The 144,179-nt window shown below is 38.4% G+C and overlaps 1 protein-coding gene across 2 annotated transcripts; it reads left to right on the forward strand.

Annotated features, from left to right (window-relative positions):
• Positions 1-33,568: 33,568 nt before the first annotated feature.
• On the forward strand, positions 33,569-108,730 carry LOC149228271 (Ribosomal L18p/L5e family protein). 2 transcript variants are annotated; one of them, XM_089378134.1, is made up of 3 exons: positions 33,569-33,796; positions 85,562-85,741; positions 107,848-108,730. In XM_089378134.1, the coding sequence occupies exons 2-3, from the start codon at positions 85,580-85,582 to the stop codon at positions 108,244-108,246; spliced, it is 561 nt and encodes a 186-aa protein (XP_089234260.1). In that variant the 5' UTR covers positions 33,569-33,796; positions 85,562-85,579; the 3' UTR covers positions 108,247-108,730. The 2 variants fall into 2 exon arrangements, with proteins under 2 accessions (XP_089234260.1, XP_089234261.1); XM_089378135.1 differs by lacking the exon at positions 33,569-33,796 and adding an exon at positions 33,973-34,159.
• The last annotated feature ends 35,449 nt before the right edge of the window (positions 108,731-144,179 follow it).

The raw sequence follows: 144,179 nt of genomic DNA on the forward strand, positions 1-144,179 counted from the left end.
CAGAGCGACGAGCTGGAGGTTGTTTCGCATAGATGAGGTCGAACCCTCTCAACTTGGCCTGTTGGTCTTATCCCTATGAACTACCTCCTTGATATGAGGGCCTAATCCTATCTTTGTATAAGTTCTAACTCCCTTTCCCAGCCCATAAATTCATCCTCTCCCATTCCCAAATGGTTGGTCTATGTTTATTTTCACCCTTATGTTAAGCTTGTGCCTAGAGGTTATTCATTAGACTTGGAGAAGGAGTGATTGGAGAGTTCTTGGCTTGGACTTGGATTACCACTCAAGGAGAGCCTTTCAACATCAAGGCTTTGTTTGTAAGCTTCCCTTTATTTCCTAACAATATACAACTACTGGTTCATCTTCCCAAAATATATATGTTCATGTATTATTTAGCTTGACATTCCTTGATCAGTTAAGTAGGTTGTTATTGGAATTGCTATTGGTTTTGGCATGCTTTGTTGTCTCTTGATCACTCGTGTAGGTGCTTAAACACTGAGAGAAGTAGGAGCAAGTCTGTGACACAAGCGGTTCAAGGTTCTCAACAAAGCAAATCAGAATAGCATCAGAACGAGGTAGGTCATCTCCTTCGTTCTTCTTTTCAGTTATAACCTAGGAAGGTGTCTAGTTAATTGTCACTTCAGTTGCTAGACACACTCATTGGGCTAGACAGATCGTCTCCATCCACAGAGAGGATTAACCTTCTCAACAAAATGGTGACTCCACTAGGGAGCCTATGATCCTTTCCTTCAATTTCTTCACCTTGTCTTTTGACTAGTTTGACAAACCGTCGATTTTTTGGCTTGTCTGCATTAGTCTGGGTTTATACCATCACTAATTACTACCTTAGAGTGCTAAGTCTGGATTGTTTCTTGGAATCTTTTTAGTTTTTTCCCATATTCCTCACCCATCGCGGGTTTAGCCTTAACAGTTGCGATGGCATCACGGTTTTTACCTTTACAGTCATGATGAATTTTTTTTCTTCATTATTTGGTCGCGCTGAAATCATCACTACTTTTTCTATACAAAGTAGTGATGCCATCGTGGGCTTGCATATGCAAAGTACCGATAATCGCGGGTTTGGGTATATAAAGTAGTGATGATCCTTGAATGTGAGAATTTTTTAGGTTTCTTCTTAAGAATCCAGTGTGTCTTAGCCCCTAAGGTATTTTCCCATCTTGTATGCTTGGATTTGTCAATGTTTTGATTGATTGCCTTGATTAATTTGCAAAATTTGTCTCGTTGGCTTTGAAGTGAAATCTGACTGAATTCTAGGGTTTCTAGTCATTGATCATTGTTTTTTGCTTGTTGGTGTCATTGAGATGTTTGTTTTGCTAATTGATTGAGTGTTATTTTCTATAGAAATCACTGAAAACATCGTTTTGCATCTCTTTTAGCTTTGATTTTGAAATTTACTTTTCGTGAAAACGCATTAGATTAGTTGCATTGAGAAGTTATTTTTTGAGATTCATCATTGAGAATAGATCACATTTTTCGATTATTGAAAGCTAAAAATTGTATTAGGTGCATCAAATCGTTCAAAACAAAAAGAAAAGCATAATTCATATAAGTGCATCTTTGAAAGTCAAAATCATTTTGCTTTCGAAAAGTTGCATTTAGGATAGTGAAAAGTGGAAATATTTTTTTTTTACTTTTGGCATTGCATTTGGAAGACGAAAGTGAAAGTTAGTGGAAGGAATTTTGCATGATGTGTTTTCTTTGATACATTATTGATTGAAATTTCTTCCCTTGATTAGTCTACCTTTCATTGGAAAGTGAAAGCTATCCTTTTCTCATATAGTTTCATCTTAGGTGTTCAGGTGACATCGTTTTGAGCCTTAAAACCGAAACATAATTTCAAGATCAACTCTAAAATCTATCAATTAATCTAAGGAGCATTTGAAACATTAACGTTCATACTTAGTGGTCTAGGCTAGAGACATGTTCCGACGTCTATAAAACTTAGCATCTATCATTCTCTTTTGCATTAGACAGCGCTAGCATGGATTTGTGCTCCCTGTACTGTCAGGTATATAAAGGGAGACCCTCATAGGTTGCAAAAATTTATCCATAGCAAGGTGAGTCTACCACCATGTAAACGTGATACACCGAACACAGCATTCGAGGAGATTGTTTGCACGTACGTCAAGTCCTTGGTAAATTTATTTGTTGAGGTGTATATTGCAGTTCACGGTTACTTGGTACTCCTTTTGCCTAGAGTCACCTAAGTGGTCATTTCAATCTTTTTTACTCTTTAAATTTGAAAAGATCATCGAGCACTTGTCCTTTCAAGCTCGCTAAACCAACGAAAGCGACTAGAGTCACCTTTTTGTCCTTTTCTAGACTCTTAAGACATGAAAAGGAAATTTTTGTTTCAAATGCTAAAATTAATTAATCACGGAACGACATCCTTCCTATGGAAATACTCCTTAGTAGATCTTACGTTGATACCAATGGCAACATTTCCTGAGTCTACCAGTCAAGGAAACCCCTCTAATGGGTATCCTAGTCCTTTTCCTTCTTTCAGAAATACTGGTGCTCCCTATATGGCAACATTGTCCCTTCCTGGATTGACCATTGGTCTTCCAGTTTGGTTATATTTTACCTAGGTGATTCCGAGTGTCAAAACGGATTTTCAACCAACTTCTCCTCCACCTGAACAACATAAACCTCATGTTGATCCTAAAATTGACCCCTTGCCTTCTTCACCTATTTCTTCACCTCGTTCTTCCTCTTCGCCTGGTGAAAGTCTGGATTCTAGTAACCAAGAAGCTAAGAAGAAGAAGAAGAGGATAAAGAAGAAGAAGAAAAATAAGCAAGGGGGCAACCAAGCAGTCATTGCTACGGATGCAACTGATGTAGGAAAATCTTCCAACCAGCCTCAGAAAGTAAAATTCCCTTGCATGTTATGTAAGGGTGACCACCTTCTTCAGAATTGTCCTGGTATTCCCAAAGTCTTAGAAGTGTGGTCCACATGTTCACATCGACCTTTTTCATCAGCCTCTGGAGATCATGCTGGTGATAAACCTTCAACTAGTAAATCCCATGGGAAAAAGGGAAAAGTCAAATTTCCCTGTAAGTTGTGTGAAGGTAATCATCCCATTCACCTTTGTCCTCTTATGGATGAAGCTTCCAAAGAGTTGGAAAATGTTACAGCTTCTCAACCTCGTCTTCCGACTGGGTATCGAAAGCTTTCCCCTAATCCTTCACTAGTTGATCTAGTGATTGATCAAAAGTCATCTTTGGTAAACCCCACTCTCTCTGAAAGTGAGTCTCATGAGTTCGTTCTTGACCAACCATTGGTTGAGAAACTAGTAGACTTGGCTCCTCTTCATTTAATTGTACCTTTCCGGTAGAGAGTGAACCCCATACCGCTCAGATTCTTTTGGTTTCTTCAATTTCAAATGAACTGGAGGGAAATCCTCCAGTTCCTAAGGTGCATGAGAGCATTTCTCCTATTCCCATTGAGCAAGAGAGAAGCTCTCCCATTCCTACGACACCCCTTCCGAGTAGTTTAGTCACTTCTTTTTATTGGAGTCAACTGGCAGGATATTGCCTTCCATCTTATGTGCCTTTCCAGATTACCATGCAGGCTTACCATATGGTTGTACCTAGCATAGTCATAGACGAGGGCACATCTATTAGTATTTTGTCCTCAACTGCTTGGCAAGCTTTAGGTTCTCCTCAGCTTGTCCCCATCACCCAGAATTTGTTAGCTTTTAACAGAGGAACCAGTCAACCGTTAGGGATCCTTCCTAAGCTACCTATTATTTTGGGATGAAAGACTATCTATATAGACGTTATGGTTGTCCAAGGCCCTTTATATTTTAATCTTCTCCTTGGTCGTGACTATGTTTATGTCATGGGAGCTCTTGTTTCTTCCTTCTTTCGAGTGGTGTGTTTCCCGCATGAAAGAAACATTGTGATCATTGATCGGCTGACATTCATTGGTCTCGAATCAACTCCCACTCAACCATCATCCCTAAATGGTTCTTATGTGCAAGAAGTATCACCCCCGCCACAGGTTAATTACGTGGCCACCTATTCCATGCCCACATCTACTGATGATCTAGTAGGTGATGTAGTACACCATGTACTAGGGGCATTGGAACCCGATTTTTCATTTGGATCCCTAGACATGTATCCCTTCCAGAGTGTTGTTCTCCCTTCTTATGAGAATCTGTTGGAAGCCATGGCCTCCTTTGGTCTATGATCAAAGAGGTGGAGAAAGGTTTCTTGTCTTGTGTCAAGCTCCTTAAGAAAAAGAAACAAGGGCTGGAGGATAGTTATTTTACTATATCAACCTTGTTAAAAAATGAAACAGGGACCATGAGGCTATTTATTCTACTATGTCAATCTCGTTAAAAAATGAAATAGATCCCCATGACGATAGTTCTTTTACTATGTCAACCTTGTTAAAAAATTAAATGGGTGTCATGAGCATGGTTCTTTTCCTGTGTCAAGCTTGTTAAAAAATGAACCAAATCTCCTTCCAATTCGAGTCTTTGATTAGATCTCGTAAAATCCCAGTCGAGTCTTTCACTTGATCTTGTAAGTAAATCTTCATTCCATCCACTTAGGTGAATGAAATGAAGCTTGGGGGGCATGTACCTTGAATTGAGTCATTATGCTGGGGGCATGCAAACTTAAATCCAAGCTTAGTTTATCTTTATTTCAAGCTTGTGTAAAAATGAAACCAAATCCAAGTATAGTTTTTCCTCATGTTTCAAGCTTGTGAAAAATGAAACCATATTCAAGTATACTCAATAATATTTTCCGATGTTTCAAGCTTGTGTAAAAATGAAACCATCCCCGCTTTACATCTCGTGATTGCCATTTATATCTAGCATGTTTGCTAGATGAGCCTTGGTTTTGTCTCTTTGGCCAATCATTCACTTTTGCTTGGTTGTTTTACCCTTGCCTGAGGAACATCTACAATGAGTGGTCTTATTAGCCAGCCTCTTGACCATTACATCTTTTGAGCTGTTCCATCATTGCCAAAACCAATTGCTATCCTTTCATACCACTCATTCCTCTCGGTGGAGTCCTCTTTCAGCACTTTTCTGACTCTCGAAAACTAAAAATATTGTCGAGTACTTGTCGTTTTGAACTCGTTAAAGTAAATGAATCGATGTCACCTCAGTATACGTTTACCCCTTTTTCGGGCTGAGATTGACTATTTACAAAAAAGGTACACCTTGATCGACATGGTCAAGAGGTTTTCTCGAATATTATTTTTTCTACCTTTCTGGATTCGAGAGACTAATTATGAAAAGGGACATGATGGAGTTTTCTTTTTCGTCTCTTTTTCAAACTCTCTAAATATGAAAAAGATACTGAGTTATTCTTACGTTGGACTCGTTAAAATTTTACGATGAAAGACTCGTCACCATGATGAGACTGAGCTTCTCCTTCCTAGGGCTCGTAAAACTTACTAGGATGGATTCATTCAAAGAATGAACTTACATGACAAGCATATGATATCCCCTTCAAGCTTGTGATAAAAATAATTGGGGTACTCGCTAGAAATAGCGGGGAAAAATGAAGATGAAACATCCTTTGTATAGGTAGCATGTCGCTCTTGAACATGACACTCTTCTTCTTTTATGTCGGGTTTGGGATATCCTCACTCAGTCACTTGTCCCCCCAGGTTTGGGTGATCCATTTTGCCTCTCATTTGACTATTCCATATTGTCATCATGACCTTTAGTCCTATGTCGAGTCAGATTTTGCCACACTTCGGAGTCATGTTGCCAGTGTTCAAGAGAAGTCCAACATACAGTTATTTACCTATACATTGTTTGAGTCGTTGTCACAGTCTTGAAAATTATTCCACTTTATTCCTTGTTTCATGTTAATGATGGGGGATTCATCATTGCACTCCTTTGACAGGTCGCTTCTTATCGAATTCAACTCATTATCCAAGAAGATGACTTAGAAACTCCCTTTCAGTACCTTAGAGTTGGCATGCCCTAATGGTCAGTTCTTTGCATCCGACGACAGGTCTTCATCATTGGCTTTTGATCGGGTGATTCCACGAGTGTTTGACTTCAACTTCATGATCACATTCACGAATTGTACTGTTGTACCTTGAGAGCCATTCTCATTATTGGTGGTTTCTCTCGTACCCGTTAACAGTCCACATCATTGGCCGTAATCAAGTGGTTTTCTAGCATGTTCGACTTCAACACATTTATTCGCATGTTAGGATTCTTACATTGATCGGGACGGGATGGAGCGCAAGACCCTAAGTCATGTCTATTATGACTCAGGCTGCACGGAGTTATATGTCATTCATGATTGTGCACATGTTTCTACTATACAGATGGTTGTGACCATACCGTGGGACTTTATATTTATGATGATCCTTGTTATCTGGATGGTTGCGCCCATACCATGGATCTTTTCATATAGTCTTAATCATTGGATGGATGCATCCATGCCGTGGATTCATGTCTTGATCTTAGATATGTATATGTATATGCGTCCTTGATTTGCAAGTCTCCTGACAGTGCGTGTCCTCGTCCTTGCAAAAGATCATAAATCATCTCAGCCATCACTCCTTGTTCTACCTTCATGCTTTAGGGGGCATATGTTACACAGTATTTTGTCACACCTCCTGTACTTCCTTGTGATATACCCCGAAGTGTCCAAAACATGACCATTATACAATATACTCATCCATGTATACAACTCATATCCCTCCTAAGACTTTGATTTGAAAATGGCTTGAGCTTTCCCTGAGGAAATAGCTCTTAAAACCCTAAAATGAGGGTCATCGCTCTTATGAGGCTTAAAACAATGATGGTCACCTGTTGCAGTGTACTTGACTAGCGATGGCATCGCTCTGTTACCTTGAAAACCCGCGATGATCCTAAAGAGGTAATTTTCTGAAAGAGAATGAGAAGCTTCGTGATCTAGAAGCTTCCAGAGTGACGAGCTGGAGGTTGTTTCGCATAGATGAGGTCAAACACTCTCAACTTGGCCTCTTGGTCTTATCCCTATGAGCTACCTCCTTGAGATGAGGGCCTAATCCTATCTTTGGAGAAGTCCTAACTCCCTTTCCCAACCTATAAATTCATCCTCTCCCATTCCCAAATGGTTGGTCTATGTTTATTTGCACCCTTATGCTAAGCTTGTGCCTAGAGGCTATTCATTAGACTTGGAGAAGGAGTGCTTGGAGAGTTCTTGGCTTGGACTTGGATTACCACTCAAGGAGAACCTTTCAACATCAAGGCTTTGGTTGTAAGCTTCCCTTTATTTCCTAATAATATACAGTTGTTGGTTCATCTTCCCAAAATATATGTGTTCATGTATTATTTATCTTGACATTCCTTGATTAGTTAAGTAGGTTTTTATTGGAATTGTTATTGTTTTTGGCATGCTTTGTTGTCTCTTGATCACTCGTGCAAGTACATAAACACTGAGAGAAGTAGGAGAAAGTCCATGACACAAGCGGTTCAAGGTCCTCAACAAAGGAAATCATAATAGCATCAGAACGAGGTAGGCCATCTCCTTCATTCTTATTTTAAAGTATAACATAGGAAGATGTCTAATTGATTGTCACTTCAATTGCTAGACCCACTCATTGGGCTAGAGGGATCGTCTCTATCCACAGAGAGGATTAACCTTGTCAACATGACAACCATAAAGTCATTAATGAATAGTTGAAGAATGCCATTCATCACACACATAAAAGTTGTTGGGGTGTTGCAAAGCCCAAAAGGCATCACTAACCATTCAAACAAACCCTGCTTTATTTTGAAAGTGATTTTCCAAACATCACCTTCTACAATTTGAATATGATGATAACCACTTTGCAAGTCTAACTTAGTAAAGTAAACCACATCTTTTAACCGATCTAACAAATCATCAATATGAGGAAGAGGGTATCAATTCTTTATCGTGATCTTATTTAGTGCACAAAATTCGACAAACATTCTCCATGTACCATCCTTCTTTGGCACCATCACAATAGGATATCCACATTGAGAGCACTAGGCGCTATGAATCCCTTTTCAATAAATTTTAAAACTTACTTCTTGATCCTTGCATTCTCAATCACGAACATCTTATACATACTAGTATTAGGAAGAGGGGAACTTTCTTATGGTTGATTCTCCCTCTTAGAAGGTAATTCTTTAGGTTCCTGAAAAATATCATCATAGTTAGAAACGAGTTTAATTAATTCATCCTTATAAGAAGGATCGCAACCCTTAAAAGCATCATATCGTTCAACATATTTTGCTTTCATAATGAGAAGTACAAATTCTTTCTAACATTTATGAGCCTCTTTACTTGCCTTGCACTATTAAGGGATAAGTTAGTCTTCATGCTTTGTGCTCTCACAATATACTCAACCCCATATTTGGTGAGGTAATATTTGTTCTCCTTCCTGAAGAATATGTCTTTCATGTCATGCAAATAAGCACTTCCCAAAACAATTCAGCAAATATCAAGAGGAACCACATCTAATTCAACCTCATCAATTTTTTTTTAAGTGATATCAAACCTAAGTTTACACTACTTAGTTACTTGTAGCATTGCATTATCACCAACCCAACTGAGAGGATAAGGTTTCTTGTGAGGTGTTGTTTCTAATCCCAGATTCTTGACAATTGCTTCAGATATCAAATTCACTTGGGAACCAATGTCAAAAAGAGTATCAACTTTCATATGCTTAATATTCACACTTACATGAAAAAGCTCACTTCTTCTACTTTCAATACTAGGAAAAGGAATAGAATGACTAGAACTAGAATGAGAAGATGTTTTACCTTGCACTCGTACATTTGTGACCTGAGTTTCATCCCCTGAATCATATCTCAAATCTTCGCGTATTGTTGCAACCGATCTTTTGCTTTCCTTTGCCTCCAAATCTTTTAGGCTTTAATTCAAGATGTAGATTCCAATAGTGATCATCATCATGCCCTTCTTTTTTACAATGAGAGCATGTCGACTTTACCTCTTCTTTCTTCACTGTAGAAACCTTCTTGCTTTTCCCCTTTCCTTTGAATTTGTCTTTAGAGAACTTGGATGCTTTCTTCTCCATGAAATAATTTTGCACATTCTTTCCCCTGGACTTAATATGAGTAACTTGGACACAAATTTCATCTAGATTAGTGGGATTAAATAAAATAATAGCGTTGGGAAGGTAACTATGCGATGCACCAATGTTTTTTAAAAGTGTTTATGAAGAATCTAATGGAACATTTAAAGCCAATGCTTTCTTCCTAAACTCTTTAGTAAAACTTTCCACACTTTTTCCTTTTCCTTGTCTTGAATTTTGCCATTCCATGATTACTTTATGAGTATATGCTAAACGATAGAATTGTTTCTTTAATGCATTAGTGAATTTTGACCATGAAGAAAGGAGCTTACCATTCTTTTGCTACCTTCTTGAAGTTTACTTTCCCACCAAACCAGCGTTGTACCTTCAAGTCGAAGAGAGGCCAACTGAATCTTTACCTCTTCTTCAACAATCTATTGAATATGTTAATAAACTTCTATCTTTTGAATCCAATTATCTAATTTTTTTGCATTAATCTCACCAATATACAGTGGTAAGTCAAATTTGACATCCAACGTCAATAACAACTTCTTCGGAGAAATCTTTTTACTAGGAGATGGCAGTAAAGAATTGGAAGAAGAAGGAGGAGGTGAAGAATGAGGAGGAGAGGGAGGTCTTGAAGGAGGAGGAAATAAAGGAGGAAGAGGGGGTTTATCATCCTCATTCTTTACTTTACTGGTGCATTCTTCCTCTTTCTTTATAGATATCTTCCACCCTTGACTGCAACGTACTGAATGCCTCGAGAAAATCTGACTCTAAGTTGAAAGGATTCTCTCTTCTTAGTGAAGGAACCTCTCCTCTTTGAGTGAAACTCCTTGAACCAATTTTGGGATTGTAAGATGAAGTTTCATCTTCTCCCTTCTTAAGCTTAAACCTGGTAATCATCCACACTCAAAAACCAAATAAAACTAGTTCTTTAGCTCTAATACCAAATGATCAGGATCTTTTATTACAGGCATATGATTTAGCGTCTTTAAATAGAATGTGAAATACCAAAAATTAACAAAATATTTTAAAAAGGTTATGAATATAAAGACATAATTGTAAATAAACAAAAGGAACACAATGATATTGATAACGGAGTTCACTCAGTGTTGGCTATGTCTCTGAGTCTGCTTCCAATGGAGTGGCTTCTTAAATTATGATGCAAAATAACCAAAATTACACCAAATTCCTCAATCTCAATAGTTGGCTCTCAATTCTGTCGTTGTACAAAATCTCAAAGAACCCCTCACACAAATATCTCATGTCTTTGATCCCCAAAAGGGTATAAAATAAGTGTATTATCACACTAACAGTGATGAACCACACACAATAAAACTAAGGAATTGAACTTCCCTTCACAACCACACACTTGTGGCATATTGGCAAATCTTTTACATATATAAAGTGTGGGCATCTGCAACCCCCAGGTCGAGCCCGGAGAGGTTGTGGACCCATCGTTGTAAAACATATAAAAATGGCATGTTGTTATGCCCTAGAAGAACCATATTAAATATATTACAAACCAAGTTATGATGGTGCCCAAATAAATAATGACCCACGTGTTATGTTGGCAACAGAATTATATTATGTTATAATCATATTGGTTGGCATAAGTCAGATCTTACAAGAGGTTGTAGGGTCAAGCCCACGGCCTCCCCTTATATGGTACATGTTATAATGTATTGTTTCAATATAGTCTTATACATTCACATTCCAATGGCCATGGTGTGGCCTATTGCTATGAAACCAACTCACAAAAAGATATAAAAGACAGATCAACGCCTTAGAATTCAGCCTCTTCGAGGGGGCAACCTCCTTTGCATTACACAAATGAACAATTCTTGGATGATACAAATGAAAAGACCTCCTTTCTATATATATGAGTCTAAGGGGTCATAATATAATTAGAGCCGACATAACAATAATAATGTAAGGGCACAATAATAACAATAGTGGGCTTCCATGGGGCACAATAATAACAATATGGGGACTACATGGGCACAACAATATAATAATGGGGTTGTACTAATAACAATAAGGGGTTACACTAGTAGTATAGGGACCTAACATGCCCCTCTCCTTCAAAAAGTGTTGTCCTCAACGCTTGAGTAGTTCTTGATGCTTCTGTATAAATTCTTGTCCTCCCATGTGGAATCTTCAGCGGGTAAGTTCTTCCACTTGATGAGATACTCTGAAATTGATCTATTTCGTAGCTTTCGATTTCTCAGTTCTGTGACTGCTTCAGGTTCCAATATGATTTTTCCTTCCTTGTCAAGTTCTTGCAATACTGTTTGAACTAGGATCTTCTGCAACTTTTGAATGAGTTCCCACTCCTTTGGGCATATGGATATATGTAAGGCCTGATGTTTGGAGGAACACTTCGTGGAATCAAATGAATAGCATGATCATGATCATGAATAGGTTAGAGGCCTTTCCGTGGCTCAAATATCTTGGAATGATTGTCCAAAACGTTTTGGAGATCTGGAGAAATACATGATTTCGATGTCGGATCCTCTAGTGAACATAATTGTGCAATTACATCCCGTTGTTCTTTATTTAGAAGCTTTGTCATGATGTTAGAGTTGATTATCTTTCCAGGTTTTCCTTCGATACCCCTCAATTCAACTTCCTTTCCTTCCCAAAAAAAAATCAAGAAAAGTTCTTGAAAATTAAAAGCTATCGTACCCAAACATTGTAGTCATTGGACTCCTAGTAAAACATTAGCACCACCCGTTGGAATGGAAAGCATTGGACTATTCAATACATATTCTCCCATGGATAGCTTGATATTATGGAACTTTCCAGAGCAATTTATGGTTCCTCCACTTGCAACCATCACTTGACACTCCGACGTTCGATATAGGAAGCAATTCAATTCCTTGGCTATCTTACAATCAATAAAATTATGGGTACTGCCCAAATCAATCAACACTCTTACCTTTTTCTTCTTGATATGTCCTTCTATCTTGATAGTTTGAGGAGTGGTAATTTCTTCCAATGCATTACAAGATATGGTCGGATTGATTTCTTGAGACTCGATGTGATCTTTCAATTCTTGAACATTTTTCTTCTTGATATGTCCTTCTATATTGATAGTTTGAGGAGTAGTAATTCCGTCCAATGCATTACAAGATATGGTCGGATTCATTTCTTCTTTTTCGATGTGATCTTTCACTTCTTGAACCTTTTTCTTCTTGATATGTCCTTCTATCTTGAGAGTTTTAGGAGTGGTAATTCTTTCCAATGCTTTACAAGATATGGTCGGATTCATTTCTTCTTTCTCTGGGGTTGGTTCCTGGTGTATATACTCTTCTTTTGACGTTTCTTGATCCTTTTCTTCCTCCTCTCCACAATCAATGTAAAATAATTTCTTCTCAACACACTTATGACCTTTAATGTATTTGTTATCACAATTGTAACAAAGCCCTTTTTCTCTTTTTTCTTCCAATTGTTGTGGTGTAACCCTTGTAGGTTGTGGAAGGCTAGGAGAAACAACACTTCCATCTTTATAGTTGTGAGGGGTAGACTTCCTTGTTGCCATAATTTTGCTTTCCACTTTGTAACAAAGCCCTTTTTCTCTTTTTTCTTCCAATTGTTGTGGTGTTGCTCTAAAGAAGGTGTTGCTCTTTGTATCCTCATAATGTGCTATCATTTCCTCCGTGAAAATTGATCACGTAACAAGTTGTTTACGAGAACAAATCCCTTTATACCATAAACATTGATCTGGTTCTAAATATGAAGATGCAATTGTTATGAAACCAGCTCAAGAAAAGATAGAAAAGATAGATCAACGCCTTAGAATTCAGCCTCTTCGAGGGGGCAACCTCCTTTACATTACATAAATGAACAATTCTTGGATGATACAAATGAAAAGACCTCCTTTCTATATATAGGAGTCTAAGGGGTTATAACATAATCAGAGCCGACATAACAATAATAATGTAAGGGCGCAATAATAACAATAGTGGGCTTCTATGGGGCACAATAGTAACAATATGGGCACTACATGGGTACATCAATATAATAAGTGGGTTGTAATAATAACAATAAGGGGTTACACTAGTAATATAGGGGCCTAACATGCCCCTCTCCTTCAAAAAGCGTTGTCCTCAACGCTTGAGTAGTTCTTGATGCTTCTGTATAAAATTCTTGTCCTCCCATGTGGAATCTTCAGTGGGTAAGTTCTTCCACTTGATGAGATACTCTGAAATTGATTGATTTCATAGCTGTCGGGTTCTTGTTTCTGTGACTGCTCCAGGTTCCAATATGATTTTTCCTTCCTCTTCAATTTCTGGCAATATTGTTTGAATTGGGATCTTTTGCAACTTTTGAATAAGTGGCCATACTTCTTCATCCTTCTTCCATTCATCCCTTGCTTCGTTTATCCAATCTGGTTGGATAATAGAAATAGCACAAAACAATGCTTCCACATCCTCATCCTTGAAGAGTCTTCCCATTCGGTAAGGTCGCCATTTTTTAAGTGCATGTAGTATTGCCAACATTTCCTTCTCATAAATAGCTTGCTTGAGATGTAGCAATAAAAATACCCAATCACCTACATCAAAAAAAATTTCACTACGATGTTGATCTACCTGTTGTTTCGTTTGATTTTGCACTGAAGTGGCGTTATCCTTTAAAATTTGGAGAACTTGTTGTTGATGCTCGATGTGATCTTTCACTGCTTGAACCTTTTTCTTCTTGATATGTCCATCTACCTCTAGAGTTTGAGGAGTGTTAATTTCTTCCAATCCTTTACAAGATATGGTCGGATTCATTTCTTGATGCTCGATGTGATCTTTCACTTCTTGAACATTTTTCTTCTTGATATGTCCTTCTATCTTGATAGTTTGAGGAGTGGTAATTTCGACCAATGAATTACAAGATATGGTTGGATTGATTTCTTCTTTCTTGATGTGATCTTTCACTTCTTGCACCTTTTTCTTCTTGATATGTCCTTCTATCTTGAGAGTTTGAGGAGTGGTAATTCTTGCCAATGCTTTACAAGATATGGTCTGATTCATTTCTTCTTTCTCTAGGGTGGGGTCTTGGCGTATATCTTCTTCTTTTGATGTTTCTTGATTCTTTTCTTCCTCCTCTTCATATTCTATGTAAAATAATTTCTTCTCAGCACACTTATGACCTTTAGTGCATTTGCTATCACAATTGTAACAAAGCCCTTTTTCTCTTTTTTCTTCCAATTGTTGTGGTGTAACCCTTGTAGGTTGTGGAAGGCTAGGAGAAACAACACTTCCATCTGTATAGTTGTCAGGGGTATGCTTCCTAGTTTCCATAATTTTTCTTTCCACTATGTCACAAAGCCCTTTTACTCTTTCCAACTGTTGTGGTGTTGCTCTAAAGAAGGTGTTGCTCTTTGTATCCTCATAATGTGCTATCATTTCCTCTGTGAAAATTGACCACGTAACAAGTTGTTTACGAGAACAAAGCCCTTCATACCATAAAAATTGATCTGGTTCTAAATATGAAGATGCAATACATACCTTTTGTAACAATTGTACACCATGTAGATCAAAATATTTCTCCATCTGAAGTATCCAATCCAATTTACCGGATCCTTGCCATCAAACTTCCTCATCTTGCTTTTTCTTGATTTTAGGAGCTCGATCTTGAAACAACTGTAACTCTATACTTTCGGATCTTTAAGTTCTGAAATTGCGACCTGTGGTAGCCCTCTGTGTCCTCTTTCCAATGCCACTAGTTTGATCCAAATTGGATTCTCCAAGGAAGAGTTATGCACAATCTCCCAAGATGACCTGATTATAGACTAGTTCAGTAGAGCAAACTTGTACGATGTGCCACGAGTCACTGTTTCAACCTTTGGACCTGAAAAATGCATAAAAGAAACTACAGTCTGTACTCTTTCTGTACCATCTTACAAAATTTCAATCTGATCCCTATAGAGAAAGTTATGACGATTTTCCCCAGGTCACCTGTTTGGAATGTAATTCAGGAGTCTGCAAAAAGACCAACTTCCTCAGATCATATCTCCGCAAATATAGCGCGAAAAGCTCTGAAATTTGGACCCGAGGTTTAGCACGATTTCTTCTCAAATGGGTTTTTTTTGCAACTTCTGAAACGTCGCAGAAAAAAGTTATAGCGAAAATGCCACAAAGACCTGTTTGGAGTAGCGAAACCCTAGAATCCAAAGCTCTGATACCAAATGTTATGAAACCAGCTCAAGAAAAGATAGAAAAGATAGATCAACGCCTTACAATTCAGCCTCTTCGAGCGGGCAACCTCCTTTACATTACATAAATGAACAATTCTTGGATGATACAAATGAAAAGACCTCCTTTCTATATATAGGAGTCTAAGGGGTCATAACATAGTCAGAGCTGACATAACAATAATAATGTAAGGGCACAATAATAACAATAGTGGGCTTCTATGGGGCACAATAGTAACAATATGGGCACTACATGGGTACATCAATATAATAAGTGGGTTATACTAATAACAATAAGGGGTTACACTAGTAGTATAGGGGCCTAACAGCAATACATACCTTTTGTAACAGTGGTACACCATGTAGATCAAAATATTGCTCCATCTGTAGTATCCAATTTACTGGATCCTTTCTATCAAACTTCCGCATATCACCTTTTCTTGATTTCAGGAGCTCGATCTTGAAATGATTGTAACTCTGTACTTTCATATCTTTAAGTTCTGAAATTTCTTCCCGCGGTAACCCTCTGAGTAATCTTTCTAACCCCAAAATTTTGATCAAGATTGGATTCTCCAATGAAGAGTTATGTCAAATCTTCCACGATGACCTGAGTATGGACCGGTTCAGTAGAGCAAACTTGTACGACGTGCCGCGGGTCCCTGTTTCAACCTTAGGTTCTAAAAATGATACCTGAAAAACTACAGTCCATCCTCTTTCTGTAACTTCTTACGAAAATTCAATCCGATGCTCAAAGCGAAAGTTATGATGATTTTCCCATGGTCACCTATTAGGAATTTAATTCAGGGGTCTGCAAAAACCGTAACTTCCTCAGATTCTATCTCTAAAAATATACCGTGACAAGATCTAAAATTCAGAGCCAAGGTTCAGACTGATTTCTTCTCAAATGGGTGTGGTGAGTATGTCTCAAACGAGTTTAAGAACTTCTGTGCAGTGGAAGGGATTAAACGGGAGTTGACGACACCCCATAGCGCTCAGCAGAATGGGGTGGCCAAGAGTAAGAATAGAATCATAGTAGGGGAAGCAAGGGCGATGTTGCATGATCAAGGCCTACCACTACGCTTGTGGGCTAAGGCATGCAACACAACCATTTATGTTCAGAACCATAACCCACATCAGATACTTGAGATGAAGGACATGGGGCTCATGCATTACTTTCTTGGCATGAATGTATGGCAGGGAGATGGGGAGTTGTTTGTATCTCAGGGAAAGTATGCCAACTAGATACTCAGGGGATTCCACATGGAGAGTTGCAAACCCATGGAGACTCCTCTAGTAGGTAACTGGAGGAAGGAGGATGCTACTTCAGGGGAAGTAGTGGAAGCTATTGTTTACAGGCAGCTTGTGGGTTCACTCATGTACTTGGTGAACACACGACCGGATATGTGTTATGCAATTAACCAGCTTAGTCAAGCGATGGTTAGGCCTACCAAGCTATATTGGAAGGCGACAAAGCATGTGTTGAGATACCTCAGGGGCACTTCTCAGTACAGATTATGGTACATGCGGACAGGGGGAGTGAAGCTTCAAGGCTTCACTAATGCAGATTGGGCAGGGAGTCCATCCAAAGGGAAAAGCACATCAGGAGGGATCTTCACTATTGGGTCAACGACAGTTTCTTAGCACAGCAAGAAACAAAGATCGGTTGCACTCAGTTCAATAGAGGCAAAGTACATGGATGCGAGTCATACAACATGTGAAGCCATATGGATGAGAAAGATCCTAGTTGGTTTGTTTGGTCAGCAGATGGATCCAACTGTGATTTACTGTGATAATCATAGTTGTATCAAACTTTCTGAAAATCCGGTTTTTCATGATTGGTACAAGCATATTGATATCTGATATCATCATCTCATAGATTGTGTATTGAGGCGGATTATGTTGTTAGAGTACATTCCCACGAAGGAGCAAGATGTTGACATTTTGACAAAGGCATTGTCAAGATGTAAATTCGAGTTTCACAAAGACATGATCGGGGTAGCTGATAATCCCTTTCTTATTGAGAGGGAGGGTTGAGAAATGGCAACAAGAAATTCCAGTTTAATTTGTCCTTGAATTAAAATGAGAATTAAAATTGAATTCTATTCTCATAGAAACTTATAAATAGTTAATTAAGTTTAATTAACTTAATTAGCTTAGGAATTTCGAGTTGGAAGTATTTATGTATTCATATATATGTTCTCCCTAAGTTCTAGGGGTCCAGTATGAGTTTAAAATGAGTTGGAAAATTAGATCACTCAGTTTACTGAGTTAAGTTAAGTTAAATTAGTTCTAAATTGTTTTTGGAACTAATAGAGGACTAGCAGTCAGTTGGTGCACTAATGCATCCACTAGTGCTACTCCAGTTAACTGAAGGTTCCCTCATGAGAAACTCATGCATGTCAGTTTAGAGAAAGACCCAGTTGAGACTAGAGTGCATGAATAGTGTACTATCATTGGTATTATTTACTGGAGTGTAAATATCATGCATGCATCAGAGATTGATCTTATGTTTGGATTGCACAGTTTTGGAAGCATGAATTCCCTTTAAATACAAGCTATTCATCCTAGGAATTATGCAAGAGATTAGGGGCTTGGAGAGTTGCATAATTGGCTAAGTGTTGGCCAAGAGCTAGCTTGTGAGCTGAGAGAGTTGAGCATACTTGTGCATAATTGTTCTAGTGAGAACAAGCTTTATATCTTCACTCATATTTATGATATATGAAATACAGATAACAGGGTTTTGAGCAGTGGCTTTCCCCAGATACATCTTGTGTTATGTGCCATTGATTTATCTTCTTCTTGTTCATATTGTTTTCATCGATCTATTGGCTTTCGCTGGTTGAAAGTAGAAGTAGATTCTTGTCTTGTAATTTAGTACATTGCATGAGCTTGTGAATCTACCAGATTTTCTACACCCCATTGAGGACTTCTAGCATTTATTCTAAGTCAATAGAGTCATTGTACTATTAAAGAGACCCTTCTTGGGCTTTTGAATCACGTAAAAAGGTTAAGTATTGAGTCAAATATAATTTATGTATCCTCCACATCAAGTTGACCTAAGGACCCTATTCGACCTCATGTAGAGCCTATAATTATAAACACATCAAATTCATTTAGAACACACTCTCTCACAAGAAGTTCGATATCTCTTGTAGTTGGGAAAAGTGTGAATTCTATTGTCGGGAAGTCGAAGTAAGTGCGAGTTTGGGGAAGTCTAAGGAGAAAGGAAGAATCAAAATTTTGGTGCCTCTCTCTCTCTATTTCGGGTTCTGGCTTGGGAGATCGAAGTCTTCCAAGTTTCACTATTGCCGGAAGCTTCCAGTTATTAGAAGTCGTTGCCTAGTCGAAGTTGCTGGAAAGGGGTCAAAATTCTGAGAGGTTGACTTGGTGTGGAGAGAAGGTCTGGTCTTGGTCTAGGGTGAAGATTCTCAAAGAATACTATTGAAAGGAAGAATTTCTTGATGGGTTTTCCCCTCGAGGGGGTTTTTCCCTGACATAGTGCCTATATCTGGTGTCTATTATTTTATCTATTGCTGCTTTGGTAATTGCTTGATGAACCAAAAGAAAGAAGATATAAGGAATCGTAATAACAAGAAACATCACAAGTAATTATCAAGAATAAGAAAATATTTTTGCCTTTCTGATTTTCCAACAAGATTTGGCATGTACAAGTGTCTCCAAGCTCAATAAGTGGTTAACCAAGGACCCTATTATGTGGTTTCAACCTTTAAATGGGGTGACATGTCCATGGTACATCCATAAGGTGGTAGGTGGCATGTGATATAGTGATGAAACCGAGTGGGGATCAGGTGAAGGCTCCAAGCCACATGCCATGGTACAAGGGTAGCTATAAGAGGGGAAGCCCACACTTGGGTATATGAGTGTAGGATGGAGAAAATCGTGGTACATGAGTTACCCCAACCTTTGTTTTTCCACCCTTCTTCATATGCCTTTTGCCTTTGATTGATTTTTCTTCATAACTGCTCGGGGCTCCAGGGGATAAGAGAATGATGTGTAAGATATAGCAGTAGGTACCCTCTTCTAAGGTGGGTCATTTCATTGCCCACTAGGGGTTGGGACAATCATGGGTTCCCTAATGTGGATGGGGCTCATCTAGGGCCCATAGGAACCAGGGTGATGGCCATGAATAAGGGGTAGAGCTCATCATTAGGGGATTTTTGAGGTCTAAAATGGGTCTCCTAAGGAAATTATAAAATAATAGTGGAAATAATAAAATAAGATTCGATGACATCATCAAATTTTATAGGGAAAAAAAGAAAAAAACTATTTTTTCAACTTGTATTTTCAACTTATCTCCCTATGGGCTTACTCAAATTTCGAGTGGAAACACTCGTTGGATGCATAATTTGATTCCTCATCCAAGGAGTACCCATGTTGCATACTTTATATGGACCCTACTACACGAAAACTGAGAAATACATTAAAAATGTGATTGCAATCACGTTTTATCATGTATTTCTCATTTTTCGTGTTGAAGGGTCCATCGAAAGTATGCAATATGGGTACTATTTGGATGAGGAATTAAATTTTTCATCCAACAAGTACTCCCGCTCAAAATTTGAGTAAAACCTTAAGGAAATAAGTTGAAAATACGATTTGAAAAAGTAGTTTTATTATTTTTTTATTTTTTTATTTTTTCACTTTTTTACTCCAAAATTGGTGAATCATCCCCCATGGTTGACATAATCATCTTGAATCCTATTGGTTCTTATAAAGTTTATTTTGGTTGTACATTTTTCTTAGGAGGCCCATTTTAGACCTCAAAAGTCCCCTAATGGCCCACGTGATAAATTTGTATGTTCTGTCTATATTTTGCATTTTATGGTACATTTCATGTTGAAAGTGACCAAATTATGCTCTTTCTTTTCTTTTTAGCTGCATCAACCTCTGGGGCATCGTTTCAGGCCCGACCCGTGTGGACGAGGGGGAGGCTAATCCTAAGTGGACCTAGTGGACATATGTCCACCCAATGGGAAAAATGATGAATGGGACTAAAATTAGCAGAGGGGAGTGAGTTATGTATATGGTGCCAGGAAGTGAGACCACCCAACCAAAATCGAGATTTCCCATGTAGTGCCAACCCTGAAGCTAATGGCCAGTAAAGAAGATCCCACGAGACTAGGATACAAGGCTAACCATCAAATTGGGCAGAGGAGACAAGAGCACAAATCTAGCCCACTTTTTTCTACCAAATCCCCCCACCAATCCATGCCCCAAAGTGTCCATGATAAGTAAGGAAAATTACTCAATTATACCAATGAAAAGTCATACCTTCAGGGTCGGGAGGCCCACCTTCAAACATATGATCATAATAGATGGGCAAGGTACCACATGGCTGGCTCAGTTGACAGAGATAATGGCACATTGAGCTATCTAGTGGTTGTTGGTTGCTGGTTGAGGATCATCTAGGAGAAAAAAAAAAAAATCTTCTATGCATACTACCCACAGGTAGTGGGTAACAGGTCCAATCGAATTTCAATTTTCCACCTATGAAATCCACAATGACAACATGCCTTAGGAAAAAGGTTCAATTGTTTGACCTAACCCTTGATTCTCAATATAGTCATTATTACACACATGAGATTATGGTTATTGTACTTGGATGAATTTGGGTTATGTCAAAGATCTTCTCCTAATTTACACTGATCTATATGTAACTCATTGTAATAATACTTTTGGGGATTGTGCTCCATGTGCAATAATGGTGTATGTTTTTGTATTCAAGTTATCATGATTTATTATGTAATGGGTTCATAACATTCATATCAAAGTGGACAATTTTTGGCATCCCAACTTTAAGGATTAGATCCGTTAGAGCTATAATTTTCTCAAGCCTTCCAAATAAAGTGAGAGCTAGCATATATAAGAGGTTAATAGAGTAATTATTGCAAGTGTGGGCTTATGATTATTGTGCTCTAATGTAATTGGGTTCTGTGGGATATATTTTCCTAATTTACAAGGTTTATTGTGTAACTCAATTAGTAATACTTTTGGAAGTTAGCTCAATATGCATATCTAGTGTACATTTGGTGCATTCATGTTTAAGACGTTTATTATGTACTATTTTTGTAATATTGGTATACCAATGGACACTTCTCAATGGGGCAACTTCAAGGAGTACGCATAACTATTTAAACTATATCTTTCCCTAGGTGCCTCTAAATTTAGTGAGAAGTAATATATATAAGAGGTAAATAGAGTCATTATTACACACAGGTATTGTGATGAGCGTTCTTGGATGTCTTTGGGTTTTGTGGGAGATATTCTCCTAATGTATAAGGGTTATTGTGTAACTCATCATAATAATAGTTTGAAGCACCATACTCCATGTTACTATTTGGCATACATTTTGTATATTCAAGTTCATTGTCATGCTTTATCACTTATTGGGCTCATAATATTTCTACCTCATCGAAAATAATTCTCCAAGTGAATTACATTCTTTCCCATGTGGAGGCACATACGATAACACATAGAAGAGACTATAATTCATGGAAAGATTCATAATGGGGCGTGAGGATTATCCAAAGGAAAGCATGGGTGTCATTAAACAACAATTAAGGTGATGAATAAACACATCCTAAAAAATACTTAATAAAAGGACTAAAGTTAGGACATGGGGAGAATGTAAGTTGGAGAAAAGTCAGAATACTCTATAAGTGTCAAAAATCCAATAAGATTATAAGTAGGCAAGATAGGTAAAAGATAGCAGGATAATCTTCACATAACTACCTAGTTTACCAACATGGGGCACTACCAACGTAAAATTGTGGAGTTACCAAGGCAACATAATGAGCATGCTATTGGTTAAAGTATGAAAGTCTAAGCATGAGTATTCTACCCCTTATAAAGCATCTTGATAAAAGGCTTGTGATATGAAACATAATAAATAAAGCAGTGAATTGTAGGGTAAGCTAGCTCAATTGGCCTAGTGGGTTAACTCAATTGGCCTGAAATGACTAGTTTAAGGTAGAGTTCATTAAGAGGTTGGTGTAAGAACATTCTTGGGGTTTTGGCATTTTCAGACACCCAAAAATAGATTTTCAATACTTTCAGTTTCATCTCAAGTTTTTCTATATTTTATCAATGAAAAGAGTCCAATTTTATACTTAAGCACTCTCATTTCTTGGATTTACGATCCAATTTTTTGCTATATCGTAGATGACACCTTCCTCTATCTTATCACCAAATTTCATAAATTAGTATTGATTTTAAGTGCCATGCTTGAATATAGAACCAATGTAGAAAATTTTCCATATATTTATAATATTAGGGGTTTAGTGTTATGATCAACACACCTTCACTACTTGGAGTTAAGGGTTGAAAAAGTTATATGATGTAGATGAATTTACCTCTACCTTTCCTATGTAATTCATTGGAAAATATAGAGTTTAAGGAGTGCATCTAAGCCAAACATAGAGGGCAATAAAAAACTTAGAATTCTTTCATGTGTTTATTATTTCTTATTTGAATTTCACTATTCAAACCATGAAGCCTAGGTTGTATCTAGAATTTAAAGACAAAATTATTATGTCTTAATTGAATAAATGTTTCAAATACATAGAGAAATGAAAATACTTGAAAACCAAACAACCTTGGCCTTGTAACTTAAATACTTTGGAGAATGGTGTAGTAGGGGCCTTGAACTCTCCATTGTTTTGGTTTTCTATAGTTGTTGGTAGTGTTGCGTAATCCAAAGACCTATGCATAGACTTTGTGAATGTAATAATTCCTAAAATAATTGGCCATAAATCTCAATAAAAGTTTGCATAAATAGTTTATTGTAAGTTCTATTTTGTATTAAATATTCATTCCATGCTAATTGTGTATTGAATTTCATTCTCTACGTGTATGTCGATATGATTTTGATGTGTAATATTGATCTATAAGCACCTTGATAATGCATTAAGTGGCATCAAAGTAGGAATGTGTTCCTTCTAGACTATTGGTGTGCCCTTGGAGAGTATTTTCATGTGGCTTTTGTGAAGGTGAGTCTGCTAAAAGAGATTATTTGTGTGAGAGGTTTTGTAGTAGATGGAATAATAGTTTCTAATTGGTGAAATTACTAAGATTTGTTGCTATAAGGATAACATATTTCTAGAAGTAGAGATGAATGCTTGAACAATTTGGGATTGAAGAAGCCTGGAAGGAGAGAAAATTACAGAGACTACATTGACTGCAATATGGTTTCTAAGAGAATAAGCCCAAGATAAAAAAGACACAACAAGGTCAATGATAAAAAAATGAATGAGATTGGGGAAATGGGGACCATTATAAAAGTCCTGGAGAAGATTCCTTGGAAAAAAGATGTTTAGAGAAGACGAGGAATTTGAGAACTAGTTGCGTAATTTCAATGCAAGAAAGGTTGGAGTTTCTAAGAGAAACCAAACAAAATAAAAATGATGTGAATATGGCCTTTGAAATCAAGAAGAATTAGAGAGTGTGTATACAAATAAGACATTATTTTGCATTAGAAATTAGAAGGAATTGTCGAGAAGACCACGAGAGATATAAGGGTTGAGAAATCTCTAGAATAGATAGAAAGGATTGAAGAGCATGTGATTTGGGCTTTTGAAGGCCAAATATTATATAGAGTACCTCATATATTTGAGGAGATAGATCAAGAAGAATATATGGATGTTGTCGACGTGGAAGTGAATATTTTCAAGGATGAGATATATCTTCAAGTTGAAGAAGAGTCATGGAAAGGCATAGATCCTATTGAAGATAGGTTGGTGATAAAATTCTCACATAAGGAAGAATTATAGCATGAATGTGTGCAAGAAATACCAAGTGAATCAATAGAAAAAAGGGAGTTCCTTTAGGAAGCCATGATAAAATAAATGTGTTTTTTCTTGGTTTTACAGGTTTAGAAGGAATCAATGGAGAAAATGAAATTTAAAGTTAGATAACTATTTACGAGAGAGAAGTAGAATATGACAATGAAATGCTTGAAATCTTAGACTAGGTGAATGTTGTAGAATCTAGAGGGGATACTACAAAAGATAACTTTGAAGGTTATGAGAAGAATATTGATGAAAATGAATGTGTTGTTATCCAAGAATGTCCCATATTTGTAATTAATCACACATTTGATGAAGAGCTTACTAGAATTGCGAATCAAGACCATATGTAGTAGGGGAGTAATGGAGGTGTGATAGGTAAGAGTGATGTGCATAACATTAATATTGTTGAGAGAAGTTTGAAATGTGGAGTAATTGAAATGGAACCCAAAAATAAGGTAAGAAATTTCACTGAGGTTTTTTATAAGTAGGCCAAGGGAAATAAATTTGAGTTTCCGTGACAAGAAGCTGAGATCTTTTAGATTTGTTGGAAGTAAAGTAGAATGACGCATGTTTAGAAAAATACTAAGATATATAGTAGCAACAACAACAAGAAGATTGATGAAAGGTGGATGCACAATTTAGGTAATTATGAATTTCCTATAAAGGATAATACAAATTTGAAAATGATTAAAGTAGAAGGTATGGTCTAGATTTCCTAATCATATTTGATGTTAATGCACAATGGATTTAAGAAGGATGAGATTGCTATTTGTAGAAGATAATTGATGGATGAATGTGAGATAAGGACATCAATTAGAGATTTGATTTTTGCAGCATTGGATGATTTTCAATGTATGGGGGTTAAATGCAAGAGGATGAAAGAAATAAAGTACATAAGGAATGGGTTAGAAAGAGAAAGAGATTGAGAGCTATTGTGATATTTGAGCCTCTACAAATGAAGCAAGGATACAAAAGAATAACTAGTGACAAAGGAAGCATAATAGCAGATTATTCATCTCTATTAAAGAGAGGATCATTGTTGAAGGAATTTCACATAAGTTGATGTTGGATGATGGAGTGAAGCCACACATCAGTATAAGGAATGTCAACCTAATACGAAATTACATATAATGAAGAAGGCCTTTAGCAAAATAAATATTCTAGAACCATTAAATATTTTTGAGTTTTGGGTGGACACCATAAGTTGCAAGCATGGAAGATTGACCATGATAGTTGAAGGTATGCTCAACTTTGGTTGCCAGAAAGAAATGATAATGAATTTGCTGATGCAATGGAGTTAAAGATGAGTCATTATAAGATGTTGCTAATTGAGCATATTAGATTGTAAGTTTAAGTTATCCATATGAGATGGATTTCTAAAAGCATTTCAAAGAGAGAAAAAAGTGCATAAGGTAATGACTATATTAGAATTGTCCGTACCCCGATGGGGATGGATGAGTGTGGTTTTAATAGCGTGACAGGGAGGGGGTCTGAACCTCCCACATGATGATTGGATGCCACATGTGGCACACCAGGGATAGGTTTAGGTGGGATCCAAGAAGGTTCGAGATGCTCGTCGTTTGGTTTAAAAACAGGTTGGTGTGTTGGTTCTAACAGTTGGTGTTTCAGGTTATAAGTGATTGTAAAGGTGGTGAGAGCAACGTCGAGTATGCACAGGCTACCAACCAATGTATGCTATTTATTTTGGTGTTATTTTTGTCCAATTTAAGAGTCGATAGGCGAGGTCTTCATCGGGGAACCAACTCGTAGGGTGTGGAATCTTGAAGCGAGGGTTTGCTGGAATTTGGATTGTTGTTGGATAGTTTTGGACTAGGGAGGCACTTCGCTACATTGTCTCATTGCTCATTGACGAAAAGGAGATTTTGGATCTTCTAGCGCCCTTTTGGTAAGTCACCTTGCCCCGGTCCCTAGTTCATAGAGAGTTTCTCTTGTAAGAGGCTCGGGTGTGGGGTTGTTTTGTTTCAATTCTATCCTCTCTCCTTTAGAAATTATGGCAATATTAGGGGTTTCCAATTGTGAGTGGCAATTATCAAGTATCTTCGACCCTGGATCGTTTTAGGTTGGGGTGTTGGAATTTGGAGTTCTGGATCTTTCCTTCCTGTGGCAGGGGTCTCAGTCCCTTCGCCATTTTGGCAAAGTAGATAAGTGGTGGCACTAGTTTTTTAAAGGGGAGGTTTATGTGAACCTGGTGGCCAACAACATGGTGCCTGGAGGTACCCTTGTTGTTGTAATTAGAAACTAGGCTTTAATGGTGGTCTCCAGCGCATGGGTAACTCTTTGACCCAAGTCTTCATGGTCCATGGCACTTGAAACTATGATTCGACAACAAGGGCAGGCTCCATGGGGGATGAGACCTTATGGCCAGCCAACGGGCCATGGAGGCCAGGTAGGAGAAGTGGAAGGTGATGGGGGTGTGGATGCAATGTTTGAAGGTGAATTAGCTCATGATAAGGTCCCATCTCCTGTCCGAGTGGACCCCCCACCCTCTATGGACTCTTTAGACTTACAGATGCACAATGTCATTGTACTCTTGGAAGACTTGGGGCGATTGTGACACGAGGACCGTAATGAAGTGATCATGTTGTGAATGACCTAAATAACAATCAATGGGACATCCTTTACCACTTGAATTCTCTTAGAAGGAGTCAAAGGTGCAAAAACGATCAACTTGATCATGTTGAGGATCGACTTGCTCATCTGCAGTTTCACGTTCACGTGGATCCTAGACCTCTGGAAGCACTTGATGTCGGTCATGCACCAACATTCCTCATGATACGTGATGGAAGTGGGTTGTATCTTCATACTATATGTGTTCTAGGCTCTATGGTCATTTTGGTTTTGGATATTATGTAAATTTTGGCATTTTGCTCTCAGCTTTTATATTTCTCTCTTGGCCAATAAATCTGGTAGGAGTGAGGTCGAGAGAACAATGATAATCACATCTATATCATGTAATATTTTGATGAATTAATAGAAGTTGGTTGACCATCTAAAAAAAATAAATAAAATTGGAATCGTTTGTAATCAACAAAAGGTGTATCACTATCCGTTGGTACCTTAATTAAGGTATACTTGAGAATTAGGTTTAGTTTCTAAAAAAGGAATGGGAGTCACTCCATCCTAGAGAATAGCATCAAGATAGGGGGGGTGAAACATGGGAATCAAGTTTCCTTGCTCAAAAGATTAGGTGAGAGACAATAAGGGCTGTGTGTGTATTTAGAGAAGTTGTTGAGGTAACTTCACAATTTGAGAGGAAGGTACTAATGAGAACAATACCGCATAGTATACATGAAGGAAAATTTGTTTTGTCCATTACAAATAAACGAATGCAATGAGTGGATCAAGAGGTTGATAAATAATCCTTTTCAAATTACTGAGAAGACAAAGGTGAGTGGATGTGAAGAGTTGATCATGAAGAATGTACTAGTAGATAAAGAGATTGATGAAGATAGTTTCCAAGTTGAATTGGAAAAAGAGTGGACTCGTATGATGCACAAAAGAAGTCAAGCATTTGTGGATGATAAGCATGGTCAATATTATGCCAAAGAAGAAAGGTATTGAAGGTGAAATTATTATAGCATCTACAATGGAGACTAAGGATGTAGAAAAGGAAGATATGATTAAGGGGTTACTCAAACCCTATGATTTGTTGTTTGATTTTATTGTAGGTACATGGAAGAATGATGCATATTGTATGAATGTTGTAGCTCCCCTTAATACCTTGTAGATTGGTCAATATCTAATTCCCATTAAGAACATAATAATACAAAGGGAATAGGTTAGTTAGACCATGAGATGAAGAGCATTAAGACCATGAGTATTGAGGAAGGCCTTGTAATTAGATTTGGGAATATTGCTAGTTCAAAGAACAATGCAAGATTGAAGAACATGCAATAGTATGCCTAATTGTTGGGGAATTATTCTTGAAGAGAATGTTGGTAAGTAGTATTTGTTATCATGTTTTATTGTGTAGTTGAAGATCATGTAAATATTGTTTTGATGATGAGAATATTACAAGGTGGTGAAGTGTTGAGTGACCTCTCACAAAACAAAATATGTTAAGAGCAAACATGAAAGCAGAGGATCAACATTTCAAGTATGTACAATTGCAATAAAGGGGTGATGGGAAAATGTAGAGCATAAATGGTAGAGATTCTTTTAAAAAAGTAGTTGAACAAAAATGATATTTTTGTTGAATAAAATCATAGGTAGAGATGCAATGACTAGGCTGCACGAGAAAGTAGAAGAATAACTATTTTATTGCCCAAAGAAGAATAAAATGGATGTTGAATTGGTATATAGGCACGTGATCCAAAATTTTGAAGATGTACTAAATTTGAGTGAATATTATGAAAGTATTAGTGATCTAGGTAGCATTGTTACAATATAGTAAGTATGTCAAGACAAGGACACATGAAGGAACAAAGCACTCAAATTATAATGCAAACTATGAAGAGAATTCATGTTGGACTTATTTGGTGTGAAGTAGAGAAGTATGTGGCACCAATATAGTTCATCATAGTTAGTATTTTTTAGATTGAACGTTAAGAGAGAATGATGAATGGTGAATAGGTGTTTTATGAATATGAAGATCCAATGATCAATGCTACAAAATTTAAGAAAGTTGTTACACATTAAGGAGTTTGGTCATGTGGCAACAAATAATGGATGGAAGTAGAAGCTGTGAAAATGATGAACCATACCAAGTGTGGGAGAAAAGAAAGAATAAGATCATATATTCAATAGTTCTTGATTCATCAAGAACCTTGTGAGAAAGATGCTCACTTTGTTCCAATTGGGTGAGCCTGATGCAAAAGTATCCTTAGGGTTTTGGCAAGCTTGCACACCTAAAAATAAATTTTCATTTTTTGTGTGTGTTTATTTCATATTTTTCTATTTTTTTAATAATTACAAGGGTCCAATATTTTGATCAACGTGCTCTCAAATCTTGGATTCAAGGGTGAAATTTGGATATGCTGCAGAGGACATCTTCCTCTATATTCCCATCAAATTTGACATAATAATATTGAATTCAAGTACTATGGCTAAGTCGAAAACCAACATGTAGATATTTTCATATTCATACAATATCAGGGACTTTGTGTTTTGATTAGCACACCTTCAATACTTAGACTTTGGGTCTAAGTTTTTTATATGATGCAGAGGACATCTTACTCTAACTTTTTAAATATTTCATGAAAAATATTTAGTTTAAGTGTGTACCCAAAACAAACAAAAAGCATGATTGGAAACTCAAAATTCCTTCTAATTGTTTATTTTTTTATTTTGACTTTAAATCTTCAAACCACAAAGCTTGGGCTGTATCAGAAAGTTAAATGGGAAATTACTAACCATATAATAACTAATAAAATGTTTGGGATGCCTAAATAAATGAAGATACCTAGGCACTCAACAATCATGGGCTCATAGCTTAAATAGTTAGGAGATTGATACAATAAGGGCCTTTGGCTCTCCATTGTTTTAATCTTCTATAGTTGTTGGTAGAGTTGTGTGATCCAAAGACTTGTGCACATGATGTAGGAATGTAATAAGGCTTGAAGTCATTGGCCGTTGGTTTCGATAAAAGTTTACATAATTAGTCATTTTAAATTATGTTGAAAAATAAATATTTATTCTTTCTTGGTTGTGTATTGAATTTCATTCTTTGATGAGTATGTGCCATTGCGCTTTTGATGTGTGATTCTAATATGTAGTCCCTTAACTATTATGTCAAAATGGGTTCAATCCAATGGAGTCCCTCTAAGTTAGGAGTAGATGTTGTGCTTTGACATCATTTACCCTCGATGTCATTCACAAAACATGAGGAAGAGCTTGGAGGGTTTTCCTGAGGACACTTTCCATGGAAAAACATGGAACACAAAGAAGATAAAGCATATAGATTGTACCTACTCAATGTGAATTCATGAAGATATTGAAAAGTCATTTCTATGTTGTTAGTTTGATTATTGGAGATTTGTTTGCTTTATATGGCAAGCTCTACAAACCATGAGATTGATTACCTTGAGGGTGATTTAGTTCTACAACAAAGGAGTCGGGATCTTGTTTATGTAGACTCCCTGAATTTACACTATTGTGCACCATCAAACAAAAAAATAAAAGTCATCATGGTAATCATTGTCATAATGAGGTTTCATTGAAAGTGGTTTGGGTTGGCCTTTAATCTTGTCTAGGTAACTACTTTTTCCCAAAATAACATGAAATTAGGCTTATCAATAGTTCCAATCTTGAGATGCCTACATTAGCACCGTGAGAATATACAAGGTGTGAAATGGCATAACCATAATGTTATTGAGTTTCCTTCTTAAGTTTGCCATGGCAAAGACACCTCCATCTTATAAATCCCACCAAATGCCCTATAAACATGAGAGGTTGGTTACTTCAATAGTTAAGTTGACCTCAATCTATTTAAAATTGAGGATGATATAAGGCAATTTTGCAATGACATTATTAATGGTGGGAAGTTGTTCAATATTACCAACGTGAACACACAAAATGCAAGGAAAAATCTTGCTATCCTCTGCCTTTTTAACAAGACCACAAGAGCTATAATTGCGTCTCCCACAACAATGGTGTGTTGGGTATTGACTGTTATAATTAATGCATATAATAAAGTCTTGAATAATTTTGTATGATGGTGAATTGCCACATCCCAAGCTAAGGTTCTTATAATGGTTTGAAGCTTCTCTAGCATAACCCTACCACATCTAGTTAGAGTCTTTCTAACAATGCACAATTTATAATTGTTAAACATTGTATAAGCAAAACAATTTGTATACCATGATTTAGTACTGCTTCTAAATTTGATTAGTAAATAAATAGTTAAGTAATCCTTATTTCACATCCAAAATGAAATTATCCTATTACAGAAGATAGATGAGGCCAAAGAACATAAACAAAGACCTAAATTTTATGAAAATCCCATTTAAGTGGATTTTTTTTTAATATATATATATATATATGAAATGCATATTTTGGGGAAACACCTTTTCTCATTTCAAAAATGGTATTTAGGGTAATATGGAAAATATGTTGTAAGGTTATGTTATGTAAACATTTTGACTCTATCAAATTAGATAACAATAAAAATAAAGATAAAATACAATTAAAAATAAATAAATAAAATATAAAAATAAAGTTAATAATTATAATTATTAATAAAAACATTTTGAGTAGGCCGAATTACATAAAAATAAAATAAAATAAATAATTATAATTATCAATTATTAATAATTAAACCATCCTTGATCCCTCTTGGCCTTTGAAAAGAAATTTGATCCCTCTCGGGCCCTTGATAGATCCAGAGTTAAGATGAATCTAGTCTGGTCTTAAGATTATCATTAAACTCAACTAATCACCAAATTAATATATAAAACTTTTATTTGAAAAAAAACCACCTCCACATAACAATGCTAAAATCTATATAGAAAGAAAGAAAGAAAGAAAGAAATTATTTTAACGTCCACGAGGCTAAAGATGACCTATGGGACAGATTGCTACTTCATCTGCTTGATGTATTCGGCCCTTTTTATGTGAAGCTTCACAATAAATGCTCCTAGCTTCTCGACAAACCCCTCGCTAAATAGATTATCCCAAGAGCTAGCTGCTAGCATATCTGCATAAATTTCCCTGTTGTCTTTGAAGGCAACACATTCTAAAATGAAATGTTTTTCTGTTTCCACTTTTCCGGAAGAACAAAAAATGCATACCCTTTCCTCCCACACTTCCTTTGGTCTTTTCCAGTGCCTTGTTTCACAACGAAGTTGATGAGAATTAGTCCTTAACTGAGCAATAAGAATTTTGGCTCTCCAAGAGATATTGGCCTCTATGTATGCTTTTGGTTGATGATTATGAGTGGGATTAAACGCTTCAATATAATAATTTTTCTTTCTTCCTAGCTCCTTATCCCAAGTACGTTTGTGGAACTTTTCCATAACAAAAGCTTTTATCTCTTTGCTGTTTATGGGACACGCGTTCAAGCAAATACCCCATTTACTAAACCATTTGTTATTTTGTTGCATCCAAGTTTTTTTGCTCTTGCACGATCTATCATTAAAGACAACCTTAGGCCATCTACCCTCTTCCATTTGCTCAGTTTTTTTAAAACACCTTATGACTCACACCATAGCAATTGCTTCAATAGGAGTAGTCCCTGTTTCACTTAACAAGATATCATAAGGAACTGCACTTTTAATCTTAAATTTGTTTGTAATCAAACGCTTCTGAATTTTCTCAAATTTTCTCCACTGCATGCCGGAGGCATTGCTAACTCATAGTTCACAACCATAGAGAATCACCGGAATCATTAGAAGTCCAAAAAGAGTTTGAGTGGTTTCCCAGCCCCATAACTCTGCCTCTCTACACCTACTTTGAAAAGCATAAAATGCTTTCCAACCCCCCTAAGTTCTTTTCTTTCTACAACCATTCCAACTTAGATTTTTGTTGAAGTCAATTCCGAAGTATTTGTAATCCACAATTTCTTCCAGAATGTTATCTTCAAAGTAGAACTTATGCTCGTTATGTTTTCTTTTCTTAGAGAAGACCACTACTTTCGTTTATTACCAAATCTTTATTTTTCACACTACTCATGGTGGAGTGAGATGGTCAAATAAAATGAAATGAAATAATATTTTAATTCCCACGTCCACAAGACTAAAAATAATAAACTTTACTTCACATTTTGCATTTCAATCATTTTTTTATTCATTGATAATAAACTAGACCACGTTTCTAACCCTCCTCAGTTTTTTTAAAACACCTTATGACTCACACCATAGCAATTGCTTTAATAGGAGTAGTCCCTGTTTCACTTAACAAGATATCATAAGGAACTGCACTTTTAATCTTAAATTTGTTTGTAATCAAACGCTTCTGAATTTTCTCAAATTTTCTCCACTGCATGCCGGAGGCATTGCTAACTCATAGTTCACAACCATAGAGAATCACCGGAATCATTAGAAGTCCAAAAAGAGTTTGAGTGGTTTCCCAGCCCCATAACTCTGCCTCTCTACACCTACTTTGAAAAGCATAAAATGCTTTCCAACCCCCCAAAGTTCTTTTCTTTCTACAACCATTCCAACTTAGATTTTTGTTGAAGTCAATTCCGAAGTATTTGTAATCCACAATTTCTTCCAGAATGTTATCTTCAAAGTAGAACTTATGCTCGTTATGTTTTCTTTTCTTAGAGAAGACCACTACTTTCGTTTATTACCAAATCTTTATTTGTCACACTACTCATGGTGGAGTGAGATGGTCAAATAAAATGAAATGAAATAATATTTTAATTCCCACGTCCACAAGACTAAAAATAATAAACTTTACTTCACATTTTGCATTTCAATCATTTTTTTATTCATTGATAATAAACTAGACCACGTTTCTAACCCTCCTGTGACATAAAAAAATTTATTTGAAAAAATGTGATTAACTCGCGATGACATGCCAACTATGTTAATTTTCCTTTGAACCTTCTCTACGAAGTGATGAGCTTTAGTAATTGATTATTTGATGAGATTTGATAATTAAGTGTCACTCCCTGTGCAATCTTCAATCCTTGCCAAGGGATATCTCTGTTTCATTATTAATTAATATACCGATATTCTCAGTTGTGAGTTGTTGGCTGCCCCTGGGGTGTGTGTTTGTGTTCAATCGAGTGGATTTAAGCAGCATTTGCAGTCAACTCAGACCGTTCTCCGGGCGTTTGCATGGAAGGTAACGACAATATCTTGCCATTCTGCAAGTGTTTTGGGTAGAAATGAATTTACTATCGGTGCTTGGGTCAGCCCGTTTCATTGTTGATTGTTGCATGTCTGTCTGTTAAGGATTTGACTGGTTCATAATATCCATCTCCTCTATTTTTCTGTTTTACTAAGCTTGCATTTTTTTAGCATTTCATTCCACGAATGTATCTGAGGTTTTGAAGCCAGCTTTAAACCTCAGCCTCTTGTTGCCACCTCGGAGGTGGGTTTGGGCTTTGTGTATTTTCACGTTATCGATTATAATCAACAGCTGCAACTGAAGCCCTCTAACATAGCTGGAACTCACTCGCATCCATATTCTCTAGTACCAGAAAATGTAAGAATGAGCTTTCCTATTTTCTCCATGATTTCTGCATAAATATTTCTTTATACCGGTGATGTTTGCAAGAGCTCTTGATGGATTATGGAGTAAACAGGTGGGTTCTGGACGCAAATAAACACTTATCCTGATTTCTTTAATACTTCTCTGCCTGAGCTTCCAGGGAAGATTATGCCCCCACCTGTGAAATTGCAGGTTTTGTTCTCTCTGAAAATCCATGTAGCAAACTTCACACACAAATCTGTTTGTGCCATGAGAGTCTTCGGGCATGGGGCGATAAATTCAGCATCTGTGTCTGCAAAACCAGACAGACTACAGACAATTTGATATCAAAAAGCCAAAAAAAAAAACAATCTTAATCATGTATGATTAAAATCTTGGTCTGTATTCTAAGTTTTATGCAAATATCTCTATCTTCAAAATGACCTGTTCTTGGGAGTAACCTGCACACAAACAACTGACTAACCATGACAATGATAGTAATCAAGACTTTGAATTCAAGGTCCTCAGTATCAGTTCTTCTGATTCGAAATTGGGTCTCCTCAATATACCGAGGCACTAACACATGAATTGTCTTTTTCGTGTTTTCAATGTTCTGTGTTTAGTTGCTACCTGAATGATACTCTCCAAATCAATGTGTACATAATTTTTGTACTCACCCTAGTCAGTTAAATAGGTTACGCTCTGGCATCTGTATCCTCATTCCCATACTTGTATTCTCAACAGTCCAGTGAAAGAACATCTATTTCTATTGTTCAAACCTGTAGGATATTGTTTTTGACTTGATTCCTTTGAATCAACTAGAGCAAGCTTGTAGATCGAATAATGCCAACAAGTTTATTTTTTATAAAACATCAAATTTAATTCATAAATGTGTATTGTTTATGTTCGGCAAAACAGGTATACCACACAAGATGAACACCTTAAATAACTACTCACACAAATAGATCAAAGATCATAACACCAGTTTTTTTACGTGGTTAAAACTCTCTAAGAGGGAAATAGTCCACGATCCCAATCAACATGGCCATTTGAGGCATTTTATTAATGCAAAAGAAAGATTTGTACATAAGAGAGTTTCTCACAATCGATCATCAACAAATGACTCTCCATACTTTTTAAATAGAGATCATGGACCAATATAGTGTTAAGCCATGGATCAATAGCTGTTACTATTAGTGTGGCAAAAATCCTGATAAAATTTTGATATAATTAGTGACTCTCGAATTTTTCAGAGTGGCAATTTTATCGACTATTTTCTTGATTTGAAAAACTCCAGAACTTATCGTAAAAATTGCAATTTTTTCCCAAGTCGATGGAAAAAATCGCTGGTTGCTTCCGAGGTGAGCTAAATTAGCTTTTGATGTTTTTTTTGGGTCATTTGCATGCCCAATGACATGTTTTGAGTTTTGAGGAGAAACAAAGGGTTTCTAGGCATTGAGGAGGAGAAAAACGAGATTTTTCTGGTGGTGATCGATTTTTCTCCACTGTTCAACATGTTCTTTCCAACAACTGTAGAGTTGCAGGTATGGGCAGCGATTTCATCCCTTTTTTGCCTATTTTTTTGTTGAAAATGTAGCGAGCACGGTCTTTTGGCTTGTGCCTTAGCTAGTGAAGACCTCGAGTTTTCCTTAGGAGATAGACTTCAATTGTGATGAGTTAATTTCTAATTTACGGGAATAATCATCAAGTTAACATGTGTAGAGTTGAAGCTTCAGTTATATAGGAGTCTTCATTAGTTTGATTACAAGATTGGTTGGTAGATCGAGTTTAGGTAGAACAAGTTGGGTCTTTAGTCTCGATTGAAGACAGAGCGAGTTAGATCTCCAGTGTTGATTGGACAGAGCACAAGTTAACAACTCCAGTGATGATTGGAAGGAGAGGGAGTAACACTGTCAATTAACTCGCCATCAAAGCTTGAGTTCTAAATTTGAACCAACCCAATTTTACATGGATCGAATCTGTAAAAGAAGGACAAAGGCACACAGATTATTCAATTGTTTTGTGCAAAAAGGTTTGCAACAAGATAGAGCTCACACGTTAGTGTGAGAGAGCCTTGATAGTGGAGCGCGTGAATTATGTTCTAAAGAATAGAAGCACAAGTGCGCTAGGATTTAAGAGACCTGGTTGTGTCGATCTGGGGTCCTAAAAAATAGGAGCTCAAGTGCGCTAAGAAATAGGGACATACTTGCGCTAAGAAATAGGGACATAAGTGCGCTAGGAAATAGGAGATCAACACAAGGAATAAAGAGGCCAAGTGCGCAAGGAAGGAGGAGTACAATTGAAGCAAGATAGCAGGGTTTGCAAAGCACGTCAAAGAGGTAGCATAGGATCAATTGTGTGCATGAACTTGTTGACAAATGTAACTAGGTCCGGTCTTCATAAAATGTATTTGTCAAAAGAATTTTTATTATTGTTACAATGATTTATTAGAGCATGGGTTTCATGCACGGGTCATCATTTTATTAGTCAAAGCCCCCATTGTGGACTCTTAGTATTAATAAAGAGTCATTAGAGTCATTGTATATTTTATGAGACCCTTCTTGGGCTTTTGAACGATGTAAAAAGAATTATTTTTGAGTAAAAAATGAATTATGTAACCTCCACACCAAGTCGGCCTCAAGGAAGGTAAATCGACCTCATTGGAAGGCTGTAAATACAAGGCAGTTTGAATTCATTTGGAGTATCTCATCTCTCTCACACATAGTTCGATATCTGGAAGCTGGAAGCTGGGAAAAAGTGTGAAGTTGAAGGAAGAGTCTAAAAGGAGTGCGAGCTTGGTCAAGGAGGAAGGGAAGAAGAAAATTGAAGTTTTGGTGTGTGTGTGTGTGTCTCTCTCTCGCGTGTGCGCTAGTTTAGGAGATTGAAGTCTCCTTGTCAAAGTCGAAGCTGTTGCTGATGTCAAAAGCTACCAAGTCGAAGCTGCTGCTGATGCCGGAAGCTACCAAATCAAAGTTGCTAGGGTCGAAGTGTTGCTACTAGGTCGAAGGTTAGATCAAAGAAGGAGAGGTTGGGTTGGTGTGGAGGAGGTCTTTGTCTAGGTTGAAGAGTCTCAAGGAAAACTATTAAAGGAAGAGATTTTGACTGTGTTTTCCCCTAAATACGGGTTTTGCCTTGGCAGAGTGCCTACATCTTGTGTCTTGCGCTTTTGTGATCTTCATGCACACATAATTTGGTAATTACTTGATGAAAGATAATATAACAAATAAGTAAAAAAAAAACCAACATAATTCACAAGTAATTATCAAGAAAGAGAAATCTAACCCTAATCCTACTAGCATTGATTTCTCAACAGAACCGAGATCAAGTAGTGATTAAGGAGATCAAGTAGTGATTAAGGAAGGCCAAGATCAATTGTATTAGCTGAGATTTAGTGTGATAAGCCAAATGCTTTCTCAAGAGAGGCAGATTGCTTTGTAATAGATTCAATTGCTCCAAGGACAAACAATAAAATAACCACATCAAGCAAGCAGGTTTTTCATGTTGGGTTTCTTGAGAATACAAGTGTGTTGACATTTGTGTGATGTGTTTTTATCTTTGCATTTTTATTCTACTACTTATAAGTTGCTAAGAAACTCTGTATCTTGGTGAAAGTAAACTAGTTTCAGTTTTCAGTTATTCATCTTAGTAGTTGCAAAGTTTCATGGAAATTTAACATGGTATCAGAGTAGAGGTCAGTATAATGACCAACACCAAGTTGATCCGTTAGTGAAGAACGCAAATTAGTTAGGAAGGCTAGCGCTAGAGTTTGAAGAGCAGAGTAGAGCAGTTCTTTGGATAACAATATGGTGTTCCTAGGACTAAGGTCAGATCACAGGAGCGTTGAATTTCTGTGCATGGAAGGAGCAGATATATGTGGTGTTGGAAGATAATGGGGTGATAGAATTTGTGAAGAATCAAATAGTTCCACCTCAAGATCCCCAACAATTGGCCCAACATAACAAGAATGACATCAAGGCGAGGAGGATCATTCTTGAGGGGATTAGAGACCATATTATCCCTCATCTCCATGAGAAGAAGACAACATATGAGATGTTTAAAGCAATCTTAGATCTAGAAGAGCCCATCATCACATATCTTTCAAAGTTCACTCAGATTCGAGATGAGCTAGGTGGTGTGGGTGAGACAGTAGTAGAAAAAGACCTTGTGAGTCTTGTGCTTCTGGGACTCCATAAGTCTTGGTATAGTTTCTAGGATGCAGTGAGTGGCAGAGAAAATTTTCCCAGTTGGGAAAGGTTATGGAGTGACTGCATTCAAGAAGAAATTCAGAGAGGGATGAGAGATGGTAAATTAGCGAAGACAAAGAATGAGGAGAACCTTGCCCTGGTAGGCAAAGGTAGTAGAGCCAAGGGCAAGAAGGGCCAAGGAGAGGTCGAGTCCAATCAGAGGGGCGAGAAGAAGAAGAAGGATCTGAGCAAGATCAAGTGCTTCCATTGCCATGAGTTTGGGCACTATGCCACTAAGTGTCCTAATTGGAAGAAGGAGTCTAATAAGGATCATGTAGTTGCATTAGCGGAGGTAGATGTGTTTTCTGCCTAGTTCGAGAAAGATTTCTCATTGATAGCTTGCATGGCAAGCTCAACAAACAATAGTGTATGGTATATTGATTCAGGGGCATCCTTCCACATGATTGAGAACAAGAAGTATTTAAGCGACTTGAAGGAGAAGGACATGCAATTTCAGATCGAGCTAAGATATGTTGGCATGTATACAACTAGAGGAGTTGGTACTCTCAGTTTTCAGAGGGAGTGAGGTAATCCTCTCCATCTCAGAGATGTATCTATGTTCCAGGCCTGAAGTAGAATCTTGTTTCAGTAGCTACCCTTGAGGAAAAGGGTTATGATGTCATCTTCAACAGAGGTAAGGCTTACCTCCAACACTTAACTTCTGGATGTAAGAAGCAGATAGGTGTGAGGATGAAGAATCTCTACAAGTTCTAAGTAGAGACAGGCACAACCTTGAGCAGCAAGGTAGGAAGTTCTTAAAGTAGAGAAGTGATGGTTGAGGAAAGCATGGCTCTGAGAGAGTCCTTAGAGCAAGAGCAGTTTAAGAGTACCTGAGAAGAAGCTACTCAAGATGGAGCCTCAACTAGTATCTTAGTTTGAGTCTCGACTAGTTGGCAGATGGGCCGACCAACAAGATGATGAGGAGCAGAGCCTAGGGCTAGTGGTGGCAGCCACTCAATTATTGACTCCCATTATAGGGAAAGTTCGAGCCAAGTTGGCAGAAGAGTTGTTTGGGGAGAATAAGAAGAGAGTTGGATCTCCCAGTACCACCTTCAGCTAGAGTAAGCAGCGACAAAGATACATGGGGTACATGGCACTTATGACTAAGGTGATAGACTCACAGAGCATGGTTGGAAAGAACAGGTCTTTAGATCAGATTCTGCAGGAGAAAGCAGGGAAGTCTTCTAGTTCAGAGGGAGCAGCGACAGCAGCGGAGAACGTGGTAGTGTTGAAGACAAATCCAAGTGGACGAGGTTATTCTAGAAGTACCTTCCTCGCTAAGAGGGAGTGTTGAAAATGTAGCGAGCAAGGTATTCTGGCTTGTGCCTTAGCCAATGAAGATCTCGAGTTGTTCTTAGGAGATAGATTTCAGTTGTGGTGAGTTAATTTCTAGTTTATGGGAATAATCATCAAGTTAACATTCATAGAGTTGGACCTTCAATTATATAGAAGTCTTCATTAGTTTGACTATGCGATTGGTTGGAAATTTGAGTTTCGTTAGAACGAGTTGGGTCTTCAGTCTCGATTGAAGGAAGAGCGAGTTAGATCTCCAATGTTGATTGGAGAGAGCACGAGTTAAAAACTCTAGTGATGATCGAAAGGAGACAAGTAACACTCAATTAACTCGCTATCAGAGCTCGAGTTCTAAATTTGAACCGACCCAATTTAGCATGGATCAAATCTATAAAAGAAGGACGAAGGCACAAGGATTATTCAATTTTTCTGTGCACAAAGGTTTGTGACAAGACAAAGTTCACGAGTTAGTGTGGGAGAGCCTTGATTGTGGAGTGCAGGAATCATGTTCTAAAGAATAGGTGCACAAGTGCACTACAATTTAGGAGAATTGGTTGTGCACAGGTTGTGTGGAGCTGGGGTCCTAAAAAATAGGAGGTCAAGTGCGCTAAGAAATAGGGCTAGAAATGTGCTAGGAAATAGGAGATCAACGCAAGGAATAAGGAGGCCAAGTGTGTAAGGAAGGAGGAGCATAATTGAAGTAAGACAGTGGGGTTTGCAGAGCAAGTCAAGAAGGCAACGCGAGATCCATTGTGTGCAGGAACGGAGATCGAGGAAGGCTAAGATCAATTGTATGAGTTGAGATTTAGTGTGAGAAGTAGAATGCTTTCTCAAGAGCGACAAATTGCTTTGTAATAGATTCAATTGCTCCAAGGATAATCAATAAAATAGTCACATCAAGCAAGTAGGTTTTTTCGTTTGGGTTTCCTGAGAATACATGTGTGTCAATATTTGTGTGATGTGTTTTTATCTCTGTGTTTTTATTTCGCTGCTTATAAGTTGTTAAGAAACTCTATATCTTGGTGACAATAAACTAGTGTCAGTTTTCAGTTATTCATCTAAGTAGTTACAGAGTTTCATGGAAATTTAATATTTTTTTTCTAATTTCTATGGAGGTTTCAATGATCCTCTTTTTTATCATGAAATTGATAGGGAGGTAGGAGTGCTTTTTTAGCCATACACCTTTCCTTCAGTGGAGAGGGTTTCCCAACAACACCTAACTTCCTTGAGTGAAGAGGGCTTTCCTTAATTATTTTTTGGGGACTGTAGGAGATTTATAGTGAGGTAAACTACTAAATTTTAGATTTGTTTTTTTTCAAATTCTTTATATTTTGTATCTTCATTCCAATTTTTTAAAATGTTAGTTTTTTTTGTGCTCTATGTTAAAACTCCAATCATTACATTGAAGACAAAATGCCGAGGCATTTGGATCCTATGTGGGAATATGGTGAATCCGAGGGGGGTTTCAATAAACAAATTTTGAATTGCAAGTTGTGTGGGAAGCATATGTTAGGGGGCATCAACCGATTGAAATACCATATGTGGCAAATTTCGGGACAAAATATAGAACTTTGCCCAAATGCAAGTCTAGAAATCATTTGTAAGGCCATCAAATCATTGCAAGATAAAGATGAAGCCAAAGATAATAGGGTAGCTGTGAGAAGTCAAATTGCAAGGGGAGGAGTGGGGGCAAGTGAGAGTGCTTCTTCAACATCACCTTCCACATCCATAGTGCCCAACCCCTTAGTTGCCTCATCATTTTTTGTTCTTAGAACCACACCTGGTGCACAACCTTCTATCAAGTCAACACTAAAAAAAAATGAAGAAGAAGTTGACAAGCTGGTGGGTAGGTGTTTTCTATGGAGTGACTTTCATTTTATCGTTACCAAGAACAATCCATTCTACTAGCTTATGTTTGATGCCGTTGTCATTGTTGGCCCGGGGTACAAATCCCCTTCCTGTGATGAGTTGAGAGGGCCTATTTTTCAAAATGAAAAGGTTGATTGCATTGCTAGATTGAAGGAGTTTAGGGCATCATGGGAACACATTGGATGCACTTTGATGTCAGATGGTTGGAAAAACCACAAGGGTAGGACCCTTTTTAACTTGGCTAGTTGTCCCTAGGGGATAATGTTTATGAAATTTGTTGATGCATCTGCACATATTAAAAATGCACAATTATTATGTGAGTTGTTGGACATCATTTAGGAGGTAGATCCAAAGAATGGTATCCAAGTCATAACGAACATTGCTGCAAATTATGTTAGCGTTGGTAGGTTGCTTATGGAGAGGTATCCTAACTTGTTTTGGACTCCTTGTGTTGCACATTGTATTGAATTGATGTTAGAGGATATAGGGAAGATTCCTTTTGTGAGGGATATTGTTGTTGAGAGGTGTAGCTTGGGAGGTACTCCCACAACCTCCGGGGTACTGAGGTTGTGAAGAGTTGACTCACGAAAATGTGTTTTTGTGGGTTGTGTACCGAAGTGGTGCGCTTTGGACCCAAAGTTGTGGGCTAAAGACCCAATGGACAAATCATTTTTTATTCTATTGGTTGCAAGAGGGGCACCTTTGATGGGCTAAAGGGCACCTAAGGCTACAATGGAGAGCACTTATGTCAATGAAAATAAGTTTATTTCTTATGATAATTGTGTTTGAGCATGTAGGCTCAGGTCGGCTTGGGCTAAGGACTCGACCCTTGGTGGAAAATTGAACCCACTAAGAACACTATAAGAAGGAATGAAGTTGAGGTCATTTGGCATCCAATCATAGCATCACATCTCAAGAGTAATATTCCCAAGAGAGCGAGTTACCTCAGGAGAGTCGCAAACCTTAAGGAGGATTGAAGTTGGAGCATTTTATGGTCTTTTTGATGTTTGTATGAAGGCCAAGTTTGCCCAGATTGGAGGACGAGTTTTTGTCTGATTTTCGTGCCTTAAAGAAGGCTTGTTCAAGAAAATTTGAGGTCACTGTCTCTGTGATATTTTGTGCCCTAGTTAGGGGTCCTTCTAAGCATACACAACCATCCATAATTTTGTCTTGAAGTTTGATAAATTTGCTCGAATATTTTGTGCTAAAGGAGAGGGTCGAGACCCTAAGAAGGTGACAATAAGTTATGTTTTGTTTCTGTGATAGGGCCATAGAGCCTCTGTAGAATTGCGCACTGGTTCTATGGTATTGTTTGATCCAAGAGAGAGGCCGAATCTAGTCTCAGTTTGTGAACAGAGGTGTGAAGTAAGGGACAAAGAGAAGGGTTGTTACAGTGTGAAGGAAGAAGGGCAAGTGAGGGGCTGGTTCATTGAAGATTGTTGCTGAGTTATAAGGTTAAGGTATGTCCACTATGTTGTGTTTGGACAAAGGTTGGAAGAGCTTATGTATAATGAATTTGATGAAGACAAATCACTGTGAGTTGTTGGTATATTGGAGGCTGAGTTGACAGTGATTTGGTGTGCATATTCACTGTGAGAAGTGTTGTAGCAGCTACAACCACCCTCCAAAATTTTGCCTTTGCTTTGTTTTGGAGCCTCCCTCCTCAAAATCTTAGCAACATGTCTTGCATTGCTCAGGTACTTGTGTTTTTATTTGAAGTTATCTTTCACTTTGCAGCTTGTGTTCGCTAACTTGTTTCTGCTGACCAACCACAAGCTGACCCCATGACTTGGTTCACATCCGGTTCTTGTGTTGTCTTGGCAAACTGCGCAATCCTAGAGGGCAACCAACCTTGCTCTCAGGAATTGCGCAAAGCAGCCTGGCAGTCAGCCTTGCTCTCCAAAAATGCGCAGAGCAATCCGACAGACAACCTTGCTCAGAAAAATTGTGCAGAACATCCAGACACTGGGCTTCGGCTCAGGAATTGCACAAACCCAGTTGGCATCTTGTCTTCAGCTGGGAAATTGCGCAGAGCATGAGAGGCAACCAGAGCCACTTAACCCAGGAATTGCGCAGAAGCATTCCTCATGTTGTTGCCCGATGCATGTGTCGGCAAGTTGCTCAGTTCCCTCCAGAACTGCGCAATCTTCCCATGCATGCATGGCAGCCCTTTCCTGGAAAAAGCAAAAAAGGAAAAAAGCGAAAAAGCATCCCTAAAAAATAGGGATCTATTTTTAGCACTAGGAGTTACATAAGCCGATTTTAGAAACTTCTTCCCAAGTGTCACTTTTTCCTAGATTTGTGGCATGCGCGTCATAAACCCTAAATCTACCAAATCTATTTAAACGACACCCCAGAGCTCATTCTACACATTCGATCTTGGAGCTCTGGCATTCCCAAGGCATCTAGGAACCTTCGGCACAGTCGACGCAACTTTTCCAGGTAAGTTTTGCTTTTCAAGTCTTTTGCTGCTTTTTCTGTTGCTTTTATTTCCTTGGCTTGTGTGAGTGTTGTTTTACATGTTTTATTGAACGACCGCTAGCGTTTTAGTTTGTTTTAACTTTTAGAAGTGTTGTTTCAAGTTTTGCATTGTCTTTCTTAAGCGTCACATGCATAACACTGTTTTGCACTAACGGTTGCCGTTGCGGCGACCCTCTCCACCAGCTTTATTGTTCGTTCGTTTGATTGATTCCTGCATTGGTTTTGATTGCATGCATGATCATTCACTCCTGTCTGCACCATCCTTTGCTTTCACTTTCGAATCTACTCGTTTTCAAGTTGCCCTTGGGCAGATCTGGGCTGCCTTAGCTTGGATCTTTCTTTCATTGGCATGCTTTGCGCATTCTTGAACTCAAGGCTCTGCCTTCCTGCGCAGAGACTTCCTGCCACTGGCCTCTAGCTTTGCTCTGCGCAGTTCTGGGAGACAGTGCCCAGTCTTTCCCATTGGGATTGCGCAATGCGCAGTCCCAACCAACAGTCAAGTCGGACTGAACTGTGCATTGTGCAGTTCCAGTCCATAGTCAACCTAGCTGGATTGAGCTCTACGCAGTTCCAGCTAGCAGTAGGTCTCACTGGCAGCTAGGACTGCACAATGTGCAGTTCTAGCTGACAGTCTCCAGCCTTGAGAGTCACTACTGCGCAATCTTGCCCAATAAGTCACCCAATTTGTTGCATGATCGATCCTTGAAGTGCATTGTGTTTTTAAACTGACATTTGCTTGCCATGAGTGTCCGCTCTATCTCCAGGTACATCAGTTGTTGAGTAGTCTCTCAACAATACAGGCATCATGGTTTCCAAGAGAGCTGGATCAAAGGACACTGTAGAGAGAAACACTGGAGACGTGGTTGAACAAGTGCCAATAAACTTGCCCATCTATGCAGACACGCAGCTGTTCGTAGAGAAGGACATGAAGATCACATGGCAAGAAATAAAGGACATATTTGTAGGCACTTTCAAGGAAGATCGACAAGTCTATGTCAACATTCATAAGTCAAGCTTGTACAGGGTTGCATGTAGGTACCCTGCCTTCCCATGCGCGGATATCATTCACTGGGTTGTCTCACATACCAATCCTGAGATGATGACATTGAGCAGCACCAGTGGGACACAACTTTCCACCTTCAGGACGGAAAACTACCATCAGATGTATCACTTGCCACAATTGGTGAACTACATGGATGCATTGTTCTTCACTCCCAACAACAATGTGAACTCAAGAGATATCTTGAAGCGTTGGGTAAAAGAGCCATCGAAGTTTAGGACAACACCCAACCAGGTCTACAAGACGAAGTCACTCAGGAAGGCTTACCAACTCTTGGTCATCTTTGCATGTCGCTTGTATGGCCAAGAGAGCACAGAGACCTTCTCGCAGAGTTGGGTTGTTATGTTAGATCAGTTGGAAAATGAAGGAAGGCCTTTCAACTGGTCGGACATGTTGGCTCTTCAGCTGAAAGTGCATGTGTCAAATGCCCGGAATCTGCCTAAGGATGGACAAGCAAGATTCTATATGTTTGTGTACCTGCTTGATGCAATCTGTGCCCAACAACAGTTCCCTGGCATGGGTTGGACATGGACACCATTAGAGGAAGTTGTGAATGTTTATTGCAAGTTGCTCTCTAAGTGCAGCTACCGAGGAGTCATGACGAGGTTGTCTGACCACTTCATCGCCCCATTGTACAAGATGATATTTGAACAGGACCCACCTTGCATGTCCCAAGAAGCAATGCAGGCATTGCTCAACATTGCAGATTGGTATGCCTCACTCGGTGGCACCTTCATCAGGATGTTTGGCGTGGAGAAGCCTCTGCATGAGCTACCGAGGTTTGCCACGGACAAGTTGGTCATGCAAGAGGTTGCATACCACATCTCCACAGGGTTATTAGCAACACTGCACAGGAGGAAGAAGGCACCATGGCCTACTCTTCCTTTGCGGATTGGGTTGTACGAGATCCGTACCTTGAAAGATGCAAATGTCGAGACCAAGGACTTGAAGAAGTTCGGATTTGACACCAAGAGTTTCAATCCGTATGATCCTCACTGCATATGCAAGAACCACTGTGTGAAGGTGTACTTCCCATGGGTCCATGGGGCATGTCATTGGCTAGAGGAAGATCCTTGGAGGTATTGCTATAACTCCTCTAGGCTCAATGAACCGGTCAACATGGCTGTAGAATGGATAGCACCACAGGAAACAACAACAACAACTGCAGTGAGCAACAAACCAATGCGACAAAGGCAAGAGGAAGATTGCCGAGAGCACAGAGGCTGAGCAAAGCTACAAGTTCAAAGAAGATCCACTTATTGAGAGAGTAGCTTTGGAGATAGATGCAAAGAGGCGACAACGTGACAGGAGAGTAGCGCAGAGAAAGAGGGAGAAGCAAAGATTGGAAGAGACGGAAAGGAGATTGCAGGAGACGGAGAAGAAGCTGAAAGTAGAACAAGAGCTCAGGAGGAGAGAGAATGAAGAAAGGAAGAAATAGGAACAGGAAGAAGGACAAGGCGCACTGATAGAGCAAACTACACAGATATAGGTTGAGACAACAAAGCAACCAGCAGATGATGAACAGGGTGAGCAGGTGCAGGTTCGGGAACTTGCCCAACAAGTTGAACAATTGGTTGAGGTAACAGACATGGAGACGAAACAGGAGCTAGAGGACCAAGACATCGATCTCATGCCAAGGGCATCCGAGATCGCACCACAGTCTCCGCCACCTCCAGAACCACAACCAGTCTTGAGCGAGCAAGGAGAAGTTGTTCTCCTTGATGATGATCCAGAGACAGATGTGTACAATCTGGCATTTGACGAGACATAACAGAGGATTGTACAGGCACGAAGAAAGCAGCTCCTGGATGATCATACATCACCTGCGCACACAGAAGAAAGGGTGATTGTACTAGATGTTAGAAGACATCCAGTTGCCATGGCCGAGGCTTCTAAGGCTTATGCAGAAGCCACGAGTTCAACGGTCAAGTTCTTGATAGCAAAGAATGATCGAATGGCGAAGGACTTGCAAGAGGCCAAGTAGAGAACAGAGCAGTCTGTAGGATTCGCCATGACAGAGATGAAGAAAGCAATAGTGGTGGAGATATCAACTTTAGAGGCCACCATGCAGACAGTGTATAGCAGATTTGTCACTGTGCACAAAGCGGTTGTCCATCTATACGGTTTTCAGCAGCAGTGTGCATAGACGGCCCAAACACTCAAAGACATTCACACTGCTATTGCGCACATGCAAGAATGGACAATGAGGTATAAGGGAGCCTCACTTTACTTGCACAAGAAGATGAAGCCATAGGCTGAGCTAGACAAAGCACGGATTCAGATGTAGATCTGGAATTATGAGCAGCTCCCTCCGCTCATCACTAGCATTGAGGCTTCCTATGCACGGTTGTTCAGGAGTTTGGATGTCATAGTGCGAACGCACAAGATCCCTTCCATCGGAACCCTCACCCAGGCCATGAGGAAGAACCAAGTCATGCTGGATGTCAAAAAGTACATAGAGCAGTTGATGTGCATAGCCACCAACGATGACTTGCAACTGCATGTAGAGAACATGCAAAGGTACATTAGTGGTCCAGCCACACTCAGGACAATGCTGCGCATGCTTCAGGATGAGCTGGATAGAGGTTTTAAAACCATATACTCGGAAGCCATGGAGGCAAGGGTCTGCTTCGACAAAGATGCCATCAAATAGTACGGGGACACAATAGAGCAGTACCAAGCTTGGTATTAGTTCGTCACCGAAGATCACCACGAGGAGGTTACCGAGTTGGTCTTTCCCCAAGACCCCAAGTGATGTTGTTTGTCTTGTCAAGCTGACTCAAGCCTATTTTTGTCCCACATGGGTATATGTGGAAATTGTATTATTGTAAACATATTGTAAGTGAAATTCCAAGTGTCATTAGTGGAATGTGAACAGTCACTATTGTAATGTGAAGAGTCATGAGGGTAGTCCAAGAGTCAAAGGGGAATGTCAAGGGTCACCCCACCCTTTGCTATATATAGAACCTCATAACTCATAGTACAGGCTTTTGGGAGCCAAGCTTTTGGCTAGGCATTGCTTAGAGAAGGATTGGAGAGTATTTTGACGAGCCTTGGCTTCTCCACAGCGTAGAGTGAGTACATCTCTTTGGAGGAGCAGGCGGTGTTGACTATAATGTTCCACTATTGGGGCTAGTGGCTGTCAATGGTGTATGTATGGATGGAACTTTCACTTTATATATATATATATAATAAAGCCAACACGTTTTCATGCATATGTTGTTATTGTAGTTGGACTATTCTGGTTGCTTTAGCAATGTATGTTATTTAACTTACGCATTCGTGTATGAACTATTTTGTATATGATTGTATGAATCTTGTTGGAATCGTGTTGTTGGTTTAACCCGTCACTTTGGATTGTGGACTATTTTGCTTTCCAGCTCGTGATGTCATTCAACTCGTGTGTTCCTTTCAGGCTGCGTACTATTACAGTCTTCTAAGGGACACACTTCTTTTTCCCCTCTATGTGTTAGAACCGTTAGAACCCCCATGCATCTCACTTGACTCACTGCAAGGTCACACACTTGCTTCCGACAAAGATATCACACTTACCTCTGCGCGCTATCGTAGTCAAGGCATTGCTTTACTACCCACTGTTGGGACTCCTACTCCAAACGATCTGAGGTCTAGTTGGGACTTCTTACTGGGGAGATCCTGTGACATGTTGGCGGGTCCAGCACCGTAAACAAGAAGCTAGACTTGTTGAGCCCGTGAACGATGACCTTGGAGGAGCATTGTCATTGTTAGAAGGCAATTTGGTGAGCTGATGCATGTAAGGCTTTTAGAATAGTAAAAGACCTTGTGAGCAACTGAGAGCAGAGGTATTGGAACAACAATATTCTTTGTGAGTAAAGGTGGCAAAGGACCTGCCAGGTGTTCTTGTCCTTGGGCAGATTAAGGATCAAACTTTGTTGACCTCAAGCCCTAGTTTTCCTTGTATCATGGCTAATTGTAAGGGCCATGATCCATGGTATGAGAGCCCTATGTTTGTTGTATTAAAGTTGTAATATAAACAAGTTTTGGGCTTGCAAATCTTTGTGTACTTTGTTGATTCCGTTGAAAATGTAGCGAGCAAGGTCTTCTTGCTTGTGTCTTTAGCTAGTGAAGACCTCGAGTTGCTCTCGGGAGATAGACAACTATCCTTAGGAGATAGAGTTCAATTGTGGTGATTTAATTTCCAGTTTATGGGAATAATCATCACAAGTTCATGCGTAGAGTTGGAGCTTCAGTTAAGTGGAAGTCTTCATCAGTTTGACTACAAGATTGGTTGGAAGATCGAGTTCAGTTAGAACGAGTTGGGTCTTCAGTCTTGATTGAAGGAAGAGTGAGTTAGATCTCCAGTGTTGATTGGAGAGAGCATGAGTTAACAACTCCAGTGATGATTGGAAGGAGAGCGAGTAACACTCTCATTTAACTCACTATCAGAGCTTGAGTCTAATATTTGAACCAAGCTAATTTATCATGGATCCAATCTATAAAAGAAGGATGAAGGCACAAGGATTTTACATTTTGTTTTGTGCAAAAAGGTTTGTGACAAGACAAAGCTCACGAGTTAGTGTGAGAGAGCCTTGATTGTGGAGCGCAAAAATTATGTCCTAAAGAATAGGAGCACAAGTGCGTTAGGATTTAGGCGCTGATTGGTTGTGCACAGAAAGGAGTTGGGGTTCTAAAAAATAAGAGGTCAAGTGCACTAAGAAATAGGGCCTGGAAGTGCCCTAGGAAATAGGAGATCGACGCAAGGGATAAGGAGGAGCAGAATTGAAGCAAGACAACAGGGTTTGAAGAGCAAGTCAAGGAAGCAACATAAGGATTGATTGTGTGTAGGAACCTAGATCAAGTGATAATGAAGGAAGGCCGAGATCAATTGTATTAGCTGAGACTTGTGTGAGGAGCAAAACACTTTCTCAAGAGAGACAAAGTGCTTTGTAATAGATTCAATTGCACCAAGGACAATCAATAAAATAGACACATCAAGCAAGGAGGTTTTCCCTGTTGGGTTCCTGAGAGAAGTGTGTCAATTTGTGCATGTGTCTTTATCTCTGTGTTTTTATTCCATTGCATATGAATTGTTAAGAAACTTTGTATCTTGGTGAAAGTTAACTAGTTTCAGTTTTCAGTTATTTATCTAAGTAGTTGTAGATTTTTGTGGAAATTTAACATGGTATCAAAGCAGAGATCAATATAAAAACCAACACCAAGTTGATTAGTTAGGCTAGAGTGTAGATCAGTCAGGAAGGCTAACGTAAGAGCTTGAATAGTAGAGCAGAGCGGTTCCTTGGATAACAATATAGCGTTCCTAGGACTAAGGTCAGATCACAGTATAGAGGGAGCCTTGAATTTCTGTGCATGGAAGGAGCGGATACATGTAGTGTTGGAAGATAATGGGGTGATAGAATTTGTGAAGAATCAAATAGTTCCACCTCGAGATCCCCAACAATTGGCACAACATAACAAGAATGACATCAAGGCAAGGAGGATCATTCTTGAGGGGATCAGAGACCATATTATTCCTCATCTCCATGAGAAGAAGACAACATATGAGATGTTTAAAGCCATCTTAGATCTGTATCAGGGTTCCAGTGATGCCAGGAAGCTTGCTCTCAAAGAGAAGCTAAGAAGTATCTGGATGAGCAAAGAAGAGCCCATCATCACATATCTTTCAAAGTTCACTCAGATTCGGGATGAGCTAGGTGGTGTGGCGAGATAGTAGCAGAAAAAGACCTTGTGAGTCTTGCACTTCTGGGACTCCATAAGTCTTGGTATAGTTTCCAGGATGCAGTGAGTGGTAGAGAAATTTTTCCCAGTTGAGAAAGGTTATGGAGTGACTGCATTGAAGAAGAAATTCAAGAGGGACAAGCGCTGGTTGATCAACAAAGACAGAGGATGAGGAGAACCTTGCCCTGACAGGCAAAGATCCTAGAGCCAAGGGCAAGAAGGGCCAAGGAGAGGTCGAGTCCAGTCAGAAGGGCAAGAAGAAGAAGGATCTAAGCAAGATCAAGTGCTTTCATTACCATGGGTTCAAACACTATGCCACTAAGTGTCCTAATCAGAAGAAAGAGTCTAGTTAGGATCATGTAGCTGCATCAACGAAGGTAGATGCGTTTTTAGTCCAGTTTGAGAAAGATTTCTCATTGATAGCTTGCATGGCAAGCTCAACAGACAACAATGTATGGTATATTGATTAAGGAGCATCCTTCCACATGACTGGGAACAAGGAGTATTTCAGCCACTTGAAGGAGAAAGGACATGCAATTTCAAATTGAGCTAGGAGATGATGGCATGTATGCAACTAGAGGAGTTGGTACTGTCTGTTTTTAGAGGGAGTCAAGCAATCCTCTCCATCTCTGAGATGTCCTGTATGTTCTAGGACTAAAGCAAAATCTTGTTTTGGTAGCTACCATTGAGGACAAGGGTTATGATGTCATCTTCAATAGAGGTAAAGCCTACCTCAAGCACCTAGCTTATGGATGTGAGAAGCAAATAAGTGTGAGGATGAAGAATCTCTACAAGTTTCAGGTAGAGATAGGCACAATCTTGAGCAGCAAGGCAAGAAGTGCACATAGTAGAGAAGTGATGGTTGAGGAGAGTAGAGCTCTGAGGGATTCTTTAGAGCAAGAGCAGGTTATAGTGCCCGAGAAGAAGCTACTCAAGATGGAGCCTCAACCAATATTTCAGTTCGAGTCTAGGCTAGTTGCCAAGTGAGCCTGTCGACAAGATGATGAGGAGCAGAGCCTAGGACAAGTGGAGGCAACCACTCAGTCAGTGACTCCTAGTATAGGGAGAGTTCGAGCCAAGTGGGCAAAAGAGTTGTTTGGGGAGAATCAAAAGAGAGTTGAATCTGCGAGTACCATCTTCAGCTAGAGTACATAGCCACAAAGATACACGGTACATGGGACTTAGACTGAGGTGATAGGCTCGTAGAGCATGGTTTGAAAGAATACGTCTTTAGATCAGATTCCATAAGAGAAAGCAGGGAAGTCTTCTAGTTCAGAGGGAGCAACTGCAACAACGAAGAACGTGGTAGTGTTGAAGAGAAAACCGGGTGGACGAGGTTCCTCCAAAAGTACCTTCCTCGCTAAGAGGGATTGTTGAAAATGTAGCGAGCAAGGTCTTCTGGCTTGTGCCTTAGCCAGTGAAGACCTCAAGTTGTCCTCAGGAGATAGACTTCAGTTGTGGTGATTTAATTTCTAGTTTATGGGAATAATCATCACGAGTTCTTCCGTAGAGTTGGAGCTTCAGTTAAGTGGAAGTTTTCATCAGGTTGACTATAGGATTGTTTGGCAGATCTAGTTTAGTTAGAACGAGTTAGGTCTCCAGTCTTGATTGAAGGAAGAGCGAGTTAAATCTTTAGTGTTGATTGAAGAGAGCACGAGTTAACAACTTCAGTGATGATTGGAAGGAGAGCGAGTAACACTCATAGTTAGATCGCTATCAGAGCTCGAGTTCTATATTTGAACTAGTGTAATTTAGCATGGATCGAATCTATAAAAGGACGAAGGCACAAGGATTTTACAATTTGTTTTGTGCACAAAATTTTGTGACAAGACAAAGCTCACGAGTTAGTGTGAGAGAGCCTTGATTGTGGAGCGCATGAATTGTGTCCTAAAGAATAGGAGCACAAGTGCACTAGGATTTAGGAGTTGATTAGTTGTGTGCAGAAAGGAGCTGGGGTCCTAAAAAATAGGAGTTGAAGTGTGTTAATAAATAGGGCCTGGAAGTGTGCTAGGAAATAGGAGATCAACACAAGGGATAAGGAATCCAAGGAGGAATAGAATTGAAACATGACAATAGGGTTTGTAGAGCAAGTCAAGGAGGAAGCAAAAGGATCAATTGTGTGCAGGAACCTAGATCAAGTTGTGATCAAGGAACACTGAGATCACTTGTATTAGATGAGGTGTAAGAAGCAGAACACTTTCTCAAGAGAGAAAAAGCACTTTGTAATAGGTTCAGTTGCTCTAAGGACAATCAATAAAATAGCCGCATCATGCAAGTAGGTTTTCCTTGTGGGTTCCTGAGAAAAGTGTGTCAATTTGTGCACGTGTCTTTATCTCTGTGTTTTTATTCCGCTGCGTACGAATTGTTAAGAAACTCTGTATCTTGGTGAAAGTTAACTAGTTTCAGTTTTCAGTTATTCATCTAAGTAGTTGCAAAGTTTTGTGGAAATTTAACAGATTCACTGCTGTTACATTTTCCATTGTGCAAAGCGCTTGGAGTTGTGTGTATTTCATTGTGTTTGTGATTGTGTTTTAGACATAGACCTGATTCTAAAGTACTAGGAAAAGTCAACATGGGATTAGAGCTACTTTGAAGGGACAACTGAATCAGAGTGTGCACAACGAACAACTCAAGAGGGAGTTGGTTGCCTTGTTGTTGAAGGACTAGCAACATGGCGAAGTTGGTCACTAGTTTGAGGTATGAAGATAGATTGGATGGTTTGTCCAACTATAGTCCTTGGAAGGAAAGGATCAAGCTTGTCTTGTTGGTGAACAAGATATGGGAATTTGCCAACAAGGAGATTCAAAAACCAACTGTCTTTAAGGAATTGGAAGTATATGAAGAGTTGGATTCAAAGGCTAAGCTCATCATCCTAGATGGTGTCAAGGATCACTTGATACCTCATCTAATTAGGAAGAACACTGCACGAGAGATGTGGAAGGCTCTTCAGGACTTGTTCCAAAATAATAATGAGAACCAGTTGTTGGTATTGAGAGAGAAGTTGAAGAGCACCAAGATGTTGGATGGTGAAGGTGTGGCTTTATATCTGACGAGACTTTCTCAAGTTCGTGATGAGCTAGCTGCCATTGGAGATAACGTTCTAGAGTTAGAGCTAGTGAGGATTGCTTTGAAGGGCTTCTCCGAGGAATGGAAGCCATTTATCAAAGGGATAGTCTCTCAAGATGCGCTGCCATATTGGAACAGGTTATGGGATGACTTCATCCAAGAAGCCCCACGGGATGATGATCTTCATAAGAAGAAGAAGTGTATTGAAGAGAACGTGGCTCTTGCAGGAAGAATGAAGGGCAAAGTGAAGAAGGACTTGAGAAAGTTGAAGTGTTATACATGTGGCGAGTATGGTCATTATTTGAGCAAGTGTTCACGAAGAAAGAAGGGAGACAATGAGAAGAAGGAGATAACTATGGTTGCTACATCTTCAGGTGAGTTGGATGACTCGTCTAGACGACTCAAGGAAGATTTTGCCCTGGTTTCTCATTTCTCTGAGGGTACGATTACGGAGGATTCATGGTACGTGGATAGCGGAGCGTCGAAGCATATGACAAGTTTGCGAGAAGTTTTTGAGACTCTAACTGAATGGGACTTGAAATTGCACATGGAGGTTGGCGATAAGAGTCAGAAAGCTGTTAGAGGGTAAGGTGTTATGTAATTCAGGATGGAGTCAGGTAGGCTGCTACGAGTTCAAGACATACTGTGGGTGCTAGAGCTCAAGTATGTGTTGTCTATCTCAGTGATCAAGGCGAAGGGGTTTGAGGTGATATTTTGAGATGGGAAAGTGATACTCAAGCCCAGAGGCTCTAACTCTACTAGAGCTATCATTGGAGTTAGGGAGCATGGTCTATATAGGTTGATAGGCAAGCCTATAGATCAAGGTAAAAAGAAGGTTCCTGAGACTCAAAGGAAGTCAAGGCCAAGCGGGAGTTTGCAGGTTTAGAGGGAGAATCCACAACCCAAGAAGAACGCATGGTCACTAGGAAGTAAGGAAACTTCTATAGATGGCAAGAAAGAGTCGTGGAATGGGCTGAAGGCCTATCATGAGAAGAATTGAGAGGCTTCTGGTGGCAGGGATACTACCAAGGATAGTGTGGTTCATTCTACAAGGTATGCTGCAGTGGTGGACGACAGAGATTGAGCTAGTGTTGTTGACGAGTTACTTTCGAGTAGTAGTACCTCCCTCGCTAAGAGGGATTGTTGAGAGGTGTAGCTTGGGAGGTTCTCCCACAACCCTTGGGGTGCCGGGCTTGTGAAGAGTTGACCCATGAAAAGGTGGTTTTGTGGGCCGTGTACCCAAGTGGTGGGATTTTGACCCAAAGTTGTGGGCTAAAGACCTAAAAGAAAATTCATTTTTTATTCTATTGGTTGCAAGAGGGGCACCTTTGATGGGCTAAAGGGAACCTAAGGCTACAATGGAGAGGGCTTATGTCAATGAAAATAATTTTATTTCTTATGATAAATGTGTTTCAACATGTAGGCTCAGGTCAGCTTGAGAAAAGGACATGACCCTTGGTAGCAAATTGACTTCACTAAGAACACTATAAGAAGGAATGAAGTTGAGTTCATTTGGCATCCAATCATAGCATCACATCTCAAGAGAAATCTGCCCAAGAGAGCGAGTTACCTCTAGAGAGCCGCAGACGTTAAGGAGGATTGAAGTTGGAGCATTTAATGGTCTTTCCGATGTTTGTATGAAGGTTGAGTTTCCCAGATTGGAGGACGAGTTTCTGTTTGATTTTCGTGCCTTGAAGGAGGTCTGTTCAAGAAAATTTGAGGTCACTGTCTCTGTGATATTTTGTGCCCTAGTTAGGGCTCCTTTTAAGTATACGCAACCATCCATAATTCTGTCCTGAACTCTGATAAATTCACTCTAATATTCTGTGCTAAAGGAGAGGGCCAAGATCCTGAGAAGGTGACAATAAGTTATGTTTTATCTCTATGATATGGCCGCAAAGCCTCAGTAGAATTGCACACTTGTTCTGTGGTATTGTCTGATCCAAGAGAGAGGCCAAATCTAGTCTCAGTTTGTGAACAAAGGTGCAAAGTATGGGACATAGAGAAGTGTTGTTACTTGGAGGTTGAGTTGATAGTGATTTGGTGTGCATATTCACTGTGAGAAGCCAAACTTGTTGAGCCTATGAATAGTGGCCTTGGAGGAGCATTGTCATTGTTGGAAGGCATATTGTTGAGTTGTTGCATGCAAGGCTTTTGGAGCAGCAAAAGACCTTGTGAGTAGCTGAGGGCAGAGGTATTGGAGCAACAATGTTCTCTATGGGTAAAGGTGGCAAAGGACCTGCCAGGCGTTCAAGACAAGTGGACTAGAAGGGCTGTGGTCAAGTGCTTCTTCAATAAGTAAGTCAAGTTTGTTCTTGTTCTTGGGTAGATTATGTCAAATGTTGTTGACCTCAAGCCCTAGTTTTCCTTGTGTCAGGGCTAATTGTAAAGGCCATGATCCCTGGTACGGGAGTCCTATGTTTGTTGTATTAAAGTTATAATATAAACAAGTTTTGGGTCTGCAAATCTTTGTGTACTTTGTTGATTCATTATTGTTACATTTCCACTATGCAAAATGCTTGGAGTTGTGTGTATTTTAGTGTGTTTGTGATCGTGTTTTAGACATAGACATGATTCTGAAGTACTAGGAAAGGTCAACAATTGTTGAATCATCCAAGATCATAACAAAATTTATATATAATCGTGCATCTGTGCTTAGTTTGATGAGAAGATTCACCAATAAAAAGGAGTTGGTGTGTCCTGCCATTACATGGCTTGCCACTAGTTTCATATCTCTTCAATCTCTGTTGAATTCTATGTGGGATGCAACGACCCTGTTTCTTTCACCAGAGTGGTGTGCTTTATCCTTTAGCTGCAAATCAGAGGGAGAGGCCATATGTAGAATAGTTTCATATCAGGAGAGCTTTTGGTAGGAGTGGAGGGAGGTGTGTTCCATTTCTGAACCTTTTGTAAAGGTTCTTTGGTTGGTTGATGGAGATAAGCCTGCAATGGGCTTGCTTGTATGAGGCCATGGATACGGCCAAAGAAGCCATTCGTACCTATTATAAGGGGATGAGGGGTTTGAGAAACAATAGTTGTTATGGAGAGTGATTGATGAGTGATGGAACAATACCAATGTTGCGAACATCGCGATTGAGATTAAATCGATGAGGGTCTGAAATCAGAAAAATCTGTAAAAATCGGGAAAAAATCGGTAAAAATCAGCAAATACAATTTGTTTTTTTTTTTTTTTTTGTTTGTTTTTTTAATATATAAAGCATCCACAAAATAAAATAAATGCATTGGCACATAAATATGAAAAGAGAACTAATATATAAGATGTGTAATATCATGTCTAGTGCTACATCACACATAACAGTGAATCATGCCTTGAACACTAAGTCCTTAGTCCCAACTTAGCCTCAAAATTGCAACAAAAGATATAATATATATCTCATATCATGAGTCATATTGTCATATATAATGAAATGAACCAAATAACTAATACTACTGATTTTTTCTGCCCCTCTTGCGAGAAAATGTAACAACTTTCCCTCTAGATGAAGAAGGCGGTGGGGCTGACAGTGGACTCTACTGTGCTCTAGAAGCTAAAGAACTAGGAGCCATAGGAGGTAGACCATGTCCTCTACTGGTGATAGGGGTAGGGGTGTCACCTCCTCCTCCTCCACTACCTCCTGCTCTAACCAACCAGGGGCTGACTCCATGATAGGCCTTTCGGCCTCAACCCTCCATGCAACAGTGGTGTCAATCCCATCCAATGAGATGGCCTCCACATCAGGTGTCCTCTCAAGTTGTCTCACCCACAATCGAAGATTGTAGTAGACGTAGACCATGTCATTAAGTCGCCGGGACTCCAACCTATACGAGTGTCATAAATTAATAGATTATAAATAATAAGTTAATAATTATAAAAAAATATTATTTAATGAATTCAAAAAATTAATTGGAAATTTGGAATATTTTAACTTGTTGTGCTTCTTGGTGTGTATTTTTTCAAATACACTCCAGTTGCACTCGCATCCCAAGGAGCTACATGTTTGGCTGAGCACTCGAATGGCAAACCTTTGGAGATTGGGTACTCTGCCGCCATAACTTCTCTACCATGCATCTACAACAAATAAGATAAACATAAGAAAACAAATGAAATTTGAAAGTTGAAGCAAAGTATGAACTTGACAAGACAATGAAATTTGAAACAAACTAAAGCTTACTTGGCATTTTATTCTTCCTATCCATCATAGCCATGTCAAAGCTAAATGTGTTATGTGCCATCCTGTATATCTCCATTCTTTGGAGATTTCTGCACGTTTTGCTGGAGATGGCACCATCCTCTGAACACAAGTGAAGAATCCATCCATGACCTCAACATCAAATAAGAAACTACAGGAGTAAGAAAATGCGGGGTTCAGGTAGATCCCTACAACATAAATGGACGAAGAAGTGTTTTGTTCCATTGCTCATCAATTACTTCGCATAGGAGTTGTTGTTTCTCAAACCCCTCAGCCCCCTTATCATCATAGTAGCTCCGAATGGATTTTTTGGCCCTATCCATAGCCTCATACAAGTAGCCCATTGTAGGCTTGTCTCCATCAACTAGTCGAAAAACCTTTACCAAAGGTTCAATAATGCTATACACCTCCTGCATTGCCGCCCAACAACGTTCTTGGTATGAAACTAACCTGCATATGACCTCTCCCTCTGGTTTGTGGCTATATGACAAAGCATGCCACTCCTCTGAAAGAAACATTCTCTTCACATCCCACATAGAATTCAAGAGGGATTGAAGAGATATGAAACTAGTGGCAAACCGTGTAATGGTAGGGCGCACCAACTCCTTGTTGTTGGTGAATGTTCTCATCAAATGAAGCACAAATGCATGATTATATATAAATTTTGTAATGCTTTTTGATGATTCAACAATATCCTTGACAAAAGGAATTTTTCCTATGTCCTCCAACATCAAATCAATGTAGTGTGCAGCACAAGGTGTCCAAAATAAGTTAGGATGCCTCTCCATAAGCATCTTGCCAGCAACAACATAATTTGCAGCATTGTCTGTTATGACTTGGACAACATGTTGTGGACCCACCTCCTGAATGAACACATCCAACAAATCACATAATAACCGTGCATCTTTGATATGTGCAGATGCATCAACAGATAAACATTGTCCCCTTAGGACATTAACCAAGAAGTTAATAAGGCTTCTACCCTTTTGATCGGTCCAATCATCTGACATCACAATGCATCTTGTGTGTCCATGATTCCCTAAACTCCTCCAATCTCTTAGTGTAGTCAACTTTTTCATTTTGAAGAATGCACCCTCTAAAGTCATCATATGAAGGGACTTTGTACCTTGGGCCAACAATAGCAATAACATCAACTGCGGGCTGGAAAAATGGATTGTTCCTGACAACGCTGAAAGGAATATCACTCCAAAGAAGAAACTTGCCCAACAACTTGTCAGCTTCTTCCTTCTCCCTTTTTTAATAATTGACGAGATAGATGGTTGTGCACTAGGTGTGGTTCTAGGAACAAAAAATGATGAGGTAGCTATAGGGTTGGGTGTAGATGCTAATGGTGAAGTAGAATCAGTACCACTCTTATGGTCACCTCCCAATCTTGACACTCTACTCCTTGCTATTTGACTCTTCAAAGTTGCCTTGGACAATTTGGTTGTCTCTATTTCTTCCAATGATTTGAGGGCTCTTCGGATGATTTCTGGATTTGTATTTGAGCAAGGCCCTACTTCATGTCCAGGAACTTGTGCAAGGTGATACTTCAATCTGTATACCCCCCTGTCATATGATGCCACATAACTTGCAAGTCAAATATGATTTGTCAAACCCTCCATCAGGTTCACCAAATTCCCATAGAGGGTCCAATTTCCTTGGCATGTTTGTAACTTTGTTGAATCTTGAGTTTTAATGTAAGATTGAAGTTTGAAGTTTGAACCTAGGGCACAAGAAGAATTGCAAGTTAAACAAATGAAATTAAAATTTATATATAACAATTTGAATTTTGACCAAAAAAAAATTCCTCAACTCAATGCAACAATAATGGCAAAAAATACACATTCAAACCCAAACAAAAATGATGGAAAAACTAGGGCACGAGAAGAAATTAAACAAATAAAATTAACAATCAAGATTTTGCATTTTTGACCCAAAATAACCCTCTCCACTAAATGCAACAAAAATGACAAAAAAACACACTCAAATCCAAACAAAAATCATGGAAAATAAATGGGTGATAGAAACCCAAGGAAAAACAAGAAAAAAACAAAAAAAGGGCCAAATTTGATGCCCATACCTGAAAACCACGCTCTGCTGAAGAAACTTGGTCCAAACTTGAATTTTTTTTGCTTGGGATGCTAAATTCCTTCACTTTTCTTGCCCTTGTAGATGAGTTATCCTCCTCCTTAGCTCTCACTCTTGCCCTATGTCTGCAAAATGAACAAAAAAAAAAAACCAAAAATTTGCTTTAAAAACTTGCTGTTGCCGCACCTGGCGATTGTTACCGTTGCAAAAAGTCACGATTTTTTCACGACTTTTTCAGCTTGAAAAAATCGCCGATATTATCGGCCGATAAAATCGTTCACTTGAAAAAAGCGCGATTTTTTGAAAAAACCACGATAACATCGCGATGTTCGCAACACTGAACAATACCCTCTATCGCCCAATTCATGTTACATGGATTTACTTCAACCCTCACATTTTCTTACTCATGTGGTTTCTAATTTGATGTTGAGGTGATGGATGGATTCCTCACTTGTGTTGAGAAGATGGTGCCATTTGAGCAAGCACGTGAAGATATTTCTAAAGAAATGGAGATATATAGGTTGGCAAGTGGCACATTTAGCTTTATCATGGCTATCAAGGATAGGAAGACCAAAATGTCAGATAAGCTTCAATTTGGTTTTAATTTCATTATTTCTTTGTAATTTGCTTCAAGTTTCAAATTTCAATGTTTTTTTCTTATGTTTCTCTTATTTGTTTTACCTTTTAGTTGCTTGGTGGACAAGCTATGGTGGTAGAATACCCAATCTCTAAAAGCTTGCCATTCAAATGCTTAGCCAAACATGTTCCTCGATATACAAATGCAATTCGAATGTATTTGAAAAAAACACACCAAGAAGTGCAACAGATAAAAAATTTTCAAATTAAAATTTGGAATTCATTATAAATTATAATTTTGTATTTTCAATATTTAAAATTAAAATTATTGATTTATAATTTATGACAATCATATAGTTTGGAATTCCATTTCCTTAATGGCATGGTCTACATCTGCTACAATCTTCGTTTGTGGGTGAAGCAACTTTAGAAAATGCCTGTCCTTTAAGAGGTGGTGGATAGACAAGACCTAGCTATACAAAAAACCCACTGTTAAATACAATCCAATTAATGGCCATAGAAGGCTCAATTGTGTGTCAATGTTAAATTTGAGAATAAACAAGGTATGATGGTTTTAGTGAAAACTTAGGCGCACATCATTATCATCTTTAGGTGATATGGAAATTGCTTTTGGAGCCTAAGAAGGTTGCATTGTTTGGTCATTGGTACATGGGGCCTGTTACTCTCCAAAAGTGGGCAACCCTTAGGAGAATTTTTTTCTCCCTATTGGTCAACCAACGAACCAACAACCCTATGATGATCCACAAATAGCTTTACTTCAGAGCTCTCTTCTTATTCTTCGATTAGTGACCTCTCCTATTTGGCATACTTCTTGAAGGAAGGTGGGTCATCTATCAAAAGGTACACTAACAATTTCTATAATCGTGTGCTTTCATTTCATGTTTGGGGCATACTAATATGGATCACTGGCCAAGCTAGACGATTGACCAATCTTGATTGTACCCTTATTCCCATACTTCACCTAGGAGGTTATCTTTTGCCCCTAGTCTAGTGTGACCTCTTTTGAGGTCCTTTTCTTCTACTGTTAGAAGGGGCATTAACAGGGGGCACTAATTGATATAGTGTGCCCAAAGTAATTCATGCTTACCACCTTCCATTCTTTGGGTTGCTTGTCATTGGTCATTGGGGTTGGCACTTGATATCCTCATCCTTTGAATCATGGCTTGGAAATTTTCCCTAAGAGGTTGATGCAGTTGAAAGAAAGATAAAAAGCATATGATGCCACAAATGAAAGAAAATGAAAAATGCAAAAGATGGCTAGGACATTGACTAAGTATGTGGGAAAAAGCCTAGCATGAGGTCTACCCTTGTCATTAGCCATCACCCAGTTCCTAAGCATTTCATGTTCCATCTAAATATAAGAACTTATGGATGTCCAAACCTTGATGAGTGATAAATAGTTACATCTTTAAGGTGTATTGGAAAAGCATAAAGCTAGTTGGGTCATCTAAGCTATGTAAGAAAGGTAGACATTTCATTAAAGGTACGCCAAAGGGGTGGAAAAAGTAAGTCGAGGAAAGCGGTAACTCATGCCTCGAGGATTGCTCCCTCTTATCATCGTTATACTCAAAATGTTGGACCTCCTTCAACAAACACCATACCTGTGACCATCTTCCTTGAAGCCTTTCCCACTCCATATCACCAAATTATCACATGCATCTATGGGTTGATGGACCTACCTGTGAAATGCCCTTCCTCTTAGGGGTTGGTAGCACCTAATAGGGCTAATCAGATAATCATCTCTAGCACAAGTTTGGTAACTTGCTTACAAATCATCAGCTAGAAATAAGACATTTGAAGGTAAGGTTTGTGTGAAGTATTTTTGTGCCCTTAACATTGAATATGGTCCACTATGACACTTCAATGCTTTTTTTTCCCTAATGATGTTGACCTCACTTGATTTTGAGGGTATGTTTCAGGTGCTTCTTCATACATGCAACAAAGATCCCTTGAGGGATGGCTTGACACCTCTCCAGTACAATAAGGAGGATGTCTAGCCCAACTTTGAGAGCGCATATGACATTGCAACCTCAATGTTGCCTCTCTTGAGATGAGCATTGAGGTTTGAAAAGCCTCCACATGGTTATATGCCCCTTGTTACACCTCTAGATGCTAAAACACTGAGCCAAGAAGCCAAGGCATTGTCTTGATTGATGATGTGCTAGATGGATCCAAGATGCTCACAGGATGGCCTTGTACTTGTTTGATGGATATTGCCTTGTTCCATAGCCCAGATGATGGTGGAGACCATTTGAGATTGTTTGGGAGGGTTTGCACACCATGTTTTGATGCCAATGCTTGTTTCTAAGGCTTCCACATCAACCATGCATGCCTTGAGAAAGTGACATGAGTCCCTTGATGATGACGTCCTGGTGGAAGAGATGTTACTTAGAGATGTACCTATGCATTTGATGACGCCCCTTGGAGTGAGGAGCACACTTGGACCCATTTTCTCACTTGATTAATGGAGATGCCTAGTTTGGAGGATAACATCATGTTGGAGATCCTCTCCTCCCCCACATGTGGAGGAATTATGTCATATTTCTTATGTTTTATCTTTTTGTAAAGCTATCTTAAGGTCAACTTGTGATCTTTAGGCCAATTGTGTTGAAAATGTAACTAGTATCGGTCTTCATAATTGTTGTCTAGCTCATGACATGATGTAATTCATATGTATTTGTAAAAGTAAGAAAAAGAAAAATTATTTCTATAAAGCATGGGTTTCATGCTCATTTTATTTTGTTTCTAGGTCAGAGAACCCATTGAGTGCTTCTAGGATTTGTGTCATAAATCATTATCCTTGTCATTATGTACTAGACACTTCTTGGTCTTATTATGTCAAAGAAAGAAAATTTATATTATGTAAATTGGTCATATATTACTCCTCCACCAAGTCGACCTGCCCTCTATTCAAGTCGGCCGCATAAATGGAATTCGACCACACAAAAGACTATTTATAAGTAGTGTGTTCGACCTATTTGAGGATTCAACTAAGAAAAATTCAAGCATCACATTTAAAGTTTCTACCGAATGTACATAACTGGGTGCGGAACAGGTTGAAGGTACAAAGTTGGGTTCAGAATAGGCCGAAGGTACAAAACTGGGTGGAACACGCTGAAGAGACATAATCGAGTGCGGAACAGGCCGAAGGTACAGAATCGGGTGCAGAACAAGCCGAAGATACAAAACTGGGTGCATAATAGGCCGAAGGTATAGAATTGAGCCAAAGGTGCAGAACTGAGGTAACAAATTGGAGGTGTAAAACAAGAGTTTTTTTTGGGAGACTAACTTGGTGGTTGGAGGAGGTCTTTGTCAAAGGGTCTTGGATGTCTCATTTGATTTGGTTCTAAAGGAAGAGAGGAGAATTTTAAAATTTTTGGGATTTCCCCTAGAAGAGGGGTTTTTCCCTGGTTGAGAGCCTACATCTTGTCTCCTTGTTGTTTTGATCTTCATGCATTTATGTTTTGGTATTTGCTTGATGATAAAAAGATAAAAGAAGACATAAAAGAAGTTAATGAGATTACAAAGAAATCACAAGTAATTATCACAATAAGAAATCTTTCTGCCTTTCTAATTTTCTAACAAGTTGAATTCTTCAAGCAAACTTTTATGGATTTTTGTTGTAAATTAGTGAGAAATGACTTGGGTACTCTCATATAAATAGAGGGAAGTCATTGTCACTTATTCATCATCACACATTATATCTTCTCTCTTGAGTGAGTGCACACTAGCACTCTTGTCTTTTTCTCTTGGTTGCTATGGATGAATGATGGAATGAATTGTCTTAGGAGGGATATTTTTGCATTGAAGTTTATCTTTGGATTGATGAAGTAGTTCTTGATTGAATGGTGTAAGTTTATTTTCATTTTTCTTCGTTTATCTTTGGATTGATGAAGTGGTTCTTGATTGATTGGTATAAGCTTATTTTCATTTTTCTTCCATTTTGCATCCCATTTTCTAAAATTAGGGTTTCCATTGTACCGTATTAAAAGGTGCAAAATATTTCATGAAATCTTGTTTCTACATGTCATGCAATATTCCATCAAAGGAACTTGTTGCATGCATTGTTTGACCTTAATCTCCTAGTACAAGAAGTCAGCAGTGTTTCTAGGAGAAGATATTCAGTTTTCCACTCTTCATCCAGGTCCTTCTATCATTGACCTCACTCTCTTTTACTCCATAGTCCAGTTGAATAGAGGCACTAGTCTAGTTGTGGGATCACCTTTGAAAATTTCTTTCCTTCATTTCTTGGCAATTAGGGTTAGTGTTTTGTCTAAATATGCATTTTATAGCAATTTTACATCTATATGTTATTGTTCTATTGGTATGAATTGCATTTAATAAATTTAAAAAGGAAAAATCTAGCATTAATTGCATGTCTTACCCCTAATAATAAGGCTGATGTATAGACATTTATTGCTGTTACATGCATTTTCAGCTATTAAAACTAAAGTTGATCTATCCCTTACCTCGTTGACAGCGTTTAGTCCTTTGTTGTTTTTATCATCTATTTCTATGCTGTTATATGCTATTGCATGCTCTGCATACCATAAAAACCCTTGTAACAACTTTCGTCTAGTTTATTGGGGTTGGTGGAAGGCTTACTTGAACATTTGTAACTCTTTTCTTGGCCTTCAAGTCTTTACCGGTACCTTCCCCCATAACCATTAGACTCGTATCACCTTCAACCCTCCTTTATTGAAGACATTTCTAGGTGATTTATCTGTAAGCTCCCTAAAGAGCCATATGGCTTGGAACCCTTGTCATCTAACCTCTAAGTCTTGCTAAGGAAGCCTCTCTTGGGGGATAACATCCAACCACAGAAGAGCAGGAGAGAGGTTGCTGAGGTGACAGTGGTAGCTAATCTCTTTGTTGCCATCAGACCTAGGTTGTCTAGTAAGGCTTTGCATTAAGCCTTTTAGATTTTGTGATAACAGGTCCTTCATTGCTAATTGACATCTTTCTCATTTGGGTGTATCCCATAATAGAGTGAATGTATTGCAAATCAATGGACATTGGTAGGTAGTAACTTGGTACTAGGTGTAGTTTATTAAAGTTGTCTTGACTATAGAATTAGGCATGATAATAAAGTCACTTTATGACTTAGTTTGGTTTATGCTTTATTTTTTTATTAATGTCTTAAATTATACTGAAGTCATTTTAGGGTTTATGTCATTCCTTTGCAATAAAGAGATGGTTGCGCTCTTCATAGCATATCTAAGAAGTATTTCTTTCTTTCGAGTTCTCTCGTGTTCTTGCTTGGTTTCTGTGTCTTCAATTTTTGTAATATGGTATTAGAACCACAGTGAGGGAAAGTCAAAGAAGTGGGTGAAGGACTAGGGACTGTGCATAAGATGGGACAGATTGAGGAGCTTCTTTTTTATGCACACTGAAAAACTGTAAGGGCTTTGAAAGCTAGGTTTGATTTTTCTGGTTTAAAACTAGTGCTTATGTTTTGGTTTAAAATCTAACCCAGTTTGCAATTTTGAATTTTAGAGGCAGTGTTTACAAAAGAGAAGCCAGAGTTTGTTTTTTTTGGGTTTTAAAAGATGAGCTCAGTTCATTTGCTTGATTTAAAGCCAGGTTTAAAAGGGAGATTGGACTTTTTTCTTTGATTTAGAACTAAATTTGTTTTTCCTGGTTAAATCAAAGTTCCAAAAAAATTATGAAAAAGGAAAAATTGATTTTTGAAAGAGAAATCAAGTTTGTTACATTTAGCTCCTAACTGGCCAAATTGATCCATACAGACCAGGCCATATGCCATACAGATATGGACAGGTGCAGTTTCGGGCTGTCTGTCCTGTATGGAGGGCTGCACAATGACTCCATGGTGAAATTGGAACAGCATGGCAGTGGTACAGTTGACCAGCTGTGAAATTGACAGCAATTCAAGCCAATGTTGCCAATGTCTCCAGTTTCTCTCTATATTTCCATTTTCTCCTTAGTTTTTCAGGTTGCCATTTTGTCTGATATTCTCAGAATTCTCTATAGTTAAGTTTATTCTTTGCTGATATTTTCTGATAACTTCCGATTTACCAATCAGTTTCTTTTTGGACCCTTGCCAATATATTCCCTGAAAAGATGTTTGCAACAATACTATACTAACACCAAACAGATGAGATTGGTTGATTTGTAGCAGAAATTGGTTATGCAGCAGTGAAATTCGTTCCATTGAGCAACAACTTGACAACTCTGTAACAGATTTGTGTGTTTTCTGTTGTTTATCTTCAGAAATTTCTTTATGTTTATAGAAATTTGGTAGATTTGTGGCAGATTCAGCAGTTCTGGCAGCACATCTGAAGTTTTTTTCAGAAGATTTGAGATTTCAGCAAGTGTTTCAGCAGCTTGAGCATGTGTTTCTCTTTCTCTCTCTCTAGTATTTGCAGTGCGGGGGAGGGAAGAACATATTTGTAGCTATAAATCTCCATTTTAGCATTTTTATTAGCAGATCTTTTTAATGAAATGGATAATTCATCTGATATCATGTTGGAGGGTAACCACAGGTTTTTGGAGAAAAATTATAATACCTGTAAACAAAGAATGTTAGCCACATATTTAGATCAAGTGTGTTTTGGGAAAAGTAACCTGACTTGCAACAGTAAGAAAAGGCCATGACAAGTTCGATTAGCAAAATAGAGAAGCAATAATGCTAATAAAGTTATCTATGACCATTGAAATGCTACCAAAGTGCACATTGGCAATGATGTGGTAGGCATTTGGATGCCGCTGAAGGAGTTGCATGAAATGTCTAATAAATGTAGATCTTATTTCCTAAGTATATATTGTTTTCTATTAAATGGATGGAAGTGAGTCTTTACAGGATCATTTGGTAAAGATAAAGGATATTAGAGAATAGTTGAATGTGATTGGCGGAAGATGTAAGAAGAAGATATGGTCATAATCGCTCTTAGGAATATGTAATATTCTATTAAAATGGATGAAAGTGAGCCTTTACAGGATCAGTTGGTAAAGGTAAAGGATACTAGAGAGTAGTTGAAAATGATTGGGCGGAAGATGGAAGAAGAAGATATGGTGGTAATCACTCTGAAAAGTCTAGTATCTTTCTTCAAGCATTTTATTAAAATCTTTAATATTGCTTCTACTGAATTTGACATGAAATTTCAAGGGTTGAGATCTAAACTCTTGCAGCCAGATAGGTGGAAAAAAGCAGTTTTCTAGTAGCAGCGGGAATGAGGGTTCAGAGATGGCATTAACAGCAAATTTCAAAGGTAGGATCAAGTAGCACGCAGAAATAGAGAGTATAGTAGTAGGACAGATGCCTTGGGTAATCAAATGACCTTAAATGCCATTGCTATGGAAAGCTGATCCATAAGAAGAAGTTTTGTAGGGAATTGTTAAGGGATGAAAATAACCAAGAGTCTATGATGTAGGTCAATGTGGCAGAACACAAGGAAGAAGAGGATCTTTTTGTGTTTATGACTAGGGTTAAAATGGACAATGTGAAACATTTGCTTGATTCATATATTCAGGTGCATCTAATCATTTTACCAATAGGAAAGATCAATATATTAACTATGCTATTAACATATCGTCTATTGACTTTGTGTTTTGTAATGTCCCCACTTAGCAAATTTGCTAAGTAAATACATTTTTGTACAATTTTGGCTTTTTGACTTAGGAAAAGTGGGTAGGAGGACCCCACTTGAATTTTGAAGGAAAAGACTCCCCAAATATTAGAGAAAATGGTAAATTAAGAATGTAGTGGGATGTGGGAGCCACACCAAAAGGGAATTCGTACCCTTGGGAGGAATTCGACTTGGGGAGGAGAGAGAAGAGGGAATTCGACTTGGGGGACCCACATGGAGGAGAAAGGAGGCAGCAAAGTTAAATTGAGGAGAGGAGCTTCATTTTGGGACTTTTGCTAATCTGAGAATCGAACCCCCTGGTACACTTTAGCCGTTGAGCCAAGTCTACACAGTGCAGATCAGCACAAGAGGTTTCTGAGTGGAAATATCAATTCTTTCTTCAGTGGACTTTGAGTGCCACTCTAGGGGATATTATCATCACATTTTGGAGCTGTTCTGGGAGCAATTACAGGTATATTCAGTCACTACTTGGAGCAGGCTGGGCGCAGGAAAGGAACACGCACTCCTTGGGAGAAACAGATTTAGAGCAGACTCGATTCTGGGCTTTGGTGGGCCAATTCCCTTGAGGATTTTCTAGGGATTTCTGGTGATTTGCAGGGCTGGTCGGGAGGCTATACTCCAGGCCGAATTTTGCTAATTCTGGGCATGCGCAGAGGCAGATTGGCAGGGCCTGCACAGTCATTGAGGCATTGAGCACGTGTGGAAGAGGAGACCGGGAATTTGGAGCTGGAATCTGCATGGAGTCTCCCGGTGAATTTGGTGGAGGGATTCCTCAGTATTTTGGCATCATTTGCAGCTGGTTTCCTGGTGGTGCATATTTGCTGGTGGTGAGCCAAGTATGCCCTATTTTGTGGGAATTTCGGAGCAGTGGAGTTGGGCTGAAAGCTTTATGGGTTTTTGTGGGTCTATTGAGGAGAGCCTACAACCAATTTTGCAGAATTTTCTGAGCACTCTAGAGGAGTCAAACACCAGTTCTACTTCAGCCAGAAGCAGCAGAATTTCTGGGCCAGCGCAGGGATTGGAGGACAAACACTCTTTGGCACTTGGGCAGAGCTCTCTCTCACCTGGGACTTGTCTAGCTTGCTTTAGCAAGCCCAGGTGCACTTGTCCCAACTTATTGTACCCACTTCATGATGATTAATAATATGGGTTAGATTATTTGGTGAAAAATTGCTGGTGTACTGATATTGCTACTTATGTTTTGATTTCTGGTTGCATGTTTTGAGTTTCATGTCTATTACCACTTAATATTTCTGTTAGGAATATTACATGTTTATTTGTAGTGGGAAGAAATTTTGAGTAGAAGGCAAAGAAAATTTGCAGATAATATTGTCAGGTAAGGGGCCGATCTTCCTCACTGTCTACTATGTTCTAGAAATGGAGTAGAATCTACTTTCTGTATACAAGATTATGAAGCACAACCCTCACTTACATGGGATTTTTAGTAATAAAAATGCTATTTTGTTGATAAGGTCAGTAAGAAGACAATCACTCATAGGTATTAAAGATCATGGGCATTTTATTTGGTTGATATGTGGGAGTTGGGTGGAAGGGCATGCTTTGATGGCCAAGAGTGCTCAAGATTGCAGCTTTGGCATAAAAGATATGGGCGTGTAAATTTGAGATATCTTTCTTATTTGGTGAAATAACGTTTGGTCGATGGCCTTCTAGAGATACAAAATTAACAAGGAGTTTGTGGAGCATGTTAAGATAGAAAGCAACACAAGACTCTATTTGAAGAATGAAAAACTTGGAAAGCTAAGGAGGTTCTTTTGTTGATCCATGTTAGCGTTTGTGGGCCTATGAAGATAGCATTAGTTTTTGGTGCTAGGAGATTTTTGCTATTTATAGATAAATTCTGAAGGAAAATATGGATGTACTTTCTAAACTTAAAATTATATGTGTTAGGTGAGTTCAAAAAGTTCAAGGGTTTGGTAGAAAACTAATTTGGACGGGCATTAAAATTCTTTTAGATCTGATAATGGTGGGAATTTTGCCCAAGGCTTTTGGAGGCAATACACCCCATAGTACACTCCACAACAAGATGGAGTGGTAGAGAGCCAAATTATGCCACTAAGGAGATGGCAAGGTGTATGTTAGTGGACAAGTTTTTACTAACAAATATTAGGCAAAAGCAATATACACATCAATGTATTTGTTTATTTGGTCTCCAACAAAAGTAGGACACAAGAATACTCTAGACGAAGCATAGTCTGGATGAAAACCCAAGTCATCTCAAAATTTTTGGTTATGTTGTATATGCATGGGTTCTTGAAGAAAAATGAACCAAACTTGATGTAAGATGCAAGAAAATGTTCTCACAAGTACAATGACAATCATAAAGTATATTGGTTGGTTGATGTTGAGACCAACAAACTTTCCAAAGGGATACATATTTTCATTTCAGTCTATGCTTAGGGGGCCTGTAGCAATGTTGCATGACTCGTACTCGACAAATACTCGACTTGCATATCACTCGCTGACTCAGGAAGACTCGGGAACAGACACGGGAACAAACTCAAAAAATAGCAAAAACCTAAAAAATATCTGTTTTTTTGCATAAAAGATAAACTAATGGCATTTCCAACATGTGCAAGTTATAAAACCATAGTTTACACAAGAATTCATATCATCATCTCATAAAATATGATATATAAGTTATAACATAACACAATTGAGATTTGTATTCAAAATTTTTAAAAGCAAACTGAAAAATGATTTCATAAACAAAATAACATATGGTAGCAAATTGCAAGTTCTCCATGAATCATAACATAATTAGAAAACCAAAAATAGACAATGTCTCCATGTGCAATGTCATGTCTCATGCATCAGCACGAGGACGCCTAGAATAAGCCCTCGAGGAGCTAGTGCCAACATCAGTGGGCTCAAACAACAACTGTGAGGCAAGTGTGTTTGGAGTTTCCATTTGAGAAAATGGCAAACCAGAGGGATCCTGTGTCTCCTCATCAAGCCAACTCAAATCATCAGTAGGCAACTCCTCCACAACCCATTCAGACTCTAGATCAATGTCATCCAATGCAATTGGATCAAAATCCTTTGGACGCATTTGTTTAGTGAGCAGCTAAAGGTTGTAATAGATGTAGACCAGCTTCTGCAACTGCTCATGCTCCAACTTGTTACACTTTTTGCTATGGATGTGCTCAAACACTGACCAATTGCGCTCACATCCTGAAGCGCTGCAAGGTTGGCTTAGAACTCTGATTGCAAATTCTTGCAATTTTGGTGCCCCAGTGCTACAATGTATCCACCAATTGGTTGTAAAAAACAACACAAAAGTTCAGAATGTTGCAAATTGCAATGCCAAACTTAAAGAATTTATAGAATTTAAAAATTGAATCTTACATGGCATTTTCTTCTCCCTTGGTCGTATGGTTGAGCTAAATCCAAGCATGCCAGATGCTTCCTTGTACATGTCTCGTTGCACATTGATTTTGTTTTGAATTTATTGGCTCGGGAACATCCTCTCAATGCATATCATGACACCTCTCATCAACTCAAGATCTCTTTGAATATTAGACCCCTCATTATAGAATATGCTTGGATTTAGATATGCTCCTGTTGCATGCAATGGTGAATGTCACTGCTTGTCCCACCTAGAATCAATAATTTCCCATATAGAGAGATATTTAGATGAATCTCCCCTATAAAAAGCCTTGACAACCTCTTTGGCCCTATCCATGCGCTCATAAATGTAGCCCATTGGAGGCTTGTCTCCATCCATAATCCTCAAGAATCTCACAAGGGGCTTGGTTAAAGCTAATAATCTCAGTGACTTTCTCTCACAAGTTGTTAGTTTTTGGTAGCAGTGGACATGTGTTCTAGTCAGTGTCGCGAAAATCGCAATAATATCGGCAAATTGCGATTTTTTGAGTTTGGTGATATTATCACCCGATTTTTATGTTAAATTTTTTTCACAAAAAATCGCGATAACTTGAAAAAATCGCGATTTTTTGGGAAAAAATCTTTGGAATTATTTGTTGTTGTTGTTGTTGTTGTTTCTCCGATTTTTTGATCAGGTGGAGGAGGTGACACAACCTACCCAGGCTACCCCTGTCACCAGTAGAGGACGTGGTCTACCTCTTGTAGCTCCTAGTTCTTCAACTTCTAGAGCACAATAGAGTCCATTGCCAACTCCACCGACATCTACATCTAGAGGGAGAGGGAAAGCTGTTGCATTTTCTCGCAAGAGGGGCAGAGGAAATCAGTAGTATTAGACTTTAGTTTGGTTCATTTCATTCTATGTGACATTATGATTCATGATATGAGATACATTATTATATTTTTTGTTGATATTTTGAGGCTGAGTTGGGACTCAAGAGTCAGGACTTACTATTCAGGACATGATTCACTGTTATGTGTGATGTAGCACTAGAAATGATATTACACATCTTATATACTAGTTATTTTATTATATTTATGTGTCAATGTATTTATTTTATGTTGTAGATGCTTTAAATATTAAAAAAAATGAAAAAAATGAAAATTTTTGTATTTTACGATTTTTTCCGATTTTCCCCCTCGTCGATAATATCCCGATAACGATAACTGCAACATTGGTTCTAGTCTCTATGATGTCTAAGAGGCTAAGGAACACGAGATCTCTAAAAGCTAGAAAAGGTTTCATGAGATAAGACTCATAAACGCCTTAATGAAATTAATTAGCCAATAATTTAATTATTTCCTAAGTCTAACTTAGGGAAGTTGGTTAATTAATTAATTAATTAAGGTAATTCGATTTTGCTGTAGAGACTTCTATTGATGGAGTCAAAGTGATCTAAGCCATTGATCGAGATTAGATCTTGGCCGTTGGTTACCCAACAAAAGATTATAAGAGCAAATTGAGGGCTTGGAGAAAGGGGCATCAGTTAGATCGAGCATTATTTGAGTAGTTAGGTTGCATTATTCAACAAGGGCGCAGTTGAAGCTAGGGAAGAGACAATAGCGGGGTTTGCAACAATGATTGAAGCTAGGGAAGAGATAGTAGCAGGGTTTGTAATAGCGAGAATTTCTCTCGGAAAATTCTCAGGAGGTTTTCCTGTGGTCCAGGGTCAGGACAGGAGGCTAAATTATCCAGCAAAGGAGGTCGTATTCTGCAGAGCGAGTTAGTCGGATTCCTAGTGCGAGTTGCTGGAGGACTTCATTTTAGTTGCTAGAGTCCGAATCTATTTCTGGGAGGTAGAATGAGTGGATTCCAGAGGCGGAGGGAGGTAGGACGACTTGCTAGGAAGGGTTTCCAGAGGTTGAACCAATTTATGGAGCAAGCAATACACATTTCTAGCCAGGCTGTGCGAATTTCCAGGGAAGTGTGAGTTTGCTAGAGAGGGCCAGATCGATTTGCTGTGAGGGAAAATGATTTTCCCAGTATATTTCCAGTTGAGATAAATTGTTAGAGCTAAGCTAGAAAGGCTAGTAGTTGTAATTCTCTATTTTGCTGCATAATAATAAAACCCTCATTAATTGCACTAGTTTTCCCTTCGGGTTTTTCCAGGGGCAATGATTCGAATTGGATCATTATATTGTTTGTCATCCATCTCGATGCATTTGGAGTGGAAAAAGTGGAAAAATCAGCTCACGGGACCGTTTTTACTGGTGGGACCTAGTTTGGCAAAACGGGTCTGAAGCCTTCCAGGAGCATTTTGAGGCATCAAACGACATTTTTTGGGGGTAAAACTTTGCCACTTTAGTGCAACACCTTTTCATGCTATTCTACACACATAGGCCTTTCCAACGACGCAATAAGCGCATCAATCAGAGTCTATATGCAAAAGTTATGCCACTCAGAAGTTGACCTTCTTGTTTTCACACCTATAGTTTGGGAGGATGCCGCGTCAGCCCCCATTATTCATGGAAAAGGGGCTAGCCACGTGTTTTTGATGTAAAAGACTCTAGAAGAGTCTATATTGTAACTCTAGTTAAGAGTTGATGTAGTCAAAATTAACCACTAGTAGGCTATTGGGTTGTGTTATAATCGGGCAACTAGGAGAAAGAGGCATTCCATTCTTTCGAGAGCATTTTGTTCTGTAGTTGAGCAAAGATAGCCAGGAGAGATAGGAGGTAGAGCACACAGAGATGATATGTGCACTGTAGCAGCCCATGGGCAATAGGCATTACTTCTTTGTACCTGCAGCCATATTTCCAGATAGAGAAGAGAGCAAAGCAGCCTCACCTTCCAGCTGGGTTTTCTCCCAAAAGGGTTTCCCAGAGAGCATATCTTGTGTTTTGTGTGTGTGTGCTTTTATTGTTGTTCTCTACTTTTCTGCATAATTTCCATTTGCATGCATGCACTAATTATAGTTAAATCCATAGATCTTATAGTTTAATAAACTGTAATAGTGTAGAATTTTCAGAATTTTAATATAATATTATTAGCTCTGTTGTGATGAACTGTCCAATGGAATATCCACGACAGTTTACAGATCATGCAATTGTCCAAAAACAACAGTATTAATTTTTGTGTGTGTGCATCTATTTCTCAGTTCCGTATTTTTATTTGTGAAGAATGCAATTGTGAATTATTCACTATTTGTCTTTAATAATTAACATAAGACAAATAAACTGCATTTAGTTAGGAGAATAATTTCCAGTTAATTGCATTCAAGAAATTTTCACATAAGTCCTCTTTGAAGACATACACCTTCATAGCCATGGCATACGATTTTGTGCAATCTTTCCAAAATAGCCATTGTTGGCTACGAAACATTTGTCTGAAAGCTTGGTACTCATTCAAAAGGCTTTGGAGGGAGAGGAAATTAGTGGCAAACCATGTGACAACGGGTTGACTGAGCCCACCCTCTGTGAATTCTCTCATAAGATTCAACACCCAAGCATGGTTATAAATGTGCTTGGTTATGTGTTTTCACTCTACACAATATCTTGCGCCCGTAACAACTTTTTGATGTCCTCTAAAATAAGGTCTATGCAATGGTCAACACATGGGCTCCAAAAAATGGTAGGAATTTTTGGTTAGCATTCTTCCAGTTGCCACATAATTTGCATCATTGTCTGTGATTACTTGGACATTTTTTTCCGAACTTCCACCACAACCTCCGACAACATTGAAAAAATCAGATTTGCTTCCTTTACATGTGAAGATGCATCAGTGGACTTTAGGAACATGGTTCCTTTAGAGCAAACGACAATAAAGTTGATGATTGTTCTACCCCTCTAATCTGTCCACCCACCTAAGATAATTATGCACCCAGTGTTCTTCCACGAGTTTGTTGTTCAACTGTGCCTTGACATATTCAAACTCGTCATTAAGGTCTTTCTCCCTAAGTGAATTATGGGAAGGTGCTTTGTAGCCAGGGCCAACACATGCAATTGCATTTACTAGGGGTTGAAAGAAAGGTGACTTTGCATAGTTAAATGGGAGGCTATCATGATAGCAAAACCTCCTCATTGCCATATTTGCCTCCTTTTTTTTTCATTAAAACTTTCCAAGCTTGGCTAAGATCCTGGACTAGTGCGAGGAAGGAAGAAATGAGATGTTATATGAGATGCATTTCCTACAACATTTGATGAGGTAGAACCTATAGGAACATGCTGACCTTGTGACTATGTCTGAGATCCACCCATTGTTGTAGTCTCACGCTTCGTTCTTGCTCTCTTAACATTCTATTCTTGAATGGCATCCAAATTAGCTTTGCATCTACACTCTCACTTCTAGAGGGCAATGATCACAAATTATTGCATCTCGACCCACTATTTTAGCCAAGTGGTATTTCAATCTATTTATGCCCCGAGGCACCACGGTGGGACAAAAGTTTCATTTGACTCTCCCATCAGAATTGCGATCTTCAGGGGTACCATATTCCCAGGCTTCATCAAGAGGTCTTTAGACTTGGATTTAGCCTTAGGAGTCATGGAATCAGGATGACAATTTGATTTCAGAGAAAAGATATATTAAAAAATTGTATTTTTTTTTGCAGAGGCCTACAATAAAAAAAGGCCCACATAGGCTTGCAATAGCATCGGGCAAAGGGCTTATTGTAGGCCTCTGCAGCCTTGAGACAAGCCCACATAGGCACAATATTGTTACAGGCCTCTGTGGGCCTATCTCAGGGCCGCAGAGATCTGCGATAGGTCCTCTGTCCAATGTTGTTGCAGGTCACTATCCATTGTTATAGGCCCACAGGAATTCTAAATATTAAATAATATATATATATATATATATATATATTTTATTATTTTTTTTTTTCTAAATTTGTTATCAGGGGGTCCTGCAACCCTATCTTAGGGCCACAGACGCGAGACCCTTGATAACAAATTAAAAAAAAAATAATCTTTAAATTATAACAATTTTTTTTTTTAAATACAAGCCTGTGGGCGCCTATGATAGCTGAAGTGGCGACACTCGAGCTGTCACAGGCCCCGGGGGCCTGTCTCAAGGCCACAAAATCTTCTATGGCCTTAAGATAGGCCCATGGGCACTTGTGATAGCCCGAAAAACAAATTTAAAAGAAAAAAAAATTCGAACTTAAATGATCGATTGAGATGCCTACCTTGATTGTTGCCTACCTGATGGTCACAGGATGCTGGAGGAGACTTGAGACCTGTTGGATTGTCACTGCCTCATCGTGAAGTGAAGTGACTCCTTCAGTGAGCAAACACCCCCTTTAACAGGAAAAATGGCGGGAAGGGTGAGTATGCCGAGTCGAGTGAGTCAGGGCGAGTTTGACTGAGTCCATCGAGTTTCGAGAATGAGGGGCCGAGTATGGCCGAGTGGTTCATTTGGTGGCCAACTCAACCATACTTGGCCCACTGGGGGAGTAATCGTCGAGTCATGCAACACTGGCCTGTAGTGAGTTTATGTGCTACATAATAATTGATAGTGTTTAGATTAGTAGGAAACTCTTTGCAGCTTTGAAAAGTAAAATAGAACTATACTTATTTATTTATTGTGTAAGACTCAATGTTATCAAAATCATACCGATTTTGGTAAAACTAGCCATTCCAACTAGTTTTGCCCTGCACTGGTCCAATTGAAGGTTCCAAACTAGAAAAGGTCAATTCCATACCAAATTGATTGGTTGCATACTACATTGACTGGTACAAAATTGGCCATAAATGTCAAAATTGGTCGGTTCCATATATAATCATACATATGGCAATGGGGACTGTTGCCTCAATATCTAGCAAGCCTTGTGAGAGGCCTCACAAGGCAAAGGCCAGACCTTGTTGCAACAATGAGGTAGATTGCCACTATCACCTCAACAATCTTCCACTTGCTCTTTAGTGGAATTGCAGCACAAGGGAGGCTTCCTAGTGATCACCTAAAAGGGTATTTTGTGTTAAAAGGTTCATGGTGATGAAGATATAGGCTAGGTGAAGACACTCTTTAATGGACAAAGGTTCAATTCTTCTTATAAAGGAGTAGCGTATCATACACCAAGCCTAGAGAGGGCACATACAACCTAGGGTTTCTAGATGTGTAGCAACAAAGGGGTTCCTAGCCATATATGAAACTAAGAAAGGGTTCACGAAAGATATAATCAACAAAGGTATAAAGCAATTCCTCAAATTAAGCCCTAGCTAGGGTTAAGGTTTTTTTAGGGCACAACATAGTTAGAGAAGGGTTATGTCAACCTTCTGGTGTAAGTTTAACCATGCAAAAAGGCTATATTTTGGGTTAAAATGATCATCGAGGAAAAACTCAAGTTTTACAACTTCCAATGTCTATCCACGAAAGCCCTAAAATGAATTCGGACCTACGTAAATGCCTTAGCGGCTTACCTTTAAAGGCTTAAAAAATAGAAGAAAGGGAAAAATATTAAAGTTTTCAAAGTTTTTGATCAACACCAAGGTTGCCAATTTCTAGTTCTACTTTGATGATGGAGTCTTTAGGGCTACTTTAAAAGATAATTGAAAAATGCTTGGAGTAAGGGGGAAAACCTCTTGTTTTCACTTATACAAACCCTAACTATCTTTTTTGTGAGGGGAGAAATTAAATAGGAGAAGCTCACTAGGAGGTCTCCTATGGATTTCAAGGAAGAAACATTCAACATGCAAAAATCATCCAATGTTTTCCATAAACAATTTGCATTTAGACATGGAGCATAGAAAACACTAGCAATAATTAATTACATGTAAAACAATGATTTTTTTGCAATAAACTTACAATTCTTCTATGAAAAGACTTTCCTTCAAACTCAAAAAGACATCTCACTACACAAGCCAATCTCCAATAGAAAAAGCTAAAAAAAATCACATCCCCACAAGTAGTGAGTTACACAAATGCTAAGTTGAGCTCTCAAGGAAAGGTCCAAATCTAAGAGTGATGATGAAAAGTAGCAAGAGAGCAATCCTCAATATATATGAGGTCTATCACTCATAATTATTAGCCTAAAAATCCTATGAAGAGTTTAATTTTGAGTATACATCAAGAAAATAGGTATAAGCAAACCCAATAGCTCAACATAACAAAATATGCCACAAAGGCCCACATGTGTGGGTTGATATTCTCCTCTAGCATGACATCATACGTTTGTTGGACAATAAATGCTTTAAAAGTGCACAGAATGAGCAAGGTGGATGGCCAATCACCATAATCAACTCTATTCTCGAGGGGAAGCCCTCAAGACATGCCTCCATGTGTCAAAACCCTGCTCTGGGTACCTTGGGTCATCTTCAAGGGGGTTAGAAGTATGATGTGGCACAATCTCTCTCCAGCATTGGGGCTCCAAATGGTACTACAAGCCCTCCCTTGTCATTCGGGGGATGACCATGATCACTTGGACTTCGAATCAAGTCATGGCCATCAAACAGTGTCAAGACTAGCCTAGGGGCACGCTGGGTTCGCTGGGTACATCATCAAGAATTTCTAATACCAAGCAAAGCAAGCTCAATGTTTTAGCTTCTGGGGGTGCTATGAGGTGTCAACCAAATGCTGGATCATCAAAGTGCCCAATGCTCTGCTCTGGAGGGGCAACACTATTTCTGCAAGGTCATCACTGTTCTCTGGAAGTATGGTACGACCTGGGCATCATGTGTAGTGTAGGAATTGAGCGTGCCCCCAAGGCCTTTGTTGCTCTGTGAAGGACCACCTAGCAAAACCCTCTCAAACTCAAATGAAAGTTACCAATCATTAGAGACAATGACCATAGTGGACCATACTTAATTGTTAAGAGCATAATAAGACTTCAAATTGGGATCACCTTCAAATATCTAACTAGACCAAGCCCCGTAAAAGTGTTGTCAAGGTTGAGCATCTTGAGTGTATAGATGTATAGAGGGAGAAATTGCGGAGCCATGAGTTACCCCTTTCCTTGGCTTGCCTTTTCCACCCCTCTAGTGCACTTTTTACTTCTTTTTGATAATGCTTTATAAGGAGCATAACTCAGGTGTCCAAGCTTGCTTTTAATGATATAACATTGATTTACCCCTTAATGATGAGTCAACTTCTCGCTCATCAAGGTTGGGAGATATAAGGGTTCCTTTATTTATGTGATGGAGCATCAAGTGCTTAGGAGCTGGGTGATGGCTAGTGAGGGGGGTAGAGCTCATGCTAGGATTTTGCCCATGCGCTAATTAATGTCTCGTCTATCTTTTGCATTTGAACTTTTTTTTCCTTTTATTATGGCCATTTTATGCTTTTATCTTTCTTGTAGCTGCATCAACCTCTAAGGCAAAGTTTTCAACCCAAATGTAAGGATGAGGATATGAGGATGCTCATCCCAATGAACCAATGACAACAAACCCGAAGAATGGACATGAAATCAAAGGAATGGCGAAGAGTGGTAAGTATGGAGTGGTTGTGGACGTGCTACTTCAATCTAAGTTTCCTAAGTAGTGCACCTCTTGTAACCCTAAGGCCAGAGTTGGTCCCACTACACTAGGGTCAAAATCTGATCCCCTTGGTAAGGTCAGAGAACAAGTTTATAGTCAAGATCAGTCAATCATCCAGATCACCCATTAATCCATGTTAGAATGCCCAAAACATTAAGTAAAAGTACATGATTGCAAAATGGTTAAAGTACTTGCCGAGTGGTGACCCATCTTCGTTCAAGAGGAGTGTTGAATGGTGAGAAGTCTCTAATTGGTGCAAATGGCGGAGTAATTTGGCATATCATCATATACTGAGCAAATATAGGGTTGCTGGCTTAGGAAGGGACTTGATGTGTCCCACAATCACATGTTTTAGATTTGGTGTTGAGAGTATGGATGGACTCCTTTGATGTGTTATGAGAGTGCTTGCTACCATTAAATGCTTAATGATTTCAAAACAATCAATATGTATAGGTTGGCCATCGGAATATTTGGCTATAACATGGCTAAACAAGATAGGGCCACTAGAATGCCAAGTAAGCTTCATTTTGTTTCAACTTTGAATGTCTTTCCTCTCTATGTATTTGATACTATGGAAATATAATTTAAGTCTTTGTTTAAAAAAATGGTTTGTCCATTTAGATGTTTGGTGGACAAATTATGGTAGAAGAGTATCGGATTTATACAAACTTTCCATTTGGGTGCTCATTTAAACTTGCAAGCTGCAACACTTTAGGGTGTGAGTGCAACTTGCACGTGTTTGAAAAATTACATACCAACATCTGCATTGGGTTAGAAATGTTCAAATTAAGTGTTCGAAAAATTACACACCAACATGTGCAATGGGTTAGAAACGTTCAAATTAAGTTTTAATTTATTAATTTATGACTCATCATCCTCTAATTATAATATGAGCCTTGTTACCCACCACCTGTGGGTAGTGTATATAGGACAATTTTTTTCTCCTAGATGGTCCCCATCCAGTAGCCAGCCTCTTGCAGCCACTAGATATCTCAATGTGCCATTGTCTTCGCCACCTGAGCCAGTGATGTGATCCCTCAACCACTTCTCATGATTGTATGTTTGAAGGTGGTCCTCCCGACCCCAAAGTTATGACTTTTCATTGGTTTGGTTGAGTAATTTTGTTTACTTTTCATGGGCACTTTGGGCATGGATGGTGGGGGGATTTGGCGGAAAGAGTGGGTTACGTTTGTATTCTTGTCTCCACTGCCTGATTCCGTGGTTACCCTTGTATCCTAGTCCCATGGGATCTCCTTTACAACCCATTGGCTTCAGGGTTGGCACTACATGGGAAATCTCGATTTGGTTGCGTGGTCCCGCTTCCCAATACCACCTACATCACTCCCCTTCCACTCATTTTAGCCCTGTTCATCTATTTTCCCATTTGGTCCACTAGGTCCACATAGGGTTAGCCTCCCCTTCCCCTTGTCCACACCTTGGGTCGGGTCTGAACTCGGAGGTTGATGCAACTAAAAAGGAAAGAAAAAGCATAATTTGGCCGCTCTCAACAAGAAATGTACCACAAAATGCAAAAGATGGTCGGAACATACAAATTTAGCATGTGGGCAAAAGCCAGGCGTGAGCTCTATCCCTTACCCATGGCCATCACCCTAGTTCCTATGGGCCCTAAATGAGCCCCCTCCATTATTAAGGAACCCATGATTGTCCCAACCCCTAGTGGGCAATGAAATGCCCCACCTTAAGTGGGTATCCACTGCTACATATTACACATCATGTTCTCATCCCCTGGACCCCCAAGCAGTTATGAAGAAAAATCAGTCAAAGGCAAAAGGCAAATGAAGAAGGGTGGAAAAACAAAGGCCAGGGTAACTCATGTACCATGATTTTCTCCATCCTACACTCATATACCTAGGTGTGGGCTTCCCCTATTACAACTACCCTTGTACCATGACATGTGGTCTGGATGATTCCCTTGATCCCCACTCCGCTCCATTATTATATCATCTACCACCTACCATTTGAGGGATGTACCATGGACATGTCACCCCCTTTAGAGGTTGAAACCACCTAATAGGGTCCTTGGTTAACCCCCTATTGAGCTTGGAGACACTTGTACATGCCAAAGCCCACTATGGAAGGGCATGCCACCATGAAGTGCCCCATTGATCCCATGACTTGTAAGCTCTTTTACTTGATTACTCTAATGATTTTTTGTATTGGAGGGTAAGGGGACGCATTGAATCTTATGCAGGATTGCAGGCGGGTCTCCATTTGGGGCATGGTCTCCCTATATGGGGTCCTAGCCCTCTAGAGGGCCACATGGGCACTTTTAGGGTGAGCATTGAGAGCCATGGGCCTCCACCATAGCAGAGCGTATTTCATGGATCCCCAACACCACTCGTTGATTTCTTGTGTTCCACCTTTTGGATGAGGATGATGCACCTGGTTCACCATGCCCAATCGACTCCACACATGCACCATTTACTTGGTAGATGTTCTAGAGTCAGAGGATGTCTCCTATTGTAGAGGGAGGGCTTATATCATCATCCTACCCCTACATATGGTCTACAGGCATTTTCGATCCACTTGGAGACCCATGAGGATGTCCTTGTGCCCCCCTACACCCACTTGGGAGCATCACAGGTTTTTGCTTGGAAAAGAAGGGGCCAATCCCTTGTCCACTATGTTTGGAGTCCAACTCTTCATCATGGCACCCCTTGGACTTCATTAGGCCTCCTCAAAGGCCCAACGACTCACTTTGTTCATCATTCGACCCTCTTGAGAGGCTTCTTATTATGTTATTGAGCTATTTGGTGGGCTTGTCACCAAAAGTATTGTTATTATGCACATTATTTTATTTTAGGGGCTCAATTAGGCCAATTTAGCTAAATCGAATTCATTAGAGAGTGTATAAATAGAAGTGAGATGATTCATTTTCATCATCATCACTTGGATTGGGTTCTTATCTCTTGTGAGATTTTTGCTATCCCTTTTGGAGGAGGATTTTGGATGTAATGGATGAATTTTGATGTTTGGATATCTCTCTCTTGTCTTGGAGCTTCATTATTGGCATAATTTTGGTGATTGGATATACTCTTTGCACATGTAAGTAATCTTTTCATGTCTATTCTTGCTATTTGCTTTAATACATTGATGTTGTTGGGATTTTCGCTATACTAGATCTGAAATTTACTACTTTTCTTATGCGAAATTGTGGAAATTTAGTCTTTTGTAGCATTGCATCATCTCATGTATCATGTGTGAAAGGGTGAATGTTCCTAGAGATTGTTTCTATTGAACATATCTTGATAAGTCATCAATTATTGCAAATTGAAGTATAAATTCTTCTAGCAGTTGCTCTCATGCCCTAATTGCCATGCAAAGTTGTCTAGGAGGCTCCTTGATTGGGTGTAGTTCCTCTAAATCACAAATTTCATCTTGACTCCATCTTCCCAAAGGATTAGGCATTGATCCTTCCATAGGTGATCATTTTCAAAGAGAATTCCTCACCTTGCCCTCTTTTTCTAGGTCTAACCTCCATAGGTCACCTAGGGCATCACTTTTCTCACGATTTAGCCATCAAAAGAATTCGATCTCTTGCCCACAACTGCGCTGGTGTGTCCTCAAGAAGCCCTCCAAATTTCACGAGATTCCGATGGTGGGATCTTGAGATATTTCAAGCCCTAGCTCGAAGATCAATTCTTGCCCTTGGTTTCCCATTGGCTAGTAACCTCATTGGGATCATAGCACTAAATCATCAAAGCAAGATTATTTCTTTGATCCTCTTCCTTTCCCCAATTAGGTCAAGTACATCCTTGATTGATCAACTTCATATCCTTGACCTAATTTCAGGTCCACTTGGCCCTTGGTGGTCCCACAACTTGTTGACTCCAATTCCACAAAGATCACTTAGAAGCCAAGCATTCATAAGGCCTTTTGAGACTAGGGGCTTCCTTAACAAAGCATACTCCCAAACCCCATCCTCAAAAGCCCTCTTAGCCCTTCCTAGAGAGCCCATCACCTTGCTTCTAAAGCAAGCAACCCATTTAATTGAGTCTCTCTTGTGAATAGGCTTAGGAATCACTTCCTTATCTTATCATTGACTATATCTATTCTAGTGATTCCTCACATACTGGGACTCCTCCCATCGGTGAAAGTCTGTAAAGAGCAGGGAGCCTTAGCTGAGGTGATAGTGGGCTATCACTCCATTGTTGCCCTTGACCTAGTAGTTGCTCTATAGGATCCCCTCCTAGGATCTCTGCTAGTTTGAGTGGTAACAAGCCTCACACTTGTTAGAATCCATATGCCTTAATGGCATGTCTATGTCTATTGTAATCTCCCGCTGTGGGTGAAGCAAATTGATAAAAACACCTAACATGGAGGCCATTACAATCAATGCAATTGACATCATGGTTTAGTGGAGAGTGGAGTCCGAGAGTTTTATCATGGAGGAAGCACTTGAGTGCTTGGAGGAGTACAATGATGACCTGAAGGAGGTGAGGGGGAGGAGGAGGAGGAGGAGGATGCTCCACTTCCAATGCAAATACCTTTGGAGTAGGAGATTTAGAGAAGTAGAAGATGTTTCACTTCCACTTTAGCATCCACCTTAGCCCTAGTACCTACTATTTCCAGAGGATGGGTTACCTTTGCCCATGAAAGGGGGAGAGGGAATCGATAATTCCATAGTATATTTCATTTTATCATTGTAGAATCTAGATGACTCATGAATAATAAATCATGAGATATATTATTAGTTTTTTGATGTGATTTTGTGTCAGCATGTCAGGACTCAGGACAGCTATTGAGGTTCAGTATGTGTAATATATCAGTTGACATATTATGCATCTTATATATCAATTTTCATTTCAGATTTATGTGGTGAGTTTGTTTGATGTTGTTTTTGCTTTAGATGTTTGAAAAAAATGAATATTTTTGTATTTTTACATGTTCGCTAAAATTTTGCGATATTTTCCCTAATATTGCTGATAAATTATTTTCTGTATATTGTTCATATATTGGCCGACATGATATTTGCAACAATGGGTTAAATGACCTTAGCCACTCAAGGAATAAATGGAGACATGATGTAAGAGTGTGAGAGAATGTATTGATGCAACATTATTATTAAATTATTACTTTATTTTCTCTATTGGCCATCATATTTATGAATGTATGCACCCTAAATTCTTAAAAAATTTTGACTCTTCTGATACTATTGCCTTGTTTATCAACTAGGATGAATTTAAGATTATAACAATATCAGAGGCCAAACATATTTGATTTATCCTTTTTTCACAGATTGTGCATTGATTTCATTTCCTATATGCAGACTATTATCTGACTTCTTTTTATTGGTTGTCTAGTGTTTGAGAGTTCCTTATTTTTCTATCAAATATCAGTTGCCTTTCATTATAACCATATCTTACATTGTGCAGGTTGAAAAATTGTCAAGCATGGCATTAAATGTCTCTTGCACATCTTCATTACTAATCAGCAAAACTCTATCCTCCCACTCAACCAGGGAAAATTCCCCACAAAGTTCACTTTCATGGAGTTCCTCACTTCCATCCCTGCAACTCTCAATCAATAAATCTCATTGTAATTTTGATCGGCAGGTAAATTTCCATATTTCTTTCCAACATTCTTTCTGCAATGTCTTAGTTACAAAGTCATGAGATAATTGTGTTTGAGAGTGTTATTTCAGAGATCATGAAGCAATGCATCTCCATTGATGCCTAGAGAGCATATGAAAAATGTATGGACTTTTGCATGTTAATATTTAATAATTGTTATCTATATACTACTATAAAAGTTCCAAGTCCCGTTATGAGTTTGTTGTCATAAAGATCAAAGTGACTGACTCTTTTAGTAAAGCTGCATAGCATACTGCATCAACATATTCCAAGATGTTCGATGAGATTCATTTTGCTCAAACCTTAAGTTTCCTTCTTTGAACAATTTCTTTGTAGCAGGTGCTACGCACGCACAGTTGTGTCGCAGAAAAAATTCTTGAGAGGTTGTGTAAAAAACCTTTGTTGAGAACTATTGCATAATGTACAAGAACCTAGCTAGAATTGACTTTGGTTAGTGTGTAGTAACATGCTGGTAATTACCTCTAAGTTCAAACCATTGGAAAACATATAGAATATGAAATGTGAAATTAGAAGATGAACCAAGGGCATTGTAGCTTGTGAAAAAAATCTATGTAAACATGATTTCTATTGGCCAGTACTTTAGGACTTGTTGCCACAAAATCTGCAAGCCTAGTGCAAAGCCTCACTAGGCAGGTGTAGACCTCAGGGCAACAAGAGATTGGCTACCACTGTCACCTCAGCAGCCTTTCAAGTTTCTCCAGCTATTTAGTGGTGTTTGCGCCACAAGGGAGGCTTCTCTATAAGGACCACCTTAATGATATTCAATAAGAATTGCTCTAGTTGATGGATGAGGTCTAATAATGGGGGTAGGTTACTAGCAAAGCCTAGATGGCCAGAATATTTTTCACCAAAGTTCAATCACTCTACTCTTAGACCACTAAAGTAAATTATAGCACTGTTACAAGTTAGAGTTTTTTAGATTTGCAATGATGGGGTATACAACGTCATATAACAGCCAAAAGAAAAAGTCTTACAATGATAAATCAACAAAGGATCAAGGCTTTCAATTAGATATGAAGGATTTAGGGTTTACAATGGAGTTTTTATGGTTGAAACATGCATACAACAACAAATAGATGATGACATCAGCCCTAGAAATAGGGTTTAACATGCAATAAATGCTATATTTTGCTTTTAGACAATTATTTGATGAAATTCCTATTTAAAGAACGATGACACATCAAGGAAAATTACTTCATAGCAATATTTCATGTAAATCCTAATCCTAACCCTAAAGATCTAGAATTAAAGAGAGAAAAGAAAGAATTTAATAAAGTAGAGGGTTTGATCAACATCACCTAGACTAGTGCCTTGTTCTAAATGGAAAAATGGAGTCTTCTAGGTAAAATTCAATGAGGATGCCCTTGTTGAAGAGGGTAAGATGGCAAGGGAATCTACTTACAAAACCTATCGGGTTCCTTTTTATGGAAGATTTTAAATTTAAGATGCACAACTCAGAGTCCTTTTAAAGGATTCAAGGAAGACAATTTTTACATATCATAAAGGAGCACAATTTCTAGATAAATTTAACAATTTTAACCACAACACATGTAGAAACCCTACTACAAACAATATAACATGCAAAATATAGAAAATGTGCAATAAACTTACAAATTGCTCACAAGAATCATTTCAATCAATCCCGTGAAACCATCTTCAAGCAAAATTCCCCTCAAAGAGCAATGCACACCATTAAGATCACATTTTGGCTGAGTAGAAAAGACAAGGACTAATGCACACTCCCTAAGAGAGGAGAGTGTGATGAGTGAATGATGATGTAAATGAAATGACACCTCCTCTACTTGTATGAGGGAAACCAAGTCTCATTTTCATAATTTTACAGAAAAAACGCCTAAAAAGTGTTAATTTGGCAGATCAGGGATAAATTCCCTCCATTGGAGAGTCGTCCTCATCCAGAGAGACCCCTCCTAGCCCTTAGAAGAATTTAATTTGGTCAAGGAAAAATATTATTTTTAATGATGGAACCACATGTGCACAAAAATACAGGTCAGCCTAAATGTCAAATTGGGTCTCCTCCAACTCATATAAATACACATCATGTCACATCACTTTGGAGCATCATCAACTCATCACATCCTCTCTCTCTCGATATATTTGGTTCATACATGTCTGAAAGTGGGAGGTTCGATCCCACACATGCGAAGGGAAAGAGGCATTATCTATTTTCTGCGTTAATTTTTTGATTGGGACAATTTTACCAGCCGTTGACCAACTTTGCCTTGATGTTTTGACTTGGTTTGACTTGGAAAATTTCTATTTTGGAAGGCCGAATTGATTGGTGAAGAAGCCGAACTTTTCTGGGTAGTTTGACTTGGGTTGATCGCTGACCTTGACCTTAGTTGACCGCAAAAAATTCTGAAGTTTGACCACAGACTTCCTCTCTCCTTTGACCGAACTTTTGTTGACTGTTTTGATTGGGATTTGACTAGCAAAGAAGGCCACATCCTTTGATTGTTGATCGAGCTGATTTGGAGAAACTTTGACTGCTGAAGGTTGACTGGTTAGGGTATCTTTAACTGCTGTCAACTTTGACAAAAAATTGCAGACTTTGACTTTGGATCAGATTTAACTTTTGGTCTCATATCTCATTGGATATTGGTTGAATTGGATAGTCAAAGCTGTTGACCTTTGACTCATTGTTGATGAATTGGAATATTATATCTCTTTGCTGAACATTTGATGACAATATAATAGAAGAAGAATTTGGAAAGGGTTTTCCTCCTTGTGGGGTTTTTACCTGGTCTTTGACCAAATCTTATGTCTCTCTTGTTTCATGTTCTTAGTTGTATTCTATTGCATTTGAATCACTGTTCTATCTACAATTGTTTACTGTCATTGGAAGATCGATTGCTAAGTGAAAAAAAATTGTTGTAACTGATTGTGCTAAGCATAAAACATTGGAAAATTAACAAAAGGTTCACTTGAGCGTTCAACAAGCTCAAAAGTCACAAGCCAACTTTAAAATAGCTCAAAAACATAACAAAATGCCTAAAAAGAGCCGACACATGTGGGAAATAAAGGTCTCCACCATGACATCATCCTTTAAAAATGATCAATATCCATCTAGTAAGTGATGACTAAGTCCATGAGTTCAATATCCATCAAGTAAGTGATGAATAGGTCCATGAGTACTCATCACTCGAGGAAATCCTCAAAATGCATGGGTACATCTCCAAAAGTGCCTTCCCAACCATGACGTCATCTGTGAAGAGGTCTATGTTACCCTTCTAGGGATTGTGGGGGTGACATGGCATCATGCAAGACAAGTGTTGAGGTCCAAAGAGATGTGCCCTCCCAAGTCAAATCATCCTCATCTAGGCTTAGAAACAAGCAATGTCCATCAAATGGGGTCAAGGCCAGCCTAGGGGTGTCTTTGGTCCGTCTAGGCACATCATCAAGTAGTTTGATGTCCAAGTTCTATGGCTCAATGTTTCAACATCTGGGGGTACATGAGGGGATGTATTACCATGGGGAATCATCTCAAAGCCCATTGCTCATCTCTGGAGGGATAACGCTGAACCATCAAGGTCATCTTTGCTCTTAGACTAGGGAAAAATGTCCTTTGGAGTGGCGCTGAAGAGGGTCTGGCCCCATCCCTTAAGGGATCTCTGCTGCTATGATAACTCCACTTGACATAAATCTATCAAGATCAAGTGAGATCAACAATCATTAGGGACAAAAACCATTAAAGCAACATAGTGGAACATATCTAATGCTAAGAACTCACCTTCAAATGTATAACTAGATTAGGACCTGTAAACAAGTTACCTCACATATGTTAGGGATGATTAGGTTGTGAAATTTCCTTAAATGCACCAACTAGAAATTATTCTTCTAACTAAATACAGTTTATTTGTTTATGACAAATAAAAAATAACTCATTGATGCATTCTTCACAAATAAAATACTCCGTGGAAGTTGTAGCCGCTACAACACCACCCAAATTTTTGGGCATATCCAAAATTCTGGGTACCCCACTTCTTGCCCCTAGGTTGCTAGCGTTTCGATAAAGCCTTCAATCGGTTACTCTCCCTGCGACCTTACCTGCCCAACCGTTTTGATGCGCCCACTCACGCTGTATACATTGCATCTGCACATCACGTTTGATCTCAAATATAAGCCTTAGGATCGCCTTAGGGTTTTAAAGGTCAATAGCTCCATTGATGTGTTAAGAGTCTCCCATGATTTCGAAACTCATCTTTGCATGATATGTATCGCTATCAGTAGTTTCCCTATATTTAGACAAGCATGCGTTTCAATTTGGCTTTCCTTGCGATTGACAATATTAGGGTTTGGGAGAAACCTTGGATCTTCAAAAGGAGTGATCCCCTCCTTGTTTTAACCTAATTTTCATTCCTTTAGGGGCGCTTTCTCATTGGCATCACATGGCATCATGGTGAGAGTCATTGCAAGGCATTTTCCCCTAGGTTCTTGACTGGTCTTACCCCTCTGCATGTGCATTCAGATTTGCGAGAATGTAGGGTTTGAAAAGACTATGGTTTTTTTCATATATTATAAAACCCTAGGTTATCGTAACCAAGAATGTAAGTTTAGACCTAGTGCTCTTAAGCTCCGCTTTGGCTGACATTACTCGGCTTGCCCTCCACCAAGTTTTAATGATTCTCATTTGCATCAACCGCACCCATCATGCCTTTAATGCTCATGAACGTAGGCATTCATTTCCCAGAGTAGGGTTTGTTTATGCATGGGAGTTATAGCCTCCAAAACTTGGAATTTTTCTTTGCATGTTAATATTTGAATTAATGTTTCAACATTCGAGTCATTTTTGTTTACCAAGCCACCTGAGATATCTCTAGTGCATTCAATGCGAAATGTACTTAGGGTAAGGATAATTTGATCATGCTCACTGAAGTATTTTATTTTGGTTGATAACCTCACTCTGATATTGCAAATATGAAACGACATTGGATGTCGATACGCTAAAGTCATAAAGGGATTTATCTTTTGTATTATGATGTGGATTATTTTAGGTTGTAGCTCATACCGCCTTGAAATATCGCATGCAGGTCCAACCATGCCACGTTGGATTGGAATATGCCATGGAATAAGGGTTATATGAGGAAACATAGAAAGAATTAATGCTACACGTCATAAGTCACAGTTTTATGAATAGTATGCGTGTTACTAGGCACGCAATGCCAAATGCGCACTTCTATGCAAGCCATATGTTTTTAACCCCCAGAATAAACCAAGTCAGAGCGAAGGATGTATACTAAGGCTTGCCAAGAGGTCGTGTTCATTGGTGGTGAGGAAGGCCTTTCTAATATGCAGCGTCCTCCATATATTTAAGTGCTCCATATTACAAACCACGTGTTGGAGACATTCATTCGAAGGTGTGGCGGTGCTACTTGTGTTCAGGTGATAACAGACACACGAGGATGCATGGGAGAAACTTGTGTCAACAAATTTACATTGCCTTGGCTCTCGCCCCTAGTCAAACTCATTAAAGGCAACGTAAGTCGACAACTGGTTCGAGATATTCATTAAGGCATATAGTAATTGTTTTTCAGATGTCTTGCGAGCATGGGATCTGCTAAAAAAAAACCAAGGAACAGTTTCGACCTGGTCTTGACAGAGCTTCTTAGGAAGCATGAGCGCAAGGATATATGATTCGAGTGCCCGAGGACACAGAACGCCTGAGAGCGATGGTGAAAATGAAGAGAAAATCACGGTCCCAGATTCTACAAACACCAAGATCAAAGGAGGAAGCCAAAGTTGATGAAATGGACTGATCCCAAAGAGTGAGTAGAGAAATGCAGTATTGCATCAGTTCAGGAACCTCCCATGCAGCGTTGGGTTGTTTTGACCAAGGTTGGAAAGTTGCATGATTAAAGCTCAAGGAGGCGATCCTGAAATGCGACTAGCTCTATGCTGTGACTAATACCTCCAGTGGGTCACATTTCCACCCCGGTCGCTAGGTCGCACCTCAGGTGAGCCCCCAGGACGCGACCTCCATCAGAGTGCGACTATGCGACCTACAGTGAGCCGCATTCCCACTCACAGTTGCTAGGTCGCATGTTAACACCTCTGGCGAGCCTCCAAGAAGCGCGACCTGGCTGAGATACTAATTTGCGACTTCCAAGAAGTGGCACTTCCACTCACAGTGGTTGGGTCACATGTTACCACCTCTGGCGAGCCTCCAAGAAGCGCGACCTGGTTGAGATACTAATTTGCGACCTCCAAGAAGTTGCACTCCCACTCATAGTCGTTGATCGCATTTTAAAGCCTCAGGGATGCATCCATAAGTGCGACTAACCATTATCTGCGACCATGCGACCCCTGGTCACGGAGTCGCACTCCAACATGCAGCGAGAAGTGCGACCTGCCCTCAAATGCAACCAGGCGACATAGCTCACAACTGATGCAACTCTCCCTCCACTCCGACTACGCGACCTCTTCGACAGAGCTGCAACCTAAGGAATATGCATGTCCAACTCTTCGTTTACCAATGACATCTTCTTCATGGTAAAAGGAAATGGGAATAGGAGGGATGCACTATAACAATGCGTAGGCCTGAAAGGTCGAATTTAACATTGACAAACATATAGGTGGGCAGTTTGTCTTAGAGTCGCAGTGCCCTCTTGGCATGTCATAACAGATCTACCTATGAATTGCGTGTGAAAAAATAGGCGCACAATATTATACTCATGCACGAGAATGGTTTCATAAAGCTGGCAATTGAAATATCCCCCAGGGGTCGAAGAAGACTTGAAAAACAAATCTCAACATAAATGTTTCAGGACTATGAGTGCTTCTCCATTTCTGTCTCAATGCTGTTATGAGAATCGATTATTTTTGATAACAATTGTTTCTTATTTTATTGATTAAATCTGACACTTTATTAAGTGACCATGTGTCTGCAATATATATGTGGATAATATAATTTGTTTTCTTGCAGATCACTGGAGAAAGCAGAAGTATGACCTAGATGAAGGGAGCTAGGTTTTCTACAGAACCCACACAAATAGGGGTTCAACGAAGAACACAACAACAAGAGGTGGTCAGGTGTGGGCAAGGCACAATGACGGGCACTTCAACGATTCATGTCTCCATGGTTTCTCAACAATGTCAGCAATGAGACCCAACACTAGGGTTTCCTTTCAGCAAGCCAGATGCCCCCTTCCAGTTTCCAAGAACCTTTCAATAAACTTGAAGGCGCATCACCAAAAGATTGATGGATGCGAGCGAAGCATAGTAGCAACAAAATAGGCCTATCTCAGGATCGAGCATCCGCAACCTCGCCACATATACACAACATGGGTTCTAGGGTTTACAAAACCCTCTACACCCACTTCCTCTTCTCCATCATGATGCAAATATTCATCACCCATAATATCAACAACTATGCTAAGACTGACTTGAGCATGTAATAGTCGATTAGGCTTGAGAAGAAAGCATGTAATCTCAAGAGTCATGAGGGTAGTTGAAAGGGCATGAGGGGAGGTCAAAGGCCACAGTAGTTGAACGGTCACCCGACCTCTATAAATGCATCCTCACGCCTCGTTAGATGGGACATTTAGCACTTGAGTTGAGGCCAAGATAGATAACTGATTTATGCTTGAGAGCTAGAGCCACTCAGCTCTTGGTAGCTAGTAGAGTGGATTTACAGTGGGGCTAGGGTTTTGGCATCGGGCAATGGTATGAACAACCCATGTTCCACTATTGGGTATTGACCAATTGCATGATATGTATTTGAAGTTGCAGCAATATTAATAATATGTTCTTTATCTTTGGCACTGATTCCCATGCTTACTCATGGTGGTTGTATTAGCTGTCTGGTACTTCACTATATTTGTATGTGCGCTTTCATACACGCAAATGTTATGGACTGATACATAGTGGTTGCATGTATGTTTCGCTTTCGAATCTGTGTTTACTTGTTCCTTGCCATGTCGGTGACCTATTGTGAACTACTTTGCAATTGACTTCTGGCATGTTCCTGTTTATTATGTCTGATGAGGTTTTAGCTCACTAATCCCTCTCATGGTATATCTCTTCTTATTGTTGCTGAGACTTGTTTGTACCTCTTTCTGCAATTTGTCAATCTTGGGTTGATTTTGTTTCACTGCCTGGGCATTTCATTCTTGTCCCACTTTGACACCCTCTCATTTGATAACCAAGAGCATAAATGTTCATGGTGGCAGCCGGGCCCACATACCGGATGGGGCTCCTATCCAAAACGGTGTGAGGTCTAATTGGGATTTCACACCGGGGAGACCCCTTAGTCGTTGGCGGTACATTTTGGCCCCTCAACAGAAGTAAAATAAGGAATTGAGAAATAGATGCACACATAAAAAATAGACACCAATATTTATGGACTAAAATTCCCTGGGAAAACCATGAAGGGAAAACCGGTGCAGCATATGAGGGTTTATTTTGTTATGCAACAAAAATGGAGAATTACAACTGTTGGCCTTCTTGGCTCAACTTCAACAATTTTATTTCACTGGAAAATACTGGGAGAATCCTTCTCCCTCTTAGCAAATCAATCTGGCCTCTCCTTGGCCACTCGCACTCTCCCTGGCACTCGCACCACTGGGCAGAAATGCGCATTGCAGCCTCTGGGGACTTTCGCACTGCCCTGGAAACACCTCTTGCCAAGTCGTCCTGCCTGTTTCTGCCTCTGGAAACAATTCATTAGGCCTCCTGGGACTTGATCCGACCTCTATCTGCTAAATCGATCCCTCTCCTAACTACTCGCATTGGAAAATTGGGCAACTTGCACTATAGAATTCGGCCTCCCTACTGGATAATTATGTGAAATTTCCGTAAATGCACCAAGTAGAAATTATTCTCCTAACTGAATAACAGTTTATTTGTTTATGACGAATAGAAAATAACTAATTGATGCATTATTCACAAATAAAATACGTCGCGAAAGTAAAATCAAGAATTGAGAAATAGATGCACACACATAAAAATAGACACCAATTTTTTTGGACTAAATGTCCCTGGAAAAACCCCGAAGGGAAAACCGGTGCAGCAAATGAGGGTTTATTTTGTTATTATCCAACAAATTTGGGAGTACAATAATCTAGATTCCCAATTGGCAATCCTCCGAAAAATATACTGGCAAAATATTTTGGAGATCCCAGATCTCCTCTTGCTCAAATCCCACACTGGCTACTTGCAGTGTAGCCTGTAACTTGTACTGCTGGCCCTAGATAACACGCACTGCCTGGAAATTGGCTCCAAGTGAGCAGTCCTGCCTCCCTCTGCCTTTGGAATTGACTTGCTCTGACTCCTGGAAGCTTATCCTACCTCCGACAACTGAATCCTTTCTTCCGGCAACTCACTCAAGGGGTTCTGGCAATTCACATTAGCTTCTGCGACCTTCTCCGCAGATAGTTCAACCTCTTTCTCCTACGTCTTCGGCATTGAAGAAACACTGGAAAATTCTCTGGAATCCTGCTCCCCCTCTCCGATGCTCTCCCTCTAGCTCAAACTCTTCCCTCCCTGAATATTGTGTACTGGGTAGCTCGATCTACCTTGCTTGCTTGTGCTCACAACTGTAAACTGCGTCTCTCTCCATCCCATCTATTTGCTCTTATAATCTCTTTCTAGAGCATCAATGGCCAAGATCTAATCGTTATCGATGGCAGATTACTTTGACTCCATCAATACACTTTTCTGGAAGTCTCTAGAGCACAATTCGATTTCCTCAATTAATTCCCATTAATTAACCAATTTTCCTAAGTTAGACTTAGAAACTTTTTAAATTATTGATCAATTAATTTAATTGAGTGGCGTCTAGGTGTTTTCTCTCGAAATCTTTTTTGGTTTTGGAGATCTCGTGTTCCTTAGCCTTTTAGACAAAAATCGAGACTAGAACACCTGTCCGATGCTACCAAAAAATACACAAACTAAAACTCTCTCTTAGAGAGGAAGGTGTTCTCTCTCGACCATACTACTCTACATCCTGTCACTGGGCTGACCATGCTGCTGATATCTGACATATGTGATACAACTAGCTGTCACTGTCCATCATGTTTCTGCGCAAACTTTGATCCATCTCACACTGCTGCTGCCACTGCTATAGTGAGTATGATCTCACCTGATCTCCCTCTGAAACATAATTGGGAAATTTCTCTTAGATGGAAACTCCATCATGGAATATCGCTCTCGCTGGAACTGCACCTTCAACTAGGCAATTCGCATTGCCTCCTCCTCACATGAATTTCTTGCAACTGCAATTGGAAGCTCGATCTCCTTGATCTACTATGTCACTGTAACTGGCTCTGCAACTACCCCATGAGTCCTCTCACTGCAACTAGCTCTGCATTGTCTACCGAGCACTTAACTTCACCCAACTGGCTCTGCTATTGTCACTCATGTATCTCACTGCAACTAGCTTTGCATTTGCCCCACAAGATTTCACTGTGCCTTTGTTGACACTTAGATTCTCTTGCTGCTCTGAACCATGGGCTCCCGTAGCAAAGGAACTAATCCATTTGAACAACAACTGGATTTGATCTAGACTTCCTGTTGCTCACCTATGGACCCTGCCCATACAAGTCATCTGAAGCATCATGCTCCTCCATCTGGAGGTATCGTTGCTATCAATGCGAATTCCTCCAATCTAGAGGTCAACTCATCTATCTTTGCCGAAGATGCTGCCCCTTCTTGTCCTTCTTCCTCTTTGGACACTGGGTGACGTAGTGACCAAATTCACCACATCCGAAACATTTGACCTTTGACATGTCCTTTTTCTTCTTCTCCCCTCCTTTTGAGCTCTGTCCCTTGATGGGACCCGTCTTTGCCTTCCCTTTACTTGCAAGGGAAACATTTTCTTCTTCCTCCTTCTCAGCTTTCGGTCCTCTGCCACTGTTTCTTATAGAACCTTCAGCGAGGTTGAGCCTTAGCTCCTCTTGCGTGAAATCACTCCACAGGCGTTCCCAATTTGGTAGCTGATCTTGTCCAGTGATACCCTAAACAAAGGTCCACCATTCCTTGGTAAACCCATTTAGAGATATTTGCACAAGTTCCTTGCTTCAGGTTTCTCTCCTACAACTGCTAGCTCATCTTGGACATTTTGAATTCTGGCGAGATAGGATGTGATGCTTTCACCCCTCTGTATTTTTGTTGTCCTCAACTTCTGCTTGAGAATAATTTTGCGATTCTCTTATGGATTCTCATACAACTTTATGACGACATCCCACATGTCCTTTGTCGTATTTTTGTTTGCAATATGCGGGACAATGTGATCCCGAATCCCATCTAGGACCATCCTCTTAGTCATGGTCATCTCTTTCTTGAAGTTTGCCAACTGCTACGCATCTGTTGGCTTTTCCATGACATTCAATGTGATCCAGAACCCTGTCTAGGACCATCCTCTTAGTCTTGGCCATCTCTTTCTTGAAGTTTGCCAACTGTTGCACATTTGTTGGCTTTGCCATGACATTTTTCACGAAGTCCTTTAGACCATGCTCATCCAATAGGAATTGCATTTTGGCCTTCCATATGCCAAAATTAGAGGCTCTGTTAAGTCTGTGCTAATCCTTGAGTCTTATTGAAGCCATTTATGCAAAACTCAAATAAACTGGAGACTAGTTTTGGATATCTTCTTCTCTTTCCTGCTCGACCTTCCTTCTGCTACTAGCACTCCCTTTGGAATGCGCAGATCTGCTTTCACCTGCCTTTGGAAATCCTTCTCCGACAGTCGCACTGCCTGCTACTCCTCTACTGGGCAACTCGCTCTACCTTCTGAAAGTCCTTCTCCGGTTTTTGGCACAAGTACTGCTGCTCCTGAAGCACGCACTGGCTGAACTAGAACGTCTACTACGACTTGATGCTACTGGAAAATCACGGATCTCTTATGAGAAATTGGAAATCAGAAACCCTCCGAGAAATAAACTGGAAATTCCCTTCGTGTGATTTTCTCTATTTGCTCGTGCAGATCTAACTATAAACCCTTGCTGAAAATCTTCTGCGCCTAGATCTACTCATCGAATCAACTGATCTTCTCACTAGAACTGCTTCCGGACAACCACACTGCCTACAAACTCTGCTCTAAGGCAATTCGCACTTTTCCTCCGCACTGGATCTGGAAATCGAATTTCCTGCCTCTGCAATTTGCACCCCTGGCTTGGCCTGCGTAGATCTGAACCTTGTGCTTCAGATCTCCCTCTGAAACTGCACAATCTCGATCTTTCGCTTCTGAGCCTCCGAGGTGATTAATAATTTTTTGATACCATGTGAAATTTCCTTAAATGCACTAACTGGAAATTATTCTCCTCACTGATTAACAGTTTATTTCTTTACAACAAATAACAAGTAACTCACTGATGCATTCTTCACAAATAAAATATGTTACGGAAGTAAAATTAGGAAATGAGAAATAGATGCATACACATAAAAATAGACACCAATGTTTTGGACTAAATGTCCCTGGAAAAACCCCGAAGGGAAAGCCGGTGCGGCATATGAGGGTTTATTTTATTATTATGCAAAAAATTTGGGAGTGCAATAATCTAAATGCCCAACTGGCAATCTTCCGGAAAATATACTGGCAAAATATTCTGGAGATCAAACAACTCTACCTCCTTTGTCCTGCTCGAATCCCACACTGACTATTTGCACTGTAGCCTGGAACTTGCACTGCTAGCTTTGGATAACAAACTGCTTGTAAATTGGCTCCAAGTGAGCTGTCTTGCCTCTCTCTGCCTCTGGAAGTGACTCGTTCTAACTCCTCGAAGCTTATCTTGCCTCTGGCAACTGAATCCTCTCTCTTTCGACAACTCGCTCAAGGGTTTTTGGCAATTTGCATTGGCTTCTGTGGCCCTCTCTGCAAATAATTCATCCTTCTTTGTCTTCCCTGTGTCACACTGAGGAAACACTAGAAAATTCTTCAGAATCCTGCTCTTGAATTTTCTGCTGCTTCCACTCTCCGATGCTCTCCCTCTAGCTCGAACTCTTCCCTTGCTAAATACTGCGCACTAGGTAGCTTGATTTGCCTTGCTTGCTCTCACAACTGTACATTGTGTCTCTCTCCATCCCCCATCGACTTGCTCTTATAATCTCTCACTGGAGCATTGTTACCCACCACATGTGGGTAGTGCATATAGGAGAAAATTTTTCTGCTAGATGGTCCTCAGCCGACAACCAATAACCCCTTGTATCCTCCAAATAGCTCGATGTGCCATTTTCTCCGCCACCTGAGCCAGCGATGTAGTCACTCGCCCATCTGTTATGAATGTATGTTTGAAGGTGGGCCTCCCGACCCCAAAGTTATGGCTTTTCATTTGTATAGTTGAGCATGAATTGGTGGGGGGATTCAACAGAAAGAGTAGGTTAGGCTTGTATTCTTGTCTCCATTGCCCGATTTTGTAGTTAGCCTTTTATCCTAGTCCCGTGGCATCTCCTTTACTGACCATTTGGATTTTGGGTTGGAACTACATGGGAAATTCCGACTTTGGTTGCATGGTCTCGCTTCCCAATACCACCTACATCACTCCCGTTCCATTCATTTATTTTCCCATCCTAGATTGGGTCCACATAGGGTTAGCTTCCCCCTCACCATGTCCACACCTGGGGTTAGGCCTGGAATGATGTCCCGGAGGTTGATGTAGCTAAAAGTAAAAGAAAAAGCATAATTTGGCCACTCTCAACAGGAAATGTACCACAAAATGCAAAAGATGGCCGGGAAATACAAATTTAGCACGTGGGCAAAAGCCAAACATGAGCTCTACCCCTTATCCATGGCCATTACCCTGGTTCCTATGGACCCTAGGTGAGCCCCCCCCCAATCATTAAGTAACCCATGATTGTCCCAACCCCTGGTGGGTGATGAACCGCCCCACAACAAGTACATACCCCCATTTTTCCAAAAACAAAATGCAAAAAACGGCCCCTGACAGGGCTGAAAAGACCCTCAGAACCTTCTTTTATCGAGCAGTGGAGCAATAAGGCTCTAAAATTTACCGTCGATTTTCCTTCATAACAATGAAAATATCGTAGATAAGTTAACCTTCTAGGGATTTTACCATCAAGGATCGAAGATCAAAGTAAGAAACTCAAGGATCGAAGATCAAAGTAGAAAACTCAAGGATGGGCCCCCTTTGCATCATTAATGAAGGATCAAGGTTCCTTAAGGGGGTATCGGATATCCACTGCTACATATTACACATCATGCTGTCATACCCTGGAGCCCCGAGCAGTTATGAAGAAAAACCAATAAAAGACAAAGGCATATGAAGAAGGGTGGAAAAACAAAGGCCTAGGTAACTCATGTACCACGATTTGCTCCCTCCTACACTCACATAACCGGGTGTGGGCTTCCCTTATTATAGCTACCCATGAACCTTGACATGTGGTCTGGATGATTCCCCTGATCCCCACTCCATTCCATTATTATATCATTTGCCACCTACCACTTAAAGGATGTACCATGGACATGTCACCCCCTTTAGAGGTTGAAACCACCTAATAGGGTCCTTGGTTAACCCTAGATTGAGCTTGGAGACACTTGTACATGCCAAAGCCCACTATGGAAAGGCATGCCACCATGAAGTGCCCCATTGATCCCATGACTTGTAAGCTTTATTACTTGAGTATTCTAATGACTTGTTGTATTGGAGGGCAAGGGGACGCATTGGATCTTATGCAGGATTGCAGGTGGGCTTGTCACCAAAAGTATTGTTATTATGCACATTATTTTATTTTAGGGGCTCAATTAGGCCAATTTAGCTAAATCGAATTCATTAGAGAGTGTATAAATAGAAGTGAGATGATTCATTTTGATCATCATCACTTGGATTGGGTTATCTTCTCTTGTGAGATTTTCACTATCCTTCTTGGAGGACGAGTTTGGATGAATGGATGAATTTTGATGTTTGGATCTCTTTCATTTTGTCTTGGAGCTTCATTATTGGCATATGTTGATGATTGGATATACTCTTTCTTACATGTAAGTGCTCTTTTAATGCTATTCTTGTTATTTACTTTTGTCACATGCATGTTGTTGGGATTTTTCGCTATACTAGGCTGAAATTTACTGCTTTTCTTATGTGAAATTGTGGAAATTTGATCTTTTATAGCGTTGCATCATGTCATGGGCCATGTATGAATGAGTGAATGTTCCTAGAGATAATTTGTGTCAAAATTTATCTTGATAAGTCATCAAATATTGCAAATCGAAGTGTAAAGACCTTGAAGTTGCTTCTCTCATGCCCTAATGCCATGTGAAGTTGTTTTCAAGGCCTCCTTGACCAAGTGAATCTATTCCAAACTATAAATTCTCCTTGACTCCATCTCTCCCAAAGGACAAGGTACTAATCCTTCATTTGTGATTATTTTCTATGCTTATTCTTTTCACCTCCTTCTCTTTTTAGGCCTAACCTACATAGGTCACATAGGGAATTAATTATATCACGATCTAGCCATCCAAACACTTAGATTTTTGGTCCACAACTGCGCTGAGGTTTGCTCTAGTTGCCCTCCAAATTTCGAGAGAAAACACCTAGAGACCACTCAATTAAATTCATTGATCAATAATTAAAAATGTTTGTAAGTCTAACTTAGGAAAATTGATTAATTAATGGGAATTAATTGAGGAAATCGACTTGTGCTCTAGAGACTTCCAGAAAAGTGTATTGATGGAGTCAAAGTGATCTTAGCCATCGATCATGATTAGATCTTGGTTGTTGATGCTTCATCGAGAGATTATAAGAGCAATTTGATGGGATGGAGAGAGACATAGTTTACAATTGTGAGAGCAAGCAAGCAAGGCAATGCGAATTTCCTAGTGCGCAATATTCTACGAGGGAAGAGTTTGAGCCAGAGGGAGAGCATCAAAGAGAGGGAGTGACAGAAATTTCAGGAGCAGGATTTCAGAGAATTTTCTAGTGTTTTTCAGTGCTGGAGAGGTAGGAGAAAGGAGGCTGAATTATTTGTAGAGAGGGCCGCAAAAACCAGTGCGAATTGCCAGAAACCCTTGAGCGAGTTGCTGAAAGAGAGAGTATTCAGTTGCTGGAGGTAGGATAAGTTTCTAGGAGATAGAGTGAGTCACTTCTAGAGGTAGAGGGAGGTAGGACGACTCACTTGGACCCAATTTCCATGTAGTGCGTGTTATCCAGAGCTAGTAGTGCGAGTAGCCAATGTGGGATTTGAGTAGGATAGAGGAGGCCGAGTTATTTAATAGAGGAGATTTGGGATCTCCAGATTATTTTGCCAGTATATTTTCCGGAGGATTGCTAGTTGGGCATCCAGATTATTGTACTCTCTAATTTGCTGCACAATAATAAAATAAACCCTCATTTGTTGCACTGGTTTTCCGTTTGGGTTTTTTCCAGGGACATTTAGTCCAAAAACATTGGTGTCTATTTTTATGTGTGTGCATCTATTTCTCAGTTCTTGATTTTACTTCTGTAATGTATTTTATTTGTGAGGAATGCATCAACGATTTATTTGCTATTTGCCGTAAACAAATAAATTGCTAATCAATTAGGAGAATAATTTCCAGTTGGTGCATTTAAGGAAACTTCACATGGTATTAGAGCATTATTGATCAGATCGGAGGCTCAAAAGCGAAAGATCGAGATTGTGCAGTTTAAGAGGGAGATCTGAAGCACAGGGTTCAGATTTGTGCAGGCCAAGCCAGGGGTGTGAATTGCAGAGGCAGGAAATTCAATTTCCAGATCTAGTCTGGAGGAAAAGTGCGGATTGCTTCAGGGTAGAGTTTGCAGGCAGTGTAGTTGTCGGGAAGCAGTTTCGGTTTGTAGATTAGTTGATTCATAGAATAGATTTGGATGTAAAAAATTTGTAGCAAGGGTTTGTGGTTGCAGATCTGCATGGGCAGGAAGATAAAAGCACATAGAAGGAATTTCTAGTTTATTTCTCAAAGGGTTTCCAGTTTCCAGTTTCTTGGAGGAGATCCGTGATTTTCTAGTAGGAGCAGGTTGTAGCAGACTTGCCAATTTAGCTAGTGCCTGCTTCAGGAGCAACAATACTTGTGCCAGAAACCGGAGGACTTTCGGAAGGTAGAGAAAGTTGCCCAGTAGAGGAATAACAGGCAGTGCGAGTGCCAGAGAAGGATTTTTGGAGGTATGTGAGAGTATATTTGCGCATTCTAGAGGGAGTGCGAGTAGTAGAAGGAAGGCCAAGCAAGAAAGAGTAAGAGATATCCAACACTAGTCTCCAGTTTATTTGAGTTTCGCAGAAATGGCTTCAACAAGACTCAAGGATTAGGACAAACTTGACGGAGCCTCTAATTTTGGCGTCTGGAAGGCCATAATGCAGTTCCTGTTGGATGAACATGGTCTGAAGGAGTTCGTGACAAATGTCATGGCAGCGCCAACAAATGCACAACAATTGGCAAACTTTAAGAAAGAAATGGCCAAGACTAAGAGGATGGTCCTAGACGGGGTTTGGGATCACATTGTCTCGCATATTGCAAACAAGAATATGACAAAGGACATATGGGATGCCGTCGTAAAGTTGTATGAGAATCCATTAGAGAATCACAAAATGATTCTTAAGGAGAAGCTGAGGACAACAGAAATGCTAAAGGGTGAGAGTGTCACTTCTTGTCTCGCCAGAATTCAAAATGTCTGAGATGAGCTAGTAGTTGTAGGGGAGAAACCTGAAGACAAAGAACTTGTGCAATTAGCTCTAAATGGGTTTACCAAGGAATGGCGGACCTTTGGTCAGGGGATCACTGGACGAGATCATCTACCAGATTAGGAACACCTGTGGAGTGATTTCACACAAGAGGAACTAAGGCTCAACCTCGTTGAAGGTTCTCTAAGCAACAACGATAGAGGACCGAAAGTTGAGGAGGAAGAAGAAAATGTTGCCCTTGCAAGTAAAGGGACGCCGAATAAGGGTCCCATCTAGGGACAAAGCTCAAAAGGAGGTGAGAAGAAGAAAAATGACCTGTCAAAGGTCAAATGCTTCGGATGTGGTGAATTTGTTCATTATATCACCCATTGTCCAAAGAGGAAGAAGGACAAGAAGGGGCAGCAACAAACAACAACTTCGGCAAAGATAGATGAGTTGACCTCTAGATTGGAGGAATTCACATTGATAGCAATGATACCTCCAGATGGAGGAGGAGCATGATGCTTCAAATGACTTGTATGGGTAGGGTCCATAAGTGAGCAACAGCAAGTCTAGATCAAATCTAGTTGTTGTTCATATGGATCAGTTCCTTTGCTACTGGAGCCCATAGTTCAAAGTAGTAGGAGGATCAATGTGTCAACAAAGGCACAGCCAGATCTTGAGGGGTAGATGCAGAGCTAGTTGTAGTCAGATACATGAGCGATACTAGCAAAGCCAGTTGGGCGCAGTTAGGTGCTTAGTAGACATTTTAGAGCTAGTTGTAGTCAAAGGACTCAAGGGATGGTTGCTGAGCTAGTTGTAGTGACCCAATAGATCAGGGGGATCGTGTTTCTAGTTGCACTTGCAGGAAATTTGTGTGAGGATGAGGCGATGCAAATTGCCTAGTTGCAGGTTGTAGGTGCAATTCCAGCTAGTGTGAGATTCCATGATGGAGTTTCCATCTAGGAGTGATTTACCAGTTTTGTTTTGGAGGGAGATCAGGTGATATCAGACTCACTATTGCAGTAATTGTAGCATCAGTGTAGAGATAACAACAAAGCAGTGGTAGCAGCAGTGTGAGGTGAATCGAATTTTGCATAGTGGCATGATGGAAAGTGAGAGCTAGTTGTATCACAAATGTCAGATATCAACAATTCAGTCAGTCCAACTATAGAATGTAGAGTAGTATGGTGGAGAGAGCACACCTTCCTTGCTAAGAGGGAGTGTTAGTTTATGGATTTTTTGGTAGCATTGAACATATGTTCTAATCTCGATTTGTGTCGAAGAGGCTAAGGAATACGGGATCTCCAAAACCCAGAAAAGGTTTCGGGAGAAAACATCTAGAGACCACTTAATTAAATTAATTGATTAATAATTAAAAAGGTTTCGAAGTCTAACTTAGGAAAATTTATTAATTAATGGGAATTGATTGAGGAAATAGACTTGTGCTCTAGAGACTTCCAAAAAAGTGTATTGATGGAGTCAAATTGATCTTAGCCATCGATCTCAATTAGATCTTGGCCATTGATGTTCCAACAAGATATTATAAGAGCAAGTTGATGGGATGTAGAGAGACACAGTTTACAGTTGTGAGAGCAAGCAAGCAAGGCAGATTGATCTACCTAGTCTAATATTCAACGAGGGAAGAGTTCGAGCCAGAGGGAGAGAATTAGAGAGAGGGAGCAACAAAAAATTCAGGAGCAAGATTCCAGAGAATTATCCAGTATTCCTTCAGTGCCAAAGAGGTAGGAGAAAGGAGGCTGAATTATTTGAATTATTTGCAGAGAGGGCCTCAAAAGCTAGTGCGAATTGCCAGAAACCCTTGAGCGAGTTGCCAGAAGAGAGAGGATTCAGTTGCCGGAGGGAGGATAAGCTTCCAAGAGGCAAAGCGAGTCACTTCCAAAAGTAGAGGGAAGCAAGACGACTCACTTGGAGGCAATTTCCAGACAATGCGTGTTATCCTGAGCCAACAGTGCAAGTAACCAGTGTGGGATTTGAGCAGGATAGAGGAGGTTGAGTTGTTTAGCAGAGGAGATTCAGGATCTCCATAATATTTTGCTAGTATATTTTCCAAAGGATTACCCATTGGGCATCTAGATTACTGTACTCCCAAATTTACTGCATAATAATAAAGTAAACCCTTATTTGCTGCACCGGTTTTCCCTTCAGGGTTTTTCCAGGGATGTTTTGTCCAAAAACATTGGTGTCTCTTTTTATGTGTGTGCATCTATTTCTCAGTTCCTGATTTTACTTCCGCAACGTATTTTGTTTGTGAAGAATGCATCAATGAGTTATTTGTTATTTTCGTAATCAAATAAACTACTAATCAGTTAGGAGAATAATTTTCAGTTGGTGCATTTAAGGAAATTTCACACACCCATGGTGCCATGCTGATTTCTCTAGGGTTGAATGGCCCAAGACAACTGCAGCATAGGGTAGACAATCTTCCATTGGAGCCATGTTGATTTGACTGGGGAAGAACAATACATTCAGCCAAAGAAGCCATGCTGATTTGGCAGGGCCATGCTGATTTGGCTAGGTGTGAATGGCCCAGAGGTAGACATCTCCCATGGGGTCATGTTGATTTGACTAGGGGAGATTGATACATTTACCCATGGGGCCATGTTGATTTGGCTAGGGGTAAATGGCCCAGGATACTCACATTTCCTACTTTGGGATGGAGTGATCTATATCTATGGACGTGCATGTGAGGAGACACTACATCAACATAGCAAGCTCATGGAATTTTCTAATGGAGGAGAAAGTTCAGCTAAGGAGAAATCTGTTTTCAGCTAAGGAGGATACCTCCCTCTCTAAGAGGGAGTGTTGATTTTTGTGTAGCATCAAGAGGTATTCTTGCATGTCTACAAGTCTGTCCAGAAGGAAGACAAGTCGGCCAGCCATTGAAGGGGCATGTCCCTTGGGTTGTCACCCCTCTTAACATGTATAAATAAGTTGATGTGACGTCTCATTTGACTATCAAGCAAGAGCAAGTCTTCATCTTTCTTCATCATCATTTTTTATTTCTCTTGGATAGCCACACGTGTGAAGGAGGGCCGTGTTTGACTATTGTTGACCGTGCTGCTTGATCGAGATTTGACTAGACTGTTTGACCGAGAGTTGACCACAGCCATATGGATTCGCACGTGCAGATTTGACTGTAGTTTGACCAGCTGCAGGCTGCACGTGTGGGTTTGACCGCAGGTGCTGACTGCAAGCTGTTGACCACAGGGCCGAAGTTGACCACAGGAATTGACTATTTGAACAGCATTGACTTTTGGTTTTTTTGGCTGGATTGACCAGCATTGACCTGTTGCTATTTTGACCAGGTTTGACTAGTATTTTGACTTGGATATTGTCACAGATTTCTAGACAAATCGCTGATTTGTAAACCTTGTTGAAGAATAATTTCTCTTAAGAAAAGTTGCTGGGTTTTCTCCCAAGGTTGGGTTTCCTAGGGTAAAATTATTGTCTCTATTGTGCATGGCTATCTTTCTATGATATTTATTGTTTCTGCTGCATTTAATGTTGAGATTTTCTGAGTAAATTATTCAATGATAGCAGTGGCATAAAACACTGTAAAAAATCATTAGGAAGTAATTATCTGGCGGAAAATTGTATTCTACTGTACTTGCTTTAGAATTTCAACAGTTATTTGATGTTTTTTTGGTAGAAATAATACACCTTTCATTAGTAAGACTTCTAGAGTCACTGTTCAAAATACCTGAGATTCTTGCTTATCACTAAATACTTTTACTGAAATTTATTACAGTAAGCCTTGTTATCTCTCAAACCCTCACTTCTTGAGATAAAGTCTTAAAGATCAAGCAAGGCCTTGGTGGAACTAAGAGGGAGGGCAATGTCACCTCACCAACCCTCTTCACATTTTAGGCCTTATGCGGTAAAGTCCAAGGTGAAAATGAAAAAATGACCTGGTACTAAGACAGCCCACCTCATAAGCCACTTTTCATCACACACTACTAGCATCCAACCCTTGGGGGCTAGAAATGTCATACATGCAACACCATGACAAGTTAGCAGGCTCAATAAAAAATTGTTCAAGAGGGTTATCCATAAATCATAAACAAATGCTATTAAGGACCTTTATTGATGCAAACATAATGCTGTAAACAGGTTTTTGGAACCGTTCAGCGTGGTTTGTTCATATGAAACTATTGGTTACTTGATGTAGCCAATACTGTTAAAGAAGCTTGATATGTAGAATGATTGATTATATTAACATCTGTTACCAAATTGCCTTTTATATATCTTGTATATACATTAATTGTCTATTCATGTTGCCTGTTGTTTTTGTTGCTTAGGAGTATGCATTGATTTTTGCTGCAACTGGCCTTGGATTAATTTTCATTTTGACATATCTATGATTAAAATTGCATTTTAATTCATAGAACTAACTGCCCAGTATTCGATATATATGGAATACTTGATGTTGATAGGTTTGTTTCTTATTGGCTATTTTTGGGAAATAGGCATTGATTGTGGTGCAAGCAGCATGGACAAGGCGTTCTAAAAGTGAGGCAGCGAAGAGTCCTAGAAAAAAATCATGGAAACAACGAACAGATATGTATATGCGGCCTTTTCTACTTGATGTATTCATCTCTAAAAAATACATTCATGCAAAAGTCATGCATAGAGTAACAAGTAAAGTTGTTTCAGTGGCCACCACAAATGCAAGGGATCTGAGGTATACTTTGCCTTCCCTTACTGATTTGGATGCATGCAGAACTATTGGAAAACTGATTGCAGAGCGATCAAAAGAAGCTGATGTGTATGCTGTATCCTATGAACCAAGGAAAGGGGAAAGAGTGGAGGGCAAGCTTGGTGTAATCTTAGACACCATCAAAGAAAATGATATAGCTTTTGTTTAGCTCTTCCTATCTCTCATGTCCAGTCCCTATCTTTCATGTCCAGCGGAAATTCCCTTCCTACTTTTTAGGGGATCTGATTTTCTGATAAATGTAAATCTGTCCTACACTTTGGTTATCTAGTCTTCTGATAATGTAGATCAGATGCAGTATGAAGACAATCAAAATCAACGGTAAACTGATGCTTATGGGATGCAGATGTCATATGTCCTGCATTTTCTACATCCACAATTTAATGTGTCTGCATCTGTTTTCTTGCTCATGACAGGCATCTTCACTATTGAAATTCTTTCCTCGCTTCAGTAAAGCTCCGTGTTCTTCATTGAAAGGCATGCTGATTATCATAAACAACAATGCATTAACTATATCCAGATTCCTTTGAGAGGGTGTATACATTTTGAAGGCATGCTTACGAAAGGGAGTGTTTATGCAAATTATTATTTCAAAAAATTAAAATGGTCTATAGATTGGGTATATTGACTTTTAACTTGTTTGTCTAGGCTGTGCTAGAAATTGATAATTTTTGCTGTTACATTCAGAGCCCAATCTTCAGCAGATCAGCTCATTGATACATGTCTATGACATGTTTGATTGTTGGTATTTCTTTTTTATGCTACAAGTATTGTAGATATCTGCCAATGAAGACATAATCACCTATTCAAATAGAATTCTATCCTAAATCAGAGATTGGACACCTAAAGTAGATTTATCAATCATTTCAAACACGGAACAGGTTCTTGGCACTAAGTTTTGATGAATTTTCTGCAACAAATCTTGTAAAATGAGGATCTTGAACCCTGAGATGGGGGATGATGTCTTCAATCCCAATCATTAAGATGTCATTCACACTTGTCCTGTATACACTCTGAACTAGATATTTGAATTCCCACACATTATATGTTTAAACGTTAGACATAGAAATGCAATCCAAAAATATTCTATTACCTTTTGGCCTAACGTAATTAGGCCATCTTTAACCCCCTTTTCATCTCATACCATGGTAGAGAATTAGAGATATATATCCTCCAACTTTCTCAAATTCAAAATGGATGGTTCATGATATGTGTGTATATGTGCACACATTTCATAAAGTTTCTAGGATGGGGGAGTGTGAGAGTGAGTAGACATACATGGGGGCATGTGGAAGCAGCTCCAAGTTTTATGGAAGTGGGGATGGAGGATGTCAAGGTCCTTAGCATAAGGGACCTTGTCTCTAATAATAATAATAATAATAAAATCCCAACAATAAAAAATCATCCCATGTAAATGCATAATTGTACAATGTAAATACTAAACAATAAATAACAAGTAGTACTAAATTCAAATTTGTAAATGATATAAACATGATTTAGATTTAGTAATAAAATACATTGATTCATAAACCATAAATGAAATAGAAATGGTAAAGCATTGGTACATTGATTTAAATTCATCATTCATCTTTCTAGAATCTAATTAGAACTAAGATAAATAGTAGATTCTGAAGTCTGAAATAGTAAATGGAAATTACTCACTCAAAAATGTAAAGAGTGATAAGTCAAAAAGATTTGATTTGGAGTCATCAATATCTAGAGTCAAGATTCAAAAGGTAAAACTGAAAATTAACAATGGAGAATAAACTTTGAAAATAAAGTGAGCATCAAGGAGTGAAAGTGAATAAAAGGTAAATAAAAGTGAAAGTGTGGGTTTTTTGTTTTTGTTTTTTCTAAGTATTTATAGGTAAAGATTTGGTGAGGTTTCCCGTAAGCACTTTTTTTGGGGAGGGATGCCTAAAAATCCCTTTTTTGGGGAAACATTTCCCTAGAACAACGTAAACTTTGAAATGGGAATTGTAGCAAAAAAATCTCCAAAAAACATGAAAAACAATGCTAAAAACGAAACTGTGTATTATGGAATGATGTTTTTTTTTAAGGTTAATTTTCAACATATTTTAAAAATGAGAGTAAAACTAATTTTTTTTGTGCAAAAACCAATTGTTTTTGTGCAAAATAAATGAAAAAACACGCTAATGTTTTTGGTAGAATTATATTTTTCTTTCTTAGGTATAATTTCAACCATTTTTAGTAATGACGATAAAGATAAAATAATGGGATCCGAAACACTTTAAAATTCCATCAGTTTTCATCCATGTTGTTAAACATATACTAACATGACACTAAATATCACTAAAATTCTAATTGTTTTCAACCATAACATTAAAGATAAAAAAAGGGAAAATTTTCAACTATAAAATTAAAAAACTCAAGTTTTCAACACATTTAAACCATGACATTATGAACAAATTACACGACTAAATTAATCAAAATGTCAATACTTGTAGATTGAATGAAACATAAATTATATCTCTAAGTTATTGTTGCATTGTAGATATTCTAAACAATAAAACTCATCATAATTAAAACATATAATCCAACAAACATAAAAATGACTCATAACTTCATTTAACATCATATGGAAATCAAATTTTTTATTTCAAGATACGATGCAAACATCAGTTATATAAACTGTCTTAGACAATTATTCAAAATCACTCATATTTTCTTGCACACCATCAGAATTCACATCTTCAGATGAATGACTAGATGCAAATGAAGATGTTCCATATTCTTCTCTTTCATCAACTAGTGCCCCATCTTAGGTCACATGCATGCCCACCATTTTAGGTTTCAAAATTCTTCTGGATCTACGACTGGTTTAGCAGATTCCTATTTCAACACTGTTTCTTTTGGTAACAACTTCTTCAGAATCTCTATCGTCTTGAAGTGAAGACTTCCTCTCTTTGTTAAATTGAAGTCATAAACAAGTATGTCAACATCCTCCAATTTTAAGAGGTATGTGTGGCGATGATTTATATTCGTACCTGCTTTTTCCCTTTCCACCAATTTTTTTATCAACTACTATTTCTAGCTTGTACACACCATTGAATGAGTGTGTATTTGTGGCATACCAATGTACTTCAACACTGCAACATCTTCATTTTCTGTAATGACCTTTATAACCTCAGCAACTCAGAATGGATAGCCATTGGCATCTCCATCTGTTGGCATTGTGATCATGCAACCCTCTTTAATATCTTGTACTGAACCCCTGTAAAGGTCTTCCATGGCTTCACGTTGTGCACGAGATCTTCTGGAACCAATATACATTTCTCTTTCCTCTACCTGTGAAGAATTAATAATACCTTGAGATTGTTATTGTTCAACAATGTTTATTTCCTCATGTTCATTTGACACATTTTGTGGCCAAATAAATGGAGTTTTCAAAGGTATATCTTCATTTGTTGTTCTTGAAATGATATCACTTTGATTATTGAAAAAAGACTCCGACCAAACCTAATCAACAATATCAAAGTATTCATTTGTATATCTAATATATTTTTTAATTTTTTTCAGGTAATCAGAATAATTTATATCTTTATTCTGCCTACGTGCATTACGAACTTCAACAACTGATTGTAATAACAATATATTTGACACAAATATTTGATGATCTAGAATGAACTTAAAAAATGCCAAACCTAATGACGATGCCCATTCTGTAGTAGTTGAATACTTCTTAACCCATATTAGAGTTTTCCCATCAGGTTTTTTGATATGAAATTGATGTTGGAAGTTAATGTCATTAAGTTGTTCAATGCATTTCTCCTTACCATGTGATCCTATAATAAACCTTCGCATGTCAACAGTTTCTTCTAACACATCAAAAATAGGCTTTGGCATGTATGATTTCTTAATACATTCAATTAATGATGGAAAACTCCCAACATCATTCTTCCTCAATGTGACTGAAAAACGACTGAACATCTGATCAATATGGTCATGAGTGTGCCCAACAAGAAGGGAACCAACATTTACCTTCTGAAAAAATCTCAATTCAAAAAGCATGTTTAGATATCCAAAAACATTCTGATTTTTGTTTTCATGACAAGTGTTGTTCAATTGTAGATACAAAACTTCAGGAAGATTACTAGACCAATGAGAAGCACATCATGAATTATGGTTATTGTTAGATTTGCATCATTATGAATATTTGGAGCTGTGAAGTACACCCTTGGCAACATTTTCCCATTGAAGACCATACAATCGACCAAGTGATATTGAATAAAATTTTCCTCCTATAAATTTTTGGGTGTGCAAACAAAATGTGGTAGAAGTGTTTTCTTTTGGTCCATACCATCAATTATCAAATCCAAATATTTATTTGGATTATTATAACACTTCTTTCGATACTTGTACAACTTTTTCCTTTCACTTGTTTGTTGTTTGCGATGCTCTTGAAGCACTTTGATAATGGAATCTACACAACATAAAAGAAAGTCATTAATAAATACATTTTCATAGTTGACGACTATACAATTTTAAAAATTAATGTTATGAATGCTTACTTCTTTCTTCTCCTTCACATTTATTCCTTTTTGATTTAAGAGAAGCACATGTACTGCAAACCCCCATCCTTGTTTTCTTAGGAATACAGACATTGTTGAATTATTTCTTCCATATCTTTACAAAATATTAATATGTAATAATCGCCCATTTCCTTCAACACCTTCTGCATATTCTTTGTATAAGTTGTAGATTTCTCGTTTTGAGAAATTATCTGAAATATGTATTCTCTCTATTTGGCATACACTCTCCATGCTTTGAAAAGTCTTTCATCCATGACATTGCAGTATCTGATAAATTTGGCGCAAACTATCATTTATGACGTACTTTTGAATAAAATGTGGGATTCTTTTCCAAAATTTCTTGGATTCTTGACAGATGAAAATTACCCATTGAATAAAACATTTTGAAAGCCTTTCTACAGATAAATAAAGACCCAATATGATAATCATAATTTGACAATGTAGATTGCATGCACCCCACTAAATATGAATTTTGCATGCTTTTATTCATTGACAAATATCTCTTCCTTTTCTCCAATGCAAACTTGAAATCCATATGTTTCAAGCAATCATTTTGACAACATTCACTTGAAATGAGAGCATTGATAGAGCTTCTTCTCGTGAGATATTATGCTTCACCCCTTGTATAACTAGAACATCTTGGATTGATACGAAACGTTTGCTTCTACTCCTTGATACAATATTTTCTTGCAACGTCTCCATCATTGAATCATCATCTGCATAAGCATTTTCATCATCATTATGAGGAATATTATCCCCACTATGATCATCTATGCTTTTGAAATACTGACTTGGAGGATATTTTTCATCTTGCCCTTCGTCAGTGCTACCCTCATAGTCCTTAGAATTAGGACTAAATGGAAAATTTGACTCGATGTTTATTGGATATTCTTTATCATGTGCATTGTCAGTGCTGCTCTCATAGTCCATAGGATTAGGACTATGTGGAAAATGTGACTCTTTATTTACTGGAAATTCTTCATCCTGCTCTTCGTCATTGCTGCTCTAATAGTCCTTAGGATTAGGATTAAATGCTTCATCCTGCCCTTCGTCACTGCCACTCTCATAGTCTTTAAGATTATGACTAAGTGCTTTATCCTGCCCTTCATCACTACTTCTCTCATAGTCCTTAGGATTAGGACTAGGTGGAAAATGTGACTCTCTATTTACTAGAAATTCATCATCCTGCCCTTCGTCACTACTGCTCTCATAGTCCTTAGGATTAGGACTAAGTGGAAAATGTGATCCTCGATTTATTGGAAATTCTTCATCCTGACCTTCATCACTACTGCTCTCATAGTCCATAGGATTATGACTAAGTGGAAACTGTGACTCTCGATTTATTGGAAATTCTTCATCCTGGACTTCATCACTGCTACTCTCATAGTCCATAGGATTAGGACTTAGTGGAAACTGTGACTCTCGATTTATTGGAAATTCTTCATCTTGACTTTTATCACCGCTGCTCTCATAGTCCATAGGATTAGGACTAAGTGGAAATTATGACTCTCGATTTATTGGAAGTTCTTCATCCTGACCTTCATCATTTCTGCTCTCATAGTCCATATGATTAGGACTAAGTGGAAACCGTGACTCTTTATTTATTTGAAATTCTTCATCATGCTCTTTATCACTGCTGCTCTCATAGTCCATAGGATTAGGACTAAGTGGAAACCGTGACTCTTTATTTATTTGAAATTTTTCATCATGCTATTCATCACTGCTACTCTCATAGTCCATAGGATTAGGACTAAGTGGAAACCGTGACTCTTTATTTGTTTGAAATTCTTCATCCTACCCTTCATAAGTGTTGCTCTCACAGCCTTTAGGATTAGGACTAAGTGGAAGATTTGATTCTCTATTCATAGTGAAATAATTTTCGTTATATTCATCAATATGAATAGAGTTGTAACACGACGAAGATGTTGATGCTTCACAAAGCGAAACTTCACTATCAGAAGAATCAATGCCTTTCAAACGAACGAGGTTGAATGGTACTAATGCACTCTCTCCTAATGATAATATATGGCCTAAAAGAATGAAAATTTCCTTCCAAAGTTTCCTTCTAAAATTTTTTGCCGAAATTTTTCCCTCTAAAAATCTCATTTCTTGTGTTTCCCTCCAAAAATTTCTTCTACAATTTATTGAAAAATTATAACTAAAATTTTCTTATGAAATTAATCTTTTAAAATAAATCTTTAAATTAGAATTATAAACTAAGTCTTTGACCTAAATTAATTTTTTACTTAAACTATATAGCATTTACTAGATCACTGAATATATATTTTTAATTTTTATCATATCTTCTATCACATATTTAAAATAAATTATTATAATGTCTTAAAATGATTTATATGTTAAGTTTTTATAATAAAAAAAATTAATACCACATTCACCACGCGATAAAACAATTCCGTAATGTTCGCTTTATCATAAATTGTTATGCTCTTAACCTGCAAAATGATACCCAATACAGAATATGCGAAGAAAAGATACCCAGAACACAGAATAGCAATGATTTTATTATTCAGAGAGTAATGTTCACTTGCCTCTTCGAGGGGGCAACCTCCAATAGAGCAGAGCTCGATTACAAAATAAGACACGATACTCCTCGCAGGGAGTCTCTATCCTTTATATATGACTCATACATGCAATACCACGGGCCAATACCGTGGGTTTTATTAATACCATCTATCTAATACTACGGCCCATTTGCAACTAATTGTGGTCCCGTCATTAATTGCGGGTTAACCACTTACAAATATTAATATGGGCTTTATTGACTCTTGAATATGACGTGATCCCATGACATAAATAAGGGGGTTAGGGTGGGACCCTAACATGCCCTCCCCCTTAAGACTAGCCTTGTCCTCAAGGCTGAAGCTGCGGAAACTGCTGAAGAATAGTGGCTGGTTCCCAAGTTGCATCTTCCGGAGAGGTGTCTTTCCATTTGACGAGGACTTCCTTAATCATGCGGCCGCGCAGGTGTTTGTCTCTTGTGTCTAGAACCTGTTCGGGTTGAAGCCAGATTGACCCTTCTTCGTCCAATTCAGGTAGACTGGTTTGAACTCGGCAATTGTTCCCGATCACTTTCTTGAGGCACGATACATGGAAAACTGGATGGATTTTTGCAGTAGGTGGCAAAGCCAACTTGTAAGCCACTTCTCCAATGCGCTGAAGTACTTGGTATGGTCCGTAGAATTTTGGAGATAGCTTCTGACAACCCTTGTCTTTGAGTGATGTTTGCTTATATGGTTGCAGCCTCAAAAAGACCTGATCCCCTTCTTGAAATTGGCGCTCTGAGCGATGCTGGTCTACCTGTTGCTTCATGCGGTTCTGAGCTTGATGAAGATTCTCTCTAAGATGGGCGAGCATGGTTGCGTGGTGTTGTAGGAGTTGATCCATTGCTTGTACTTTGGAGCACCCCTTGAGATAAGAAGTAGGGGAAGGCGGAAGTTGACCATATACTGCTTCATAGGGAGTCATTTTGGTGGTGGCATGATAGTTGGTGTTATACCACCATTCAGCCAGAGGTAACCACTGTACCCAAAGGTGTTGCTTTTCTGAAGTGAAACACCTAAGGTAGGTTTCTAGACATTTGTTGACAGCTTCAGTTTGACCATCCGTTTGCGGATGATAGGAAGTACTGAGTTTTAGTTGAGTGCCTTGTATCCTGAAGAGTTCCTGCCAAAACTTACTGGTGAAGATCGGGTCACGATCGGACACAATAGAAGTGGGCATGCCATGCAATTTGAAAATCTGATCCATGAAATATTGAGCGACCAAAGTTGGTGTAAATGGGTGGGGTAGGGCGCAGAAATGAGCATACTTCGATAGTCGGTCCACAACCACCATGATGACTGACTTGTTCCCGGACTTTGGAAGACCTGTACTGAAATCCATAGAAACTTCCGTCCAAATTGATGTTGGAATGGGCAATGGTTGTAATGTGCCTGGTGTGTTGACGGTTTCCCCTTTGTGGCGTTGACAGACATCGCATTCTGCTACAAAAGTAAGGATGTCCTTTTTCATGCCTGTCCAAAAATATGATCTTCTGGTGCGAGCATACGTCTTCTGAAAGCCCGAATGTCCTGCAAGTGGCGATGAGTGCAATTCTGCCAAAATGCGACCTTTGAGGGTGGATGTTGGGGATATTACGACTCTGTCCCTGTAGCGAAGAATATCATCCTGCCACGAGTAGCCCTTGGTGGAATTTGGATCTACCTGCAATTGAGCAATGAGTTGGGATAGCCCGGGGTGTGAAAACCATTCCTTGCGAGCCTCTTCAATCCATTCTGGAATGGGGAGGGAAATTGCTAGTAGAGTATTTTCTTCCTCAAATTGGCGAGATAATGCATCTGCTACACTATTGTCTTTCCCTTTCTTGTAAATGATCTCATAATCATATCCCAGCATTTTGGCGAGCCATTTATTTTGTTGTGGGGAGGATAGGCGTTGCTCCAAAAAATATTTAAGACTGTGATGATCTGTGCGGATTTGGAAACGTCGCCCCAATAAGTAAGGTCGCCAGGTCTCGACGGCATGTAAGATGGCCATCATTTCTTTTTCGTAGGTAGATTGGCTCAGATTCCTCCCACTTAGTTGTTGGCTTGTGAAGGCCAAAGGTCGCCCTTCCTGCATTAAGACTGCCCCAATATTGGTCCCCGAAGCATCACATTCAATGACAAAGGATTTGGTGAAGTCAGGTAGTGCTAAGACTGGAGTGGAACACATGGCGTTTTTGAGAGTGGTAAATGCCTGTTGTGCTTCCTCATTCCAGAAGAAGGAATTTTTCTTTAGGAGTTGAGTGAGGGGCTTCGCTATGCGGCCATAGTTGCGGACAAATTTACGATAATAGCCTGTGAGACCCAAAAATCCTCTCAAGCTCTTCAAGGTCTTAGGTTGAGGCCATTCTTGCATTGCCTGGATCTTTTTGGGGTCCACCTTGACACCTTCACACCCCACAATGTGGCCCAAATACTCAACTTCTTCCATGCCAAACGAACACTTGGACATCTTGACAAATAATTTATGCTTGCGGAGCAGGTGTAAGAGTAGATCTACATGCTGAAGATGTGCAGCCCAAGTGCCACTATAGATGAGGATGTCATCGAAGAAGACAAGGATAAATTTCCTGAGATATGGTTTGAGAATGTGATTCATAAGGCTCTGAAAAGTAGAGGGGGCATTACAAAGACCAAATGGCATGACCGGGAACTCATAATGGCCTTCATGAGTTCGGAAAGCAGTCTTGGGAATGTTGAATTCCTTCATGCGAATTTGGTGGTAGCTTGAGCGAAGATCTAGCTTAGTGAAGAATTGAGCCCCATTGAGTTCGTCCAGCAAATCGTCAACCACCGGAATGGGAAATTTATCTGACTGTCAACTTATTGAGGGCCCTGAAGTCGGGACACATCCGCCACTCCCCATCTTTCTTGAGCACCATGACCACTGGGGATGAATAAGGACTAATGCTGGGACGAATGACACGTGCTTCCAAAAGTTCCTTGATGATTTTTTCTATTTCATTCTTTTGGGTGAACGGATATCTGTATGGCCGCACATTTGGGGGTTCGGCCCCTGGAACCAAGGTGATGCTATGATCATGTTCCCCTCGTGAGGGTGGAAGCTCATGAGGCTTGTCAAAGACCAGCAGATGGTTATTTAAAATCTGTTGCATCTCAGGATGAATTGGCAAAGACTTGGTTTCGACGACCTGGATGGCATTAAATTGAGCTACCACTCCATGATTGCCCTTTTTTAACAATTTTTCCATCTGATGCGAGCTGATGATAGAGGGGGCTCCCGCCTAGAGTCCACGGAGGGTATGTGTGTAGTTGTTCTGCTTAAAGCTCATATATAACTCCTGAAAATCCATTGTGATTGGCCCAAGGGTGCGGAGCCATTCAGCGCCGAGGACAATGTCGCAAGCCCCCATGTGTATGGCAAACATGTGGGTTTTCAACTGATAATCCCCCATTTGAAGTTTGACATTTTCACAGTGGCCTTCACATTTCATTGTGCCCCCATCCGCAATTTGGACTTGGAAGTTAGAAACTGCTCGTACAAAACAATGTAGTGCTTCTGCGATTTTTTGATGGATGAAATTATGGGTACTTCCACTATCAATCAAGACTACTACTGGGCGATGTTTAAGAAAACCCCTGATTTTGAGAGTTTGAGGGGAAGAAATCCCTGCCAACGCATGCAGCGAAATAACTGGTTCGTCAGAGACATTCTCCTTTGGGTTGTCTTCTTCTAGCGCCTCATGTTTTTCAAGTGGTGGATCTTCCTCTGTTGAGCTGTAGTCAGTGGCATCTATTTGAAAAAATTTGGGCTCCTTGCATTTATGACCTGGGGAGTATTTTTCATCACAGTAGTAACATAGTCCTTGCTTCCTTCTTTCGGCCATTTCCACAGGTGACACCTTTTGGACCTTAAGTGTTTGAGTCGTGTTGTGAGCCTGTGGAGGACGACCTTTAGCGGGGAAATTTGGGCGACTGTATTGGGCTGCTAATGCACGTTCCACGTTACGGGCTACCTTGCAAGCCTCTGTCCAAGTGGGAGGGTGGTGCAGCAATACTTGAGCTTTGATGGCTTCTTTAAGACCACTGATAAAACATTCCGTGTAGAACTCATTTGAGAGACCCCAAGTGCGGAAGGCTAAGGCTTCAAAAGCTGTAATATATTCATCCACTGTACCTGTCTGTCGGAGCTTAGTAAGACGACCCAAAAAAGAGTCCTCCTGTTCAAAGCGGTCTCGAAGAGCTTTGGTAAATTGGGTCCAAGTCTTAAAAGGTCCATTGCAACGTTGATGCCATTCCCACCATTGCCACCGTTCATTGTCCAAGTACATGCTCCCCAACATAAGCTTAGTCGCATCATCTAAGATATGATTCAGTTTGAAATACTGCTCCATTTGTGCTATCCATGCGGACGGGTGAGAACCGTCAAATTTATGCATATCCAACTTGGGAGGTCGCTGACTGGGTGGTGGGTGGGTGTGCCAGACGTGAGGAGAGTGGCTAGACTCACCCTCATTGTATTCATTGTCATTATACGCCTCCTCGTGGGCTTGCTCCTTGCCCTTCGGGATTAATTGCTGGACCTGGAGACATAGTCTGGTAAGCTGCTTATTGATGGATTGGATGGATTCTTCAAGTTTGTCCATTCTTTCATTGGCCATTGCTTGAGCTCTAGCTTCTACCATACACCAACCTGATGAAAAATTGGGACCGCCTAAAATTTTTTCACTAATAATTGGATGGTACCACCGTGCTTAGCTCGTCGTCCTGATTCTGATGGGCTAGATCACCAATAAGTGCCCCGGGAGATCTCAGACTTTTTTATTTTTATTTTTTTATTATTTATTTATTTATTTATTTATTTTTTCTGAAAACTCCTAACAGAGTTTTACTCCTTCCTGATCAATACTGTAGTCGCCAATTCCTCAAAATGTCAATGCGGCCAAAAGTCCTGCGAAAATTATACCTCGGTATAGGAACCCTTCACAACAACTCCGATCTGGTGGATCTGAGAGATCTGAATGGCGGAACAGACTGCTGCTGCGGATCGGCTGGCTCTAATAGATCGGAATGACTGATCTGCGAACTCGAGACTGCGGGACTGATGTCGGCTGCTGCTGCACCCCGTTGCACCAGCGGATCTGGAATAGATGATGTGCGATCCCCCGATAGAAAAGGGAACTATGGTCTTGAGGAGTGTCAGGTGCTACAGATCGCAATATACATAAGGGTTTGGCAGTAGTACTCGGCCCAATGTTTCAAGGCTCTAACTAAGGAGGATCGACCGTACCCTTAGCCGTACAACCCGACTACCCTATCGTACGGGCGAGTAATCTCTCCGAGTGCTGTTCTCGGTGTACTGTAGCCACAAGACGGCCGACGGTTTATCTATGGCGAGGTTTCAAGGGAGCCTAGGGGCTTCCGATATACCCAGAGGGTACGTGGAAGACAGTCCGTGCGCGGTTCTGTCTAATGCGCTACTACTCGAAGGGGTACCCACAGGGGTTACAAGGGAGTCCAACAAACGTGACCACCTCTTGTATTTCCTGCGTGCATGCCTCCCCAAATCCGCAGGTTTATGCGCTCAACGACAGATCCCGTGGTTTAAAGACGCCGGAACACGTCTCTAGCCAAATTTTTTTTTGCTAAGAATTGGAGATCCCACCGGCCCTGGAAAGTGCTCTGATACCACTTGTTATGCTCTTAACCTGCAAAATGATACCTAATACAGAATATGCGAAGAAAAGATACCCAGAACACAGAATAGCAATGATTTTATTATTCAGAGAGTAATGTTCACTTGCCTCTTCGAGGGGGCAACCTCCAATAGAGCAGAGCTCGATTACAAAATAAGACACGATACTCCTCGCAGGGAGTCTCTATCTTTTATATATGACTCATACATGCAATACCACGGGCCAATACCGTGGGTTTTATTAATACCATCTATCTAATACTACGACCCATTTGCAACTAACTGTGGTCCCGTCATTAATTGCGGGTTAACTACTTATAAATATTAATATGGGCTTTATTGACTCTTGACTATGACGTGATCCCATGACATAAATAAGGGGGTTAGGGTGGGACCCTAACATAAATTACTATATTGCCATAACGCAATTTATATGTTTTTATAAAAACAAATTAATATCACATTCACCATGCAAAAAACAATTTCGTAGTTTTCGTTATATCATAAATTTCATTATCACTATTCATCACATCACATCAAGGTTTTTTGAGGTTTGTTAGAAGAATTGGAGCAATTTTGTGGAGTAGATACATTGTGATCAACAACATATTCAATGAAAGATTATCGCATTTGAAAGGTTAGTTTCCCTTTTGCTGAGTGCAGGTTTTAAACTCCCGTAGGTTTACTAGTAGTTATGCGTCAGTTGGATTGTTATCTTCGTGTAAAATACCAGACAAAAAACACACTCCAGTAAAATAATATTTAACTTTTTGTTAATAAAATTTAGATTTCTTTTAGAAATTAAAAATCGATATGAGCCAGGCTTCCCTGATAGCCCCTTGGCAGGCAGGAGGCCATTACGTCAGCAGTGGGTGTGATGGGCCTGGTCGTGGGCTTCTTGTTGTGGGCGTGTTTGCCTACGCAGAGCGGCCCCCTTGCAGGCTAGGGAGCCGATTCTCGGAATCAGCCCTCTGGCCTACTCGGGGGTCGTTCTGTCGCGAGCGGGTAAGCCCACTGCTGGGCGTGCCCGCCCATAGGGGCCAGGCGCGCCCGTCGACGACACCCACCCCTGCGGCCCAACCCGCCAAGGGCGAGGACTTATTGTTAGAATCAACCCTCACCGTTGGCGGGCTGGGCCGCGGGGGTGCGTGGCATCGACGGGCGCGCTCGGCCGTCGGCGTGGCCGCTTGGGGCAAAACGCAAAAATGACCCCCTAATAGAATCGTCCTCGACAGGCCAGGGGGCCGATTATGAGAATCAACCCCCTGACCTGCTGGGGGTCATTATGGGCAGGGAAAATTTTAAGAACCCCCCCTAAATTTATAAATATAATAAATGGGCGAATCTCCATGGTATATAGGAAAAATGGAAGGCGATTTTATCAATAATATAATATGTATATATAATTTTTTGGCGAATCTCTCACCAAGCATGGCGAATATTTTACTCAATTATAAAATCTTGTAAGATGGGCGAGTCTTTCACTAAATAATAAAACTTTGTAAAGTCCTAGTGAATCTTAGCATAGGCTACATGCTAGTTTAATTCCCCCATTTAAATAGGCTACATTCCAGGTGAATACCATGGGTCAATACCATGTGCCATTTTGGTGAATACCATGGGTCAATACCATGTGCCATTTTGATTTTTATTAATTCTGATATTAGGGTTAATAATGGTTTTTTGCATGGTATTAATAACAATCTAGTCCATGGTATTTGTCCCAGAGTATTTTGGCCATAGGTTTCAGCTAAATATAACCCATTTTTTGAGTGTTCGTAAATATAAGGTGACTTATGGAGTAAATATAAAAAAAAAAATTATTTGTTTACCATACCTCTCGTTTAATTATATTTTTATTAATTTACCATACCTCTTTTACAAATATGGTATTTGGCCCATAGGATTCACTTAAATAAAACCTCTTTCTTGAGCCTTCATAAATAGAACGAGGGTTATGGACTAAATATAAAAAGAGGTTTTATTTATTTACGATACGTCTAGTTTATTTATATTTTTATTTATTTACCATACCGTTTGAGTAAATATAAAAAGACGTTTTATTTATTTACCATACCTCCACTTTACTTATATTTTTATTTGTTTACACCGTTACATGTATATAAGGTGACTTATGGAGTAAATATAAAAAATGTTTTATTTATTTACCATACCTCTCATTTATTTATATTTTTATTAATTTACCATACCTCTTTTATAAATATGGTATTTGGCCCATAGGATTCACTTAAATAAAACCTATTCTTGAAAATGGGCGAATGGATTCACTTAAATAAAACCTATTCTTGAAAATGGGTGAATGGAAGGTTGTAAGTCCTAATTTCAAGGGCTAAATTTACCTTTTTTACCCTCTCTCTTAAAATAAGGTGGGCTATTTGAGGTGATTTGTAAAAATGTACTATTATACAAAATATTCGCCCACTAAAAATTTAAAACCCCTTAATTTCACCAAAGGGCGAACATTCGCCCCTAAAATTATCCTTGATTATGGGATTTGGGCCCCGGCAGGCTAGAGGGGCAATTCTGGGAATCGACCCCCTCGTAGGCCAAAGGGCTTTTTTTCCTTGGGTGGGCACGCCGACAGCCGGGCGCGCCCACCCACAGGCACATGCACGACAGAACACTAAGGCATAACGGCCCCTTAACAGGTAGAATCGACCCCTTTGCATGTTGAGAATCTGCCCCTGGCCTACCAAGGGACCAGGGACAAATGAAAATATATATATATATATATATATTTTCTAAGGAATCGATTTTTTTTGTTTCTTGTATGAACCTAACATCCAACTTGTCATGGGGGTCAATGTGCATATTTCTGGGATTTTTTCGTTTTTAGATTTTGCTTCGTTTTGTTTATTTACTTAAGTTATTGATTTTTTTGTAATTGATTGATTTATATATATGTGTATATTTTTTGCATAAAAATGGTGTCAAGGAAGATTTCTATGAATCTTTCTAGACCAAATATTGCTAAAATTAGAGATGGATTCTCAAAAAATACTGTGGAATGAACCAAACCTGAGCTAATAACTACAAATCAATCAAGTGCGTCAAAGGATAAGACGTTGATTTCTTACTATAAGAAATCACAAGAAGTGAAGCATACAGAACATGTATGGTTTGTGAAAGATCGAGAAGACGAATAACATCTGCAGATATATCTATATGTTGATATTCCTAATGATAGTGGAAGTTATGAGGTGCTGGGAAAAGTACTAGACCATTGTTTGATACTAGACACTGAAGTTGTTTATGCACTTACAAAACCTCCCAAGTAACATGACAATATTAAATGTCAGTTTGCATTGTCAATGTATGACAAGATAGATGAATCTACAAAGATGTATAAATAAATCATAAATGAGATTGCACAATATATCGTAAGTATTGTTATTTATATTTATGTGTTTTGTGTTATTGTAACTGTATCATTATATTTTTTATAATTTAGTTTTTATTGACATATGAGATTTTGTTTGACATAATTTTATTGAAAATCTTTCAATTATGTTAAAAGACATTTATTTAGAGCAAGATATTATGAATGTTGTCAAAGTTTCTACTCAGGGTCAGAAGAAAATATGGCAAACAAGAAAAAAATAATAATTCATGATCCTACAAAACTACATCCAAGGGATCAGCAAAAAATGGCTATAGTGGATAAATCTAGTAAAGATAGACATGTTACTTTTGAAGATGAGGAAGTTGAAACTAGCGCTGAAGAATATGTTTCCATTATTGAGGATGAGATTAGAATTGATGTTAGAAAGGAGAAGAGCCATAAAAGACCAAAAGTAAAAATGCCCAAGAATGTCTCTGTTCTAGTTGATGATGAGGATGTTACTTATCTAGAAGAAAAGAGGAGGAAGAAAATAAAAGTTGATCATTCTCAAATAGTCAAGGCTAACAATGAAGATCCTAGTGAAAATTCAAAAGAAAGCAGGGAAATCATTACACCATGAGCTGATTTAGAGGATGGCATTATTAAAACAAAACAAAATGCCATTCGACATCACTTGACAAAAACACACTTAATTGAAGGTGGTCGTACATTTCAGCTTAATGTTAGACAAATCTATAAGCCAAGTGAAGGAAAATTTAAATATCAAATCAGAAAGCCACACCATTTGCATGTTCACAACTTGAAGACATTGATGAGGTACACTCCATATGATCACGTGGTTGATTATGTGCTTCTTATTGATCCAGTTCAATTTCCTAACAAAGAGGCATTTGAAAAGTCAAAATGTTTTGAATACAATTATTATGTGCTTGGGGGGAGCTATTCCATAGAAGCTCAATGAAAATTGATGGAGGAATATCTCAATAACCCACGTTTCGAAACAATGAAATATATAATTTATGTTGGTTTATCAGATACAGAAGCAAAATTATTGACATGGGATCATAATACAGATAGTGAATATAGGATGTCTATGACTTTCATCTAAAGGGTTAGATTTATTCATAATGAATTTGAATAAAAATGTGGCGGGGATAAGGCAAAGGTTAGTCTAGAATTTCAGAAGGAATGTGGTATGGAAATAAGTTATCAAATTGAGGAAAAAATTAATTCAAAAGGCGACAAAGTACATTCTGATATATTCAAAAGTATTGATAACATTTTCCATTTGGCATTTAGAATTGGAGAGATATGAGAATTGATTAATGAGATTTTTAGCATGTGGGAGAACATTGACATTAAAAATCAGAAGGTCAAAAAGTCTAAACCATTGATATGTAGCAACAGTAAATCAGGTCTTGAAATGAAGTAGCAGTCAATCAGGTCTTGAAATGAAGCAGCTTATAGAAGATATAACTATCACACCTTGAAGAGCATTGCAAGGAGTGAAGGATGAAAACCTTGTCAAAACAATATTATGTCGTGTGAAGTCAGGGGAATTATCATTAGACGAAATGTGTGAGGAATTTCAAAAGTAATTTTGTTGAATTATTTTTACTTATTTCTAGATTATACTTTTCTTTTAAATATAACATATTGTTATTGGTAGTATTTGTTATACATATCATTATATTAATTTATTTTTACTTTATTTATTCAGTCACAAGATTTACATGAAAATATAAGAACAAATGGTTAAATTGTTGAATGAAGATAGTTGGGATAATGTTGTACGCAACTATTTAGATTCAAGTTCTACATCAACACTAAAGGATTTTTATCTTGCATTTAAAAAGATATGTTGATTTATATAGTCATTTTTATTCATTTGTATATTATTTTTATTTTATAACTTATATATATATATATTTGTTTATTTTATTAAAGATGAAAAATGATGCAAATGGAGCACCAGATAGTTTCATAAGCTTTATTGAAAAAATTAAGATCGAAAGACTGAGAAAGAAGTGTCTTAGTAATTTTGAACTTGATCCAACTCTTACTCATTTCATTTGGAATGAGCTTGACACTATTCAATATCAAGTAATATAAGGTGACTGTGAAGACATTGTTAAACTCATACCTAAAAGGGATCATTCCCTAGTTATTGCAGATATTCCCCATGGTTTCAATATCCTAAACATTGACTATGATAGTGACCCTTATACTTATCAAGCTCTTAGTAAAGTGGTTGCGGGATTTGTAGAAGTCACATCATCACCATTATGGAGATTTGTGACATTTCATTCAAACACACAATTGACAATGTTATTGACAAGCTTCAAAGGGAAAACAAACTCAAGGATGCAGCTTATATGGTAAGACGTTGGAATTGTATGCTTGATTAATGTTAAAAAATTTATTTATGTACAAGTTAATTGAACTTTTACTATTTCATGTTACAAGAAAAAGTCAAATCTTATTAACCGTGAAGATCAACCAATTATAAGTGATTGTGAGTTCATTCATATTGAAAGTTGGACAAAATATGATAGCTATAAGTCTATGCTTCTTAGTCCAGTAGATGGAAAAAGTCATAGCCAAGTACTGATTTATGATGCTGTTGTAAAAAACCTAACATATGAAGATAAAGAAGCAAAATGAGAGATAGTTAACTTTTATCAAAAACCACACTAATTGATCAACTAACTTATAGACTTGTGTTCAAATGAAGGAGATTGGGTTCTGGATTTATTCTTAGGCTCAACTAAGCTTTATTATATGGAATTGAATATCAATATCTTCTTTCTTACTTTATATGTCATTATACTAATTTATTTCATTATTTCTTTTGTGTTTGATAATTAGGTACAACACTAGTATGTTGCTTACAAAAAGGAAGAAATTGCATTGCCATTGAAAAAGACCCAGTACAGTGCAAATTTATTAAACAAATAATTAATGCTCTTTAATTTCTTTCAGATGCAATGCAAGAAAATAGGTTGAGGAAAGGGGATTTTAATGAATCACATGTGACAAAAAAGACAAAAGAATCTCAACCACCATTAGATGAAATTATTGGAAAGGCATACATTGAGAGATTTACAGACATCAAAGATCCATTAGAACAGGAAAATGAGCAAACTGAACTAGAAAATATTGTGGAAGAAGACAATGATGAAACTCTAGAGGATGAAGAGTTTGGATTACGTGATATTATTGATTAAATTTAAGTTATGCTTGGAAATCAAGCTCATTTTTTGTAACTATTAATTAGTTATACTTGTAATGTTTTGATTTTGACATTTTATGAGAATAATAAGTATTCAGTTAATGTTGTTATATGTTCAATATTTGTATTATGTGATTTTCGCTTTAATTTTTATGTAAATCATTATTTTTTGAAAAAAACTGTGATTATTATTATTTTTTGACATGAAATTCATAAAAAAAACTATTATTTAACCATTTTTTGTTAAATTTTTCCTATAAAAATTGTGATTTTGACATGTCATTTCTAGCAAAAAATTATCAAAATGTGTAATTTTTTTGTTATATTTATGTTCAAAATGTTTATTTTTATGTCAATTGTTAAAAATTATTTTTTTTAGAGACAATTATTTGATGTGCATTGAAAAATTAATTAATGATATCTAAATATGTAGAACATTGAAACTTTAAAATATTGACCTTCTTCTTTCACTATGCAAAAAAATAAAGACCTCACAAAAAACATAAAATTAAAGAAAAACAAGAAAATATGAAGAAGAAGACTACTTAAAAAATTGTTAGATTGAAGAAAATAATTATTCACATTTAATACATTAGAAAATTTAAAGTAAAAAAATAATTCTTTTAAAAAAAGGGCCTGATGCAGAATCAACACTTTTTAAAATCAACATGCAAATCACTAACATTCTAAAAACTAATGTACATAAAAAAATTTGAAGTGTCAAAAACTATGCTAAAAATATATATATGTATGCATTTTGCATCACCATTTTTCGAAATCGGTTGATTTTTTTTCTACGTCAAAACAATGGGTAATCGTATCAGTTCCTGTTTCAAAGTTTATGTTGTTCCAAATGCCCCCTTGGGGCATGCCAATCTTAAATACTCATAGAGAAGAATAACTATGAATTGTAAAATTGTATTTATCATTGTGTTTTACTACAAAAATAAGTGGAAAAATACATTGTATTTAAATATTGGACAACATGTTGCTACAAGCTTTCTTGATGTCATACTTTGTTCTCGTTCATAGTGAATTTGATGAATTGAAATTTTGGATATTATAAAACTTGATTATTTTCAATCATGGTAGACTTTATGGTAATAATAAATGTCATCAAAATTCAACGGCCACTATAAATATCCAAACAATATCCCTCAATAAAAGAAAGTGGAAACAATATCCCTCAATAAAAGAAAGTGGATTGGCGGAGGCCAAAGGAGAGCAACCCCTGACAATCCCCACCTCATCAAAATTTAATTCCTCATTTCCTTAAATATTTAAATATTTAGGAGGATCCACTATGGCTACCTCATGTGTATTGAAACAATATTTACAATCCTCCATGTGTAACAAGAATACTTGTAGATAATGTTTATTATTATTAAATAAGAACACGAATTAATGATAGAATAACCCTCGTGACGGGTTTCTATATAGAATTGACTAGTTACGAGGTGAAAGGGTATGTTCCCTTTGACTTCTCATCTTTTATTAATTAATTTATTATTATGTTGATAATGTTGTCACCCCCTTTAAAATTGCTTTATCCTCAAAGCACGGGTAATGATGGACATTGTTGGCAAAAATTCCCTGTGTCCCATGATGCATCTTCTTCTGGAAGGTTTTCCAATTGACAAGGTATTCTTTGATGGTTTTGGAATGTAACACTTTTTCCTTAGTTACAAGAATTGCTTATGGTTTTAAAATAATTCTTCCGTCAAAATAAAAAATCTTTGTTTGAACAAGTTGAGTTTTCCCCAACACCTTCCTTAGGCAAAACACATGGAACACATTATGGATGTGACAATTGTTTGGTAACTTCAACCCATAGGCTACTTTTGCTAATTTTTTTTGTTGATTTGAAAAGGCCTATAGAATTTTGGAGCAAATTTGTTTTTCCCTTGTTTTTTAAGTGATAACTGGTTGTAAGGTTGGAGTCTTACAAACACCCATTTGTGTTCTTTGAACCTACTTTCCGATGTTTGTTGGTATGTTTGTTGTTTCATTTTATTATGAGTTGTAACTAAATTTTATTTTAATAGTTTGATGATCTTTTGCTCTTCGTCAAAGTGGTTCTTTACTACTTGGACCTTAGTGTTAGGTAGTGCAAATTCCTTCCATTTTGGTGGTTCATAACCATATAAGGCTTGGAAGGGGGTCATTTTGGTGGATGTGTGGTAGGTAGAATTATACCACCATTCAACTAAATGCAACCATTTCAATCACTTGTTTTGCTTATATATCAAAAAACAATAGAGATAAGTTTCCAAACATTTATTTACTATTTCTATTTGTCCATCTATTTTAGATCGTAAACTGAGCTCATATTAAGGGATATTTCGGTTTGTTTGCAAAATTATTTTCAAAAATTCCCTTTAAATTTTGGATCCTTATCGCTTACAATGACCTTAGAAAAACCATGCAATTTATATATGTTCTTAGAAAAGACATCAACTATCTGTTTTGTTGAATCCATTTTTTTTGATTGCCATAAAATGTGCATATTTAGTTATTATGTTGACCACAACTAAAAATATTGTTTCCATCATACATGGGTAATCCTTTGATGAAGTACATTGCTATATATTCCCATTTTCGGTTAGGGAAGTGTAAGGGGTGAAGCAACCCCGATGTCATGATATTGTCATTTTTGTTTCTTTGATATATGTCACATTCAGTGACAAAATTTTGAATATCTTTACTCACCCTCTTCCAATAAAAGGATTGTCATGCATTATAGTATGTTTTAAAAAATCCAATGTGTCCCACTAATGGGGAACTATGTGAATCCCTTAAGATTGTCCTTTTAAACTTTGAAAATGGAATTAGGTAAATTCTATTCTTATACCATAAAATGTCATTTTTCCATTCAAATTTTGGATTTTGGTCCAAATTGTTGATTATGGAATAAGATTCAATATCCTTGGCACATGCAATCCAAATTTCATCTAACCAATTAGCAATCACCATTGTTTTTGCACATGATGTTATTTCATCATCCTTTGGTGACAATGCATCAACAACTACATTGTCTTTCCCCTTTTGTATAATAATTCCATATCAAAGGTGGCTGATTTTTGTTGTTTGATTGATAATGCTTTATGTTGTAATATTAATTGCAGATTGTTGTGATCTGTATGTATTGAAAATTTACTACCTACGAGGTATTTTCGCCACATGGAAAACACATGGATAATGGGCAACATCTCTTTATCATAAGCAGATTTTAGGCTCTCATCCTGGTTGAGTTTTCAGCTTTCAAAAACTATCAAATGAACATTTTGCATTAATATTGAACCTATCCCAACCCCTAAAGCATTGCATTCTACCACAAAGGGTTTTGTGAAATCCAATGTTGCTAGCACGTGTAGAAGACCTACCTTTTTCCAATGCTTCAAAACACTCTTTTGCTTGACTACTCCATTGGAAGGAATTTTTCTTCAACAAGTTAGATAGTGGTGTTGTTAATGGAGTATAGTTATTGATGAACCTTATCATGTAATAACCTGCTAATCATTGGAATCATGTTAGCTTTGATGCGCTATTTGGTGTTGATCATTCCATGATTGTTTTGATTTTATTTGAATCCACCTTAACTTCTTCAGTGGATATGACATGGTCAAAGTATTCAAATTCTTCCTTATGAAAAGTACATTTCAATATTTATGTATAGGACTAATTTTTCTTCTTGGAGGAAAAGTACTTGCTCCAAATGCTTAAGATTCCTTCCACATATTTCTATATATAAGATTATCATTAGAAAATAACAGTGTAAACCTTCTTAGGTAGGGTTTAAAGAGTTCATTCATGTTTTCCTTGAAGGTGACAGTGGCATTGGTTAACCCAAACGCCATCACTTTAAATTCATAGTGACCTTCGTGAGTTTCAGAAGCAATCTTTGCCACATCTTCTAGACTTACACAGATTTGATAATATCTTGATCTTAGATCTAATTTTGAGAAATATTTTTCTTCATGGAGCTCGTCCAACATTTTATCTATAAATGGTATAGGAAACTTGTTTTTTTTATAGTTATCTTGTTTAAGCCTCGATAATCTATGCATAGTCTGAATTTTTTTTTAAACCAACACTACTAGGGCTACGTATGGGCTCCTACTCGTTGTAATAGGTGTTGAATTAATCTTTCTATTTATGTTTTATGGTGGTGGGGATATTGATATGGTTTGATATTCACTAGTGTTGAGTCTAGTTTAACTTCGATTATATGTTCTATCCTTCTTTCTGGGGGCAACTTTATAGGTAGTTCTTAGAATGCCTTGTCGTATTTGTGGATTAATGCTTTAATATTTGGGTGTTGGGAATGCCCTATTTTGGTGTTACTATCTTTATTTGTTAAAATTCTATGATTAGTTTCATCATTTGCTAAAAATATACAATTTGAGTTAGTGGAGGTTGGAATCCAAACAATTATATTTTCTTCCTTCCCATTTGAATTTGATAAATTGTTTAAGGTGATTTGTAGAATAGGTCCCTAAGGTTTGCAACCTTTGAATTTTGAATACAACATCCACTCCTCCGAGGGGCATCATGTAGAATCAAGATTCTAATTTGTAATCTTCTAGTTGCAACTTGACTTTGATCCATATTCTAATTTGTAATCTTCTAGTTGTAGATTGACTTTGTGGCACTTTCCCACTGCATCAATTTGTTTTCCATATGCTACCATCAAACTTATGTCTACAACTAGATATACAAATAGATTTAGTATTTTTGCGACAATTATATCTATGAAATTATGGGTGCTTCCCGTGTCTATGAGTACATTTTATTTTTTTAAATGCCCTCTTAGTTTTAATGTTTGGGGTTGTTACTATTCATGTTGTTTCACAAACCTTAGTTTATATATATATATATTTTCAGTTGGGGTTATCTCGGGTGGTTGGGAAGAAGGAATATATTCCTCCCCACCCCGGTTCAATTCCCTTAAATGGCATGATGGATATTAACAATATATGAATATTCTTCATATGGAATATACAACGTTGTACATGTGAATATATATAAAATAGAGCATAACATAAATTTTTTTAATTTTTAATTTTATTGCATATAGACTGATAGTGCGCTGGTAGAGACATCCACGTTGGAAATGGAAGAGTGCAGTGGTGGTGGTGACATTGTGTAGTGGTGGCACAGTGCAATGACAATGGTAGTGTCATGTAGCAGTGGTGGTAGCATGGTGCTACAACAATAACGACAAGTGGCGTTTAACGAGGGAAAACTTGTTGGAAATAGTTGGACAAGGATGTAGGGAAACAATTGAACGACTAGCAGGGCAAGTTACATGCAACAAAATAGGAAGAAAATGGTGGCGATTTGAACACGAACAATTGCAGGGAACCATTGAGGGTGACATACTCTATGATGAGCCAAAGGAGCACAACCATTGAGGGTGACATACTCTATGATGAGCCAAAGGAGCACAACAGACTTGTGAACTAAGCATTGAGCTCTAACGCTAACGCTAGTGTAAAAAAAGATACTTGCGAATATTGTTTATTATTGTTGAATAAGAATGTGAATAATGATACAATAACCGTCGTGACGATTTGCTATATCACATTGAGTAATCACGAAATGAAAAGTTATGATCTTTTCGTTATTTATTTTTAATTAAATAAATTTATTATTATATTTATAAAACCATGCGTACCTCCCTTGTATATTGAAATAATATCAACAACAAATTGATTTATTAATACAATTTGAACTTTTATATTTTAAAATGCAAACCATAAAAATTAATATTTTTACATCAATGCTTTGTGAGAGATTTGTTTAAAAGAAATTAAAATATTATTTAATTATAAAAGACATACAACCCCATAAATGTTTACATTTATCAATATTCACTCATACTATTATCAAAATGCACCTCACATCACATATGTACTTTTTTTTTTGCGAAAATAACATTTTGCATTATACTTCACGTATATGAGGGTTACACCAGCAATGTTAGATAAGTAATTTTCATATATATGGTTAATAAAACAACCCCTAACAAGGTTCATAACATTTTATGAAAGGGAGGAGGTATGGATCCAAGCTCTGTATAAATGGTTGCCCTTTACTCATAAGCAATATATAACAACAAAGATATAGAGATATGTTGCACATAGTTTTGTTTTATAAAGACAAGAAGGTACACACATATTTAATGTGTGAATGGACATGACATAAAACTTAAATTTTTTTGAAAATATTAACTTTATTAAAAAAGTTCTCGCACATAAAATTATATCACAATTCAATATAATTGAATTATGAAATAATTGGTTTTCAAGACTTTATTTTGATGAATATTATAACATAAAAAACAGTAGATATAGGGTATAAGGATTCCTAAAAGTGGGATTTTATAACTTTAATAGTAAAGATTATGGGACATAAGGTTATGGAATTGGTTTGTAAGACTGTTTTGATGGATATTATAACATAAAAAATAGTAGATTTAGGATATAAAGCTTATTAAATGCGGGATTGAAATAAATATCTCCAAAACCATTAGAGAGATGTCTTCTAAATTTTTTTTTTTTTTGGAAATGTTCAAGGGACATGGTGGAGTTTCAATAAGTCTTCAAGGATATCTCTTTCCAAACAAGGATTTCCCTTTGCAATCCCAAGTTCCTTGGGATGTGAAAGTTGTGTCAATTGGGAATATGTTTACATTTTCTCTGCAGCACATTATATAATGTTGTTTTATGTGATGTTTTCTCTTGTGATGATATATAATTGTCAATGGCTTATTAATAGCTTATTAATATTGTAGAAGTTAATATTGGATAGGTTTTAGGTTAAGACTTTTGATTAAGTAGGTGTATATGTATTATGATAGTTATTGTTGTAAAGTAACATTATTATTATTTAACAAATTTAGTGACATATACAATGTGGTGGTAGATATCATTATAAATATCAATGTTTGAAATAGTAATATTAAAGAAGGTTATGTGATTAACAACATAAAGTTGATTTGATTCAAAGAGGTTAGTTGTGATCAGTTGCAACAACACATGTTGTTAATAAAATATATATCCTTGAAGTTAACATAGTTACTAATTTGATGAGAATATGCTAGAGTTCTAGTTTTTTTAGAAGTTGTATTTAGCGGTTATTTTAATCTATAAAATGATGCTACCAATAGCACTATTTTATTTTTTAGGGTAAATTACAAAATTTTACAACCATGATCTAGTATAAAGTTTCAAATAAATATCCTTAAAATTGACCCTTGACTAAAAAACATAAACATCGCCAATTTTTAGGATTGAAGTTACAACTTGTTTAAAATCGTGGCCTTGATAACTAGTACTATTTGGAACAAAAGCCTTAAAATCAACCCTTAAAATGAAAACTTGTTTGAAATTGGAGTTGTAACAACTGATATTGTTGAAAAGTGATACTTCAACATCAATTTCCAAATTGTAATGTAGTGCCCCAAATAACATATTTTCTTTTTATTTTGGGTTTAATATGGCAATGGTTTTGAAACCACGGTTTCATAAACCCAAACTATTACAAATAAAATCATTAAAAAGAAAGGAAAAATAATTAATATAAGGAAAAATTATATATATATATATATATATATATATATATATATATATATATATATATATATATATATATATACACGGAAAAATGAAAAGAAAAAAAGAATCACAATGAAAAATTAATTAAAAAAATGCAAAATATTTTTCAAAAATTAAAATTAAAAGAGAGAGAGAGAAAGAGAGACAAAAGAGAAAACTATATATGGAAAGGGAGGTGATTCTCAAAATTGCATTCCCTCCCTCCCATTTTACTTGAATTTCAAGTGAAATGAGGGGTGGGACAATTTTCAAAAGTTACCCTTCCTCTCCTATTGGAGCAATGCCCCTGTGGGTGTTCACAACGATTGATGCTCTCATAGAGTGATGATCCCATGAGCATTAGACTTGGCGTGGGAGGATCTTTGGAATTGCTTTATCCCCTCCCTCCCCTTCTATTGGAGTGATGACTCCCATGAGTTTTTTTTTTGAAACCATGGTGAGTTGATAACTCGTTGGAGTAATCTAGGTAAGGTCGAGGATCAAACTTTTTGGCTGCCACTATAACACGAAGAGTATATCCAAGCCTTAAAATCAACCCTTGAAATGAAAACTTGTTTGAAATTGTCATTTTAACAATTGATAGTTTATTTGATTCAAAGAGGTTAGTTGTGATTAGTTGCAATAACACATTGTGTTGATCAAATCTTAATCATTGAAGTTAACATAGTTACCAAATTGATGAGCATTTGCTAGAGTTCAATTTTTTTAGACAATATATTTAATGGATATTTTTATCCACATTTCAAAAAATGATGCTACCAATAACACTATTTTATTTCTGGGTAAAATTACAAAATTTTGCAACCATGATCTAGTATAAAGTTTCAAATTAAAAACCTTAAAATAGACTCTTGAATCAAAAAATGGTTCCCTAAATGTCACCCTTTTTTTAGGGTTAAGGGTACTACTTGTTTAAAATTGTGACCTTGATAACTAGTACTATTTAGAACAAAAGACTTATGATTAACCCTCGAAACGAAAACTTGTTTGAAATTGCAATTTGAACAATTGTTAGCGTTGAAAACTAAAACTTCATCATCACCTTCCAAAATGTAACGTAGTCCCACAAGTAACACATTTACTTTTTTATTTTGGGTTTAATATGGCACTGTTTTTGAAACCCTGTATTCAAAAATGTTGGCATTATGACTAATGCATTGTCCTTGATGACAACCTACTTGATAAAGATGTCAACATGATGGTAGCAGAATGAGCATACAGGGTAGTACAAATGTGATAGAGAGATTGCACAAAGGAACATTAGTTCAGAGACATAGGAAGGATAAAGGTGATATTTTAAGAAGTATATGCGGGTCCTATGAACAAAGGCCACGTACATATGTGGGTATGGTGAAGAAAAGTCACATACAATTTCCGCACCATAGTATTCTCAATACCAAGGGTCTTTACCATGGTATTGGCCCATAGTAATGAGCGCGAAAATGGATATTTGATCCCGTCAAAGAATACCATCGGCATAACTATGGAATTGGCCTAAGGTATTGGCTAAGGCCTAAGCTATATAAGGAGATGGAGATCAAAGTGCTGAGTGTGCAAGTATAGGGTTATTGAAGATTAGTTTGATTTGAAATAGGTGTGCACCAAGGAGTATGACGATGGATCAAATCTATTAGATCTGAAATCAATACATATTGAATAATATGCTTATGGTTTGATAGATATGTGATGATGATGTTATGATGTGTACCTTTTATGGTGTATGTTGAGACTTGGGTTTGACAGACGTTTTGTTGTGCAGTGAAGGTTTGACTAGGTAATTACATATCTGTACGCAGGTCTGCTTCTGAAAGGTTGCGTACATACAAAAATATGCTTCTGGATAGTCACGTATATATTCTACAGTATGGATAGATCTGTACGCGGGTGTCAAGTATGAAAGGCGTGTACATATGCGGAAATACTTTTTAAAGGTCACATACATCTTCTAGGGTTTCATAGTATGATCTGATGATAATGGTTGATTTGTTTTATTATGTTTGTTTTTGTCTGTCGATGAAGTCTTTCATGATAATTTGTGTTTAACAGTGCTAATTGGGTTGAACTGATGAATAGTAATGATGATGCTATGTGATGAACTGTATGTGGTTCAAAGATCTGTGATGGGGCCAATATGTGTTTTAGTGGTTGTTTCAGTAGTGTAGTAATTCAGATTCATATTTATATGTTTTTGAGATCTATACACAGGTGCGGTGAATGAGAAGTATGTACATACGCGAAAGTGCTTTATAAGGGTTGCGTATATCTAATAGGATTTTGTAGTATGAGCTATTATTAATGTCTGATCAGTCCTATTATGTTTGGTGTTGTCTGTCAATGATATCTCTCTCATGATAATCTGTGTTTGACAATTCTGGTTGGGTTGAATTGTTTATAGAATAATATGTTGACTAGAGATGATGTTGGGTCGCTATAATACTAGTGATTACCCCATTACTATTGTAGTTATACCCCTTATTAATATTGTTGTGCCCCTATTTCCCCCATATTGTTATTACTGTGCCCCATAGAATCCCTCTATTGTTATTTTTGTGGCTTTATATTATTATTGTTAGGTCGGCTGGGTTATATTGTGACTCCTTAGACTCCTATATATAGAAAGGAGGTTTTGTCATTTGAATCATCCAAGAATTGTTCATTTATGTAATGTAAAGGAGGTTTCCCCCTCGAAGAGGCTGAATTCTAAGGCGTTGATCTATCTTTTCTATCTTTTCTTGAGCTGGTTTCATAACATTTGGTATCAGAGCTTTGGATTCTAGGGTTTCGCTGCTCCAAACAGGTCATCGTGGCATTTTCGCTATAACTTTTTTTCTGCGACGTTTTAGAAGTTGCAAAAAAAACCCATTTGAGAAGAAATCACGCTAAACCTCAGATCTGAATTTCAGAGCTTTTCGCGCTATATTTGTGGAGATATGATCTAAGGAATTTGGTCTTTTTGCAGACTCCTAAATTACATTCCAAACAGGTGACCTGGGGAAAATAGTCATAACTTTCTCTCTGGGGATCAGATTGAAATTTCGTAAGAAGGTACAAAAAGAGGACAAACTGTATTTTCTTGTATGCATTTTTCAGATCCAAAGGTTGAAATAGTGACTTGTGGTACGTCGTACAAGTTCGCTCTACTGAACTAGTCTCTAATCAAGTCACTGTGGGAGATTTCGTATCACTCTTCCTTGGAGAATCCAAATTGGGTCATACTTGTGGCATTGAAAAGAGGACACAAAGGGCTACTGCAGGTCACAAATTCAGAACTAGATGATTGGAAAGTACAGAGATACATTAGAGGCAATATCGAGCTCCTACAAAGTGAAAAAAGGTGTGTAGATTTTCTTAAATTTTTGCTTAAGCTTGGTGTGAAAATTTATTTTGAAGGAATTCAAAGGGCATAGTAGAGCATTATTATCGGTAACTGATGCCCCGAGGAAAGAAAATGCAAACACCTAGTAAGGAACCTGAAAGCTCGAGCATGACTCATGAAGAAGAGGAAGAAATGCTACATGATATATCAAAATTACAAGAACAAGTGCAACAAATGTCACTGTCACAAAAGCTAACAGAAGCTAAGATAAATGGTGTGGAAGCTAAGATGAATGGCGTGGAAGCTAAAATGAATGGCATGGAAGCTAAGATGGACAACTTGAAGATAGATTTGAACACAAATTTGAAGACAGGCATGGTAGATTTGAAGACAGATTTGACAAATTTTCTACAAGAAATACTTACCAATGGTGAAAAGGTAGTAAAGGAAACTCATGATGCGAACAAAAGAAATGTTAATCATGATTTCTTAGACTCTAATGTGGGATCGAGAACCCACCATATTCAAAAAATCGATATGAGGAAGTTTGATGGCAAGGATCCCGCAACATGGATATTACAAATGGAGCAATTTTTCGATCTCAATAATGTGCAAAACACACAAAAGGTACGTATGGCAACTTTATATTTGGAACCAAATCAGTTTGTATGGTATCAATGACTTTGCTCTCATAAACAATTTATCACTTGGGCAATTTTTACGGAAGAATTGATAGCACATTATGAGGATACAAAAAGCAACACTTTTTTTAGCCAATTGATAAGTCTCAAACAAAAGGGTTCAATAATGGAGCACATTGAGGAGTTCCAAAAATTGAACATAAGGGTAAAAGATATTCCAGAGGAGCATAGGATTGATGTGTTCATAGGGTCTTTAAAGGATAATATCCAACATGATGTTCGCCTTTGGGAACCTGATTCATTAGAGAAGGCATTCAGGTTAGCAAGAAAAATGGAAAGCAAAATTATGGCAAACAGGAAGCATACCACTCACAACTATAAAGACGGAAGTGTTGTTGCCCCTAGTCTTCCACAACCTATAAGGTTGACACCACAACAATTGGAAGAAAAAAGAGCAAAAGGGCTTTGTTACAGTTGTGATAGCAAATACACTAAAGGTCATAAGTGTGCTGAGAAGAAATTATTCTACATAGATTGTGAAGAGGAAGAAGAAAAGGAGCAAGAAAGGTCAAAAGAAGAGGATATACTCCAGGAACAAAGCCTAGATGAAGAACAAATAAATCCGACCATATCTTGTAATGCATTGGCGGGAATTACCACTCCTCAAACCATCAAGATAGAAGGACAAATCAAGAAGAAAAAGGTAATAGTGTTGATTGATTCAGGAAGCACCCACAATTTTATTCATTGTAAGGTAGCAAAAGAATTGAATTGCTTCCTATATCCAGCACCAGAGTGTCAAGTGATGATTGCAAATGGAGGAACAATAAATTGCTTCGGAAAGTGCCATAATATCAAGCTATCCATGGGAGAATATGTATTGACTAGCCCAATGCTTTCCATTCCAATGGGAGGTGCTGATGTTGTACTAGGAGTCCAATGGCTACAATCCTTGGGTACAATAGCTTTTAATTTTCAAGAACTTTTCATCAAATTTTCTACGGAAGGAAAGGAAGTTGAATTAAGGGGTATTGTAGGGAAACCATGAAAGATAATCAACTCTAATGGTATGACAAAGCTTCTAAAAAAGGAACAAAGAGGTGTAATTGCACAATTATGTTCGCTAGATGTTTCCACATCGGAATCATCTATTTCTCCAGATCTCCAAAAAGTCCTGGACAATCATTCCAAGGTATTTGAGACTCCCAAAGGTCTCCCACCTATGCGTGATCATGATCATGCTATTCATCTGATTCCAGGAAGTGTTCCTCCAAACATCAGGCCGTACAGATATCCCTATGTCCAAAAGAGTGAAATTGAACGTATGGTTGCAGAAATGCTAGAGGCTGGTATAATTCAACCGAGTCAAAGTTCTTTCTCTGCTCCAGTAGTATTGGTGCACAAGAAGGATGGATCATGGCGCATGTGTCCGGATTATAGGGAGCTCAACAAGCTCACTATTAAAGATAAGTTCCCCATTCCTGTCATTGATGAATTACTGGATGAATTGCATGGATCAATTTACTTCACCAAGTTGGATCTTCGTTCAGGATATCATCAAATCAAAATGAAGACTGAAGACATTCTGAAAACAACATTTAGAACTCATGAGGGTCATTATGAATTTTTGGTCATGCCTTTTGGCCTTACCAATGCACCTTCAACATTTCAAGGTTTGATGAATTCAATTTTCAAACCATTCCTTAGAAAATTTGTGTTAGTATTTTTTGATGATATACTAATCTACAACAAGTCTTGGAAGGATCATGTTGAACATGTTGACAGGGTGCTACAACTATTGGAGGAGAAACAATTATATGCAAAAAGATCCAAATGTTTCTTTGGAGTCCAAGAGGTGGAATATCTGGGTCATATTGTATCTCATGAAGGAGTTAAGGTAGACCCTAGCAAAATTAAAGCCATTAAGGAATGGAAAATCCCCACATCCATAAAGCATCTGCGAGGATTTCTCGGGTTGACAGGGTATTATCGCAAGTTTGTTAAGAATTATGGGAGAATAGCAGCACCTCTAACAACATTATTGAAGAAAGATGCATTTTCATGGACTCCGGAAGCAACAAAGGCCTTTGAACATCTTAAAGAGGCAATGTGCCAAGCACCGGTCTTAGCTACACCGGACTTCACAAAAACCTTTATTGTGGAATGTGATGCTTCAGGAAATGGAATTGGTGCTGTTTTAATGCAAGATGAAAGACCCATTGCTTTTGAAAGTCGTCCAATCAAGGGAAAGTTTTTAAGCAAAGCTATTTATGAGAAGGAAATGTTGGCAATACTCCATGCACTTAAGAAATGGCGACCCTACCTAATGGGAAGACACTTCAAGGTAAAAACGGATCATGATAGCCTTAAATACTTTTTAGAACAAAGATTATCCTCTGAAGAGCAACAAAAGTGGGTCACAAAGATGTTGGGTTATGACTTTGAAATCATCTACAAAAAAGGGAAGCAAAATGTGGTGGCAGATGCACTCTCAAGAAAGGATGAGGATGTGGAAGCATTGTTGTGCGCATTTCTATTATCCAACCAGATTGGATAAACGAAGCAAGGGAGGAATGGAAGAATGACGAAGAAGTGTGGGCACTTATTCGAAAGTTACAACAAGATTCCAGTACGTCTGATACATTTAGCTGGCAAAATGATTCGTTATGGTACAAAGATCGCTTATACCTCTGTAAGAATTCCCAGCTAAAACAAAAGATTCTTATGGAATTGCACACTTCTCCCTTAGGAGGGCACTCAAGATTTTTAAAAACTTACCACAGGGTTAAGAAGGAATTTTTTTGGGATGGCCTTAAATCAGATATTCAAAAGTTTGTGGCGGAATGTTTGGTTTGCCAACAAAATAAAGTTGAAACAATTAAGACACCGGGTCTATTACAACCTTTATCCATTCCAAGCCAACGTTGGGAGGAGGTTTCAATGGATTTTATCACAGGTTTACCCAAGTCTGAGGGAAAGAGTGTCATCATGGTGGTAGTTGACAGACTTACCAAGTATGCACACTTTTGTGCATTATCACATCCATTTAAAGCCAGTACAGTTTCTACTGCATTTATGGAAACAATTCAAAAGCTACATGGAAACCCAAAGATTATTGTAAGTGACAGAGATCCCATTTTCACTGGAAATTTTTGGACATAATTATTTTCTTGTCTTGGTACTCAGTTAGCTCATAGCTCATCTTATCATCCTCAATCTGATGGGCAAACTGAGATAGTAAACAAATGTTTGGAAGGATATCTTCGTTGCTTTGTATCTGATAAACAGACACAATGGGTCAAATGGTTGCCTCTGGCTGAATGGTGGTATAACACTTCCTTCCATACAGCAACAAAAATGACCCCATTTATGGCACTTTATGGGTATCAACCACCATCCATCACATCATATTTAAGAGAAAATTCTAAGGTTCAGGCAGTGGAACATCACATCGAACATCAACAACAAGTCCTCCAACTCTTAAAGGATAACATTGTGTTGGCACAAAATAGAATGAAACAACAGGCAGATCAACATCGCAGTGAAAGAAGTTTTGATGTAGGTGATTGGGTATTCCTACGGCTACAACCATATAAGCAAATGTCCCTCAAGCAAGCTAAGAAGGATAATAAATTATCACCAAAGTATTATGGTCCGTACAAGGTGTTGCAAAAGATTGGTACTATGGCATACAAATTGGAGCTTCTTGCAGCTTCTCGATTGCACCCAGTTTTCCATGTTTCATGTTTAAATAAGGTTATAGGCGACAAGCTCCCAGTTCAAACAATATTGCCAGAACTTGACGAGGAAGGAAAAATTATATTGGAACCGGAAGCAGTCACAGAAACAAAAGCTCGACAGCTACGAAATCGATCAATTTCGGAGTATCTTATCAAGTGGAAGAACTTATCCGCTGAAGATTCCACATGGGAGGATGAGAATTTTATACAGAAGTATCCAGAACTACTCAATCATTGAGGACAACACTTTTTTTGAAGGAGAGGGGCATGTTGGGTCCCTATAATACTAGTGATTACCCCATTACTATTGTAGTTATACCCCTTATTAATATTGTTGTGCCCCTATTGCCCCCATATTGTGGCTTTATATTATTATTGTTAGGTCGGCTGGGTTATATTGTGACTCCTTAGACTCCTATATATAGAAAGGAGGTTTTGTCATTTGAATCATCCAAGAATTGTTCATTTATGTAATGTAAATGAGGTTGCCCCCTCGAAGAGGCTGAATTCTAAGGCGTTGATCTATCTTTTCTTGAGCTGGTTTCATAACAGATGATGCTATTGTGTGATGATTTGTACCTGGTTCAGTGATCTGTGATGGGTTCAATATATGATTTAGTGATTGATTCAATGTCACTGACTTAGACTTAGTTGTTCAGTACTTTTAGATCTGTATGCAGGTCCTCTTAAGGAGAAGCGAGTACATATGTAGGTATGACTCAGAATAGTAGCATATATATTCTGACATGGGATTGATCAGGGTTTGCAATGATAAGATCTAGTTTATGTGATGAACAATATGTGGTTTGGTATTCTGATGAATGGGTATACAGTGATATGAGTTGGTTTCGTTGTTTGATCTATTTATATTACTTGATTGAGACTCAGTGATTGATTTGGTGATTCAGTTAGTTCAGTGATTGATTTCAATTCTATTAACCGATATAGGGATTAAATGATGGTAGTGGTTCTAGTCCGAAAATTTGATGAAAATTGGCCTACAAGTTTGATGTTTTAAATAAGATGGATCCAATATGAAATATTAGGCAACGTGGTCCACAAAGGTGATGAGGGTTAGAGCCTTTGATGAGGAAGTCAAAGCTTCCTTCTAGTGGTAGCTGGTGAATCTGATCAAGGGGTAGGAGATTCCTTCCGGCGGGTGCCTGTAAACGAGATCAGGGGGTAGGAGCTCCCTTACGGTGGGTGTCAGTAAACGAGATCAAGGGGTTGGAGCTCCATTCCACTAGGTGTTGGAGAACAAGTGAAGGTTGTAGTTTTCTACAGGTGGGTGCCTAGGTATTGGTATGAGTCTGTTCTAGTACAAGATTGTAAGATGTTTTCATTTATAATAAAAGATGAAGACAAAGATGACGACAACAGTGGTTTTCTCCCACATTGA

Source organism: Pinus tabuliformis, chromosome J, assembly GCF_031772625.1.
Source record: "Pinus tabuliformis cultivar Carrire ecotype Pingquan chromosome J, CPIR1, whole genome shotgun sequence".
Taxonomy (NCBI): domain Eukaryota; kingdom Viridiplantae; phylum Streptophyta; class Pinopsida; order Pinales; family Pinaceae; genus Pinus; species Pinus tabuliformis.

What these genes read in the sequence shown, in the direction of transcription:
- LOC149228271 (XM_089378134.1), top strand. Translation starts at nt 85,580, where the DNA reads ATGGCATTAAATGTCTCTTGCACATCTTCATTACTAATCAGCAAAACT. An exon ending in ATTGTAATTTTGATCGGCAG is followed by an intron (nt 85,742 to 107,847) that starts GTAAATTTCCAT and finishes TTTGGGAAATAG; the next exon opens with GCATTGATTGTGGTGCAAGC.